The 144,179-nt window shown below is 41.5% G+C and overlaps 2 protein-coding genes and 1 long non-coding RNA gene across 4 annotated transcripts; 2 read left to right on the top strand and 1 right to left on the bottom strand.

Moving 5' to 3' along the window:
- The first annotated feature begins 41,250 nt into the window (after positions 1-41,250).
- PARP1 (poly(ADP-ribose) polymerase 1) lies at positions 41,251-94,815 on the top strand. The gene is made up of 23 exons (XM_020786545.3): positions 41,251-41,460; positions 52,691-52,853; positions 55,137-55,255; positions 57,230-57,444; positions 60,253-60,349; positions 62,092-62,208; positions 63,543-63,719; positions 65,643-65,784; positions 68,693-68,833; positions 70,284-70,526; positions 72,653-72,721; positions 72,915-73,047; positions 77,383-77,578; positions 80,288-80,416; positions 81,541-81,624; positions 83,647-83,769; positions 84,234-84,362; positions 85,108-85,206; positions 87,529-87,681; positions 89,036-89,163; positions 89,341-89,402; positions 91,914-92,028; positions 94,280-94,815. Exons 1-23 carry the CDS (start codon positions 41,341-41,343, stop codon positions 94,359-94,361), a joined length of 3,036 nt encoding a protein of 1,011 aa, XP_020642204.3. The 5' UTR covers positions 41,251-41,340; the 3' UTR covers positions 94,362-94,815.
- On the bottom strand, positions 88,003-98,172 carry LOC144585805 (uncharacterized). The gene is made up of 2 exons (XR_013540366.1): positions 98,040-98,172; positions 88,003-88,215 (listed from the first exon to the last, which is right to left on the bottom strand). It is a non-coding gene; the product is annotated as an uncharacterized LOC144585805 (long non-coding RNA).
- On the top strand, positions 97,732-142,221 carry LIN9 (lin-9 DREAM MuvB core complex component). 2 transcript variants are annotated; one of them, XM_020786547.3, is made up of 15 exons: positions 97,732-97,864; positions 103,247-103,279; positions 104,398-104,492; positions 115,763-115,867; positions 120,253-120,386; positions 124,138-124,263; positions 127,182-127,339; positions 128,438-128,571; positions 129,043-129,162; positions 129,523-129,624; positions 131,315-131,395; positions 139,185-139,310; positions 140,142-140,324; positions 140,603-140,700; positions 140,809-142,221. In XM_020786547.3, the coding sequence occupies exons 1-15, from the start codon at positions 97,786-97,788 to the stop codon at positions 140,912-140,914; spliced, it is 1,680 nt and encodes a 559-aa protein (XP_020642206.3). In that variant the 5' UTR covers positions 97,732-97,785; the 3' UTR covers positions 140,915-142,221. The 2 variants fall into 2 exon arrangements, with proteins under 2 accessions (XP_020642206.3, XP_078239125.1); XM_078382999.1 differs by lacking the exon at positions 97,732-97,864 and adding an exon at positions 98,664-98,682.
- The last annotated feature ends 1,958 nt before the right edge of the window (positions 142,222-144,179 follow it).

Below are 144,179 nucleotides of genomic sequence, written 5' to 3'. Positions count from 1 at the left end.
TTAGGTGAGCTGATAGCCGTAGAGCCAGCCTTTGTCTGAAGACAGTTCCCGTGTTCACGTGGCCAGTGTGACTAGACACAGAACACCGTTGCCTTCCCACCAAGGTGGTACCTATTTATCTACTCGCATTTACATGTTTTCAAACTGCTAGATTGGCAGGAGCTGGGACAAGTGACAGGAGCTCACTCTGTCGCGTGGATTTGATCTTACGACTGCTGGTCTTGCAGCACAGAGGCTTCTGCTGTTTAATCCACAGGGCCACCACATAAGTGGGGGGCACTTACACCTCAAAAATTTCCACAATTTGCCCTTTCAGCTGGACAGGGAGAGGGATTAGGATTGGACCATGTTTTGCATATCTCTGTTTTAATTGGATTGTTCTACCACAAAAAGAAAAGACAAAAGTCATGGAAAAGTAACAAATACCATCATGACCAAAAGAAGTTACTGTTATTTACTTGTTTTGTTTATTGTATTTTTAACCATGTGAGCTACTTTTCCTGTTAACACTTTTTTTTACAAGTTTACAATCTCTGAGCAAAGCTAAAGAGTATATATTAATTCTCCTGCAACAACTTTTATGTAACATTGTATGTCACATTGCCAGTTCCCAGATCATATTCAAACACCAAGGAATCTCCCTTTATTTTATTCCCTCTGTTTAACCTCCTCGAAGGCAGTGGATGGACTTAATCTGTAACCAAGAACAGAGTATGGACCAAGAGTAAGGACCAGGTAATGACCCCTAATGTATTGGACTTGGAGGGGTACAAGGCTCAGGGTATCACAGAATGTTCACTCCATCATCCATTCAGCAGCTGGAATAAATTGTTCAAACCATTTGTACAGCACAAATAAATCCAGCAGAAGCCAGACCTATCATCTTCAATGATAGGGATAAATCATGCACACAAATTATGTATTAAAGTCATGAAATGGGTAAGAAATGCAATTATAAAGTAAGAGATTCAAAAGCTGAGTGAGCAAATGAAGGGGGATGTCTTTTGCCTTCATATGATGTGCCATTTGATCTAAGGCTGCCTCTACTTACTGTCAATAAAGGCTACAGAATAATCTTACCCTACTTGCTATTTGTACAGAAACAGAGAAGTGCCCTTATAGTTAAGACAAGCCACAAAAATAAAAGTCTCCTATTATAAGCTGTAAGCTGCCCAGAGACCTTTGGGGAGTGTGGGTGGCATACAAGTTAAATAAACATATAATAAATAAATAAATATGTCTCAAAATTCTACTGCATACAGTATATTACCCTAAGAATCTGAAGCTTGGTTATTAGAATGCAAAGCAGATATGAGACAGGCATCAGATATGAAAGAGTGCCCTATATGTAACTCATCTGTAACTATACTGTGGGATGGGCAACCTCCAAGCGTCCAAGATCAGCACATGCTCATTTGATAAGGTCTAAACCATGTCAGGTCAGTATTGCAGTTTAACCACCGCGTTCCAAGGCTCCTCTCAGGCGATGACCATTGTAGAAGAAAAGAACTACAAAGGGAGATCGGAGAGGGAAACAACTGAGCTAAGTTACAGTCACAAATTCCAGAGTGTGTAGAAGGTTGAATGTGAAGACCAAGGATTCCTAAGTCAATGTATTTATTGAAAGCAGGGTGGTTTTTTGTTTGTTTTACAATATTGTGACATAAACAAAGTTATTGATTGTGTAATCAAAATCAGAAGTTGATTCAGAAAAAAAAGCCACTTCCTGGGTCAAAATTTCTGCATTTCAAAACACAGTCTATGCTTACATAATATAAGGTTAAGCATTCTAGTTATGGCCCAGGATATTTTTGTAATCTGTGTTCTCAAAGTTCATTACTTGTGTTTAATATTGTTGCTTTGGCATTTCATTTCCTTGCCTGTAACCATTTTCTTTGGTGTCCCCACACACACAAACAAACACACACAATGTACACTTCTATATAAACCTATGCCTATTTCACTCTGTGTGTCTAAAGAAATGCATTAGAATCCATGAAAGCGCTCACTGAAATAAATCTGTTAGTTTTTAAGCTGCCACAGTATTTTTGTTTTCCTTTTGCTACACGAGCTAAAACAGATGAACATGGCTGCCTCCTGATAGATTTGCCTGTTTTTCTCCACTCTTCAAACTTTTGGCATTTACATCCATAGGTCTAGAAACAGAGCAATTAGCCAAAGCACTGAGGAAGATTTATAACTGGGGTATTGCAGAGAATTAAAAATCCCATTTAGATATAGCCACTGTGTCCATTTGGATATATCCATCTGCCACAATATCACATCCTGAATACATTAAGTTTTGTTGGATTTCAGAAAATTCAGAAGAGTCAGGAGTGATTCGGACTTGGTTGGGGGACCACTAGAAAACACTGATTCTTCACATGGGGCTCAGAAAGAATCCTGGATGAACTGCTGGGAGAGCCACTGCTGGTCACATGGACCAATGATTTGATTCAGTATAAGGCAATCTCCTATGTTCTTATATTCCTTTTTCTCTCTTTCCTCCTAGCAAACCAATGACAACGAACTCCTGCTGGAAGCACATTGTGGAAAATGACTCTCCAAATATATAGTTTTAAAGGAAAAGCAAGGTTATTAATTAAAGGTACTTTTGCTACAATAAGACTCCCTATAGAATTTTTTTAACAGAAAGCTCTGCAATTGCCTCTGTGTTACCAGGATGTGAATAATTTAATTGCCATCGTGACAAGGTGCTTTCTCAAAAGAATGAAACTATCCCCGAAGCAAATGGCACCTTGCACAAATAATGCAACAGCAGAGACCCCTATGAACAATTACTTGTCACAGAGAAGAATCTGATGACCCTAAAATTAATGGGCTTATGGTTAATTCTAAATCCTACTGGTGTGACCTTTTCATTCAGATATGGGGTGGAATGGTGCTGGATATTGAGATCATTATTTGTTATTAGAATGCAAAGCAGTGTTCTGCATGTCTGGTTCATGTCTAATATGTACTTCCTCCGGGGATTGATGAGGTACAGTCTTTCTCCCCTAGATGGTTATACCAAACCTGTAGACTGAGGAGGAAACAAGGATTTACATTGGGCTTCTCTGGTGCTCCATGTTTTTAATTAAACTAGTTTGTGAGTTCAAACTGTATCAGTGTGACGTGGGGGAGTTAGTGATTGTTGTTTCTGCCTATAACTCTGGGAGAGGCAGTTGGTTCTTCTTCCATTCTGGTTTCCATAAACAACAAGCTACCCTTTTATAATAAAACAAGTTTTATTAAACTGAGAGGATGTGACACAACTGGAAAAATATTCTTTAGATTACTGTATTTTCTGCAACCTGAGTTCTCTCCACTAGTCCACAGTTGTTTTTCAAAGTCTCTAGTCACAGGGGACCCAATGTCTCTAAACAGGGTTTGGTTCCTCTCACCAGTCCCTCAGTTTCTCCAATTCACTCAGTCCTCCATCTTAAAACATCAGCATTTCTTCTGACCTTACAAGAAAGGATAGTATGACTACAGTGGGGACACACCATGGGTGACGCTTCCAAATTTGTACCACAGTGATCCTGCTTCCTGGGTCTTGTTCCCACCAATTCCTCTTTCTGTTGCTTTACCCTGAATAAAGCCTGTGCCAGTCGTTACCCCAGGGAGAAACGGACTTCTTAGCCTTTTGAGCTTCCCTCCTCTCCTGCTGTCCCCAGTAAGAAGCCTTGGAGGGACTTCCATGTTCTCCAATATTTCCCCATCCCTTTTTGGAAATCTAAAATGAACCAGCACTCCCTTCCAGGGATCCTCCTTGCAAATACAATCCCATTCACCTGAGGGTTCTGCTTCTGGAGAATTCTCTGCCCAGTAAGTTCTAGACCATTCTTCCTGAGTGTAATCCCATGCTCCCTACTCTCCCTAACTCTGGAGAAACCTGGTTCCTGACATCTTTCAGCACTCCTAGTTATATCCTACTGACCTCCTTTCTCTCATTTACTGGTCTCTTTTCCTCTACCAATTCAGCTCTTTTCTTTCTTCTTCCTTTTGCACTGTCCCTCTCCTTTTGGTGGTAAAGTCCCTTCTATATCTGCCATCTACCGGTGGCATAGGAGCAACTCCTTTCCCCCACTACTGGTTCCTCCTACCCCATAGCTGACATGACCACCATTGCCTCTGTTTGGGCCCTATTGTCTTGGGACTTATTAGCCATTTCTCCTTTCTCTGGGCTCTTTGGCTTCATCCTCTCTGCATCTGGTCCTCAGGAGGATTGGTCTGAGGTTGACAGATCCTCAGCAGGGGCATCTGTTCCCTGTTCTCCTCACAGTGATGAATAACCTACTAAATACTTTTTTAAAAAAACTCCAATACCAAAGTCTGTTCTAACAGGTGAGGAAAACCTTTAATCACTCATCTACTCTCATTATATGTTTTATTATGTTGAAGAAACATCTTTTTGTTTTCATTTTGTAGCAAAATTACTGTTCTTAAAATGTTTGATGTGTTCAATGAAGGCATTTAGATGCAGAGAAAAAATCAGAAAAGAAATCTAAATGTTAGAAATGTGCTCACTCAATTATTCTTAATTTTGTTTTGTTTTTTGTGAATGACAAGAGTATGACTCATAGTTGTGTGTATTGTTCTGCATTTATTTGCTGTGACATGATGTATTATAGTAATATACTTTATATGAAAGCTATTTACTTGATCCATTTTATTCCAGTCTTTCTATTGTCTGAACTTATTACTCCTCAGTTCTTACTTATCTTTAAGAGAAAATAAAGGCATTGAATAAAATCCATGGTAAAATATTAAGAGAAACATTTCTACAGCTTAGAACCAGTTTCCAGATGTACACATTTTGCCTTCTTTCTTTCACATTGCTACTAAAATACAGCAAGCCTGTGAAAATGAGGTCCTTTTTACCCCAGTGAGTAGCAGAGCATAACTAAAATGACATTAGGTACAATTAATGGAACATTTGTTTAAGTTAAACAAAGAGAACAGAGGAAAATTATATTGTTTTTTGTTATTTCAAAAAGTAGAAATCAGAATGGCAACATCTATCTATCTATCTATCTATCTATCTATCTATCTATCTATCTATCTATCTATCTATCTATCTATCTATCTATCTATCTATCTATCTATCTATCTATCTATCTATCTATCTATCCATCCATCCATCCATCCATCCATCCATCCATCCATCCATCCATCCATCCATCCATCCATCCATCTATCTATCTATCTATCTATCTATCTATCTATCTATCTATCTATCTATCTATCTATCTATCTATCTATCTATCTATCTATCTATCTATCTATCTATCTATCTATCTATCTATCTATCTATCTATCTATCTATCTATCTATCTATCTATCTATCTATATGTAATGAGGGTGAAAGAGGAGAGTGCAAAAAACGGTCTGAAACTCAACATAAAAAAAAACTAAGATCATGGCCACTGGTCCCATCACCTCCTGGGAAATAGAAGGGGAAGATATGGAGGCAGTGACAGATTTTATTTTCCTGGGCTCCATGATCACTGCAGATGGAGACAGCAGCCACGAAATTAAAAGACGCCTGCCTCTTGGGAGGAAAGCGATGACAAATCTTGACAGCATCTTAAAAAGCAGAGACATCACCTTGCCAACAAAAGTCCGAATAGTCAAAGCTGTGGTTTTTCCTGTCGTGATGTATGGAAGTGAGAGCTGGACCATAAAGAAAGCAGACCGCCGAAGAATTGATGCCTTTGAATTGTGGTGCTGGAGGAGACTCTTGAGAATCCCCTGGACTGCAAGGAGAACAAACCTATCAATTCTAAAGGAAATCAACCCTGAGTGCTCACTGGAAAGACAGATCCTGAAGCTGAGGCTCCAGTACTTTGGCCATCTCATGAGAAGAAAAGACTCCCTGGAAAAGACCCTGATGTTGGGAAAGTGTGATGGCAAGAGAAGGGGACGACCGAGGATGAGATGGCTGGACAGTGTCTGCGAAGCAACCAACATAAATTTGACACAACTCCGGGAGGCAGTGGAAGACAGGAGGGCCTGGCGTGCTCTGGTCCATGGGGTCACGAAGAGTCGGACATGACTAAACGACTAAACGACAACGATCTATCTATCTATCTATCTATCTATCTATCTATCTATCTATCTATCTATCTATCTATCTATCTATCTATCTATCTATCTATCTATCTATCTATCTATCTATCTATCTATCTATCTATCTATCTATCTATCTAGATGTAATATACTGCTCCTGTTAGTGGCACAGCACTACTCCGGGCAGTTCACACTAAAATAACTAATATAATAAAACCATAAGTATCACCACGATTAGCCATTATTAGCCATTATTAGTGTAATTCAAGCAGAAACATACTACTGCTCACCATATTCCACCATATTCCACACCATATTCTGCCCTGGGACAGGGCACTGAGATAAGAGTTTAAAATCAAAGAAATTAAATAGATAAGGCACTGCAGTTTGTTTGTTTGTTTTAGTTTATTCTTGGCTTTGGAGGGGAATTTATGAGTTAATAGTCTTCTAATTGTAAACTATCTAGAGTAGTGCCTGGCACTGAGTCGGGTGGTGAAGAAAGAAAGAAAGAAAGAAAGAAAGAAAGAAAGAAAGAAAGAAAGAAAGAAAGAAAGAAAGAAAGAAAGAAAGAAAGAAAGAAAGAAAGAAAGAAAGAAAGAAAGAAAGAAAGAAAGAAAGAAAGAAAGAAAGAAAGAAAGAAAGAAAGAAAGAAACTTTCTGCTTTGTATTTTCTGCAGCTTTGTGAGGCCCACCAGCCCTGGTCTGTTCAGTAAGATGTCTTTCTTCCATCCTGTGATCCATAAACTCCAGAGATGAGAAAGTTCAAACCCAGAAGGGTTTATTCGACCTGAAAGAGGGATGACATTCAATGGTCCAGTAACACACATAGAGTCCTTTGTACTAGTTAAGTCAATTGATCTAGCGTCCAATTCTATAGTCTCTAACCTCCTGGTCTCTTCACTGGGAAGTCCACATGCTTCTCAATGACCTGAGTTCTCATCACCAAAGAGGCTAGTTGCTTGTCAGCCCTTAAGCCAGCCCTGCTACTCTGTCAGTACCTAGCTATACCTTGTAATGAGATATGTATCCCTGGAGGTCCTTGATTCCCCTAGCCCAACAACCCATTCTCTTCCCTCTTGTTCCTGTGCTGGCATTCCCATGGGCATTTTCTCCACTGGTATTGGATCTGGATGGCTTTTGTCTCCTCGAGTTTACTCTCCATCCTCCTCCACTTCACTGAGGGACAAATACTGCCCCCCTAAGGTGGTTGGTATGGTGGATGGGTTTTTTTTTTTTTGGTGCATTTCCCCTTCCTTTTTAGGAACTCTTAACTGCACCAAGATCCTTTTCCAGTGTTTTTCTTTAAAGATGCAGTCCCATTCTCCCAGGGTCTCCGGCTCTTTCTCTGGGGACTCCTCAGCCCAACTGAATACAGTATTCCTCCATAGTGGTATCCCCAAGGGCCTGTCCTCAAACCCCTCCCCCTCTCTGTCAGCAGAGCCAGGACTTGCTTCTCTGACTTCCTCAGTCTGGCAGCCTGTCTCTTGCCAGGTTTTCTCTGCTAGGGTATTTTGGCTCTGCCTGTGGCAAGGCAGCTTTTATATCCTCCAGGGGAAAGCAACCTCCTTCTTCCCATCAAGGCTCATCTTTCCTCTCCTGGGGTCTCAAACACCACCTCCACTGGTAGAGCCTTGGTTTGGGGTCCACTGTCATCCTCCTTTTCTGGGTCCACCTTCCTAACCTACTGATCTCCCAATCCCTCCGCGAATTCTAGTGTTAGCTCAGTAGGTGCCTCAGTCTCTGGGCAATGGCCCACCAACAGAGGTGCTCATGCCATCTCCTCTTCAAAAGTTTATCAGAATGAATCTATATAAAAAGATAAAAGAGTTTATTATAGTTTTGCTGAAATATGGCCTGCCATATCCCTTCTCTCATTCATCAGTAGCTATATCAATGTGTCCTGCTTATGTATTTTCTTAGAAAATGAAACCTACCCACCCCCAACCACTTTACTTAAACATTAGAGTGGGTTGATTAGTTACCCGTATTTTTTGCTCCATAAGACGCACCTTTCCATAAGACGCACCAATTTTTTAGGAGAAGAAAACAGGAAAATATAATCTGTTTTCTTCGCTCCATAAGACACACAGACTTTCCACCCCCCAGTTTTGTGGGGAAAAAGTGCGTCTTATGGTGCAAAAAATATGGTACTTTTACAAATCAAAGCCTGTACTCTTCCAGTACAGCAATAGAAGCTCACAGGTGTGTTTGTGTCACCAAAAAGGATAGCTTTTTAAATGGAGGACCATCTTCCCTAAAGGAGGGCATGGGCCTAGCCTTATTTTATCTCAAACTCCTGGTTCTTCTAAGGAATTCTGGGATATGAAAGATAAACCGGACTTCTTGCCTCAAGGGACAAACCAATATGTGATTCAAAATGTTGCCCTATTCGCAATAAATGCAGCTAGGTGCAAGGAGAAATTTAAGGACTCTGGACTAGAACCAGTACTGAGCTCCAATAATAAAACAGCACAAACATAATCTGATAAACTCACTAATTTTAGTGTATCTTAATAAAATCATAGTTAAATACCACCTGTAACTGATTAATCTATCTCATAAGTAGAGTATTGTTTCAAAGGTATCTAAAGTACTGACAAAGGTAGCTAATATGCCTGTATATTTATTATGTCTCTCGCCCTAATTTTAGCAGTTTTTACTGTTACAGTATTTTATGTCAGTCTGACTGATAGTAACTTTTATTTTGCCATGGTCTTTGACTGATGCAATAAAGATTTCATATGCTAAAATCCCTTATTGTTGCCAAGAACTGCCTCTCTTGAAATATGAATCTCAAAAGACTGATACACCCATGAGGCATGATAAGGTGTGGGGAGTCACACCTAAGACTATTTCTTAGAAATAGTCACTTCAAGGGGCTCCAGTTGCCTTGAAGCTGCAGCTCCCAGAGGCCTAGGAGGAAAGGCAAGTGTGTCAGATCTCTTCATAGACTGTGTATGTGCACTGTAAACAAGTACTGTCTGTATGTTGTGAATAACTGGAGTGTACATTCAGAAGTGAATGAGAAGATGGAGTGGGAACATGCCCGTTTGGGGATCTGCCTGCAGTCACCTGACATGCATTTCCTGTGAGATGTTCTGGGTGCCTCCGGCCAAGCAATGTGCCCCCATCCTTGTTAAAAATGTAGACATAGATAGGTAAATAGATAACGAGGGACTTCTAAAGAGTATACACTGTATATATAGGCCATTTTAGATGTGATATTTAGAGTCTAAACATGTTATAATCCAGCCTGTAATAAAGGGAGCAGAAACACTTCATGGAGGACACAGTTACACATCAAAATACTCCTGGGTTTGGGTTGGGTTTAGCACACTTGAAATCATTTTTAAAATGCCCATTTACACAATGTATAGCTAATCACACATTTTTTAGTTGGAAATGAGGTATTTTAAACATCTATTAGGAGGTTGTTTATTTTAACTTGATTGGGAACATGATTTGTTTTGAATCATTTTGACATGTGTGGAGTTTGTCAGGGTAAATCGTGCTGGGATAAATTGTGTCTGTGGGGTTTGTCAAGTATTGGATGCCAGGACTGCATGTTTCAGCTAGAGGCTGCACACACTGACCATGTGACTTTAAATCAACTTCATATAGCTAAACCCAGCTCCTGAGCTATTTCAATGATGTATCTGCACCCTAACTTTTCTTGTTCAGAGAACATAACAGAACTGCTGTTTTTTAAAAAAGGCACAACTTACATCTCTATATATTAGTTACCAGTATATGAAAAATTCTACCCATTTTTTTCCCCGGAGGCATGTTTTCCAAGTATCCTAACTTCTGTAGTCAAATTCCCAGGAATTAGAATTAGAGGAAAGAATTAGAGGCAATGTAATGAGGGTAATGAGGTTGTGATGAAATTTGTATTTGAAAAGGAACATAACTAGCAGGAAAGAGGTTGTTCTATTGGTGTGGCGAGCAATATTTTCTAATTACTTCCAACACTTATTTTTAAAGCTCTTTTTTGTTACAATGATTGCAGCAGTGTTGTGTTTACTGTGTGTGGGCATGGGTAATAATGCTTATGGTGCACTTCCCCACAGTTGCATATGTACTTATGCAGCAGCTCTATGGAGCTTCTCTAGTCAGGTCTAGGTTTTATCTTGAATGAATTTATTGGAGCAATGACACTTTTTAAAAATCCTTTCATCTTCCCACAAACATCCTTCACAGTGAGTGTAGAGCAGGGGTGCCCAAAGTGTACACTGAGAAAAGTTGCTAGACTACTACATTCCACACTATTGTTTATGCTGGCTAGGACTGATGGGAATTGCAGTCCAACAGTGTTTGGGAGGTTGCTGTTTGCCTAAGTCTACTCTTGTGTCTTAATAGGACATTCCTCATTTATGCCTTCAGAAGAAAATCCCATTGCATTCAGAAGTGGTACAGCTTTACAATCTAAGCCCTCTGAAGAAGAAATCTGGTGTAGAACTTTGTGAAACAGCCTCTCACATGTTGGGACAGGTGGGGAAGATTGCAAAACAGCTCACCCTTTCTCACTACAGTGACAACAAAATGATCTTGCAAATGATTTTATTTACTTTGATTCATGCCACGAACAGTATTTGTCCTCTCCCTATGCCTCATAATTACTACGAGCAGCAGCAGTAAGACAGCTTACTGCTCTTGTTTATGTCAAAAAGGGACATGACTGATGTTGATTGCCAGTGCAACATGACAGTAAAGCCACCCAGGTAACAGAATGCCAAGGGCACAATTGATTTTCTGCCAGATATTCTGTTATTTTGTTTAAAAAAAAACACACAAAATAGAACACCATCTCTTTTACTTTATTGCTGTCACTTTCCCTCTGTATTGAATTTAATCCTGACAGTTCAGATGGCTGACTGCACACAGACTCCTTAGCAGATATAAAGTTGCCTAATAAGTGTTTTGGCTATAAGCATGATGCTTCCTTCCAAAATCCTGATAACTATCATTCTTCCTACTTTGCTGTCTTTAAGTTTGTTTGTTTGTTTGTTTGTTTGTTTGTTTGTTTGTTTCTTAAGCAGGGTGTGCAATCAGATGGGCATTTGTCCTACTGTTTGGTCTGCTGTAGCGATGGGCTGGTTCACTCTTTTTCACAAAGATCACACAACGTAATTGTTGGAGTGAACCAGCCCACCCCAGAGTGTTCCTACCAACCCCTTTCTGGGTCCCTGTCAGGGACTACTACTTTTTTTTAGTGCCAGTAGAGCCTCGTGGCGCAGTGGTTAAAACGCTGTACTGCAGCTAAAACTGTGCTCACGACCTGGGGTTCAAATCCCAGGTAGCCGGCTCAAGGTTGACTCAGCCTTCCATCCTTCTGAGGTCGGTAAAATGAGTACCCAGCTTCCTGGGGGGGCAATGTGTAGCCTGTATAACTAAAATTGTAAACCGCCCCGCGAGTGCTTGTAGCGCTATGGGGCGGTATATGTGTGTGTGTTTAGTCGTTTAGTCGTGTCCGACTCTTCGTGACCCCATGGACCAGAGCACGCCAGGCCCTCCTGTCTTCCACTGCCTCCCGGAGTTGTGTCAGGTTCATGTTGGTTGCTTCGCAGACACTGTCCAGCCATCTCATCCTCGGTCGTCCCCTTCTCCTCTTGCCATCACACCTTCCTAACATCAAGGTTTTTTCCAAGGACTCTTTTCTTCTCATGAGATGGCCAAAGTACTGGAGCCTCAGCTTCAGGATCTGTCCCTCAAGTGAGCATTCAGGGTTGATTTCCTTTAGAACTGATAGGTTTGTTCTCCTTGCAGTCCAGGGACTCTCAAGAGCCTCCTCCAGCACCACAACTCAAAGGCATCAATTCTTTGGCGGTCTGCTTTCTTTATGGTCCAGCTCTCACTTCCATACATCATGACAGGAAAAACCATAGCTTTGACTATTCGGACTTTTGTTGGCAAGGTGATGTCTCTGCTTTTCAAGATGCTGTCAAGATTTGTCCTACAAGGTAGGCTTCAGCAGTATGTGGACCAGGAACTCCCAGAAGTACAAGCCGGATTCCGAAGAGGCAGAGGAGCTCGAGACCAAATTGCTAACTTGCGCTGGATTATGGACAAAGCCAGAGAGTTCCAGAAAAATATCTACTTCTGCTTCATTGACTATGCGAAAGCCTTTGACTGTGTGGACCACAGCAAACTATGGCAAGTTCTTAAAGAAATGGGAGTGCCTGACCACTTTATCTGTCTCCTGAGAAACCTATATGTGGGACAGGAAGCAACAGTCAGAACTGGTCATGGAACAACTGAGTGGTTCAAAATTGGGAAAGGAGTACGGCAAGGCTGTATACTGTCCCCCAGCTTATTTAACTTATATGCAGAATACATCATGCGGAAGGCTGGACTGGAAGAAACCCAAGCCGGAATTAAGATTGCCGGAAGAAATATCAACAACCTCCGATATGCAGATGATACCACTCTGATGGCAGAAAGTGAGGAAGAATTAAAGAACCTTGTAATGAGAGTGAAAGAGGAGAGTGCAAAAAACGGTCTGAAACTCAACATCAAAAAAACTAAGATCATGGCCACTGGTCCCATCACCTCCTGGGAAATAGAAGGTGAAGATATGGAGGCAGTGTCAAATTTTATCTTCCTGGGCTCCATGATCACCGCAGATGGAGACAGCAGCCCTGAAATTAAAAGACGCCTTCTTCTTGGGAGGAAAGCGATGACAAACCTAGACAGCATCTTGAAAAGCAGAGACATCACCTTGCCAACAAAAGTCCGAATAGTCAAAGCTATGGTTTTTCCTGTCGTGATATATGGAAGTGAGAGCTGGACCATAAAGAAAGCAGACCGCCGAAGAATTGATGCCTTTGAATTGTGGTGCTGGAGGAGGCTCTTGAGAATCCCCTGGACTGCAAGGAGATCAAACCTATCCATTCTAAAGGAAATCAACCCTGAGTGCTCACTGGAAGGACAGATCCTGAAGTTGAGGCTCCAGTACTTTGGCCATCTCATGAGAAGAAAAGAGTCCTTGGAAAAAACCCTGATGTTAGGAAGGTGTGACGGCAAGAGGAGAAGGGGACGACCGAGGATGAGATGGCTGGACAGTGTCTGCGAAGCAACCAACATGAACCTGACACAACTCCGGGAGGCAGTAGAAGACAGGAGGGCCTGGCGTGCTCTGGTCCATGGGGTCACGAAGAGTCGGACACGACTAAACGACTAAACACACACACACACAACAACAGCAAAGTATTTACCCACTGTACTTTATAGTTTGTTTTAATATAATTGTTACTCATGCTATGATTTTTTAAAATGAGGGCTGATATATAAACAGAATGACTGAATAAATACATAAATAAATAATTATCTACTTATAATCTAATCATTCATGCAAACTGAGCTGTTCTTAAGTCAGAAGAGTAAGCGCTGTGGTTTTTTTAAATAGGGCAAAACATTAGTTTGATATGGAAATTAAATCAGATTGATATATATTTTTAAGAAGGCATAACTAAGTCTAGAAAATAACTGCAATCTTCCTAATTAATTGTTTGTGCTAGTTGTTTCTTATGCCTTTATGCAAAGGGCTAAATGTAGGCAGCATTGCTAATTTTTCATTTAAAGCAGGATTTAAAGTATTTTACTGATTGTTGAGCTCCATTGTATTTTTTTTTCAATGAGAAAATTCAATAATGATGAACTGACAGGGTCTTAATTTGAGCCAGATGAATGGTTTCTTAATTAAAAGTAACTTGTTTCCAGTTCATGTGGAGCAACTACTGGCAGCATTTTTTTATAAAACAAATTATTTGTAAGCCCTGTCTATCTGGGAAGTGGAATTTATCTGCTTGAACTACTAGCTCACTTCTGATGGCATGATGATATTTGATGATATCACTCCTGACATGATGCCTTGGACTTCAGAAAGTGTTGAATCTTTGTTTATTTGGAATTTCAATACCTGTCGGGGGGAGGAAATGTCTCTCCTACAAAACAGCTACTCATCCCACGTGCTGTTTGCATTTCAGGATGTTAAAAACAGTAACACCAAGGGAGGCTGAAAGAACAACCATCAGGAATCAGTTTTTTTTTTTCAGTTGTGGCCCCACACCTCTGGAATAAGTGTCCTCCACAGGTTTGTCAGGTGCCTTCACCCCTGACTTTATGAAGTTAGTTAAAACAGGCCTGTTTAAAGCTGCCTTTTATTAGTGATCTTACCTGTGATGTTTTAAATTGTTTATTTATCTAAAGATAGGTTAGCCAGTTTTATTGACTGATTGATTTTATTGTTTGCTGTTTTGTATTTATATATTGCTTTGTATTTATGTTTTCTTTGTTTGTGCAATATACTTTGCTGAAAACTGCCCAGCGAGTACGTTGCACTATGGAGACCTGGGCAAAGCGCGGCCCGTGGGCCAGATACGGCCTGCGAGCCGCTCCTGTCCGGCCTGCGGACAGTTTTGAACATCAAAACTATTTATAGCTTTTTGTCTAAAGTTAATGAGTTGCTTATCTTTAACATACCACAAAAAACTCTTTAGTATTTGTGAAGATTAACAAGTTTAAAATAAAAACAATCATAACATCACTGTTTCATTTTATTTTTAAGTAAAGTTGGTTCAGCCCCCGAGCACAGTTCAGATTTTTCATGTGCCCCCCCTATAGAAATTAATTGCCCACCCCTGCACTACGGGATGGTATATTAAGTTAAAATAATAAATAAATAAAAATAATAAATATTTTTCTTACTCAGTTATATGCAAAGAAGAGATGAGCTGCCCGGTGAGTTGACAGGAAGAGGCAAAGATCAGGTTCTTGAAATATTATTACAGTCAGTGCCTTCAAAAGAGGAAGATAAGTGATACGCTGTCTCTTCTAAGAGAGTATCCAGTATGGTGTAGGGGACAGAGTGAAGGACTAGGAATCAGGAGGTCTGGATTTGAATCTCCACTCAGCTATGGAAGTTCATTGGGGGTTTGGAATTGGTAAAACAACTGCTTAAATATCTCACCTCGCTGTAAGTCTGTTCCAAATTGACAGCACATAATCTAAGAAGGTGGAAAAGAGTATTTTTCCTCCAGTGGTCAAGCTTCTGTCCGCATAAATTCCCCACTTGTGTGGAATTTTGTTGTCCCAATAGAAGTATTAGCATGTTTATGGATTTTGGTTTGATTTTTTCTCATGGACCAACTGGACAGTTTTGTTTTGTTTTATTCCTGCAAGATTCTTCATAAAATTTCAGACCTTTCTCTGCAAAATAGCTGGAATATTTGTTCAAGAAGCAACTAAACTAAACAAAAACCATATCATAGTATATTTGTCTATGAGCATTCTGCTATTGCACTAAGGCATGTAAATTTACACTTGCATATGGTCAAATTTACAGGTTAATTTTTGATCATTTATCACTGGCTACAGGATTATGTAGTGCATAAAATTAACATTTCCAAGCTGTGATGAAAACAAGAACGGTATATAGAGGTATGCAAAGAGCTGCCTAACATTCTATTTGTGTGCCATTCATAATCCCAGAAGGCCTATGGAGCAGCTCATGTTCCTCAGGGTATTGGCTGACTTTCTAGATTCCAGATGAGTCATAAAGAACTAAATCACTGGTTGAAGACGGCAGTATTTCTTCAAAAGCACATCTCTGCTAATGGAAAGCCAGGCTCTCATTGTTCTCACTGCCCCAAATTCAAAACACAGGATATCTTCAGTTTACACCATCTGTTTTTTTATGGCTTAGAATGGACTTTTAATGTATTATAGATGCAGAATAGTTCAGCTATGTTGCTGTGCAGCAGAGCAAATCAACATTCTACACAGCAATTCTAAAAAAGGGTGCAGCCCAAACAAAAAATTGTAAGTTTGAAAGTGGACTTTGGATCAGCACTAGAGGATGCCAAGCTTTACTTAGCAAAGGACAGCTTGAATGTTGACAACAGCAGTGTCAGCAGTCAAGATGGTCTAAAGAATACCGTCTTCTGCTCACTACCATTCACAGTTGTTGAAAAACAGTACAGTACTGACAATGGCTTGATGTTTGGGTGAGAAATGGTTAACTGAAGAAAAAAGAAGTCCTCTTTTTTTCATCAGTTAACTACTTAACTGATGGTGAAGTGGTTAACTGATTTTCTCTTGCCTGGTGTCACTTTTCAGTCTCTGGCTTGGGGGCAGATAAGCATATGTAGCTGTTTCCATTTGTCTTCTCTTAGGTTATCTAAGTAATTTGGCAACTCTGGAGCATTATTGAAATAATATATAGGTACTAATTCAACCTCATACTACTTTAGTGTTTGAGCATTGACGTTTCCAAACAGGGAGAGATGTATCAATCTCAATATTGTCCTCCTCTTCCTTGAAACAAATCACTGCAGCCAGTGACAGAAATTATAAAGCCAAAGTATTCCTTGCCGGGTAGTCTGATCCCTTTTGAATAGCAAGTAGTAGGCAATGACTCACTTGACCTTGTTCTTGAAATAATGATTACAGCTGACGTATTTCTTTCTCTTTGGATTCACCTTTTCCCAAGACGTTTCTTCTCCTTGGCATTAGTTCAGTCTGAAGGGTTTATGGCAGCCTTTCCTTCCCCTCCCTTTCTGCCTGTGCATGTGTGGATTACTCTTTCTGACACTTAATTTTCTTGTTGTGGGGTTGGTGGAATAGACAAGGATATTTCTCTAGTGAAAATGTTAAAAGACTGAATCAATTGTGAACAAATAATAGGTAAATTCTTCTCATTGATCAATGGCATACAGTACATGTTGATAATTCATGCTTGCAGGGACACAGGCTTGCACAACCAAGTTCATTAAAACTCTCTGCAGCAAAACTGAGCATCTTCCATGCAGACAAAGCCTTGGAGTTCTGTTAAGGGCCTGAGAATGATGAGGAAGATAATGCTTATTTTAATATATAATGGTTGCAAAGTTGCCAAAGCTCAGGATGCCAGCTGAAATAGGGGCAGGGGGCAGATGGAATCGTATGCTTCCCTACATCTGCAGGCAGGGAAACAAATCTCAAGGTGAGCAGTGCTGGAGGTGAAGAAATTTGCATATGTGATGGCTTCAAAGCCTGGTCATCTATCCACCCAATTTCAGCTGGTATCAGGGCTCACTGGCTCAAAGCAGGGGTGATTTTATGTGTGCCATTCTTGTGTCATATCAGTGTGACTAGGTGTTTGTTTGTCTGATTGCCCCATATTGTTTTTCCCTGATTTTGGACTGCCTTATCCTGAGCTCATTTGCATGGATACATACATGCCCACTTACATAATCAGCTGGCTCGGAAGCCATTCTGTTCTCCCCCCCACAACCCTTGCCTACTCCACTTCTGTGACATGACAAAGACATGTTCCTTGGTCTTGTTTGTTGCTCTGGAACAACACAACTGCCTGCATTTTGGGACTGTACCTTGGAGCCTGGCTATAGGGATCTTTGTGAGGTACTTCAACATTTACCACTACATGGGGTGATTATCTTCTTTGAGGGGGGGATAGTTTTCTATCTGAAGGGCTGCCAGAGGACTTCTACTTTAGAGGTTGCCCTTCGTTCAAAGGGCTGAATGGTCGAAGTCTGAATTAAAGATAAAGTACCATGTGGAGGGAGGTCAGGGGCCCTGAATTTGACCCTCCGCAGCAGCACCTGGATAACAGATTTAGCAAGCACCCAAGTTTTGTACTTACTGTCTTCTCCACTCAAGTCCATTGTAATTCTGTTTAGGTTATTTAAAAAATATAACTGCATCTGTACAAATAAATTAGGAAATGCAATGTAATGCAAATCTGCATCACATTTGGCCTTTGTGGTGGTGTTCTGCAAGTACCTGCCCTATCACAGTCCACTGTGAAAATGGTGAAGCAACCTTGTATGCGACAAGCATATATTAAATGTTCATTCGTCACAATAAACTGATAACATGGAAATATCTTCAACCTTTCAAGTTTAAATCTTAATTATCATTTCTCTACATTCCATTGCCTCTCATCAGGCAGCCTGTCTCATAACCTGCACACTCCATCTTGTGCAGAAATATGTTCATCCCCCCCCCCCCCCAATATCTTTCTAGTTAGATTCCATTACAGCCAATGTGGGCAGGTTCTCTGGGCTGGAACTCGGTGTAGGTGGAAATGGCAAAAGTAGCCCCATGGTAGAGATCTGCCAACACTTCTGAGCGACAATATATTATTAATGTCATCTTTCTATGACTCTCCAAGGAGAGCAAATGGCAGAACATGCTGTACATTTATGCAATATGTTTTGCTATTAGCAATATTTATAAAAGAACTCCAGAGGGGAAGAGGCCGATTAGAGATGATGCAGCTTGCTGCACGGTTTATTGTTTCAAAGCAAGCCTGCAGTACGTGGGTAGATGTGCGAGGGGGAAAGACTGATTGATGTGAAATAGCCCATCTTCCCAGGGTAGCTGTTTCTCCCACTGCCTCCTGATAATACGATTTGGAACGAAACACCTAATTTTGTTGTAAAGAACAGACATCACTGTGTGCAATGCTTATTTTTCAGCTAATGATGATCTCTTATTTCTGAAAAACTGAAACCAGGGCTTTGTAATACCAGAGCCTCTTCAGTTGATCAGATTTTGCTTTGTAGAGGTTAAAGTGGATCTTATGAACTCACACAGTTCAGATTGTTTCACCCTGTACCAGTTGACAGTCCCTATGCAGGGCTTGAGTCAGAACAGATAAAGAGTTAAAAGTCTGATTGGGGTGAGAGTGTGCACATAAACCCTGCCTCCACCATCAGCTATTGCACACCTGCCTTCTGTGCAGCCTTTGGTATGTGCATGATTAACAGAACATTCTAACAAACACTCTTAACAAAGATTGAAGTGTTTGTTAGAATGATCTGTTGATCGTGCTTATTCCTTGTACTGGGAATATTGATGATTCAGGGTTCCTGTCATGGGAAGGTTTATAAGCAGGCTCAGACAAATGTATTTACATTGCAAATAAAGCTGCTGAAGTTTTTAGAGGCACGTACATGCCTAGAAATTTTGGGAAGGAAGGTCAGAATACACCCTTACCCCCCAACACTTTGTTATCCCTCATTCATACTTGTGAAGTACCTGCACAGGTGTTTAGTTCAATCTATCAAAATATTCATTTAAAAAAAAAAAAAAACTCCGGTTTATGAATGGGAGATATTGTGCTTCAAAAAGCCAGGATATGGCCTGATATTGCTGTACAATATTGTGTTCATGTCACCAGCAGGAAAAAAAAGGATTCCAAGCTTTACAGAGCAAAGGGCAGCCTTGAATGTTGATACCACTAATGGCAGCAATCAAGATAGTCTACAGGATACCCTCTTGTGCTCACTACTGTTCACAAAGTGACACCATGCAAGGGAAAATCCCAGATGCTGACTCTTTTTTTTTCATTAACTAACCACTTCTCAACCAAACACCAAGCAATTGTCAGGACTGTTTTTCAACATGTGTGAATGGTAGTGAGCAGAAGACAGATTGTCAGAGTCTTTTCCCTGCTGTCCTTCTTAAATGTGCATATCTGCTCACTTTTTATTCCTGCCTCCCCTTCCTTTTTGCTAAGCCCTGTGCCTTTGCAAAAGGCAGCGGTAAAGAGCTACCATGTATAAAACAGCCCTCAATTTTTTCTCAAATTATTTAAGGAAAAAGTGTCATTTTATACATGGAAAAATACGGTATTTGTTCCACTTCACCACACTTTCCCTCCCAGCTTGAAAATTCCCTTCTCCTTGTTTTATTTTTCCTTTTAGAAATTACTCAGTGGCTGCACCCCAACAGGATCTATCTTTCCTTCCAGATAGAGGAGCAGTTGAGAAACAAAGCCAGGGAACAGGAAGGCAAGGAACATCCCAATTGGGCAAGTGGGGGGGAAATAAAAGCAAAAGCTTCAGTGCTGACCACTTTCATCAGGATGCAAATCCTGGTAATTACCAGTAAAATGGAGGGCAAAGTACTCAAAAGTTAGAAGAGCAATTGCCTCACTTGGAAGAGCCTTTAATTAGAGAGCAGTGCACCTACAAACATGAAAGTTAGTGCTAGGGTCTAGTTAATGAACGGCAAGTTCCCTTTTTTCTTTTAGTACCAGTCTCCAGAGTGAGTATTTTATTCAGTAATCACAGCAAGATCAATACAGAGTCATAATTCCCTGCCACAGACTAATACCATCTGCATTTAGGCTTCTATCCCATTATATGCTCCATGATATGACAGAATTAAATAGTAAATCTTGTATCTCATCGTGGCTAGCTTAATTAAGGATTGTATTTTTGATCTTCAGCTGGATAGTCACTCATTTTTGTAATGTCTCTTGCTTGCCTGGATGAGTATCAAGACATATGTTTTTGGAAGGGCACATCAAATAATATTTCCCCATTGAGGGGCGGGTAGCTTTTAGTTCTTTATAACAGATGTAATAGTTCATTCAGCTGATTCAGACGGAATGTAGTTTCTTTCAGAATATAAAATTCAACTCAGTTATTAAACAAATAAGTAAACACACTTCAAACTGAAGTTGTTTGAAAGTAACAGATGGCAGAGGTTTCTTAAACCCTAAATTATTTGCACATCCCAACAGAAATTTTTTTTTAGATGAAATGTAGTTTTCTAGTGTAAACAACACAGTAGTAGTAGTACAGTAGCAACACATCTCATTTTAGTTTGATCATGTTTTTATGTTTTCTGGAACTTTTCCTCAGAGTGGAGTTACTCTGATCCTTCAGTAATGTTGACAGCCCTGGCCTGAAATTTATTTGGCTCTGTTGGAGATGTCCCTTTCTGATATGTAAAAGCCAGAACTGTGGACAGTATTCCAATCAAGTGGCTACAACTGATTTTTTTTTAAAATTAGGCTTTGCTTGTAAAAGAAAAAAAAATCAAATCAGAGGTTTTGGATGTTTCTTTAAAAGGTGGCATTATGTTTTTTAAAACACAAACTAATTTAATATAAATACTGTATATACTCGAGTATAAGCCTAGTTTTTCAGCTCAATTTTTTTGCTGAAAAAGCACCCCCTTGGCTTATATTCTAGTCAGTGTCAAAATTGCATGTGCATTGTGGTTGTTCTCTGGACTCCTCTGTTCATCTACGGGCACCTGCAGCCTTTGTGGGTGGTCCGATGACTCGGGTTAAGTACAGTGCATTTCTGCTTCCAAGACACTCCCATCCTCCTCCTGCATATTCTATGTACCCACCTTCCTCCTCCATCCTCTGTCTCACTCCATCTTGTTACGCAGCAGTAGATCAGTGAAGTGTGTCTCGCAGTTCAGAAGGCCAGTATCTTCAAAAACATTTAACCTACTGATGCCTCAATTAATGTAATTTTATTGATATCTATTTTTATTTTTGAAATTTACCAGTAGCTGCTGCATTTTCCACCCTCAGCTTATACTCGAGTCAATAAGCTTTCCCAGTTTTTTGTGGTAAAATTGGGTGCCTCGGCTTATATTCGGGTCGGCTTATACTTGAGTATATACGATAACGTGGAAACAAGGATGCCAATTCTATTAATCTCAAAACTGAACCAATGCACCTACAAGAAACAATGAGTAAGAGGCGTGTCTTCATCTTTCTTTGTTAAGGGAGATCCTGTTTAATCATTTTCTGCCTAGTAAATAGCAGTCCTTACTTCTGCCTATCATACATAGCTATTTCATTTTTGCTCACTATTTTGTGTGTGAAATAGAGGCAGTAAACCATAAAGAAACAACACTAGGAAAGTGCATACAGAGTTATCTGAGGTGAAGTTTCTTATATTATCATATTTAACATCAAAACTGGTCATGGGAGAGACTATAAAGCAATGGTTCCCAACCTTGGGTTCTCAGATGTTCTTGGACTAAAACCCCCAGAAGTCTTCACCACTAGCAATGTTGGCCAGGATTTCTGGAAGTTGTAATCCACAAACATTTGGAAAGCACTGCCTTAGAGGATTACTTTAAAGACATTTCCTTCATAAAGTGAAAGATTGTAAAATGTATACTATGCAGCAAAGAGATGCAATATATTATTGTAAGAACTGAATTTTAAAAAATAATCTATTGAAGTATACCATATTTTTGCACCATAAGACGCACTTTCCCCCCACAAAACGGGGATGGAAAGTCTGTGCGTCTTATGGAGCGAAGAAAACTGATTATATTTTCCTGTTTTCTTCTCCTAAAAAATTGGTGCGTCTTATGGAAAGGTGCATCTTATGGAGCGAAAAATACAGTAAATCAATCTGGTTTAACAGTCAGGTTACACCATGGTTTAGGGTACTATAGATGAGGAACATCGAGCTACAGGCATAATCCAATTCCATGTTTAGCAGTGTGGGAAAAGATGGGAGAAAACAACGGTCCCCAGTGATGATGGCAATGGCTTCATGAGGTGATGCCTCACCTTGTCCAATGTTTGAAGGGGCTGTTTTTTCACACACAAGCCAAGTCACTTTTTATGACTAGAGAGGAGGGGGAAGAAAAGCCTCATATGTGTCAGAATACAAAACATCACATATGATCAGTTAAATATCTGAAGTGTGGAACAGAACTATGAAAGGTTAAGCAGTTGGAATGCAGTTCCATCCAGGTTTTTTTTTTTTTTAAAAGAAGAATTGGCCTGTTCAGGCAATATTGGTAACTAGACAGAGGAAGTGGAAGCAAAAAGGACTTTTTTCATACATTGCTTTGATTGTGTGGTTGGATTTTAATTGGATCATCTGGCTGCCTTGGATTGCTTTCAGGAGCTTTTGAAGTTATGTGATATTTTAAAGGACTGTAAGAGTGCTTCCAGACGGCTGCTTCCCCCGCGGCCACAGAACTAAACAGGAAGAGGAGGGAGGGGAGGAGCGAATGTACCTTAGGTTTTGTACTGATTGATGTGTCACCTCTGTTGAATCTTCTAGACTATTTCAGGTACAGGTTAAAACCAAAAGAATTGTCACTTTCCCATTAAAGGTGCCAGACATGGTGATTTAGCACACCTGTCCCTCACAAAGCTTCTATACAAAGACGTCTTCTTAAAGTAATGATTAAATGACACCACTCTGCATTCCATGTACAAGGGCTGACTGGACAGACAGTTTTACATCAACACTCGAATCTGGATGGCATCCCGCAATGACAGTTGAGGGCAGAAGATAACATAGGGACAGATGACAGGATATGTGGTACTCACACATATTTCTCCTAGGAGAGGAAAGTGAACAATGGCGCGAAGCTTCTCTCCTAGAATCTGCCCCTAAGATATTGGTAAGAATCCTCTTGTTATGCCCATTGTTGTAGCTCTAGCAGCATAAACTACAGCAGAAAGTTGCCACTACTTAAGAAGTTGGCACTTGTTTTTTTTTCATCACACCGTAGTCAAGTGGCACGGAAAAATAACCTCTGACTTCTTAACGGGTGGCAATTCAATGCTGAAATTTACAGTGCTGAAGTTATGGTTGTCCTAAGTATGCAATAGGATACTTAGACACTCTCTATGAACCTGCCATCTGTAGGCAAGATCTACACGTACTCTTTCCTCCTACCCAGTGTTTTACCCAGCATACCCATTAAATTAATTGAAGAAGGAACCACTTCCCAGCCCAGTAAGGGAAAGCCATTGTTTTAAAACATCTTGTAAGCGAGAAGGTAGAGACAAGTCTAGGGCTGGCCCCAAATGTTTGCTATCTGGGCCACTGGACAAGCCCCACCCTTCTCACTGCATCTATAGAAACTGGTCAGATTGTCACATTAGTATTATTTTGACCACGGCAATGGGCCAGAGCTTAGAGCTTGTTTTTTTGGACTTTTACTTCAAGAAGCCCCTAAAATCTTTAATTCTGCTGGCTTTAAAGGCACTTTTTCCAAGCTCCCAGGATGCAAGGCTGACTATATGGTCCACCTAGTTCTGCCATCTAATGATTTGTTACCATTCCCTGTCCCATAGCATCTGCTGCCTGAGGTGGCTGCCTAGTGGCATGGCTGATCCTGGGCAAATGCCCTAGGATTCTCTACCTTCTAGTTACTAAACTATTTTGACAGCTATGTTCTTTCAATAAATACTCTTTCTCTTTACTGAGATTTCCTTCCAGCTCCCAGGGCTTTACAATCAGTGTCTGCCAATACGAAATGGCCGCCATTTAAAGCTTGCTACATGAAATGCCAAAGCAATAACAATTCTCCAGTTGATCTTTTGTTCAAAATAGGCACCCCAGCTATTTTACAGCCCTAATTTTTGCAGGATCATAATGCTAAGCATGTACCATAACTATGAGAAATGACCCCACTCAGACCAGACGTCCTAAGAGAACAGTGGCAGAAGTGACAGAAAGAAGAACGTTTTGAATCAACATTGTGTTTGCAAAGACAGGATTAGAATAACAGAATAACAAGGTGAATAGAAATTGGATGAATGGTCTAACAGGAAAGAGGAATGTTTGTGAGGCCTGCTAGTTTGTTTTTCATATCCTACTAGGACCTACCCTCTGGACCCAAATCTAGGTGGATTTTATAGGCAAATGTCCTTTAAATCAAAGGTATGTTCCTCACATCTTTCTCTTTTTAATTGCCATCTTGATCTTAAAGCATAAGAGATACACTTGATGGAGTGAAATAATAACATTTATTGCATCTACATCATTTGGTATGAGGATGCAAGGTTGTAAGTCTCACTTCAGTAATCCTGAGCAGTCTGGGGATGGGTACAGAATGTGCTAAATCTGTCTGTGGTGATCCCCTCTGAAGCCCCTATTCCCTCAGGCCTTCACGAGGTTCTCGCCCTTCTTCTTTCTTCGCTGCCACCAAGTATTGCTGCTTCAGTACCATTTAATCAAGGAGACAAGTGTGCTTTTAAAACTTAAATGATTTATTATATCAGGGAAGTTGACATACAGTATGATTGATATTCAATAGGCAAATCAGAGGTTGCTAATCACTTGTATTTGAATCAGTTCTACTTTAAACTTCTACTAACACTCTGTTCCATTCAGAGTCCTTACAGATCTCTAACTCACTCTGAGTTCACTTTTAAGTTTCACACTGTCTCTCACTCACAGAATCTCTCCTCATACTCCATACACCAGCCTTTATATCCAGCCCCCTCCCCCCTTGGCTCCACCTTCCATCCTCTCATTGGCTCCTTCTCCACTGCTCAGCTGTGACGGACAGGTGAGGGCAGGGCTGTTTGCTACACTGTCTTTAGAATGTGGTTAATCTGTTTTGCCCAGCCTGGCTCATCAAAGCAGCTAAACCAGTAACAACAGAATGGGCCACAGCAATAATTAATGGGTCTCTCTAGAAGGGCATGGTACCCCCTGCCCTCAAGGAGATACTCTTAAGGCCCATTAGAAAGAAATCAAATCTGGCAGCGGACGAAATTGGGAATCCTAGACCTGTTGCCAATGTTTCTTTCATGAGTAAAGTGGTCGAGAGGGTGGTGGCCAATCAGCTCCAGGTCCTCCTGGAGGAAACTGATGCCCTTGATCCATTCCAGTCGGGCTTCAGGCTGAGACATGGTATGGAAACAGCATTGTTCGCCTTGCAGGATGACCTCCTGAGGGAGGCCGACAGGGGCAATATGTCCTTGTTGGTCCTCCTTGATACCTCAATGGCCTTTGATACCGTCAACCATGGTATCCTCCTGCGGCGGCTCTCTGAGTTGGGAATCGGTGGTCTCACTTTGGTGTGGCTCTGTTCCTTCTTGGAGAACTGTCAGCTTGAGAGTTCAGCTTGGTGAGACGACTTCTACCCCATAGATCCTCAATTGCAGGGTTCCGCAGGGGTTGATAATCTCGCCAATGCTATTTAAGATCTGTATGAGGCTGCTGGGTGAGGTCATCCGGAGCTGTGGAGCTCGGTGTCATCAGTACGCTGATGATGCCCAGCTCTACCTCTCCTTTTCTCCAACTGCAGTGGATGCTGTTCCGTCCCTTGAAAGCTGCTCGGGGACCATTCTGGGATGGATGGTGGCAAATGCACTGAGGTTGAATATGGACAAGATGGAAATCTTGCAAGTGAGCAACCCTGGCATCAGTGGGTTGGGAAACTCCCTCTCCTTTGGGGGTGGGATGATTCTTCCCATGAAGAGTAAGGTTCGCAGCTTGGGCATCTGCCTGGACCCGGATCTCACCATGGAAACCCAGGTGGCATCTGTGGTCTGGGCAGCCCTTTTCCATCTTCAGAGGATTGCCCAGCTGCATCCCTATTTAGATGTGTGGCACTCACAACGCTGATTCATGCCCTCGTAATCTCAAGAATAGACTACTGCATTTGGGATACCCACTATGTGGGGATACCCTTGAGGCTGATGCGGAGACTTCAACTGGTCCAGAATTCAGTGGGCAAATTAATAACTGGGGTGAAGAAATTCCAGCACATCTCCCCCACTCTGGCTGCCTTTCATTGGTTACCAGTTCGTTTCCACATCGACTTGTTATGATAACATTCAAAGCCCTAAACAAAGTCCTATAGTCCCATGCAGGTATGGGGAGCCTCTGCTCTATAGGCCAGATGCAGCTCACAGGAGCAGGTCCCCCAATGAGCATTCAAATATCTTCTGATGTTGGCTGAAACCCTGTTGGTATTCATAGAATATTTGCATAATGTGATATGGGTAATTGAGAGGATGCTGTGGTACATCTCCATTGTGCAACCTGGTGCATGGCTAAGGGCTGCTTTGAGTACCTCACCAGTTAGCCACAATTAGCTGCAGGAAGTTACACAAAACCTGTATAGAAACTGCAAAGTTCCACTATGGAAACCTGCTGTGCCTTGTCTACAAGAAGCTGTTGTACAGGGCCTTATTCCTGACTAGACATACATTGAATTGACCTGTGCTTTCTATGTTTAGTGAGAACATTTCTGACCAGATAAATATCCAGTCCCGATGGCCCTATTCCTGCCTGTTTAACCTTTTAGGGTCCTTATAGCAATGGTGGCAGTCTCTCTGTCTATATACCTAATCATGACTTAGATCCCAATCAGAGAGCAAAGGATATTTAGATCTTTTGAGAGAAAGTAGTGCCTCAGAGCTGTGTGGTTATTTGCCTCCGGAAGGATATCAGTTTTGAACAGAAACAGCTATGGAAGCTCAGATTAAGTTACACACGTCTTTAAAATCGATTCAAACATGCTTATTTGGAAAGCTTTTGCTTCATTTGCATGCTTCTTTAATCTGAGCCCAGTATTTGAACAGAAGGTTGGAATGAATTGACAGCAGCTGACGTGCAAGAGAGTAGCAGCATATGGTAGGAGAACATGCCATAAAGCCAAGGGGTAAGAAACAAAGGATGGCTCATCCTATGTTCTTGTTCCACTAGGCCCAGCAAAGACTCCCCCAGACTCAGTGAGTGAATTGTATGTCTCTTCACATAGAACTAAAGGATGAGAAATAGCACTATACACTGGTTTGACTTCCTTTGATTAAGAGATCACTATGGAGTTATTAACTGGCAATTGGAAATATTTACCAGGTCAAATATGTAAATACTGTATATGTAGGCCAGGCAAGGTAACTCTGGTGCTCCAGATGTTTTGGACCTATCAGTCCCAGTAGTCCCAGTTAGTATAAGTAATAACTGGGTATTATTATTATATATATATATTTATTATTTTATTTATTTTATATTTATTTGATTTATATCCCGCTCATCTGGTAAATCTATACCATATTATGGGAGATGCAGTACAAAAACATCCACAGGTGACAGGTAGTGCAGGTGAAAAAGACAAGCCAGTCATGGTTGCTCGCTTGGTCACCTCTGGAGTGTAGACTTTGGATCTTCAGAGAGAAGGCACTGTGGAAAGGTAGCGTCCCACAAATTCTTAGCCTGTGCCGTGCTTTGAAGAAAACCACACTTTGAAGGTCAAACCCATTCCTGCACACACACACCTTTTTTTCTTATAAAAACAGTACTCAGCGTGCTCTTGTACTCTCGTTGCTAACAAAATCAAAATAAATAAAATTTCATTCTGTGGAGAGAGCAGTGGTGCTGAAGGCTCGTCAGAACATGGCAGAATTGAACCAGATTTTTCCAAGAGAGCAGGAGACTTTCTGAGCCATTTTTTTTCATTAAAAAATATCTAATTTGAGCATGGGGGTACTGAAGGCCTGAGTAGTGTAGAGCAGTGGTCCCCAACCTTGGGCCTCCAGATGTTCTTGGACTTCAACTCCCAGAAATCCTGACCAGCAGAGGTGGTGGTGAAGGCTTCTGGGAGTTGCTGTCCAAGAACATCTGGAGGTTCAAGGTTGGGGACCACTGGTGTAGAGCCATATGCAGTTCCCTCCACTCTAAGGGGTATAATTTGGTATGGTGGTTGTTTTATATCTGTGGGTCCTTTTTCAGAGCTGACAGTGACTGGATGTTGCACCCTAGGAAGACCTGCCTCCCTGGACTGGGGGAGCAGCAATGACCCCAAATGGTCAAAAGTACCACCTGCAGGCGTCTGAGAGCATGATTTTACATTTTCATGCCTCAACATTAAGAGTAGAGAGGCACAGGAGAATCGGAATAAGGCAAATAGGAATACAGGGCAGCCCTTTTGGTAGGCTGGGGTTGGTACAAGTCCCTAAACCCTGGGGTTCCTGCTCTACACTGACATTTCCTGCCACCCCTCTCTGCCACTTCCAACTCATCATCCTTGGCCATTATCAGAGACCTCGGAAACCTCATCCCAGTGTATGATTTCTTTTCCTATTTTCTTTGAGGGTGGGTAAGTAGCATGAATGCTTTTATGTGTGGTTGATGTATATATTTTTGATACGTGATGTTTTATTACTGTAAGCCACCTTGATTTCAGGTTGGGGGGTGGAAAGGGCAGGGTGTAATTTTCCAACAACAGCTACAACTAATACTAGTAGTAAATGCATTAATATTTTTCTTTGAGGATAGTTTGCACATTTGGCATCATCATCAAGCAAGAATGCTTAAGTGATGAAAAGTCCACTGATGTATATGAATGTGTGAAGCAGCTCTAACAGAACAGAGTGTTTTGAAATTAACATTATATCACATTCTTGGCTACCGAGTGTCTGTGAAAAGCCAATCCTTGAGAGCTGCTTGTTGCCTAGTGTTCTTAAGTTAGTCCTGAGCAACAGCCAAGATTCTGTCACAGAAGCAGAGGAGGGGTAGGGGCCACTTGGGTCAGGAGAAATAATAGAAGGCAGAGCCCCTGAAACTGGGGCCAGGCCTCATGGTCACCATTGAGATGGAGCACATCAACCAGGAGTCCTTCGGGTCTGAGGTCCTAAACTGTATACTCAGAGAAAAGCACATACCTCCTTTGCATACGTGTCCATACATTTTCATTACTGGCCTAATGTTTCACACTATCTCCCTCATGCAAAACTCAGAGAATGCAAAATGTTGCATTTCTAATAGATGTATGCATGCAGTATTTGTGTTTTTAGATAATTTCCAGTAATTCTGAGGCACAAGGAGTACAGAGGATGATGTTCACGTGGAACAGTTTAGTCCATTTTGGATACAAAGCCCTAGTTAAGTTCCATATTTTGTTTCCTTGGACCAATTGTGGGTACCTGTCATTTTAGCCTGGCTGAGCCATCTGCAGGCATCCTTGGTCAGGGGCAGGTCAGGTACTGTAAATATGCCTACTCTAGTATGAGGTGCTGGATAGAGTCTGTTCACAGATATTCACATGCATCTATTCAGTCTCTCTCTTCTCTTTTGCTCTTAAATTCTACCCTCGGTTCCTTCTTCCCCTCTGTCCCCCAGCATCTTCCTTGCTCCTTCAGTCTCCCTCTCCTGACCTCTTTCTGTTGTCTTAACCTGCTCCTTCTGTCCACCTTAACCACCTTTTCCCTTCCTGTACCTGTCCTATGGTATCTTACCTGCCCCATCTCTCACATTCCATCACCTCCACCTGTACCCAGGGTTAGGGTTAGGGTTAGAGTTAGGGTCAGGCAATCAGTAGGAACACTAACAATCTGCTGGGTGGCTCTAAGCAACAGGACCAATGCCCTTTTCCCTAAAGAAAAGCACTGAGCAGTGAGCTTCATTGCTCACATGGACCCACCAGCAGATAGACTGTACACACAAAGAAATCAGTGGTGCCTGCAGTGGTTGGTGGTGTGATAGACATAGCAGATGATGGATGGAGTCAAAAGCAGAATTAGGTAGTAATATACATGCCAACCACCATCACACCACACCACCCGGAAAGGCATACAAGATTCATTCATGAATAGAGGCAAGCAGGTATTAACTCAGACACTGCCTCATCTCCAGCACAATTATTCATTTCATAACTCAGCGAGGAGCAGAAAAATTCACCTTGTCCCAATATTAGATATGATCTTATTAGCTGCTGGTTATGCTTCCCTCTGTGACTTATTTCAAAGCTGGACAGCTGGTTTATCCACTGGCATTCATCCTCTCATTTTCTTTCCTTCTCTCTCCCTTCTACTTCACACACACACAGAGTATGATCAAGAATGTGGAAGTTCAGCGGGAGGGGAAAACATGGGTGGGACCCTGGCTTCTCTCAAGGACGTAGGCAGGTGGGAGTGGACTGGCTGGAGGTAGTTTGAGGTGGACAGTGGCGCCGAAGCTACCACCATGAATTTGACTCAAATCCAGGAGGCAATGGAAGACAGGAGGGCATGGCGTGCTCTGGTCCATGGGGTCATGAAGAGTCGGACATGACTTAACGACTAAACAACAACAAAGTTTGAGGTGGGGCCATGGCCCACTTGCATCAATGGACCAGCTTCCACTAAGATGGATATAAACAAACACAACCTTCTTAACTTGGTTGGAGGAAGATACGGCATCCTATTGGCATATACCCAAAGCCTAGCTCATATATACCATTTCTTGATTCAAGATTATACTGTGAGAGTGACAGAGGAATCAGCGGTGTGTTTCTCTGAGCCTAGGCCCTCCCTGTCAGCATCAGCATTGGCTCAGGGTTCATCTCAGCAGCTTCCAAATGTGGAAGTTTCAAATCCAAAATCACAACATTGTGTTTCAAATTACGTTGTTCTGCTTCATCAAGAAAATCCTTGGGGCATCTGGGTTTTTCCCCAGCAGGTGTTTGGATGAGTCAAGAGTTCCTTTGTGAGCTGATGCAGAAAATGCACAGCCTGGCATTAAATATTCCCTTTTTTACAAGAGGGAGGAAAAAGCCGGATTTGACTGACGACAGTCAATTAGAGCCTCTTGCTGGAAAAAAATGTCTATTAACTTAGGCAGTGACATTTCCTTTTTATCAAAAGCTTGTGTTTCCAAGACACAGCAACAGAGACTAAGAAGGCAGTAATCTAGGAACAAAGAAATTGGGTTTTATGTAATACTGTTCCTCTGCATTTAGCAAAATTGCTTCCACCTTATGGTCAAATAATAGTATTTAGCCTCACCTCATCTAAAAACATTGCTATAAAATTAAAGAATCTGGTCCAGGTCTAAAATGAGAGACCTGATTCAGGTCTTTGGTGCCACTATTTCCATAAATGTCTATTTATTCATGTGTACTTTTTAATGGGGCCACATCATCATAGTCAGTTGATCATGTTGCAAAGATGCACAACTGGTGGCCTTGGGAGGTCTGATAAGGTGGGACTTTACTCACCATTCCCCACTGGTGAAATGACCAGCTGGATTGTGGGTTGAGGGAAGCTCAAAATATTGCAGTCTTTCCTCTAATTGTAGTAGCAATCCTACCTCCCACCCCAATAAACTCTTCCTTCCTTCCTTCCTTCCTTCCTTCCTTCCTTCCTTCCTTCCTTCCTTCCTTCCTTCCTTCCTTCCTTCCTTCCTTCCTTCCTTCCTTTTTACACCAACTTTTTCCTTAAGAAGGAACCAAGGCACTGTACAACATTAAAAGACAATATTAAAAGTGGTTGTTGTGGGTTTTTCGGGCTCTTTGGCCATGTGGTTGTGAAAGCCTTCGCGAATACACAATATTAAAAGCTTTAAAAAGTTTACAAATACTTAAAAGGATCAAAGAGATGCCACACTAAGAGACAATAAATGAAGCAAAACCAAAAATATGTTCAAAGCAGTAAACTCCCAACCATCCATTTAAAAAAACCCACTCAGGCAGCCAGTCACTCAGGAACAGCTTGCCTGAAGATAAAAGTCTTTGCCTGCTTGTGGAAGAACAGCAAAGATGGAGCCAGCCTGGCTTCCAGAGGGAGGGAGTTCCAGAGTCTAGGAGCAGCAACAGAGAAGGCCGTCTCCCATGTCCTCTTCAAATGCACCTGTGAGGGTGGTGGGACTGAGAGAAAGGCCTCTCTTGGTGATCTTAACACCCAGGTAGGCTCATAAAAGATGTGGTTCTTGAGAAAACTTGGACCCAAGCCATTTATGACTTTATAGGTTAAAACCAACACTTTGAATTGTGCCCGGAAATGGATTGGCAGCCAGCGGAGCTGCTGTAACAGTGGGGTTATGTGATCCCTTTGACCAGCCCCAGTTAGCAATCTGGCAGTCATGTTTTGGACCCACTGAAATTTCCAAACACTTACCAAAGGCAAACCCTCATAGAGCACATTATGGTAATCCTGTTGTGATACAACGAAGGCATGTGTCATTGTGGCCAGATCAGACCTGGAGATCCCTAAAGAAAGACAGAAGCTTCCGATTGCAACACCCGACTCCAGTGGTATGGAGGTAAGGGGATACAGAAAGAATGTACTGTATACACATTTGTGCAGCCCTTTCACTTGCTGGAACCAGATGCAGCCCTCAAAGCTCCAAAGTTGCACAATGTGTTGTATCTGGCAGATAATGTGGTTGTGTACATTCTGCTCCAGCTGTCCATCATCTCAGAAGGCTTTTCTATATAGTCATCCATGTTCAACAGCAAGGTCTAGGCAAACTCAGTGGGTCTGGGAAGTCAATTTCTGAACCCTCTCAATCCTTCCATGGCCTGCATCTCCCAGCATATGATACAGAAATTGAGCAACAATTAGGAAATGGGTGCTGGAAAAACATTTTCTGGTTTGCACAAAGAGCATTTTCTTGGCAAAACAAAGAATGCAAGGAATTCCTGGAAGATGGGAGCATGATTCTAATCTAAAACAAAATGCATCCCTCTTGCACCTCACTTGACCAGGAATATGTGAGGAGACAGGGGCTCTATGGGCCGTGTTCTAAAGGGATGTCCATATAGTTCTACCACACAGTCTGAAATCCTGTTAGCATAATTTAAGCCCGCATAAGGCTAAAGGCATCAGTGGTGATTTTTCAGAAACTATATGCATATGACTTCTGTCCCACAGCTCCCATGTAATCCCTTTCATCATGTGGAAGCCATGGGGGCTGCAGGACAGGAGGAGAAAGTCTTTAATTATAAAAAATCATAGCTGCCAGTAAAATCATTCTAGTGGCAGAGATTTTCAGTAAGATTTCCCTCTTCCAGCTGACAGATCCCATGACTGCCCAAAATGAATGGGATTACACAGGAACTTCGGGACAGAAGTCAATTTCGGGGGGGGGGGGATGGTATTGCTGATGACATCACCACCCCTATACATCATTAAGTTACACTAACAGGATTTCAACCAAGGGGAGACATATTATGTCAGTACTTCAATATTTTAACTGGTTCCCAGGCTCAGTTCAAAGTGCTGGTTTTGACCTTTAGGCACTTAACGTCTTGCAACTTTGGTAATGGTTGGCTTACCTCATGTGTACCTACCTGGATTGGACCTTTTCAAAACTTTTATCTGAAACATTTCCGCCAAGTGGGGTACCAGTTGAAAGGCCTTTTCAGTCATGGGCCCAAAATGATCCCAGCAAGACCAGTCTAAGCTATTCTGCTGTCTGAGGCAAAGAACAAAACGGCATACCCCATGCCCAATATTTAGCTCAGTTCTAGGTATACAATGTGTCCTCCAACATGCTTGAGAACATAAGGCTAGTTTAGGAAACACAAAGTAGGTAGTCTTGCACATAAATCTGGTACCTCTCCACCCCCTCTGTCTCTCCGTGGGTTTATTGCACTTAAAAGCTGTGCAATGCTTTTTAGCCCAAACAGTTTGTGACCTTCTTCAGGCACTACACAAGAAAACAAGGAGGAACAAGACACTGAGCTAATATTATAGTAGGTTAGGGAGTCTCAAACTCAATTTACCTAGAGGCCGCTAGAGGCAGAGTCTGGCTGAGGCTGGGCCGCATCAGATTTTCTGCCAAGCAGAGCAAGAGCACAAGGAAGCCGCCCAGGAGTTTCCTTAGCCCGGCTGGGGCTCCAAGGAGGAGGGGTGTGCGAGCCCTCTTCCCTGGAAGAGGCGGTGGTGGCAGCAGCTGCTATTGGCGGCTTTGAGGCGCTCTTCGAAGACAGGCCGGGAGTGAGCTCCTCTCTCAGGCATCGCTCGGTGGCAGCTCAGGCGCTTGGGGGAAAGGGCCAGCAGTGCACCTCGCTCGCCGGCTCTCTCCCAAGACAGTGCCTCTTGCATCCTCCATCCGGAACTGCAGCCTGCCAGGTAGGGGCCACAAACTATTATCCGGCCGGCCGCAAATGGCCCCTGGGCCGCATGTCTGAGACCCCTGTAGTAGGTGCATTTGAATCTTCTATGTCAGTGGTCCCCAACCTTTTTGGAACCGCGGACCGGATGGGGGGTACGGGCTCTGGGGGGCACCCCCGCACTCATGGGGCAGCATGTTGCACTTGCAAAGGGGCGTGTCGCACTTGCGGAGGGGCGTGTGAGCATGACATGCCCCTCCGGAAGCACAAGACGCTCCTCCACAAGCGCAACACGCCCACCGTACATGCATGCAGGGGGGCAGAGCTCCGTGTCTGCAGCCCAGTTCCAGGAAGCCCACGGACCGGCACCAGGCCACGGACCGGGGTTTGGGGACCACTTTTACCTTTTTTTTACACTACATTATAGACAACACAGTGCAGTCATGTCATTCTGAGCAGATCTATGAAGCTCTGGATACGTCTTCTATCAAAGATCTGAACACAACCATCTAAAACTTTCATGCGTATTATTTGCAATGACAGCATGCATAAAGCATATTGATCACACTTAACTGACAAATGATGCCATTTTATATGGTAACTGCCAATAATTTGTAATGCGTAATAAATATCTCTTTTGGTCTGTTTCACAGTTCCATTAAACCACTGATGAGATAATGGGAGGAAGACGTCATATTTATGAATGTTATTTTGCCATGGCTATTGTGTAGCCATTAAGATTGGCTTGGACCTTTTTTTTTATCCCCTACTCTCTGGTTTGATATATTTTGGTCTGGCTTACTGCATTGCATTGCCATATTTTTCACCTGTTTGTATCCTGAGACCATCACGGAGCATCATTAGAGGGAGAGATGCAAACAGGATAACTAAGGAAATCAATACATTGAGATAGCTATAAACCATTTTTTGAAAAACAGTACAATCTGAAGATTCTTACATAACCACACAACACCTACTGGCAGACTTTCAACCAACAAAATTTGATTGAAGGGACTTTCAGTGCCAAACATTAACAAAGCTTTCTGTTGTCTTGCTTCATCTACATGCAATTTATATTTAACCTTAAAAGTTTAGGCAGCCTTTTTCACCCTTTAGACATTTTTGGACCACCACCCTCATCATCCCCAGCCACAACAGCTAATAGGTAGACCTGATGGGATTTGTAGTTTAAAAAACCTGTGAGACAGCATCAAAGTAGCTTTACCAGCAGGATTTGGTCTATTGAGGTATTTCACCTTCACCTTATTTGTGTTTCACCCATTCCATCTTCCTGAAGGCTTCTGAATCAAATCAAGAGAATCACACTGACAAGTGTGTCGAAAAGCTTGCCACTGACAGCTGGCAGATGCAAAATATTTCACGTCCCCAGCTCTTGTCATCAATAATTTATTGTATTTTTAATGAATTATAGTGATTAGTCATACAGTGGGTGATTAGACAAAAGGCCATGAATGAGCCACAGTCCATCTGCTGACAGAAAGGAAGCACCCCACCACCACATTGTGGCCAATCTGTGGGGCTGACCTGACCATCAGAAACCATTACTAGTCCTTGCCCCTCAATTTAGGAAAGGTAAAAATGTCCTCTTAGCTGTTCGGTGTCCGAGGTCCATGAATTGTACCACCTAGGAGTCAAATTAGGTATGAAGAGTAATGTCCAGGTATTTCCAGGCATTAGCCCAACTTTTCCAGTGACCAGTCACAGAACAAAACAGGCTGGAATGTGCAAAGACAGAACGGAGGGAAAATGAATGCTAGGATAAACCAATGCCTTTTATCACTTCAGGGAGCACTGATTCTAAATATGAGCTGGTGTGTCATCTAGTTTGATCCTATGTTTTCACATTGGGAGCCTCTGATCTGCACGGACTTCCACATGAAAAACATGCCCCCTGTTAAGGCTCATCATTCTAGAGGAGGCTGGCTCTGGGGATGCGGACATCTATTGCTGAATGCTTTATTTTCCCATTAGCTATGGACACATCTGTTGGGAATAATGCTGATTTCACATGCTGATTTCTGCAAATGAAGGAACGGTGCACGACACAAGAGATGGTGAGGTTATTTGGTATTCTCAGAGATAAAAAAATGAAAGCAGTGTTTTCCCCTCCGAGATTTACTGTAGGATGGGGCTTTCACATGAGGCCACTTTCATTTGAAAACTGAAACGGCAGAGAAAACGTGTGAGCAGATTGTACCACCTCAGACAATGCATGCTTGAACAGACCACGAGTCATTATGTCTCAGCGATTTTGGCACAGTGGTGTTCTTTGGGGACATCACCGGCGACGTACACTCAGCTCCGTTTCTCAGAATCACAGAAGTATACTCTCGAAAGGGAACTAGAAGGCCACCTATTTCATCCCCTACTGATTCAGGAAAGCAACATCTAAAAATTTCCTGACAGATGACTATCCAGTTTCTGCTTCAAAAACTACAAGGATGTGAATCCATCCATTTCCGAGGCAATTTTTTGTTTTAACAATGGGCAGTTGTTGCCTTGGATGAAAAGCCCCAACAACCCTCAGACAATGACTATTTGTTCTGCCTCTACATCTGTTATTTGAGAACACTGCATATGATAAAATCCAGTGCTTCATAAGCATGTTATTTGCATGTACTGTACAAGATGACTTTCCTGTCCTTTCTCTGATGCAGCCCTTAAAGAGTTCTGAAAGGTCTCCAAAGCCGCAACTCTCCAAAGCAGAGAGGTTATCCCAGTGTGGTGAAGAGGATAGAGTGACAGACTAGAACTCTGGAGAACAGGGTTCAAATCCCCGATCAGTCATAGAAACTCATTGACAGAGTGGAACTGTTAAAACTACTATTTAAATATCTCACTTACCTTGAAGGCCCTATTAGGGTTGCTATAAGTCAATTCCAACTTGAGGACACATAACATGCACAGATGGCTATGAATTAGTAGCAATCTGTCAAGACTGCTTATGGTAAGGTAGAATATTTTTATTATCCAAGAAATCCATTCAGGATAAAACCTAAACTTGTATACAAGTACTTAGAGCTGACTTCAATACATGCAAACACACTGAAGGCCAACATGGACACACCCTCGAGACTAGCCAAGAGATGAAGGAGAACAAAGAACCATTTTCTTTAAGAACTGGGAAGTAATCTAGAAGGAAGTGGCTTAAGGACAACAATTTATAAGAAGTCACTTAGAGAAAACAAAGGATGCCCAGTCCCACCCACCTATCAGATTGTCTCTTCACTCCCTGTCAGCACCCCACCCCCAAAATACAACATTGCTGAACTTATTTTAATACAAGGTTTAGGCAGAAGTCATTTAGTCGTGTGCGACTCTTCTTCCATGGCCAGGCCCTCCTGCCTCCCGGAGTTGGGTCAAATTCATGTTGGTAGCTTCGATGACACTGTCCAACCATCTCGTCCTCTGTTGTCCCCTTCTCCTCTTGCCATCACACTTTCCCAACATTAGGGTCTTTTCCAGGGAGTCTTCTCTTCTCATGAGATGGCCAAAGTATTGGAGCGTCAGCTTCAGGATCTGTCCTTCCAGTGAGCACTTAGGGTTGATTTCCTTCAGAATTGATAGTTTTGTTCTCCTTGCAGTCCTGGGGACTCTCAAGAGTCTCCTCCAGCACCGCAATTCAAAAGCATCAATTCTTCGACGGTCAACCTTCTTTATGGTCCAGCTCTCACAAACAAACAAAAACGGGGCAAATTAAATACAACCCATACCTGTAAAATCAAAGTCATATTCAACAGATGCTTGGGAGGAAACAAAAGAGAAATCTCTGTTCATTTATAATTTCAAAAAATGTTTTGCACGGGCATTCATATGCCTATGCGTCTGTATTCTGCATTTCAACTGGGCCTACAGTGCCATCTTGTGGAAAGATGCTACAGTTGCTTCCCTTACTCACGATGTGAATTTAAAAAGATCCCATCTAGTCAGGTCCAACATTTTAAATGTTTCTATGTTCATACTCCATGGTCCATGGGGTCACGAAGAGTCGGACACGACTAAATGACTAAACAACAACAATGTTCATACTATGTTTCATACTATGAAAGACCTGAACTGGATTTCTTAAAATAAAAAAAAGTATGCTTCATATCTCAGGCAACTGCAGAACCTCAGTGCCAACATTCACATATGCATACCTGTGCTACCGTTTCTGAACTGGCACTTAGGGAAAAGCCAAATGGGCAAAGAGATGTAAGCAAAGACAGGATGTCCTACACCAGCCGTTTTCAATATTCATTCATTCATTCATTCATTTTCTACCCTGCTCATCCAGAGGCAAGTCACTACTCTGGGCAGCTTACAACAAAATGCAAACACACAATATGAAACAAAGCAAAAAATAAAGACCTCACCCCATTAACTCATCCATAAGACAAGCAAACAGACAATCACCAACCCCAAGGTGGTGGTAACAACATACATTAAACAATATAATGCTCAGGTAATCAGAAAAAGATTAGATTAAATATAATCTGGAATAGTGATATTATCTATTGCCCCGTGCGGGCTATGAGAATCTAGAGGTTACAAGCCAAAAAAGGAACTTTTCCAAGCTTTTGGTTATTGTGATTTTTTCGGGTTTGTTGTGTAAGAAGCCTCAGAAATCAAGTTTTGAAAATGTGTGGGAAACTTACCTAAGAAGAAGAAGAAGAAGAATGTTTGAGCAGACATTGGCCTCCAACTCATGGAGAGCACCAAGATGGCAGTTGAGGCACCACTAGAATGCATATCTTCATTCTAGGGAGATATATCTACACAGTTCTACAGTATTCTCAGTGGTTCCCAACCTTGAGATCCCAGATGTTCTTGCAGCTCCCAGGAGACTTCACCAATAGCTGTGCTGACCAAGGTTTCTGTGAGCTGCAATCCAAGAACACCTGCGTTACCCAAGGTTGGGCAGCACAGTTCTAGATGGGCGACAGATGTTTTGTTTCAAATATTGCAATTTTTGCATTAATACACAATACTTCACCAGCAGTCAAATGAAAGAAGAAATCAGCTAGCATGTATTTCTGCAACCTTTATACTAATCACATGGGTTATTTAAGAGATATTTGCCATAAATGCGCACCTTCTAATCAGACTGTTTTGAAACCTCCATTATTCCGTTCATAAAACCTCCGCTAACAATTCACTACCAATTCTATTTGTACTAACAAAGGGATGTACTAAGGTTCTGCTGTTTGCTGCCTCCTGATAACAGATCTTAATAGGCCATTCCGTTGTGAGTGGATTCAGTTTTGACCATGTGAGCTTCTTCCAATTCCTGCCCTATAGATGGGGAGACTTTGGCTTTCATAACAAAGTCCTTATTTAACAAAACAGGGGGTTGTTCCAGCACAACCTCAAAGGGCTCATCAGTACTCATCAACCTAAACAGTCTCTGGTGACTTCTGACAAAGTCTCTCCTAGTAACAGTGGGGTCCACCAAATTGTTCCTTGTTGATCAGTTGGCGCAGGGGCAGACACTGGGCTGTGCACAGATTGCCACAGCATGGGCGACAATCCCAACCACCCTTGACCACACTCTCCTTTGACAGTGTGGATTCTCTGCTTGCTCCCCCTCGTTCCCAAAGCTGGCCATCCTCTCAGGACCCTTTCTTTTGCAACATGCCCCCACTTCCCTCTCTCTTTTCTCCTCTGTTTCAGTAGTTCCTTCTTTCTCCAAGAAGAGGGTTGTGGGGTCAGATTTCCTCTGCCTTTCCACCTCCTTTTTAGTCAGGGATGGGGACTCAAGTCACAGGACTCGCTGCCAAGTTGAACTTAACTCACATTGGTGACTTGACTCAGATTTAACTTGGGGTTTTTTTCCTGACTGACTTGGATTGAACTCAGGACACAGATCCCACCCACCCCTTCCCTTTTTCTCCCCAGGAGGAAAAGCTTGTTTTTAATAGGGACTCAGACTTGGGGCCTGCAACTTGGGACTTGGTACCAATGGCGTGGACTCAGGACTCAGACCCCAAAACTTGCCAACATCGCTCTCTTTATGTATCCCGAACTTTATTTTTTCTTGTTTAGGGTCACCCTCTCCGCTACCTTCTCTCTCCCTCCAGCACCTGCCCTTCTTTTCCCCATGCCCTCTCCTTTTATCTCCTCCTCCTTTCGTGAAAGGGGGGGTCGTTTCCACTCCCCCAAAAAGGAAATTTAACTCAAAGTGTACTGACATTTTTTTCCTTCTCAAATGTTATCATTAGCGCGTTCCATGCTGTCCCTAACGGGAATCAATCCATCCCACATTGGTCTAGAACAGGTTACTGTTCATTTGGAACAATTAGGATAATAGTTAGCTCAAAAATAAACTTCATGTACCATATACACCAGGCATGCTGCATGTCCCATGGGATTTATTCCCAGATACGTATCCACAGGAATTCAGCTGGGAATTCCTTTTTTTTTCCCCTCAAGCACGTGCTCCTTGGATTTGGAAGGGCTCCCGATTTCAGGTCACCGCTTTTCTCGAAATGGTGGAAAACACGTTCTTTTTAAAGAGGGGGAGGAGGAGGAGGAGGAGTACGGAGGAAGGGGGCACCTTCTCAAGCCACCCTCTTCGTCCAGACGAGCTCGGCCTCCCACCCCATCCCCACCCGAGAGTTCAAGCCGCTCTCGAGACAGATCTTTTTAGCCCCGGGCGGCGCTCAGAAGCCTTGGGAGTGACGCGGCGCGACGAATCGAGCTTCGAAACGGAGAGGGCTTAGAACGGAGCCGGGCCGAGTTCGATGACTCGGCGCTCGGCCTAGAAGGGCGGAAGGCTGCGTGCTCCGCTACCCGGCGAGTTCCGTCGCTGCTGCTGCTGCTGCTGCCGCCTTCCCATTGCCCGCCCACCTCCAGCAGTCCCCTCCGCGCTCAGCAGTCCTTGGGGGCGGCGGCGGCGGCGGCAGCGGCAGCGGCGTGGTCGTCATGGCCGAGCCTGCGGAGAAGCTGTACCGGGCCGAGTACGCCAAGAGCGGCCGGGCTTCGTGCAAGAAATGCGGGGACAACATCGCCAAGGACTCGCTCCGCCTGGCCATCATGGTGCAGGTACTGGCCGAGGGCGGCCCTGCCTTTGCCTTTCCCCTCTCCCTGCAAGCTGTGCAAGGGGGTTCAAGCCCAGCCCCGACGGGGGGGGGGGGCGCGCCACGTTTGCCTGCTGCGGCGGCCAGGCGCCTCTCTCTCTCTCTCTCTTGCCGGGCTGCAGGCGCTTCGCAGGAGCTGCTGCGCTGCTTTGTGCGGAACGCCCAGGCGGAGCCGCACGAATTGCCGCCCTCCAGACCGGAGCCCGCTCGGCCACGTGCCGCATGCAGGCCAGCGTTGCAGCTGCAGGATGTGTACGGGGGGGGCCGCCGCCCTCTTGTTCCTTGCACGGGCGGCTCCCTTTCTTAGGGGCCTTCTTACTTGGGAAGTCGCCTGGCAGACCGCCTCTGAACCGGACAGTGGCCACGAGGCGCAGATCCTGTAACCGTTTTAGCCGGGAGGAAGCCCCATTAAACATAACGATACTTACTTTTGCATAAACATATGTTGCATTGTCACTCAATTCCCCTCCCGGCCCCTCCCGCCCTCATTTTGGCTCAGTTACATTTGGTCATCGCCAAGAAGCTTTTCAGGCCTTCCTGTGCGGGGGGGGGGGCGGGCGGCCAGATGCTTTTTACTTCTGTGGTCGGTGGCCGTTCATCAAGCGACTCCCATCACTTTTAAGCGTTGGCTTAGGCATTCATCGACGATACAGTGCAATCATCTGCTTGGAAGTCTAGTCTTCTTAAACATAGTGGGGATTATTGCCCAGTGAAGCATGTATAGAATGGGAGCCTTAATGTAGTTCAAATTTTATGACAGAAAATTGTTTATGTACCCCACCTTTTTCTTTGAAAGGACCAAAGGCATCTTACTGTGTATGCTTAGGAGCAAGTCACTTTTAAGTTGTGTAGGCCTTAAGTCTAGGCTCCTGCCTCCAACTTGTTTTTTTTAATTTAGGCTTTTTAGCTTATGAGAGTGTCCTTCACACAGTGCAATAATGCATTTTGGAACTACATGGGAAATCTGAGGGTGTAGGTTTGAATTAAGTGTTTCTTGTCCTAGGTAAAGATTTCTTGTCAATTTCACCCAGGGATGGGAAGATCGTAGAAAAGTGTTCACAGTTTGGTTAACTATCAGTAAACCCAAAAATCCAGTTGAGTTTAAATCGGGTGGGGCAATTTTTTAATGCTGAATTGCATTTAAATTTAGTTAGGTGGCTGCAATAAAGTCTTAGAGAAAAGTAGAAAAAAATCATTTCCTCTGCCAGACTCACATTGCTTAGCATTCCTAGGACAGCCAAATCTACCATCAGGGCTAAGACCTGCTAAATGAAGTAATTAACAATTTGATAATCTCATTGCTGTGTTAGCAAACATTGTCGTATAACTATCCTCCCTTGATTATAGAGAGAGATATGCAGGACATTTATTCACATCCATATGTTCTCATTCCGGCTGTTGCATGCAAAGAGGTTGACTGGGAACCCTAATACAGTGGTGCCTCGTTTGACGATGTTAATTCATTCCAGTGAAATCGCTGTAGAGCGAAAACATTGTCAAACAAAACGAAAAAATCCTATTGAAACGCATTGAAAACCCGTTCAATGTGTTCCAATGGGCTGAATAACTCACGGCGGCCATTTTCAGTGCCTGTAAAGCGAGGAATCCGTCCTAGAAAACAGCGGGGGAGCCAGCCTTCCAGATATTGTTGAACTGCATATCCAAGCATTCCTCACTGTTAAGTATGGGGCTGGATTTGAGTTGCAAGCCAACAACATCTGAAGGGTCTCTTTTTGCTTAATCTTGGTTTTAAAAGTATACAGTAGCATCTCAGACCAGCCTAGTAACTGGAAAAGAGCTTTAGATGTTATGGTAGAGAACTATACTGTTCTTGCCGTAGAAATACAACATTACAGAAAGCCATGTATCCATGTTGGATATGGTTAAGTATGGTTGTGGAATGATGCTGTTTTACAGTTGTGTTCAAAATTATTCAACCCCCACTGAAATTGAATGTTTTGGCCATTTTGACATTGATTTTGATCATTCAGTCATCTTGCTTACATTTACATGAAAGAGGCACTTGTAGGTCAGAGAAATATAACCTTAAGTTTATAATGAAATAACCACAAATGTCTTTTCTGTGCTCACATCATTATTAGTTTTTATTCAACCCCCAAGTGACATTCAATCTTAGTACTTAGTACAACATCCTTTTACAATTATAACAGCTTTTAAACGTGAAGCATAGCTTGACACAAGTGTCTTGCAGCGATCTACGGGTATCTTCGCCCATTCTTCATGGGCAAAAGCCTCCAGTCAAATTCTTAGGCTTGCGCACTGCAACTGCTTTCTTTAAGTCCCACCAGAGGTTCTCAATCGGATTTAAGTCTGGTGACTGCGATGGCCACTCCAAAATGTTCCAGCCTTTCCTCTGCAACCATGCTCTAGTGGACTTGGAGGTATGCTTGGGATCATTGTCCTGTTGAAAGGTCCAACGTCTCCCAAGCCTCAGGTGTGTGACGGACTGCATCACATTTTCATCCAATATCTCCTGGTACTGAAGAGAATTCATGGTACCTTGTACATGCTGAAACTTCCCTGTACCTGCAGAAGCAAAACAGCCCCAAAGCATTATTGAGCGTCCGCCATGCTTCACAGTAGGCAAGGTGTTCTTTTTGTCATATGCCTTGTTCTTCCTCCTCCAAACATAGCGTTGATCCATGGGCCCAAACAGTTCTAATTTTGTTTCATCAGTCCACAGAACACTATCCCACAACTTTTGTGGTTTGCCCACATGACTTTTGGCATACTGCAGTTGACTCTTCTTATTCTTGGGAGACAGCAAGGGGGTGCGCCTGGGGGTTCTGGCATGGAGACCTTCATTACGCAGTGTGCGCCTTATTGTCTGAGCTGAAACTTCTATACCCACATCTGACAAATCTTTTTTCAGTTCCTCAGCAGTCACACGGGGACTTTTCACCACTCTACGCTTTAGGTAGCGCACAGCAGTCGAAGTCAGCATCTTCTTTCTTCCACGACCAGGTAGCATTTCAACAGTGCCCTTTGCCTTGAATTTGTGAATGATGCTTCCTATGGTGTCTCTTGGTATGTTTAACTTCTTTGCAATCTTCTTATAGCCATTGCCCTTCCTGTGAAGACAAATCACCTCTTCTCTTGTCTTCCTGGACCATTCTCTTGACTTCACCATGTTTGTAACCACACCAGTAAATGTCTAGAAGGAGCTGAGTATCACAGTCATTTTAAAGCTGCCTAATTGGTGCTTATTATGCTTGATTGGTGCTCGGTGACATCCACAGGTGTTTTCAATACCTGATCGAAAACACCTGAATGAACCTCTCTTCTTCAGAGTGGTAGTCTTTAAGGGGTTGAATAATTGTGGCAATGAAGAAACCACAAAAGAAACATTTACTACTGTATTACATAAACAATTGATGTTATTTTAGTTGCATTTGGTTCTTTAAAACGTCCTTGTAGGATTTCATTCTGAATACAATTCCAAATGTACACTATAGTCCCTAAACCCCTTTACAGCATTGGGGGTTGAATAATTTTGAACACAACTGTAGGCCTCGTCTTCTTACTGCAATAGCCCTATATACTGTATGTTATATCAGAAAACAGTGGCTTACCAGTTAAGCTTTAAGTCAGAAATACAACAAGGGTTTGCACTGGGATTGTACCATCTTTCTTTAAAAAATAAATAAATGTGGAGTTCTTTGTGTGGCCTTAGGTATGTCAACAGCTCTCAGAATAGTCTGATGCTAAGTGTGGCAACTACAACCAAGTAATAACTGACTGTCAAGTATTGACCAATTTCTGTAAATTGCATTTATCCTTTTTTTAGTTGTACTGTGTTGTGATCTGACACAAGAGTAAGTTTGAGGGTTCCCAGTGCCCCAGCCCTGTTGAAATGACGTTCACACACGCACATGCTCCTCTTTTCTGGACTTCAGCTCCCTGAAGTGTTCCCCAGGCAGAATTATGGGAGCACCAGCTGGCAGATCTACACTTACTGACACCTGCTCTTCACTCACCTGGACCAGGGCCTGTCTCCGAGGCTGCATGGCTGTATCAGGCCTTGTTTCCTGCAGTTAGTGTACAAAAAAAAGGAAGCTTCTGTAGTGTTTCCAAGAGACTCATAGTCTCACAGTCCATTAGGCTCTATACAGGTGCCTGGTTGCTTATGGAGGGCCTTTGAATTAGGCTCAGGACCACAAGTTGCTTAGCTCTGAGTTAAATCATAATGATAGTGCAATCAGATATGAAAGATATTTTAAAAAGGTAAAGGTTCCCCTTGACAATTTGTCCAGTCGTATCCAACTCTAGGCAGCGGTGCTTATCTCCGTTTCCAACCCATAGAGCTAGCGTTTGTCCGCAGACAGTCCTCCACGGTCACTTGGCCAGCATGACTAGACACAGAACGCCAGTTACCTTCCCACCGAGGTGGTACCTATTTATCTACAGTACTTGCATTTTTGCATTTTACATGCTTTTGAACCACTAGGTTGGTGGGGGCTGGGACAAGTGACGGGGGCTCACTTTGTCACGTGGATTCGATCTTACAACTGCAGGTCTTCTGACCTTGCAGTACAGAGGCTTCAGCGGTTTAACCCACAGCACCACCACGTCCCTTATGAGAAATATTACTTCATATGTAACAAAGTCTGATAAACTAGCAGAGAGTGGGCATTATACCTCTGGTGTTCTCTGCTCTTCTTTCTTTCTCTCATGTTCTTAAATATAATTCAATATTTATTGTCTATTTTCAGTTTCTTGTTAGATCTGAACAAGGAAACCTCAGATTACAGACCGATTTCTTTATTCAGATGTAGTGGGGGAATGGTTTAAGTAGGCACCATTACACCAGTTGTAACATTGGACCATACAGTGCAACATCTGAACTGGGCCAGGGAGATGCCATTGACGAGGAGGAGACAGATGAGTAAACTGACATTTGAATGCACATCTGTATCATATCTCTACCTTTGGTCTAAATGTTATAAGAGACATTTCGATGAAGTAATTATGAAAAGGGTATCTAAGATCACCTGGGTCCTGATGACTTTGTAAACTTGCATTTTTCAATTACTGTTTTTTGAATGAATGTCAGTTCTGAACCTCAATGATTTCAGCAATGTTAGAAACAGAAGGCAATATCTCTTTTTGTATGTGTATAAGATATGCTAATGAAACTGAATTAAATGAAAAGGCATTTTAAGGGATGTAATGTAATAAGGCATTTTCTAAAAGAAACAGACTCAGAAGGAAGTTGACAGTATGATCAAACGTCAAACAAAACATGGATTTATGATTTTTTTTAAAGTCCTGAAAAGAAGTGCAGCTGCAAGTTGTCAGATTGCTGTCATGTTCTGTTTTTGTATGAAAGTGGAATGAGTGATGATTGTGAGGAAGCAGATGGAAGTTACTGTATTTTTTGCTCCATAAGACGCACCAAATTTTTAGGAGAAGAAAACAGGAAAAAAAATAATTGTTTTCTTCTCCTAAAAATTGGTAAGCCTTATGGAGAGGTCCATCTTATGGAACACACCCTAGGACCCTTTGGAGGCTCACCCTGCCCCCCCGGGGTCAGAGGAGGCGAAATTGCCACCTTCTGGGACTCTTCTGAAGCTTCCCAAGCCTCAAAAGAGTCCCAGAAGGTGGCGATTTCGCCCCCTCTAGCCTGGCGGGGGGCAGGGTGAGCCTCCAAAGGGTCCTAGGGTGTGTACCAGTACCCTTTAGAGACTCACCCTGCCCCCCCGGGGGTCAGAGGGGGTGAAATTGCCAGCTTCTGGGACTCTTCTGAAGCTTCCCAAGCCTCAAAAGAGTCCCAGAAGCTGGCGATTTCGCCCGTGCTGGCCCCGTGCAGGGGTGGGGGGAGCATCGCAAGGGTCCTGGAAGGCTCACTCGGACCCTTGAGACGTTCCCCCCACCCCCCCATGGGGCCAGCGGGGGCAAAATCGGCTGCTTCTGGCAGTCTTCTGAAGCTTCCCAAGCTTCAAGAGTCCCAGAAGGTGGCGATTTCGCCCACGCTGGCCCCGTGCGGGGGTGGGGGGAGCATCGCAAGGGTCCGAGTGAGCCTTCCAGGACCCCTGCGACGCTCCCCCCACCTGGAACCTGGCTATTTCGCCCGTGCTGGCCCGGGGGTGGGGGTGGGGGAGCGTTGCAAGGGTCCTGGAAGGTTCACCCGGACCCTTGCGACACTCCCCCCCCACGGGGCCAGCGGGGACGAAATCGCTGCCTTCGCTCCATAAGATGCACAAACTGCCCCCCCCCCACTTTTTTTTTTTTTTTTGGAGGGAGTGCGTCTTACGGAGCAAAAAATACAGTAGCTGGCTAGGAAGAGAGAAGTGGGCCATTTCATTTTTGCAAATAATTTAGTGACTTTGTTTCTGCTAGAAACATTTCTATGAGTTTTCTCAGGGTATGTTTATCTGTTGCTGGATACCCAATGTCATGTAGACTAGGATGCAGGAGATCTAGGTTCAAATTTTTGGATAGCCATGGAACTCACTGAAAGCAGGGGCAGAACTGGTTTCCTGCCCCTTTTCCCTGCCTATTTTTGTTCGTACGTCAAAGCTCCGTCCACAAGTCGAAGCAAAATTTTGTGGCCGGAGCTGTTCGTAAGTCAAAATGTTCGTAAGTAGGGGCTTTTGTAAGTCGAGGTGCCACTGTATCTGGCTGCAGATCCAGAGGTTGGGAGTTCAATTCCCTGCTATGTCTCCCAGGAGTAGAGCCTGCCTGTGTGGCCTTGGGCAAGCTGCACAGCTCTAGAGTGTTGCCAGAAAGAGGGAAAATAAATCACTTCTGTGTACTGTATGCCTAGAAAACCTTGGGAAGGGTCATCATAAGTCAGAATTGGCTTGACAGCATACCTGTATATCTGTGGAAAAAATGTTAGTTATTAAAAACACTTATGAGAATAATCAATCAAAATAAAAACAAGGTTCCAAAACTTAGAGCATTTGCATTTTTATTAATTTTAGTTACTAATTATGTCATGGAAGACTGTGTTTGATCACTTTGGTGTGATTGAAGTAAGCTATTTTGAGGCTTGGAGACATCAGGCTAAATCCAACATTGCAAGAGGAGACTTCTGCTCAGGCCGTGAGAATTTCCTTTCCCCATTGTAGCCCCTCATACATCCTCTTGTTCTGCAAAGGATCCCCAGTCTGTCATAGCAGGTTTGGGGAGCATGTGGGGAGCATGGGCAAGGGGAGGAGAATTTAATATGCCAACAGTGTTTATTCTGCTAGCAGAACACAGTTGGATGCAATCGCGTCTATATGGAAGACTTTGAGGGAAAGGAAAAGCTAGTGGTCAGAACTGCCCTTTGCTAAGGGAAGATTCTCCCCTGTTGTTGATTTTGGCTGCTGCTTTTCTTGCATTATTTAGCTAATTAGACACTGAATAGACTTTGCTCCTACCTAAGACACTTATTTCTTAGTGACCTAAATCTTTTGTTATCTACAGCAGCATTGGTGAAGTGGCTCTATTTTTAGCAGTTACTTTGACTCTAGACTGAGTCACTGCTCACGGAAGTGATGCTTTCACACCTTGTTTCATCAGTTTTCATTGCTTTGTAAAATGTCTTTGGTTGAGGGAATTTTTGTTATCAAATTAGCTACAGTAGTTTACCATGAGATGAATTAGAAGCTTTTTAGGCTGAAAGCTTGTCCTCTTAACCCAAAAGTTCAGCTTGTAATTCCAGGAGGATAAAAGAGCCTAGTGGGTTCCTTTCTTTAGTGAGGGAAAGTGTGTTTGGCAGCTGCTCTATGTTCCAAGATAGCTTGTTGTCTGGACAGAAAAATCCTAGCTCATGTAGTTCATGTTCCAGAACTCATAATAGCTGCTGATGGTAATTCTTAGTGCAGTTTCTTTTAAGAAATTGACCTGCTCACACAACTGAACAGTGTTAATTTTAGAGCAAAAGAAGTACAGTATAAGAGACAGATAAGGACCGTCCTATCAGTATTATTTACATGTACTGTACATATCTTGCATCTGGAGTTTTAAAAGTTTTAAGGGATTCCAGGGCAGGACCTTCTGACAATGATTCAGATTAATGCCCAAGGTGAATGTAACTATGTTCTAAACAAGAGTACCATAATATAGCATTAATTACTCTTAAATTATGATGCACTGGCAAAGTACAATTATAGTGAACTGCTTCAAAGAGTTTATAGAGGTAAATAGGGAAAATAATGAACTTAAACAGAGAATGGAATACAGATTACTGTAGTCATATTCAGTCTTATGTGAATACACATTTCAACTATTGTCTTGCTAAGTAGGGGGAAATGCCCTTGCTTATTGGCTTTATCATTATATTGTCCTTGTGTTGTGTATGTTTTGTATTGTCAAGTCAGCAAGTTGATACATAAATTACTACGGCTTATCCATGTGAATCAGTTATTTTAATAAATGTTCTTATAGACAAGTGGGAGCTTGAGGAAAAACAGTGCTACTACCTTTGTAAGGAATAGAATAATCACAGTTATGTGGGAAAATGAAGTTGTCAATTGATAGCTGCCTCACAGTACAGTTTCAGATCAGATAGTGGCATCTGTGATTTTTCTCTGGTCTTCCTGATATGTCAGGCTTTTCATGAAGCAAGCTTAATTTCTGTTGTGGAGTCATTCATCAGCTAAATGAGATTACATTCCTGTGAGAAGCAATTCAAGGGCCTCAAGAGGAGATGTTTCATTGGACTTCAGGCATTCTTGCTTTAAATGCATTCTGGTTACACATGACATATTGCTGATTATAGATTCATGAGACATTTTACTGTTACTGCTTTAATCTATTTTCATATCCCTGAGCGTTTTAATATGTGAAGCTCGTCTTCAGAGCCTATGCCATTGACCTTAATTTGCAAATACCCTGAGATGACAAGCTGTCATCTGCTCATAGCATTAAAAAAATTATTAAAGTGAAGGATAGGTCCTTAAGATAGAGTTGGGCTCCTGTTACTCTGAGAGTAATGTAGTTTTTGAAGTGGTAGCCATGTTGGTCTGTGCAAGCATATTGGACAAGAAACAAAGGAAAAACAAAAAGACAAAAACATAAGCTTTAAAAGAAAAGAACTGAATATCAAACAGGGGTCTTACAGCATCACCCAGTGTGAAATGCCACATTGACACACACACACACACACAATTTGCAACTTGTGTCTATTAACCAACCACCATCTCATGTTGTAGTTATGTATAAATATTTTCCATGCAGTCTCCCTCTTATGTCTGAGGAAGTAGACTGTGTCCATGAAAGCTCACATTAAAATATAGCAGTTAGTCTTTAAGGTGTGTTTTGTTTCTTATATGATATTTGAATAATGTGTTAAGTTGTTGGTGTGAGTATCCACCACCATCTTTTAAGTTATGAAGAAAGAAAGGTGAGGCCTCCATTAAAAAGAAAAAAGGTAAACAATGTTGCCTGTTCTTGTTGGAGCATCTTTCTTGAACTGTTTAGAAACCAGTTTGAAAACAACAACACAGGTTGGCCAAAATCTTGCTGCTTAGAGTAGAACCAGTGAATCAATAAGGACTTGTTGAGTCAAGTGCTGCATACAGTAGGTTCAGTTAATTAAAATGGGCCTACTCTAATTGTAACTTACTATGCTAAAATAAGTCACAGTTAGAGTAGGCCCATTTGAATCTGTGGAACTAATGGAGTAGTTGACTCAACAAATTGCCATTGATTCAGTAGGCCTATTGTAGTGTGATTTGCTACCCTAAGCAACAAGATTTTGGCCGTCACATTTGTATTCTGCCTTATTTCCAACAGAGAACTACGGTACATATATAACTCTGTGAGGTAAATTAAATGAGAGTTAGGAACTGGCCAAGTTCCCCCAGGAAGGTTCATGGCTCTGTGGGAATGAACTTGGATTTCACCAGTCCTACACTGGGACTTGAGCGATTATAGATAAACTCATTTTCTGGATTGTGAGCAGACTTATCGTGGGAATGGCTAAAGTTGGTGCTGCTCTAGTAATGTTGTGTGAATAAATATTTCAGGACCAGAATACCCTTGAATAGGAATCTGTGTCCTACTGTATCCTAAGTTTCAGTTTTCTAAGTTCAAATGTGCATATGGTTGTTTGTATGCCATACAATATACCATCAGAGATGAAGTACCACAGACAAAGTTTTCAAGCTAAATTGAACATCCTACAATTTGGAAATCCTATGTGAGGTATCTAAGAATTTTTGTGAGAAGACCTCTGCGCATAAAAAGCTCCTAGTGGAGGAGAGACGGGGACATTTATTATTATCGTTTGTTAATAACTCCTTCCCTGTGAGCCCACTGTTGCTTCCATGAAGTAAGGTGTTCAGAAGGGACACTAGATCAAAGAATGTAGGCATGCCACTACACATACAAAATAATGTTGCATCAGGAGGCAAAGATATTTGCACATTTCTCTTTTCTCCAAAAATGGCACAGAAGATTCAATTTAGTTTTCAAGCTAAATTGAACATCCTACAATTTGGAAATCCTATGTGAGGTATCTAAGAATTTTTGTGAGAAGACCTCTGCGCATAAAAAGCTCCTAGTGGAGGAGAGACGGGGACATTTATTATTATCGTTTGTTAATAACTCCTTCCCTGTGAGCCCACTGTTGCTTCCATGAAGTAAGGTGTTCAGAAGGGACACTAGATCAAAGAATGTAGGCATGCCACTACACATACAAAATAATGTTGCATCAGGAGGCAAAGATATTTGCACATTTCTCTTTTCTCCAAAAATGGCACAGAAGATTGAAGTTGGAGATGGTTTAATATACAGTTGATAGAATTCATATGCCAAAAAGAGTTGTTACATCATTTACATTGCAGTAGGGATACTTGAGGGTACATTTTTCAACAGTTTGGTGCAGTCTTACCTTACATTCATCCCTTGCTGATGAACAAAGCAATAGAATGTAAAGCAGCTAGTATGTATCTATCAAACCAGCTCTTAGTGAAAATTGGAGATAAAGTGTGCTTCAACTGAAATATCTTTTTGTGCGAATAAGTCCAAGAAAAAAAATCCTCTGCAGTATTTTGAGTAAACTTACAAGGTAGGAAAAGAAGATATGTTGGGAACAGTATTATGGGACAAATAGGCTATAATTCATGAGTAGAGGCATTAGAAATTGGGTCATAAAGATTGTATTTTCCCCTCTGCAAACAAAATATTCTTCCTTGTATTTGAATTTTTTCTTTCTTTCTTCTACCACTTCTTCCTTTTAGTCTCCCATGTTTGATGGTAAAGTACCCCACTGGCACCACTTTTCTTGTTTCTGGAAGCGAGCTCGACTGGTGTCCCACTCTGATATAGATGGCTTCTCGGAACTGCGTTGGGAAGATCAAGAGAAAATTAAAAAATCCATAGAAAGTGGTGGTGTTAGCACAGGTAAGGCAAATTGCTAGTGACAGTCAAAAAGGAGAAGCACTGCTGTGTGAGCGTAGATAAATTACTAGGGGCTGGGTTATGTTCACAAGCCTTGTAGTGCTGTAATTAAAACCAGCTTAAAACATTGCTACATGTGGTTAGGAGGCCTTTAGAATACACTTGCTCATACTGTACAACTGTTCTACAAAATAGACCTCATGGTTAAGGCTGTAATTCCATTCACCACACTTCTCCAGTATCGTACCTCCTGGTTTTGCTGTACTGTAATCCCTATATTTCCCTAGTCAGCACAGCCAGGACAGTACAGTATGTGGAGGCAGTAGGGCAGAAAACACTGCTATTTATAAACAGTTGAGAGTATTAGTGAATTTGGTGGAATTCCATAGGATTGTACTGTTAAAGTATTCACCCTCTACATTGATCTAGTACATTGTTTCAGCACCACAATATCATTATGACTGCTTGTGCTGGTGTAAAGACATATGGTACAGAAGAATACTTGAGAGAAGGCATGTTGTGTACAACCAAAGGGTTGCGTGCTGTTCACTATCGCCATCCATTTGCCTATAGGCAGGACATATGCACAGTACTAGCTTTCTGTTTAGGTTCCCCAGTAACAGCACTTGGATACATTTTTCATCAGTGATGATACATATCCATCATGATCGGTAGCCACTGATGGCCCTGTATGCCATGAATTTGGCTAATTAACTGTGAAAACTCCTGGCCCTTCCATGGAAATTCACCAGTGCATTTTACAAGTGAATTCAAGGGTTTAGCTGTACGACCTGTGAAGGCTTGTTTTTTTCTCCTTAAATTTTCTACCATTCAATGGATCTCTGATGTGAAATTTCAAAAGAATACCTACTGTCTCCACACTGCGTATAATTTTGTCATATCTCCACTTAACTTGCCTTTTTTGGAAACTAAAAAGCCTAGCATATTGTAACATTTCTTCACAAGAGAGTTGCTTCAACCCTTTAAGCATTGTTTGCCCTATAGTGTAAACTTTGAACAAGATGATTCTAACATAATTGTTACGGTGATCTCTTGCAAACTTTTATAACTAGATGTTCTGCGGGGGAGAGATTTATTAGATGCAGCTATGTTCCTCTCCCTTTCTCAGACATGGCCACTAAATAGGGTTCTAAACTAGACTGTTTCATCAGACTGTTGTAAGAAAGCAATTCAATTCTATTTTATTCATGGTTAGCCATTTGAAATGGTGGCAGTGATGCTGATGCTGAAAATAGTAGTGCCTAAGCTGGGAAGGTGTGGTTAAATCTGTTCCATGTACAGTGGTGCCCCGCTTGACGACGATAATCTGTTCCAGGAAAATCGCTGTTAAGCGAAATCGTCGTCAAGTGAAAAAAAAACCCCATTGGAATGCATTGAAAACCAGTTAATGCGTCCCAATGGGGAAGTACCTCATTGTCCAGTGAAGATCGCCCATAGAGAACCGCTGATCAGCTGTTTAAAATCGCTGTCTTCCGAAGCAGGGGTCCGGAAAACAGCCATTTTGCGAAGGGAAGGAAGCCATTTTATGAAGGGAAGCCATTTTGCGGAGCCGGAAAATTGTTTTGTGAACAAATGTTCGCAAAGCAGGCACCTAATCGATGTCAAGTGGAAAAAACCCCATAGGAACCATTGTTAACTCATCATAAAGCGATTTTGTCGTCTAATGGTGTGGCAACCCCAGACCTACTGGAGTATCCCACCCTATAGTTATGCTGCCACCAACCATTCCCTATAAGGAGTCACACAGACCAGGAATGGATTTTTATAAATTAAAGAACAAGGTTTATTGAAACAACAAACAGGGTAAATAAAAGAATCAGGTAAATAGGATACTGTAACGTGGCATAGTCCTAATCACACACATACAACAGCTTGGTTCCCACGGAACACCTTAAGGTAACGCACAGATCCTGAACCTATCAGTTCTGGCTACCTAAATAGAAACCTGAACCTATCAGGTATGTACTAACTGACAAACAGTTGTACCCAGTCTGACACACAGACTCCCACTCCTCTTCTCCACACAAGCTCCAAATATATATACAGTACAGCTCCTCCTCCCTGATGTCCCGCCTTCCACTCCCCATAGGATGGAACTTTCCCTCCAAACCCATGACAGACAGGTACCATCAGTGCTGTATGTGACAAATGGGGTCATTGTCAAGCGGGGCATCACCATACCCTGTATCTTTTTTCTCTTTCCTTGAAGCTTTGTAACTCCATACATTGGAGCAGAACTTGGAAATAATGTCTTCTTTTTTCTAGGCAAAGGTGGTGACCAAGAAGGAGGTGGCAAAAATGAGAAGAGTTTAAATGATTTTGCAGCAGAATATGCAAAGTCGAACAGAAGTACTTGCAAAGGCTGTGAACAGAAGATAGAAAAGGTAGACAGATAATAAAATAGTGTGTTTGTAACATATATTAAATACAGCACTGTTAATGTACAAATATAGTACTCTTAATGTACGTATTCAATAACTCAGTGCCATTACAACTTTCCATCTAGGGGAGCTTCTTATCTTTCATAAAGTTTACAGATTTAATGCAGGAATTTAAGCATGAATTTCCCCTGCGCTCCAGGTTCAGATTCCATCATGCTTTTCACAGAAGCACTCAAATATTGTGTTAAGTGAATGGCTCTTACATCTCATTCATCAGTTGTCATACTAAAGTATGTATTTATAACATGTCAATGAATTCTGACATTTGATTCAAATTTTTGCCTGCTTTAGGAAAAGAGCAATTGTACCTTCTCTTGCTACTCCCAATGTATCTGGAACTGTACCAACAATCGGCAGAACTGTATGGGGAGGGGGCTTATTTAGATAGTAGTGCTTGGTGGTTATTCAAAACTCCAGATACAGAGAAAACCAACCTTTAGCTTTGCCTTTTCTCTCATATACTATGTTGCATGCTTGACATAGTATATATGTGTCTGAGAAAAGCAAGGCAATGTGTCTGCACGCATAGGTGTGGATACGCTTTTATGCATGCGGATAATAGTACAATCTATGGCTATGAACCCTGGTATGTGCTGGAGGTATGAACTTGGATCAAGTATATTCAGTTTTTTCCTTCTAAAATAGTTTCAGGCTGTAACGAGATTTTTTTGTTTGTTTTTTTGTTTTAATTAATATTGTTTTTGGGCTTGCCTGGCTTTCTGTCAGTTACTGATGGAATTTATTGGAATTATGGAGCTTGCTTATTAGGACTAGGTTTGTGAATCTGGATGGTTTTTGGTCCCACATCTTTCTACAGGGTTTTCTGCCTTTCCTCCCCTCAGAATGCTAGCCAGCAGAATGTCTACAGTTTCTTCCCCTGAATGACTGCTTAGAGTAGGCTATGCAGAAATCAATACCGTTCTCCACCTGATTCCTTATTGGAACCTCTTATCAATTTCAACCTCTTACACTGAGTACTACAGCCATTTGAAACTGAAAAGTGTATACAGGACTGAAACCGAGAAGAGCTACATCCCCTATACCAGTGGTTCTTAACCTTTGTTACTCGGATGTTTTTGAACTGCAACTCCCAGAAACCCCAGCCAGCACAGTTGGTGGTGAAGGCTTCTGGGAGTTGCAGTCCAAAACTCCTGAGTAACCCAAGGTTAAGAACCAGTGCCCTATACAACTGATGCAACCATGTGAATCTGACCACCATACAATCCTGAAACTGACAAGGGCAGCAAAAGAGTTCAAAATCCTGAGGAGGATGATACTGCAGGGAAGCAGTGCAGGACTATGAAACTTAATCCTGTACAGTACTTAAAATTGATGAAAAACAGGCTCAACATTTCTCCCATTTGCTGCTCGGGAAAATATCTCACTCTCTACCCTGGCCTGGCAAAATGTAAAAAATAACTGAGAGCAACAAAATTGCTATTCCTTAATGTGAATTTCTAAGTATCTTTAAACACTAAAATAGCCAGTGTTTTGCTTTTAATTGAAAAAATAATAATTTCCTTTAAGAGAATTCCTGCATTGAGCGGGGGATTGGACTCAGTGGCCTTAGACGCCGCTTCCAACTTCATTATTCATGATTCTATGAAAAATGCCCAATTGGTAGTTTGAAAAACGTTCAGCTTGGGATTCAGGGTTATATATTTGCAGGATATTATGACCCAATTCCTTTGCTGGGGCAAGCTCTTTCAGAAGAAAATGTGGGATACGATCCCCAATTTGAAACACCATTTCTAAAATACCAGAATAAAAATGTTTTGGGAACCACTGACTTAAGTCATCACAAACTATGTGTGTTTTTTAAAAGAAGAATAAGATTGAATTGATGCATAAATGCCCTTCCTAATATGATAATTCAGACACATTGCAAGGTGTTATTTATTTTAATCTCCTCTCCAGGGTCAAATTAGAATTTCAAAGAAAATGGTGCATCCTGAAAAGCCCCAGCTGGGGATGATAGACAACTGGTATCACCCAGCATGCTTCATCAGCCGCAGAGCAGCTCTGGGGTTTCTTGCTACCTTCAGTGCTTCTCAGCTCTTAGGCTTTGGGCTCCTGAGCGCAGAAGATAAGGAGACTCTGAAGAAGCAGCTGCCTGCTCTTAAAAATGAGGGGTATGTTGAATATGGCCAAAGAAGGCATATCTCACACTATGTTGCAGTACTAGTTAAGTCTACTAAACTCTTCTAAATCACTGATGCCAGAATGTATTTCTTTAATAGAAAAAGAGGTCTATTGCTTTCTCCTCCCATCTGAAGAAGAGATATTCAGGGAGTTGTCATGGCTCATAGCTGGGATACTGGCTGTCGGTTCTCTAGACGGTGGCAGTGCTTTCAGGCTGTCTGTGGCAAGTAAAGTTGACTTGAGAGGCAGGTTGCTCAGGCTGCGGAGCTGGCCCCTTGGCTTTGTACACTTCTTGTATTAGCTGATCCTACTGGGTTGGCTGTCTTCAAGTTGGCACTTCAGGGCAGGGGAGAGTTGGCAGGCAATGTAAGAGAATACTTGGGCTCTTCTATGCTTCCTGCCGAGACTTTTGGTACCTAAATGTATCTTATTGGTACAGGAGTAAAAATACAACTTAGTTTGAAGCCAGATTTGTGCAACATGCATTTTTTTTCTCAAACCAGAATGATCTCAGAATTATAAGAATTTGGTTTGTTGGCAGGAATTAATAATACCTTTTTCCATTGGCGGGAGTGTGCTGGGAGCTGCAAAAAGGCCCTGGGGACTACATATGAACTATAGGCTGCAAGTTGCCCACTCTTGATTTAAACTCTGGGCATTGAAGAAATACACACATCTGTGGGAAGAAATTCTTCTGTCAATTGCTGTAGTTAAAAGAAAGTAAATCAGATTAAAGTTGAGGGATATTATTAGAAGATAAATCAGAGCACAACCACAAGTGTGAAGCTTAGGAACATACTCAATGAGATCACTAATGTGTCAAAACTGTGTGGTTTGCACTCTATGAATGTAGTGTACGAGCTTTGCTTCTGCTCTGGGGCTGCGATGTCAAACAAATTTACTCTGTGCTATCCTCTGCTAGGAAAGCCAAGGCTATATCATGTCTCTGCTGATCAGCTGTTGCTGCTTATGCAGAGAGGTCCAGTTTTCATGCTTTTGCCTTTGTGTCCATCTGTTTGAGGCCTGTGTTTTGATTTGCTCAGGGCAGCCTCCGAATGAAGTTGGATAAACAATTTCATTCAGCATCTCTACCTGATCAGAGATTTGACCAGGGTTAATTTTTTTAAAAAAAGATTTGTTGATATGGAAATGTTCCCTCTTCTAGACCCTTTTTCTTTTTTCAGAAGGAGAGACATTTTCTAATAGTCCTTCTGCATGCCATAAAATATTTGTAAAATTACCCAGTGTTTGTAGGCCAAGTCTCTATGAAACAAAACACAAGAATCGCAGTGGAAAATAATGTGGCTAAATGGAAGTGTTCAAACAGCCTGCACTGTCATTTTGTTGCTGGTTTGAAATCTCTCCTGTTATTTACTTTTGCCCAGACAGCCATTCAAAACCTACACAGCGCTATTAGAATAAATCAGCAGTTTATGTAAGATGCAGATCTTTCTCTCCAGGATTAAATGAGGCACTGAGACAAATCGCTTGGTCTTAGTTCACCTACTTTTTCCTCTGGTCTACAAATGCAGTTGTGGGGGGAGGTGTGTCCACTCTGTTATTGACCACCTTAGGATGTTGCATCCTAATGAGATGTTTGATGGCCATAGCCCGTTTGGCAACTGTTCACAAGTGCTGAGGGAATAGTTTTGATTAGAGATGGGAAATTTGTATTCGTTGCCCTGGGGGAGATAAATATAAGACTCGCCAGCAAAGGTGGCTGGCCCCAGAACCAGGCATCCACTTGCCACTCACAATGTGATTCACACAGCCAGTGTCATCAAAAGCACACTAGTATCAAATGTGCTACCCCGCCTCCCTACTTTGCTAGCTACTCCGGCGAAGGGGTGGGATGATGAGCCTTCCCACTCAGCTGTTTAGTGGGCAGCCAAGCAAGGAGGTGGGGCAGTGCCAGCTGGGCTACTGCCACGATTTGGTCTGCTTTTGATAATGCCAGCCACGTGGTGAGTGGTAAGTTTACACCCGATTTTGGGGGGAAGGTCCAGTCGTGCCAGCCACCTGTTCTAGCGAGCTTCATATTTTCTCCCCTAGGAGATCAATACGAAACTCCCATGTCCAGTTTTGATTTTAGCAATAGGCAGTACTGTAGTTAATAGTCTTCATGCCATTGACTACTGGTAGAAGAGTTGTATCTCATCAGAGTAAATTATAAAATTATTCATATCTATATTATTTATTTAAAATATTTTTTACTCAACTTCCTCCTTAAAAAGGGCCCAAGATGGCTTACAGAATTGAAAGCTAAAAAAATTAAGTATATAAATACTAAAAAGGATCAAACAGTGCCACACTAAAATACATCAAATAAAAGCAGTACCCAAAAAACATTCATTTAAAACCCCATTCAGATAGCCAGTCATTAAGAGAAAGCTTCCCTGAAGAGAAAGGTCTTTGCCTGCTTGCACAAGGACAGCAAAGCCCTGCTTCAAATTGTTCAGGGAATTGTATTTGCAATCTTAAAGAGCTCCGTCCATTGTGCTGGCAAGGATATGGGAATAGTTCTGAGATTTGTGTAGATAGGAAACTTTCCTGTTCTTGCCCTTCTTATGTTTTGGATAAATCCCACAGAGCATTGGCTGCTTTGGGCAGGGCTGGAGGCATTGTAAGTCACAACACTTCGAGGGCCAGAAGTTTTCCCCACCCCCACTGTGGTGTAGAAATGAATAGAAAGAAAGGGCAAGAATTAACATGAGGTTGCGAATGAAAAAAACCTTGTGCTGACTATCATTTATTATAAACTGAAATCATTCGGTATTTATAAATGCCTTTTTTTCCAGAAAGAGAAAAGGGGATGAGATGGATGCCAATGTGATTTCAAAAAAGAAACCGAAAAAAGAGAAAGAAAAACAGTCCAAACAGGAGAAGCTGCTCAAGGTGTGTTTTGCAAGTGGCCAATCAGTTTATTATACTTCCTTCTGTTAAGAGAAATTTCCAGAGCAATGTATAAGCTTAGACTAATGCTGAATATTGTTTTCTTCTGTGTTGTCCTTGACTGGAATCTAGTTTACCATCCCAGTGTGTTTGCAGCAACTTGTGAGGCCTGTAGTGTGTCCCATCCTTCTAAGGTTCGGGTTGTGAATACACAAGACAGGGCTTTCTCTGTACCAGCACCCAGATTGATTGATGCCTTTTCAAGAGAAATCAGACTGATTTTATCTTTGTTGAACTTCCAGGAATTGGTCAGATATGTATTTTTTTGAAATATGTAATCAAGGTTTTTATATATTTTATTGTATGTTGTTTAATGGGTCCTTGTGGTCAGAAAAATAATAAATATTGTTAGCAAAAAATGTAAAATGAAATTAAAGGAGTTCATAATTGTTTTAGTGGAAAACAGATTGTTTATAAAGAAGTCCCATCCAAAAGCTGCTAGTTTATGTTAGGCCTCCATTGCCTGAAAGCATGTTTCCTGTGGCAGGGGAAAAAGTGTTTTCCCCAAGTGTAAAATCTAAGTAGTGTTCAAACATAAGAGGTTAAAGGATGTTCTGACTCTTCAGTTTAGGATTCTGGGCTCAGAGCTAAGGTTTTGAAAAGCATGATAAAGAAATTATTTCTTTATGGCTTCTATCTATTCCCAGAATTGGGTGCTGGATTATATAATTATATATAATTATTATAATTCTTGGATTAGGCCTTTTCAAAATGTACTCCTGCTGCTGCTGGCAGACTTGTGAAATAGGTAAGGACACTGGGTTGGATGGGTGATGTATATCCGCTGATAAGAACCTAAGAGGAACTCTGCTGAATGAAATCAAAGGTGTCCTTTGTCCACCATCCTGTTTCACACAGTTGCAGGCCAGATATGTGTGGGAAGTCCACAAGAAGGATGTGCGTGCAGCAGGCCCATTCCACTATTGTTCCCTAACGTCTGTTTTTATTCAGAGAGATGGTGTCTATGATCCAATGGTATGGCCTTTGTAGCTAAATAATATCAGTGGCCTCCATGAAGTTGTCAACTTCCCTTTTAATTGGTATCCATCTAATGATTATTAATTCCATAATTCAGAAATCATGGGATATGAACACCCTCCCTCATGGAAGCCTGCACATCTACACATCAGGTGTTGAAAGACAATCCAAGCTCACTGGCTAAAATTGAGAAGTTAGTTCCCATATTTCCACCTTCCACTGGAAGTCACTGCACAGTTTTATCTTATACATATTTGTGTATTAGATTTTGTGCATTAGGCTACATTTGAAGCTTGTCTCATATGGGAATGTTGGAGAGATGGCAAATGTGTGTGGTGGGGATTAGCCATATTCTTTCTCCCCTCTCCATAATGAGATGAATCAGGAGAAAGGAACTGGTAGATCTAGCCCATTCACTTACTTTCACGATAGCTGTATGTAAAAAAAATCCATATCATTATGCCAGAACTATATAACTTGTTACTAAACTTTGACAGAGACCCATATATGTTTCTTGGTGTGTAACTCATGGACTTGACGTTGTCTCATGTATCTCTATTCTGTCTTATAGATGTGTAAAATAACATCTTGTATATCCAAAAGGCAGAGTTATTAACAAAACCATTTTTAAGCAGCTAACATTGCTCTGACATTTTCTTAAATAGTTCCACTAGGGAAATCTTGGCTGTGTTGTTTTTCATCTACAGGAACAGACAGAATTGATTTGGCACATCAAAGATGAGTTAAAGAAAGCCTGTTCCACCAATGATCTGAAAGAGCTCCTCATAGCCAACAAGCAGGAAGTTCCTTCTGGGGAATCTGCTGTGAGTTGCCGCTCTCTCTCTAATATTCTATGTTTGCATCTTCAAGTATTCATACTGCTTACAAATAAAATACAAATTACAGTGACATGACCAAGTGAAAGCCTACTCTAGTAGCTGTGGCTTACATCTGCAAATAGTGAAATTTATTATTACAGTGGTGCCTCGCTTAACGAGCGCCTCGCTGAGCGATGAAATCGCTCAACGAGGCGCTCTGGGCCATCGCTGGAGCATTCGCTCAGCGATGGCCCCTATGGGGATTTTTCGCTTTGCGATATTCGCTAAGCGATTCGCTTAGCGAATATCGCATAACGAAGTGGGGGAGAACAGCTGATCGGCGGTTCCAAAATGGCCACCGGAAGGTCCGCGGCGCATTTTCGCGCCCTGCCCTCGCTTACCGAGGGCGCGAAAATGGCAGCGCTATGGCAGAACCTCGCTTAACGGTGAGTTTTCAAGCCATAGGAACGCATTGAACTTCGTTCAATGCGTTTCTATGGCTTTTTAAATTCCGTTTAGCGATGTTTCGCTATAGCGAAGGTTAATCCGGAACGGATTAACCTCGCTATGCGAGGCACCACTATACTCTGTTTTAGTTAAAACCTAGTCAATGGCCATGCTAGCTGGGGGATTCTGGGAGTCGTAATCCAAGATGTGATGTTTTTGACCTTTGCTTATCTGTGGATCATTGTAGAACAGAATGAGGTCCAAAGATGCCTAGGACTTGGAGTAGGTTATTCCTTGCTATTGGGCTACAATTCCCAGAATGGTCTAAGAATTCCAATTGCAACCCACAAACACAAATTTGCAGACCTTTAGATTTTGCCCGCTAGAGAAGGGCTTGCGAGTCATCCATCTCCAGTGCTGCCATGCTTCCATCATTGGCTCCTTCAGCCTTTGCATTCTGTTGTTAATTAGAAAGAAAGAAAGCTCCTGCTTCCGGAGAGTTGGTAGTTCTTCAGGAGGCCACCCTCTGTAGAGCCTAAAGGCAACAAGACTATGATTCTCAGTGTCCTCCACATCCAGAAAGGCCTGGTTGGTCAGCCACACCAACATTTCTGTATATCAAACAGTAATGCCAGGCCCTCCTTTGTCATTAAGCACCCTCAGAAGGAGGAGAAACCAGTGGTGGGAGCGCAACAATATATTTTTTTTCTGGGCTGCAACTCCTAGAATTCTGCCTGAGGAATTCTTGAAGAATTCTTGGAGTTGTAGTCCAAACACACGAAAGAGCTCACCTGTACTTGGGATATCTGTGGCTTCAGTGAATATTTTGCATGCTGTGGTGCCATTAAGACACCTTGTTTTGTTTGACTCCTGTTGGCCTTCCATTGCTATAGATCGTGGACCGTGTTGCAGATGGGATGGCCTTTGGGGCCCTTCTGCCTTGTGAGGAGTGCAAAGGGCAGTTTGTATTCAAGGGTGATGCTTACTACTGCACTGGGGACATCACAGCTTGGACCAAGTGTGTTGCCAAGACACAGACTCCCAACAGAAAAGAGTGGGTAATCCCTAAGGTAGGTAGTACAACATGTGTTACCACCTTTTTATTATTCAAAATGGATAAAGTGCTTGCAAAAGTTCATGGGTAGCTGGAGCAGGGAAATCACATTTTTAGAAAAGACAGCCCCTTTTAATGTTTGCTACTGCCCTCTCCCTTTTCAGCACCCTTTCTCCACAAGATGGCCTTGTCCAATATACTCAACAACTCAACCCCACCAACATACACATCCCTGCCAGTACTGCTCAGAAATGTGATCTGCTCTCCTCCCCTCACCATCTAATAAAAATACATTAGAATCTGAAGAAAATGGACTGGTATTTAACCATTTTCAGGATAAGCAGGTCCATGTTTTTGTCTTTTGATTCAGGTTACCTATAGGGGTTACCTCCCACACCTGGGAGGAGGCAACCCCTGTTCTTGTCTGTTCTTAGGCTCTGGTAAGGAGGACCTCATAGGAAGGTGTGGTATGTCAAAGGAAAGGCCCTTCTTGGTTTTTGCACTCAGATTATGAAATACATTATTCAGTGATATTTGTTTAGCCCTCTGCTTTCTGTCCCATATATCTAGGGCTAAACCATTTGCTCAACCTACATGGTGTGCTGTGCCTTGGTGCATCTTAAATATGTTGTAAACTGTTGAAAGTATTTCTTTAAGGCAAGGAGTTAGGTAAATCTTAGAAAAGTTTCTTTATGAACTGTGAGTTCCAAACCAACATGGTACAAATTCAAGAACGGGTGATGCGTTTATTGGACCTCTAAAGAAACAAACAAACAAAAACAGCGAGCTTTCTGTGATAATTCATCTTCAGGCTGTGCACCAAGATCTTGTGGATGGTTCCAAAGTTATATGCTTTTATCAAAGTCGGAAAGTCTCATGGCCATTGGTAAGGCCAGGTTTATTATAGAACCAAAGTGTCATTTCCTAAACCAGCATGGGAAATTCTGAGACTTGCAGCCCAGAAAAGGAACTTTTTGAGACCTTCTTGTTACAATCCTGCCCGTGATAGGTAAGGATAGTGCTTTCTCTTTTTGTAGCAAAACATTTCACCCTCATCCAATCCTGGTATTCAGGATGTGGATAGGTGTAATCCATTTTCATCTCTTCTGGAGACTAGGTAGCTGTAGTCCTCCGAATGAAGGATCTTACTGTAAAAGAGATTAGCTCTGGACTGACTTCAGCTTTATGGGATCTGTCTGTCTATCTCTATTTCAGCAAGACCTAAAGATCCATCAAACAGACTTAAGTGCAAAATGTAATGGCTGCAGTATAAAATGGCAGAGTTAGTAATCTCCTGCACTCCCTCTTTCCTCTCTGAGGTTGTATGTACAAATACAACTCAACATCTGATATACCAATCAGGAATTCCAGTGTAAAACCAAAAGAGGTCAGCAAAGATAGTCAAAGGAACCAACCAGAATTTGGAAATGGTCCTTTGGGATTACAGTTCCCAGAATTCCCAGTTTCCCATTGGCTGCGCATTCTGGGTGGCTGTGGAAATTGTAGTCCAGAAAAGTAGCTTTTTAAAACCTCTGCAGTGAAAGTGAAAAACAAACATGGAGAAATAATTAGTACCGTCAGCTGTGGCAGCCAGCTCATTTTATTTTCACTGTAGCTTGCTGTCACTAAACTATCAGAAGTCAGAATCCTTTTATGTCGGACTTCAAATAATTCAGATTTAGTATTAGGTCTTTACTTAATTCCTCCTGGTTCCTGCTGTATATATAACTCAGTTTTCTTAGTAATAAATGTATTATTTATTCTTCTTTGACTCTCTTTGTCTGTGTCTTATTTTTCAATTACAGTATTCTATGGGCTTTCTTAACTCTTTGCTAATATTTAGCCGCCCCGAATAGACATGGTCTAGAGAGGCGGGGTATAAATTTAATAAATAAATAAATAAATAAATATTTCTTTCGTACATTCTTTCACAATTTAGGCATTCCGAGAAATTACATATTTGAAGAAATTCAAGTTTAAGAGGCAGGATAGAGCATTCCCTCCAGAAGTGGCTTCGACAAACTCAGCACTTCCTCCAAAAGTATCTGCTCCTATTACAGAGAATTCAGCTGCTCCACCAGGTAAATAAGGCCCACAGGCCAGTGCTTGTACTAAAGAGGTAATGCTCTAATGAAAGAAAAACATACCATATGAATTTTCCCCTTGCAATTGAAGTCTTTCTCTACTTGGAAAAAAAGTTATTTTTCAGAAGATCAACTTCAGATTATAAATTCTTCTCCTCTTTCCTCCCAAAATAAAACTCCAAGTGACTTACTCTGCAGCAAATCTGAAATACAGTATATATCTTCCTGGTATAAACTAGTTGTGTTTTGCAACATCATGCTGTACTAAAGTAAGTCACAGTTAGAGTAGACCATTTAAATCAATGGAACTTACGGAGGAGGTGACATTTCAACTTTTCATTGATTCAGTGGGTTTACTGTTATAAATATTAATTAAACTTTCTTAGCCACAATGTGATCATTTTCAAATGGCCCTTCCTTGTCTTTTCATGTTATGGGGTGAGTACCCATGATTCCTATTGCCCTGAACCAAGTTGAGTTATTAACCCCTTATTGGAGTCTTTCAGGGAGAGGTGAAAATCCTTTTCTGCTATACAAGGAGAGCTGTGCTAAAAATATTGTACATATATTCCTGATAATTCAGTGAATAGCGATCACCATTTGGATGCAGGAGTGTTTCTCCCCTTGATGGGAGAGAGACACATCACTTTGGGCAGTAGCCTTGTGTGCTCCCCTATTCTGCAGAATAAAAGTCCTACATAGTCTTTGACACTTGACTCTCCGGTTTCGGGTGTAATTGGGCAGATCCCCAGGACTACACAACCAGATGTTTACAACACTGCTTTAGAGCTATTGTGACTGGGGTCATTTGAATGTGGTGGCACTTCCTCCTTTTGGGCAGGAAAAAACCAAGAGGCATTGTTGGAATGGTCAACAAATTTATGTAACTTAACATTAGGAGATTCAACTATCACTTCAATAGCATCAAAACAATTCAAACTCGGCAACTGTCCATACTAAGGTGGTAATAATTCAACTGGAGAACTTACAGAGTCTATTGTGGAACCAGTCCTAATCGCTCTCTGTCCGTGGGCTTCCTCAAGGGAGCGCTCCTCACGGCACAGATCGTGTCGCAGAGGGGTGCCAAGCCCAATCCCCCTCGCACGGTGGAGGATTGAATGTTGTATCGGGCCAGATCACCCTCCTCCAAGGACCTTGCCCTCTCGGGAAAACCACTACTGTCCATTCTTGTGTTTCAGTAATTGTCACCTTTTTCTCCTTAGGGTCTGGGTCAGGCAGTAGTCCTCCCACCTTTAATTTGGTAAAATCCTCCAACAGTTCACGCGCTCTTTTGCACACACACATGCAGAAACCTTTATTGGCATTACAGGGTACAGGGAGTACACAAGATAGTTACATTCCAATACCGGGTGGGGGGAAGGGTGAGGTTGGGATTATAGTAAGCTAGGTTCAGAGAGATTTACAGAGGGTTTAGGGTAGGGGGAGGGGGGGAGGGGAGGTCCGACGCTCTTTTGCATTTGACCTCTCCTTTCTTCATTTCTTCCCGTGGCACTCTGAACACTCTTACTTTATTTTCCTCTCTTTTATCTTCCTCCCACATAGGTAAGGTTAACTCCTCCCCTTCCTTTCCCTTTCCTCCTTCCGCTAAACAAACTTCCACCTTTACTTCTTTCTCCTCTCTTTTATAATCAACACCTCTTTTTCCCTACTCATTCCCTCCTTTAGCCATTCTTTTATTTGAGTAGAAAGTGCACTCTCATCTCTCTCTACTCTCTATTTCTCCTTCACAGCTATTTACTATGTTGAGCAGCAGGATTTGAGCTAATAAATTCATCTCCTTTCTACAGTAGTTTCTTATTCTCTGTTCTAGGAGCAAGATTATACAATTATACCATCAATTTGCTTTTATTGTTTTGATTTGTATTTTCATTTTACAGTGGCCCAAGTCTTAATGTGAAGTACAATGTGATCCCTGTATCCACGGGGGATTGGTTCCAAGCCCCCCCCCGGTTAGTCAAAAGCACAGATTATAGCTAATAGTCTGTTGGACCTAGGACTCCCCACACCCCTATACCTGCCATTTTTATCTCAATGGGGTCTCTGTGAATAAGAAGGGCTAAATTGAAATCTCTCCTCCTTCATCAAGGTGCTCAAAATAACCATCTTTGTTTCTCTCACTCTCTTTCTCTCATATATATATATATATATATATATATATATATATATATATATATATATATATATATATATATATATATATATATATATATATATATACACACACACATATATATATACATATATACATATATACACACACACACACAAAATAACCATCTTTGTTGCTCTCACTCTCTTTCATATATATATATATATATATATATATATATATACACACACATATATACACATATATACACATATATACATATATATATATATATACACACATACACACACACACACACACTCTCTCAATGGCTCTGCAGATTTCTCTTCTTTGAAAACAATTAAGGATCCTTTTCCTTGTTTGTCCAGGAGTCTTGAGGAAAGGGCTAGTCTGGAGGCAGGAGGTGGAAAATCTCTCCCAGGAGGCAGTTTGGCTTGAGGTTTATACTCCTCATTCCAAATGTTTGACCCAAGTATGTCCAAGGGCATGACAGACAGCTGGAATAGTAGTGCACAACAGTTTTGTAATATATTTGCATCACTCAGCCCCATTTAAATTGTATCCAGTAGTATTTAAAATTATATTAACTGCTCTAAGTAATATTCAAACAATACATATGAAAACTATGCAAACTACATAATTCTTTGTTTATAGAGTGGATTGCAGGAGAGGGGTGTTTTAGCACTGATTTTATACGTAGTTGTGAGTCTTCTGTTTTTCTCTTTCTTTTATGTATGATCTGTTTAGTATATGTATTTGCATTTGTCCCAACAGATAAACCATTAAATAATATGAAAATTCTGATCCTTGGGAAATTGTCAAAAACCAAAGATGAAATCAAGTCTGCCATTGAAGAACTTGGGGGGAAGATGACAACTACTGTGAATAAAGCTGACCTGTGCATCAGCTCACAAAGTGAGTAAATTGTTTCTGGTGTTATAAGGAAACAGAAAAACCCTGAATGGCAAAAAATGTAAGTTTGATTAGCTTTGGAAGAGGAGAATTGTTTGTTTATTTATATGTATTAATATAACAATTCCTATAATATAATAGCTGAAATCTTGTTGGTGTTATTAAGCCTGCAGAAAGTTGATGCCATCACAGGCAGAGAGCAGTTTTCAATAAGCATAAACCTCCTACTTCTTTTCTGTGGTTTTTCCAACTCCTGTGTAATCACTTTGCGAGCTGTGGGATAGGATAGAATGAGGATGTTTACCAAAAATTGTCACTTTTGGATGACTGCCTGTGGGGAAGATATTCGGTAATTAAAAGACTTCCTCATTTTGTCCTGCAGCTCCCGTGGCTTCCACAAAATGAAATATATTACATAGGAGTTGGGAAGAGCTACAGAAGTAAAAAAGTTTTAATTACAAAAAATCATCTTTTGCTGGTAACATGATCATCCTTCTTCAGGCGTAAGTTATGCAACAGGATTTCTGCCAGTATTACGTAATTAAAATGTTACAATAAATAAAGCTGATGACTAATATGGCAGGAAGGTGAGGAAAATATAAAAATCCTTTCACTAGTCTTGAATCAGATTAAGTATAAAATGGATATGTGTGTTATATGTCAATCCATTGTATTAATTTCTGTATTGAATATTTCCTCACTGTTCTACTGAACTTTTCTTACAGTTCTCTTCTGTTGGCTGTTTTATGTTTCACTTACATGAGTGTGACTGACATAGATCCCATTTTCCTTGCTCGGTTCTATACAAAGTTCTTGCAGCTTGGATTTTCCCCTTTTAGAAACTGCACGCTAATACCTGTAGTAGAAGTGGAATATTGTACCTCCTTGATTATATTTTCAGATGCTGGTAGCATTGTTCACAACACCAGCCAGCCAAAGCTGTCATTCAGGATACTCTATTCCACATTCTTCCCAGATCTTCTGTCTCCTTCCTCCCCTCAATAGGCTCTGTATTTACTGGGGATAGTGTGTCCTCACTGGATTGTTTTGGAGCCCCCTCTCCTTATTGGGAAATGCACAAAGCTGAAATCCTGTTGGTGTAACTAAACCTGCAAAAAAGGTGACAGTATCATAGTTGGGTGAAATTTAATCAGTTCAGGGCAGCTTCCCGCTTTCCTTTGACTTGGCATTGTAAAACAAAAATTGTGTCCATGAACCCAAGGCTTCTTGGGTTTCAGACTGCAGCTCTTAGAACCCCCCAATCCACCATGGCTACAGGATGTGCTGACTGACAGGTTCAGGGAGTTGTAGTCCAAAACAGCAAAGCTTCCAAGCTCCAGATCTTCTCTGTGTGTTTTAAAAGAAATCAGTGCAGAGACTAAATAAGATGACCTTTCTTTCTTTTTCTTTATTTCTCCCCCTCCCCCACTCTATCTGTTTCATAATATTCCAGAGGAAGTTGAGAAAATGAACAAGAAAATGGAAGAAGTGAAGGAGGCCCAGGTGCGGGTAATCTCGGACACCTTTCTGCAGGATGTGAAGTCCTCCAGCAAGGGTTTCCAGGAACTTCTGTCCCTTCACGCTCTCTCTCCCTGGGGTGCAGAAGTCAAGCAGGAGCACAAAGAGGTGTTTGTGGAAGAAAAACCCAGTGGGCATTCAAACATGAAGAGCACTGGGAAGAATAAGGATGAACAAGGTGAAGGAGAATTAAAAAAGTACTGACGACCTCTTTATAGCAGGCCTTTGTTACTACTTTCACTATTGAATGGGGGGCACATGTGTTTCAAGAAGGCTATTCCAGAGGTATGGAAGGGAGGTAGACCTTGCCTTACCAAGAAGGTGATAGGTTGGGGGGGGGATTTTAAAAATGTTTTTATTAAAAATGACTAGTTCCTAGGGTTGTGACAGTGGCTTTTTCCCATTATTTTTCACTCAAAGGTATGATAGCCGCATTTCTTCTTCCAGATACTGGAGGTTTAATTCTACACATAGGGTTGGGGCAGGCAGTATATTTTTACAGATTTAAAATATGTGGCATCTACCTATCTTTCCAGTCGATATGGTAAGCAAAATTCCTTCCTTTCTCATCTGGTTGATGCCTCCTTTTCCCAAACAAGAACAATAGGAAAAGGATGCACCATAATCTTAAGCATGTTTATTATGAAGTAACTACCACTGAAATCAGAGGAACTTAATTGTGTCTAAATAGGCACACCAAGCTGAATTAAGATTGCGGGAAGAAATATCAACAACGTCAGATATGCAGATGATACCACTCTGATGGCAGTGAGGAGGAATTAAAGAACCTCTTAATGAGGGTGAACGAGGAGAGCGCAAAAATGGTCTGAAGCTCAACATCAAAAGAACTTAAGATCATGGCCACTGGTCCCATCACCTCCTGGCAAATAGAAAGGGAAGATATGGAGACAGTGACAGATTTTATTTTCTTAGGCTCGCTGATCACTGCAGATGGTGACAGCAGTCACGAAATTAAAAGACAACTGCTTCTTGGGAGGAAAGTGATGACAAACCTAGACAGCATCTTAAAAAACAGAGACATCGCCTTGCCAACAAAGGCCCTTATAGTCAAAGCTATGGTTTTTCCAGTAGTGATGTATGGAAGTAAGAGCTAGACCATAAAGAAGGCTGACCGCTGAAGAATTGATGCTTTTGAATTGTGATGCTGGAGGAGACTCTTGAGAGTCACATGGACTGCAAGGAGTACAAACCTATCCATTCTGAAGAAAATCAACCCGGAGTGCTCACTGGAAGGACAGATCCTGAAGCAGAGGCTCCAATACTTTGGCCATCTCATGAGAAGAGAAGACTCCCTTGAAAAAACCCTAATGTGAGGGAAGTGTGAAGGCAAGAGGAGAAGGGGACGACAGAGGATGCGATGGTTGGACAGTGTCGTCGAAGCTACCAGCATGAATTTGACCCAACTCCGGGAGGGAGTGGACGACAGGAGGGCCTGGCGTCCTTTGGTCCATGGGGTCACAAAGAGTCAGACACGACTTAACAACTAAACAACAACAAATATGCACAGGAGGTTTGGTAGTCCATCTTGAAAACTGCATTTTAAAAATAAACTAGCCTCTAATTTAAAATATTTGTCAAGAAAAGAACAAATAAATGTATTGCAATATTAACTTTATTGAATTAGAGACCATTTCATCTGGTGCTTGAGTTCTTGATACGTAACTTGATTCAATCTGATAAAACTAATGTGTTCTATAAATGTATATACTAATATTGCAATATCATATGCTTTTATAGATAGCTCCTGCAGGTAGAAAGGTCAAACCAGACAGAACTAAAGTCCACCTTTCAAACTATAGTTGATATTTCTTCAGCTTTTTGGCCATAAGGCAAAGTTCCCTTGTAAACTAATAATTAAAATAGTAATATTGTTTTTCTTTTTCTTTTACACCATATTGACAATGTGGGTACAATTTGATTTCAGTTTGACAACAAATGTCAGTTAACCACAATCTTTTTCCAAGTTGGTGGCCTCCAGGTTGGAAAGTCCTATAATCTCCACATAGTTTTCTGTGGAATTATAGAGTTGCAATCCAGTGTGTCTGAAGGGTGCCAGCTTCATGAAAGCTGACAGATGTTTTAGACTCGTGGTTCCCAGCCTTGATCCCCAAGTGTTCTTGGCCGGCACAGCTAGTTGTGAAGGCTTCTGGCAGTTTTAGCCCAAGAATTCCTGGCGACCATAAGGTTGGAAGCCATTGTGTTAGACTATAACTGTTTTAAGGCTTCACATCCTACCAAAAATGTTTATTACCTTCTTTCTTTCTTTCTTTCTCCTTTGTCTAGGCACAAGCAAGTCTGAAAAGAAAATGAAGCTGACAGTCAAAGGAGGTGCTGCTGTAGACCCCGATTCAGGTGATTTAAAAAATCTCTTATCTGTGTCTTCTTTCTAGCATGCTACATATAATTGTCTTCTGCGGGAACAGGGATGGGGTTTTACCGTCTGCTAAAGTTTTTGCGATGTATGAAGACTGTAAACTTATGTTTGTGCATTATGACATGGGTCATAATGGGTTAACTAAAATCTAATTTATACCTGTCTATCTAGGCTTGGAAGATACTGCTCATGTCTTTGAAAAAGGTGGCAAAATCTTCAGTGCCACTCTTGGCCTCGTAGATATTGTCAGAGGAACAAATTCATATTACAAGCTTCAGCTGCTAGAAGATGACAGAGAACTCAGGTATGTTTTTCTTCCTTCCTAAATAGGAATTGGCTTGCAAATTTCCTTTCTAGCCTGACTTAAATAAAAGGTTTTGTGCCTGTTTTATATAATCTTTTTTTAAATACAGTGGTGCCCCGTATAGCGAGGTTAATCCGTTCCGGATTAACCCTCGCTATACGGAATCATCGCTAAACGGGTAGGGGAAACGTATTGAAACGCATTAAACTTAGTTTAATGCGTTCCAATACCTTGTTTACTTGCCCGTTCAGCGAGGATTCCCCTTGCCGGCAGCCATTTTCGCGCCCTCGCTAAGCGAGGGCAGGGCGCGAAAACGGCTGCCGGCAGCCATTTCCGGGCTTCCAGCGGCCATTTTGGAACCGCCGATCAGCTGTTCGGCGGCTCCAAAATGGCCGCCGCAATACCCGATCTTCGCAATGCGGGTTTTCCCCATTGCGAAGATCGGGTATGTTTCCGTATAGCGATCCCGAAAAAGGGATCGCTATACGGAAACATTGCTATACGGTGCACTCGTTAAGCGAGGCACCACTGTACTGCATTTTTATGAGACTAATGCAGAAGCACTGAACTCAAAAAATCCATGTTATTTTCCATAACTCTGGAAGGTTATGTGAATTCGGAGCCAGAAGCATATCCACATAGAATGGCTCTGTTTAGTCAATTGTAGCAAAAACAACATTCAGGCTGGAGGTAAGGGTAGACTATATCGCTATTGAATCGTTTAAAAAGCCACAAACACGGGCTAGCTGTTGGCATGTAAGGTCTTCTTGAGGCAGGGCACCACTTATTTATGGATGGTGCAGGAAAAAATACAGGAGTTCCAAAAAATCATGGTCAGATAGCTGTACTAGGGTTCAAAATGAGTGCTGCAAAGCCAAGCCAGGAGTGTTGGTTTTAAATTCCACCCTAGCAATGTTGATTGCATTGTCCAAGCAGAAGGTGGCAACCTCTGAGCAGTCACCCTCGTTCTCCTTTGTTGCCTACATTGAAACAAAAGGCTTATTTGGCTCGGGATCAGGGTGCCACAGATACGTGACAGACATCGGGGAAACACCCACTAGTTGAGCCAATTGCTACCAAATCAATAGTATTACTTAGTGGTTGGAGGAAAATGTTGTCCTCAGTTCACAGTCCTGCTTGGGTGGTGTTAAATGATCATATTTTGATGGTGACCTGGGCTGTTGTTCAAGGCCTCTTCCTTAGTCCAGCAGAGGGAAGGGGAGTCCACAGGGAGAGGTAAAAAATGGAGAGGTTTATAAAAGAAAAAACAGCCACAAGAGAACTTTGCAGCAGGGGAAAACAATCACTCCTGCAATCACAATTATGTTTCATGGTTATGGATTGCAGACAATATCGCCTCTTTACTGGTGGAATGGACCCCACTGAACACCACCCCAAAAGACTTAGATATGGAGGCAAGATGCCAGTGGAGGGCATGAAGGGGAATTCAGTATTTCATATACATTTCATGGCCTTTCAGACTGACTGTTTACTTTTTTGCCCTCTCCACAAAGGCATGGGTGTGTCAAATGCCAACTGAAGATAACACTTCATGCACCTCAAGAAGTGGGGTGTAATATTTGAAAACTCATGCCACAAAAGAATTACAATGGGCTGTGTCAAGCAGTTAATTAATATTTGTCACTTAACTGATTTGAGTAACAGCACAATTCTTCCCAGGCTGAGGCTGCCATTTTTACATTCGTATTTGAGAATAGGTTTTCTAAACTCGGTGAGTGGGACTTACTTCTGAGTTGACAGACAAAAAGTTTGGCCTTTAAATATTGCCTGAACCTCAATACAACCATTTTCATCGCAATACAGAATAAAATGTGACTAATGTTTTAATGTAATTAAACTATAGAGTGTTTATTAGGGAAAAACAATACATTACTATATATTTATATATAAGTTATAGTAACTATAAATTATCCATATTGTTGGGAATACATGGTTTCAAGCGGTTTTGTTTCAAAGGCAGAAGCAGAAAAGCTGTTTTGTTAACGTTCTTTGGCTTTCCCTGCATATACAGTACTAGGAATTAGATCACTGGCTCCAATTTGCTTGAGTTTTGATGACAGGATATGGGCTCAGACCAGTGTATGAAATTATGCTTGTTGCTTTAGAAAAGCAACTTTTAAAACATTACACCTTCTAGAGTCCCTCAGTGAGCATGTCTGTGTGATTTTTTCAGGGTGGCTATGTTTTTTTTAACATAACACTTTAAACCTCTGTGCCTTAATTATGCTGGGCTGTACGGGGATGTCTATATTTGTTTCCCTACACACATTTCAGTTTCCTAAGTAAGTTGTGGCCAGAGTGGACTGGGGGGGAGGTGTAGTCGCTTGGACGTAATCTGTGACAGTGCTGGTAAAATGGACCTTCAAGACCAAAAATAAACTTGCTCTTTCTTATTCTCTCTCGCTCCTGTAGTTTTAATATGCTGTGATTAACTTTTTTCAGTTGTTGAACGGAAGTGCAGGTATTCACAGAATAAAATAATTACAGTGTTGCCCCGCATGACAACGATAATCTGTTCCGTTAAAATCTCTGTAAAGTGAAATCGTCATGCAAAAATTAAAAAAAAACCATTGGAATGCATTGAACACTGGTTAATGCGTTCTAATGGGGTAAATACCTGCTCGTTTTGCAAAGATCCTCTATAGGGGAAGCCATTTTCGATCGCTGTCTTCCGGAAATAGGTCCGGAAAACAGCGGGAAGCCATTTTGAGAACCGCCGATCAGCTGTTTCTAATCATCGTCCAGCGAAAAAAACGGTTCCCGAAGCAGGAACCAAAACGACATAAAGTGAAAAAAACCCATACTGTAGAAACATTGTTTTGCGATCGCTATAGCAACCGCAAAAACCTCATCGTTAAGCGATTTCATCGTTAAGCGGGGTCATCGTCAAGCGGGCACCACTGTACTAGATCCCAGATAGTCTACTCCTTTTCTCATTAACTGGCACTTACAGTCTCTGTGACACACTCTGAGACATTAATAAGATAAAGAATACAAATGTTCCATTTTACTTAGAATTGTGAATATATCAACAACTAATAATGTACTTGACTACTTTTAACAACTCTTCTTCAGTATACTTTAACAGACATTTTCCTACCAACCATCAACAGACATTAATAGACTTTCTGGGGGAAAAGAACTCTCATGGAGCTCTTTTAAATTCTGTTCCATGAGAGAAATATTGGTTAATGCTGTACAGACTGACAGTCCCTCCCAGGCATTCAAGTTAGAAAGCAACATATGAGGTTGTGAAATCCAGCATCTCCCACCCGCTTTCTCCTTCTTTTGCTACCCCATTCTCTCCCTCCCACAAGGAGGCTACTGGTGGAAGGACAGATCATTCTGGCAAAGATCTGATCATTTGTGCAGGGCTTTGAGAATTAGGTCAAAGGCCACATGAGATCAGGTTACTATTTGCTGCTGCCTCTGTTTCAGGCCAACCCAGCTTAACAGCAGGTTGCTGGAAGGTGCCTTACTGAAAAGCTGCCATTCTGTCTCGGTGGCAATAACAGATTGCTTGCCTGCTTCTTCAGATGTTCTCTGGATGACTTGGACATGATCACGTATTCCAGTCAGTTCACATGTATCCATTTTTTTATCAGGAAGGTATCTGAATGTCTACCCTGCTGACTCTGGGTTAGTGGAGGATGCTGTCTCACTGGTAGTGTTGACTTAAGATTCAACTATCAGTGCTGTGAGCATTCATTCACGGAATGGAGCATGTCCCTTCTTGTCCTTCACCCCAGGCAGCAAAATGTCTTGGCCTCATTGCTCTGCAAATTCTATTAACTCTTCTGTAAGCCCCCTGGAATCCTACTCAAGCAGGATCTGTGAGCTTTTCTTTCTTGGAGCTGCTTTTAGTTCCTAAATCCACAAATGCTGTTGTAGTTCTCTACAGCTATACATTCTGAGGCTGTTCTCTCTTTTTCATGATCTTCCTTGTTTCCAGCCATCATTTAACTTCCTTGGAAACTAGGAGGTAATCAGTCTGAGGGAAGACTCCCTGAATCAGTTTAGGTTAAAAAAAGGTGTAAACAGTTATGAACAAATTTAAATAAAATGATATGATGTCAAAATCACTGCAGATAAGAAAGTGGCTGGGAAGAGCTGGTTTTTGGCAGCTTTCGAAAGAGGATTGAGGAGTTCTTGGGTGGTCATAAAAATTTATTGCCAGATCACATAATGATATAGCTACTTGGCCCATATGGGAGCTAGTACGTTTTTTATATGCCCCCCTCACCAAACTGCTGGTTTGATTTAAGTTTGATTTAACCTAACTACCTATTTTCTTCTTGTTTCCTTTGGTTTTAGATACTGGGTTTTCCGCTCTTGGGGTCGTGTTGGAACAATTATTGGAAGCAACAAATTAGAGCAGATGTCCTCTAAAGAGGAAGCTACTGAACACTTCCTGAATTTGTACGAAGAGAAGACAGGCAATTCCTGGCATTCAAAAAATTTCACTAAATATCCCAAAAAATTCTACCCTCTGGAAATAGACTATGGACAGGTAACTTTATGACCCTCCAAAAAGAAAAAATATATTTCTTTGCCAAAAACAAGGGAGAAATTCTAGGCAATGCAGTCATTAGTGCCAAAAGATGGAATTTGCTGTGCAACAGCATGTGGAGAGCCACATGTTCTCTGTTCCCCATCCTGAGTCAAGCTCATGCCTTCAGAAAACCCTTTGGGTCATTTAAAATGAACCTAAAAATCAAGATAAGGCCCCACTTCCCAAACATGACTTAAGCCTGGTTATATCCAGACATATCCAGGCTTAAGTCATACTGTGGTACATTGAAATCCATGGAGGTTCAGTTAGTCAACTTTCACTTGGTTTGCTCTTAAGTCTGCATTCTACACAAAGGAACAGTCCTATGTGAGCTTTTACTCAGATGTAAGTAAACCTCAGTGGGGCTTACTCGTTTTTATTTATTATTATTACGTTTAGGATGAAAGAATTGCAGAGGAGGAGGATTAAAACACATAGGAATACACAAACAGGCAATTGTCCCCTCTTCCCAAAAGGATGTTATCTTTTCTCTTTGATTAATGTCCTTATTGGTAAAGGAGGAATTTCATAGAAATCAGATGCATTGTTCCTCAAATGACCTAGTATGTTTCTGCTGAAAATCAATTAACAGTAAATCTTAATAAGACTAGCCTGCAAAAGATGAACCTAGTTATCAGAGCAATGTTACATTGTGAGTACAGTTGTTCTAATTAGGCCATGGGTAGGAAACCTTTAGCCCTCCATGTGTTTGGGACTTCAGCTCTCAGAAGCCTTCCAAACATAGCCAGTGGCATGGGATCCAGAACAAAACATCTGGAAAGCCAAATGTTCTCCAGCTCATCTTACTACTAGCCAAGCAGGAGACAGTAAGTGTAAATGCAGTAGTGCTAGTTTTAAACATATGCAGGCCAACATCACATTAGAGTGGTTCTCCTTTGTGGCCTTTGTGAATAAACACTAATGGGTTAATCTGCACTCGAGCAGAGCAGTTTCAGAAGCTTTCACAACTTTAAGCACTTAGTGGCGGGACCTCCCCTACACTGGCTATATAACTCCGCCCCCGGCACCCAGTGCCTCAGTTCTTTTTTTGACCACCGTTGTAGCAGCAGCTTCCATTCTATTCCTTTCCTCTCCTTGACCTCCCCTTGTTCTTTCTTCATTAATAAATTGTTTCTTCTGCCTGGGGGAAGAGCACTAGCCAGCCCTAGGTATTATTTGTAAAAGCTTTACAAAGCTGGCTTTGGAGCCCTCAGGGCTTTTCTCTTAAAGAAATAAGGTCTCTTTTACCTTCTTAGCAAGGTTACCCCCAGGCTCAAGAGCAACAGCTACTCACCTGTTTGCAATCTTCCTCTTCATGTCAAAAATGAAGAGGACAGCATCTGAGCTAACTCTGCAGAAAGCTGGGCGCCAGCAGCCCTAGCTTGTCCTTGGAAGAAGAAAGGGCCCCCTGCAGCTCTGGTCGCCATCAGCGCTTGTCAGTGATTCTCCTTGTGTCCCTCTACCTGTTGGCTTGGAGTCTTCCCTGACAGTAACAGACGTGCTCAGTCATGCTCACAAACCTTCTACCACCTTGACCTACTCCTTTAATGGGTAGGTATTCTGTCACTTTGCATCAAGACGACATTTGCCTACTAGGCCAATGTCTCTGGACACATTCCGTCAGTTTCTCCTTCACCTGTTTTACCTGGGACTGGCCCATTCTACCTCCTGGAGAATATGTGCCCTGCCTATAGACCACTAACAGTGGTCTCTCCTATTAATTCTTCAGTAGCTTATGAGGCCTCCCTTCAAACTCTTGATGTCAGCATCACTCCGCTTGCCAGCCCTCAAGACTGCCTTTCTCCTGGCGATATCTTTAAGCTTGCAGGGCTGGAGGATTGGCTACACTAAGAGCAGGTCCTCTTTTCTGCAAAGTAACCTTACAGCCAGACCTGACCTTCCTGCCTAAGGTATTTTCTGGCTTCTGCACTTTCGTGACGTCCCTTCTCCTGATTAGTCAGCTTGCCAGACATCCATTAGTGTGTATTCACAGATGCCGAGAAAGAGAAGTTACTTACCTGTAACTCTGGTTCTTTGAGTGGTCCTCTGTGAATTCACACGTCCCGCCCTCCTCCCCGCTGTCCGTCACGTGTGCCATAGCATGCTGGGCAGCAGCGGTTGGTTCCTTAGAACTGAGGCACTGGGTGCCGGGGGCGGAGTTATATAGCTGGTGTAGGGGAGGTCCTGGCACTAAGTGCTTAAAGCTGTGAAAGTTTCTGAAGCTGCTCTGCTCAGGTTAGCCCACTAGTGTGAATTCACAGAGGGCCACTCAAAGAACCAGAGTTACAGGTAAATAACTTTCTGATTATTTGGTTCTTAATTATTTTCTGGCTCCCATCCCCAAAAGAAGTACGATTTGTGGTTAGAAGTTCTAACATACATGCAAACTCTTAGTATGAGGGCTGAAAGTATTTTGATGACAAAATATGAGTAAATTATTTGGATACGATTGGAAACTAGTTTCTATGATGAATGATGATTTCCCCCTTTTAAACCAGTGTATTTAAAATGCAGAGATTCAGATTTTGTTTAGATGCTGGGTTGAATGGACAACTTCTTACCTGTAAAATGTGTTTAAAATTGGATTCTTACTCTCTAGGAAGTTGGTTCAGATTGCATTTTTGCTTCCTAATGTGATTCTCACAGATTTCCGCTTTGCTACCTTAGGATGAAGAAGCAGTGAAGAAACTGAAAGTGAGTGCAGGCACAAAATCAAAGCTTCCAAAGCCAGTTCAGGACCTTATTAAGATGATCTTTGATGTGGAAAGCATGAAGAAAGCGATGGTGGAATTTGAGGTTACTAATTATTCTTGATTAATCCCTTTCATGGCCTCCTTTTGTTGACTGGGTAATCATAACAGCAGTAGAATCTCACACTAGCAGACCTACTTACAACCCAACAGTCCATGCCTCTTTCACAGAGCATTCATTGGCAGAAGGGGAAGGAGTATAAACACACATGGCCTGAAGTGCTGCAGATTACTCTGTGAAAAGCTAATATGGCTTCTCTGACCATAGCTTTGAGATAGAGATAAGAAGCCTAGTGCCCTTGAGATATTTTGAGCTGGACATTGGCTAGGGTTGATTAAGGTGAAGACTCCTGGAAGGAACCTGTTGTCTACTCCTCTAGCAGATATATCAGCGAATCAGTCTTTTCCCCCCACTATATGTTTTTCAACATAGATTTTAGTAAAATATCAAATATTAAAGTAATCCATGAGGAGTGTTTTTCACTATCATAGACTGAAAGCAACCTGGCATACCCCTGCAAACTCTCCGTGCATCTTTTTCTCTCCTTTGAGAAGCTTTCCTATGGAATGCAATATTCAGTGGGTGGCGATCTTCAAACAGTTCCTCACCTGAAACTGATGAAGTTCTATGAGAATTTTACTCTGTCTTCAGATCTGACCATTTTAGTTCTTCATGCAAAAGATTCTCTGTGTTTTCTCTTAGAGGCATACAGCTGCTTCTAGTAAGTGATATGTTTCAGTAGCTACTCTCCTACGTATTTTCATTCATATTTACATACAAGGGACGTGGTGGTGCTGTGGGCTAAACCGCAGAAGCCTCTGTGCTGTAAGGTCAGAAGACCAGCAGTCGTAAGATCGAAACCACGTGATGGAGTGAGCGCCCGTCATTTTGTCCCAGCTCCTCGCCAACCTAGCAGTTCGAAAGCATGCAAATGCGAGTAGATAAATATGTACCACCTCGGTGGGAAGGTAAAACGGCGTTCCCTAGTCACGCTGGCCACGTGGCAACGGAAACTGTCTTTGGACAAGCGCTGGCTCTACGGCTTGAAAACGGGATGAGCACCGCCCCTAGAGTTGGACACAACTGGACTAAAAATGTTAAGGGGGAACCTTTACCTATTTTCATATAATGTCATCCTTCTTTAATTATTCCATTTATCTCATTGTCAGATTGACCTCCAAAAGATGCCTTTGGGAAAGCTAAGCAAGAGGCAGATCCAGAGTGCATATTCCATTCTTAATGAGGTGCAGCAGGTGAGCATAAAAGAAAACCTTTATAATTCATATACCATTCATGACAGAGTTAACTGAATTATCAGCACCTTCCCCCCCCCTCAGTAAAAATTACCCTTTAAATAAAGAGAACACTTTAATAAAGGGACAATATAAACTCTTGGCTATATATTAAAAGGAGTGCATTACAGTGGTGCCTCGCTTGACGAGGATAATCCGTTCCAGCAAAATCGCTGTAGAGCGAAATCCTCGTCAAGCGAAATGAAAAAGCCCATTGAAAACCGGTTCAATGCATTCCAATGGGCGAAATACCTCAGCGACCAGCAAAGATCCTCCATAGGGCAGCCATTTTCCGGTGCCTGTCTTGTGAAAAAGCCTTCCTAAACACAGTGGGGAGCCATTTTAAACAGCGGCCGGCCATTTTGAAACCCGATGATCAGCTGTTTTCTGATTGTTGTAAAGCGAAAAACCAGTTCCCAAAGCAGGGAACCGATCATCGCAAAGCAAATTTTCCCTATCTAAACATCCTTTTGTGGTCACAAAAGCGATCGCAAAAAACACATTGTTAAGCGATTTCCTCGTCTAACGAGGTAATCGTCAAGCAGGGCACAACTGTACTTTGGTTGTTGTTTTTTTCTTGCTAGAAATTGCAGAACAGCTGCACATGAAGGGTATGGTTTGATTACATCCTGACTTCTCTACTCTACAGAGTAGACTATGTCTAGATGGGCGGCATATAAATGCAATAAATAAATAAATAAATAAATAAATACTCATTCAGTAACAGAATATTCTTAATTTATTGTTTATGATAGGGGAAGCAACTGAAATTAAGCTGGACTGACAGCTTTCATAAAGTGATGCTTTCTAGTTGATTTAAGCTGTTATCTGACATAAAATAGGAATTTAGAACCATCCAAGTTCTGAGTGTGTAATAAGAATTCCAGTTTAGTATTCTATTTATGTAGGTCCTGTTTAGCTATTGAGTTATTTCATTTATGGCTCTCAGAACAACCCCCAAAGTATCAACTGAAACAGCTGAATAAAAACCTCTGCTTAAAATCAGAAACTGCTGTATAGTATTGTAACACTTGCAACTATTCACAAAATTTCAGTCTTTACTCGCTATGCTGCCTGGAGATCATGGAAGTTGTAGTTCAAGATCTGGAATATACAGTGAGGTCTCGACCTACTGAATTAAACCTACTGGAACGGGGTCTGTAGGTCGAAAAGTCCTCAAGTCGAAAATGCATTACCCATAGGAATGCATTGAAAACACATTAATCCACAATTCGCCCAAGAAACACCCCCCACACACACACATACACAAATTGAAAATAAAATTTTAAAAAATTACCTTTTTGAAGTCTTCAAGGGGTCCCCCGTCGCCGCTGCCGGAGGACTCTGAGGGCTTCGGCGCCACTGCCTGAGACCTCTCGGAGGTCTCCCCCTGCTTTGGAGGCACTATCGGTGGTGGTGGGGGACATCCAAGAGATCCCATGGTGGCGGGGAAGGCCTCCAGAGTGGCTCGGCTCCCAGCAGCAGTGGCGGCGGCAGGGGACCTCCGGATGACTTGCAGGGCTTCGCCACCGCCATGGGAGGCATCTCGTAGGTCCCCGCCGCTGATAGTGGCTCCAAAGCACTATCGGCGGCGGGGGGGGGACCCCCAAGATGCCTCCCATGGCGGTGGAGAAGCCCTGCAAGGCATCCGGAGGCACGACCTATGGCCTACAGACTGGAAGGGGGAGGCGGGGAAAGCGCCAAATTCAAATTTGGCACTTTCCCTGCCTCCCCCTTCTGGTCCTGAGGTCGATTCTCCGGCCGCAAGTCCAAGTTAAATTTTGCGGCCGGAGAAGTCCATAGGTTGAAAAGTATGTAATGGAGCCGACTGTAAGTCGAGACTCCACTGTATGAGGTTGTGGAAGGCTGTGTTAACACTTCAGAATGTTTGGTTATCAGTGTTTTAAACAGTCCGAGCTGGGACTACACTTTTGCATGCTAACTGGCTGACACTTATATTTTGCTTCCCTCCTCCTTTTGTAGGCAGTTTCCAATGGTGGCACAGAGTCACAGATACTGGATCTCTCAAATCGCTTTTACACTCTCATCCCTCATGATTTTGGGATGAAAAAGCCTCCTCTTTTAAACAACTTGGACTATATTAAGGTATTTGGGGCGGGGGGGCTCGGTCACTAACAGCATTTTGACATCTGGCACTCAACCATGAAAATCACAGAAACTGTAACTGAAGATGTTCATTAGAAGATAATATGACGTTAATCATTGTTGTTCAGTTGCACTCAACATTGCCTTTCTAAGCCAGTTCAGTGGCTGACTTGCACCAGAGAGGCGCAGTTTCAAATCCTAAATCAAGCATAAAGTATTCTGGGACACCATTTTCTTACCTAATTCTCCTCGCAGCATTGTAAGGACAAACCAGTAGTTTGAAGAAGGGTGGAACAGAGGAACTATATCTACTTACTTGAACTCCTTGGATAAATATTAAGAATTTTATTTTTAAATTCTTCTGATGGGAAGTTGTTGATTGATTTTTCAGGTTCTGTTGGATTAAAAAGCCTTAAGGTCACTGAATATGTTCACTCCAAGAACTAATTTTTTACTTTTTCTAGTCCAAAGTGGAGATGCTCGACAATCTGCTTGATATTGAAGTTGCCTACAGCCTGCTCAGAAGTGGTGGTCAAGATGGGGATAAAGATCCAATAGATGTGAACTATGAAAAGCTCAAGACAGACATAAAGGTAAGTAAATGTGGAAGAAAGGGGAATACTGGATATAGTAATGACTTATTGATTTCAACTTTCCCAGGCAGGATTGGATGGATTGTTCTCAACAGCACATGTAGTTATTTGCTTATAAATATTAGACACTTGTAACAACAACCTTACGCTGTAGAATCCCATGTCTATCCCACCATCACCCATAGGTGGATGGATGGATGGACTGATTTAAATAACATCCTGAATTGCTTATCCAGACTTCAAGCACTCCAAAAGTACCAAAGAAATAACACAAAACATGTCATCAAATTATATAAAATGTTTATTCTTTACACAAGACCTCTGTCATTTCTATTGAACACATGGCATTTATGTTTAAATAACATTTTTATTCTGTATCCTTACTCCTTACTTGCTTGGCCTTGCAACAAAGCAACATTTTTAAAAACTTCAGTTTGTCACATAATGTTCAAAGTTCCAAAGAGCCATAACCTAACTTCACCATCCATTATTCTCTGATGTACACATTTTTTTTACTTAATATATTTGTGGCACGATTATTTATTTATTTATTTTTTTATTGATAGATAGATAGATAGATAGATAGATAGATAGATAGATAGATAGATAGATAGATAGATAGATAGATAGATAGATAGATAGATAGATAGATAGATAGATAGATAGATAGATAGCAATTATTTGTGGTTTTTATGCCCAGCAAGGCTTCCAGCTTGGTTAATTTTTTTGTTAACTTTCTTCACAGGTATTAGACAAAGACTCAGAAGAAGCCAGGATCATAAAGCAGTATGTGAAGAATACCCATGCAAGCACCCACAATGCTTATGATTTGAAAGTCACGGAGGTAGGATCTGAAAATATTTGAAGTACAGAACTGATTATTTTACACACTTTGTCGTTCATTACTTATTATATTCTATATTGTGCCAAGGACCTAACTACAGTAGACACTCGATTTACAGAATTAATCTGTATTGGAATGGTGGCCGCAGGTCGAAAATCCATAGGTCGAGGGCCCATTTCCCATAGGAATGCATTGAAGACCCATTAATCCGTAACGGGCTGAAGAACAAATACCCCCACCACCAAAAAAAGAAAATAAATGCAAAAAGCAGCACCTCACCGGTCCAAAGGGGTCCCTCACTGCCACCATCACTACTGCCGAAGCCCTCCAAGGGCTTCCCCGCTGCTATGGGAGGCCTCTTGGAGGTCGTCCGCCACCTTTGGTGGGCTTTCCCGGTGGGTAGGCCCAGTGTACCCTGGGAAAGCCACCAGCGGCAGCAGCGGACAACCTCTAAGATGCCTCCCATGGCGGCAGAGAAGCCCTGGAAGGCCTCCGGAGGTCCCCCTCGCCGCCGATCGTGCCTCCGGAGCTTCTCCAGAGGCACGATCGGCAGCAAGGGGGACCTCCGGAGGGCTTCTCCGCCGCCATGGGAGGCATCTCAGAGGTCGCTGCTGGCAATTGTGCCTCTGAAGCACAATCAGCGGTGGGGGGGAACCTCCAAGATGCTTTCCATGGCGGCGTAGAAGCCCTGGAAGGCATGCGGAAGCACAATCGGCGGCCTATGGAGCAGAAGGGCGAAGCGGGGAAAGCGCCAAATTTGAATTTGGCACTTTCTCCGCCTCCCCCTTCTGGTCCATAGGTCATTTCTCTGTCCGCAAGTCGAAGTGCAATTTTGCAGCCAGAAAAATCTGTAAGTCAAAAAGTCCGCAGGTGGAGCCGTCTGTAAGTCGAGGGTCCACAGTAGATACATGTTTTGTATGCAAACCTGTAATAAAGGAATAGAAGTTCTTTTGTTACTTAGGTTTATCTGTCCTACTTCCTGGGGCTGGTGCCCTTAACTAGCTTAAATGACTTGGCATTATTTAAACTACCCATCTGCAAGACTAGTACTTATGAGAAATAAACAAGGTTGTAGATCAAAATGACCTTTATGGCTACAGAAGGTTGCACTATCTTAACTGAGTTGAAATTAGATCTTAGAAAAGGTACATTTTTGGACTACCAAATTCCAGAACCCTTTAGCCAGCAAAGCCAGTGGCCACGCTGGCTGTAGGAGTCTGAATTGTAGGTCGACGTGGTACCGTGGTTATTGCTTGCCAGAATCCCATGTCAAGCAGAATTTGAAATAGAGTTTTGAAGCTGATGTTGTGTCAGATGATGGCTAGGATGGAACTCTGGTTAGCATTCACCATGGTAAATATTGATGCCAGTGTAACAGCCAGTGTAACAGCCAGCATATTCTTTGCTGAGTAAAATAAGAGACTGGCCAGATCCCATCCTGACTGCCACTGTTCAAGGCTAATGGATGTATTGTGTGATACCTCCAGTTTTTTATAATAGAAATTAGACCAGGCTCCTTACAATTCTGCCTTGAAGTTCACCCACTCAGCAACTTGTATCAAATTTGTCAAAAAATGTGAAACAGAATTAAGTACAATTGTGCACATTCTCTGTTAAAAGGGAAAAAGCTAAACCTAACTCTGCAGTTTAGGGAGAAATGAGAGCTCAGGTGTATAGAACTTGGGACTAAACAATATTATATCTGGGATCAGTTGGTATCTTTCTTCCTAAAAGCAACTGTTTTTAGGGTATGCATGTTAAAGTCAAGGGAGATGGGTGGTCTAACTATATCAGACAAGAGCAATCCCAAGTATTTCCCCCACCCACCCATCCACCCCAAATTATTTTTAAAAAAGAAAAATTACACATATTTGGTGTAAATGGCAAATTTAAGCCTCAAAAAGACTAGTTCTGGGATGGAGAGGGACAAAACAAGACAAAATTGGGCAATGTGAACATATTTTGTGGTTTCTTTTGGCTCCTGCAACTGACTTCAAGATCCCAACTAGCATGCTGAATTAGAAGTCCTTCCAAGCAACTGTCTAATGCATTTACATCAGCCTGAAACCCTTCAAATGTTTTAATACATTTCTTGTATTTAAATACAGCGTGAAATATTTCAGTTTTCAATTCCTCTCTCCCAGCAACCAAAAGTAATTTTGAAAATCCTATTCCTAGAGGGAGTATCTGAATGTGAACTGTTATATGCAGGTTCATGTCAGTAAAAAGCTCTGTGTAGCTCTATGTGCACAGATTCATTAATACCTGAGAGTAAATACTGTTCTGCCACACATTAAATCTTTTGTTCTTCACCTTACAAAGATTTTCAAGATTGGGCGTGAAGGAGAAAGCCAGCGTTACAAGCCATTCCAAGAATTACACAATCGCCAGTTGCTCTGGCATGGCTCTCGTACTACCAATTTTGCTGGTATTTTGTCCCAGGGTCTCCGAATTGCTCCCCCTGAAGCTCCCGTGGTACGTAAAATGCTAATTTGCTGTTTGCTCATGTAAATGGTGCATTTTAAATTTCCACTGCCCCCAAAACTCAGTCTGAGTGTTATTAATAGAAATAATAGAACTTTATAATTAGCCAGATATTGGAAAGTTATCATTTTAAGCCATTTCAAATGTGGTTCAGGCTTACCACAGACACAAGTTATTTACCTCGGATGTTAGTCTTCTAATAATGTCTGGGACCATTATTTCACCGGGTCCCTATTAATGTGGAGAGAAAATTAAGCATACATTCATATTCCAATTTTTTTCCTTTCTGTTACATTTGAAACCTTGGTAAGATTTGTTTTTTTATTATTTTTAAACTATTATGGTCAACCTTTGTTTTAAAAAGAAAAATAAAGTGACAAAATTTACCTGTGGAATGGAGTTTGCCTGTGATACAGAAGGCTTAGGAAAAGGAAACATTCTTCCCGGTTCATGGGAGGCATCTTCTATGAGCAGAACTACCATTCCTGGAAGGTGTCTTCATATAATTTTCAGAAATGTCCTTCCCTGCTCAATATTTGATAGAGAAAGTGATAAGTAGAACAGCACCCACTTCTACTGTGGCCTTTATAGACATGTAAATCCAAATCTAATTATAGGCAGAAAATAAACATGAAGGAGAATGATTTTGTAACAGAGCTACTAGTAATGAAGACTAAAGTTAAGGATGGCATTGAGTGTCAAATGTATTTCAATCTTTCAAGCCATAACATCTGTACACCAGCTTGCAACAAATCATTCTATGCAGTCCAGAGCATTATAATTAGAGATGGGGGTATTCGTAGATGAATACGAATATCCCTGCACAGGTGGAAATACTGAGGGTCCGGCCCCATGGAGCCAGACCGTCCACTCATCTTTTTAAACGGGCATATAGCATCTAATCTGCCCTGCTGTGTTGTTTTTAATCTATATCCTTTTACGTTGGAACTGCTTTATATGATTTTATTGTTTTTTAGCGAAATATGATTTTATCTGTCTTTGTTCTTTTAAAAATTTGAAAGCCACTTTGAGCTCCATTGGAAAGGCAAGGTATAAATGTAATCAATCAACAAATAATAAATACTAGTGGTATGTCTGCAAATTGTACAACAGCAAAAGTCTAGATTTACTTCTTAACTTATGGCAATTCACTGTTGAGATTTACACCAAATGTGATACACTGGAGCATATAACTAATACTGATATATTTTCAGGTTTATTTCACTGGACAAGGAGATGTAGGTTGTCTTTAGTATCTTTATTTTCATACTAGACTTCTCTGTTTAGGTGATTTTTGGGAAATAAAAAATTTCCTCTTAAGATACAACTTCTGCTTTCTTTTTAGACTGGCTATATGTTTGGTAAGGGTATCTATTTTGCGGATATGGTATCCAAGAGTGCCAACTACTGTCATACCTCTCAGACTGACCCAGTCGGCTTAATCTTGCTTGGAGAAGTTGCCCTTGGAAATATGTGAGTAATGTGTTATTAAAACAGGAGTGTTTGTACTTACATCAAAATTTACATATAAAGTATGATTTATACTGAAGTGTTGTATTTGAAAGTGGTGAAATGATTTCATTCACCTAAAGCTGTTTGTCAGCTCTGAGTAAATGTACTGCTCTGAAAATCCTCCTCTCTGTTTCTTAGGTATGAACTTAAAAATGCTTCCCACATAACCAAGCTCCCGAAAGGAAAACACAGTGTCAAAGGTAAAATCTTACTGGAAATATTGTTACAATGCTATGGCAAATTTGATATTCAGTTTATATGATATTCGGAATTGTTCTGTACTTTCGGCTAAATTTATTTAAGCATTGTGCAGAAAGACAGGCCTTACTGTATATTGCTTAATAATTTCTTTAAATTATTGGACTAATATGATGTTACATAAAAAAGGCAAAGCTAAACTTGAATAGTCCATTTTAACTAAGTGCAAATCAAAGAGCTAGCAGAAATGAAAAAATAGTTCTCTTCATACATCAATATTAATATGCTATGCTAGATCGATCTGGGAGTTTGGATATGGGGAGATGTAAGTCCAGTTTCCCTGCTAAACAGGAAAGCTTGCAGCTGTACCTAGATCCAGCCACCTTTTCAATCTCAGAGTAAAGGATTGCATAAGTCACTGTGCTGTTTTTTAAAACACAGGAAGACCAACCCAAAGGAATATTTGATAGATTGTGTAGGAGAATTTTAGGAATCCAGGGCAAAATCTTGTTAAAGAAACATGCAGGAATGAATTAATAATAAGTAAATAATTACAAATTGCAGTTTGTAATTGGAGCAAGCCGGAAAATGCTCCATTGATGGCCGTATGGCTTTTGTGCAGACAAGGGACTAGTGAGCATCTTTCAGATGCTAAGGAAGAACAACTGTGCATATTGGATCATTGGAAGTACAATTTTTAAAAAAAGGATTCCTCAGTGTTAAAGTTGCCATCCTAAAAATCGATACGGGGGCCAAGTCTCACTGAATGCCACAATTGATACCTCTTAGTAAACATGTATAGCAGGGGTCGCCAACCCCTGTCCGTGGCCTCATGCTGGTCCATGGGCTTCGCAGGACCGTACTGTGGAGACAGCTTTCCTGTCCCCCTCCCCACACGCATGCACATGCGCAGGTGAGCGGGCACGTTCTCAGATGGGCGTGGACAGCTCGCGTGCATGCATGCCCCACTCACCCGTGAGCATGCCATGCCCACCCATGCATGCGCCCAAGCGTGCCATGCCCCCGAGCACACCACGCTCACCCACACATGCGCGCCATCCCCCCGCAAGCACGCCACTCCCATCCGTGAACGTGCCACACACACCCCACAAGTGCGGGTGTGTCCCTGCACACAGACCCTGCTGTGAGGGTTCGTTGGGGTGAACTGTTTTCTCCCCAATAAACGGACGAGGCACTGGCGGCAAGTCAAAAGGTTCTACATTTATTCCAACATTAACATCAACTGGGTTTCCCCCCACAAAGGGGTTCAAGGATTCTTGTAACACATGGCTCGGTTTTAACGGAGTCCACAAACTATGTACAAAAGGGTTCGTTGTCTCTGGATTCCAGGGGCCGGTTGTAGATGGCACAGGCTCCAGTCCAGGGTCCAAAACTTCTTCCAAGGAGATCAAGGGTAGTGTCTCCTCGTCCCCACTCCAGCCGTCCCAGGAGGATCCCTCTCCTCCATCGGCACCCCAAGGGCCGGGTAACCCCCCAGCTTCCTCAGTTCGGCGATATGCCATTGCTTCTTTCTTTCAAGTTCCCTGGCAACCGCTTCTCTCTCCTCACGGAGTTTTCTCCTCCACTCCCTAGCTTCCGTTTCCCCCCAATATGAGGGTCGGGGTTTCAAACCGAGCTGCCGGCGCTTTTCCGCCTCCTCATGAGGAACCCTGACCTGTTCCCACTTGTGGGTCCAGGGGTCCTCCATCCACACCCATTCCCAACCGCCTGGAATATCCCTTGGTCTTTCTCTTATATCCCCTACCCCTGCTTCAATCTCCTCCCCTCTGTTTCCCGCCCGAACTCGCCCCGGTCCCCTGGTGATTTTTAACTCTTTCATGACCTCCTCCAGGTCATGGGTATCTACCCCCTTGTTTAGGGTGAGGGATCCGACGCTTTCCTTCCCCCAATCAGGGGTTTCCACGCTTTTCTCTTCCCGTCGCGGAGGGGATGGTGGGGGGGGGAGGTCTGTGTGTGGTGGGTGCTCTTCGGGAGCGACGGCAGTCCTATCATGGCCTCCATCTTGGGAGCCTCATACCTGCCCCCCCAACTGGTGTGCCGTTCCGAAAAGGTTGGGGGCCAGATGTATTGCACAGCACTGTAACAATCTTCTAGAGATATTATTTCCCATAAACGATCGGAAAACCCATGCTGAGCTGCTTTGAATTCTGCGTGTCTGCGCTATTTTTAATAACTCAGCAACTTCTCTAGTACTGTACCTAAATGTTTCCTTTCCAACATTGCATTTTTGAGATGGGAGTGAAGGAAATATTTATGATACATATAAGTTGTGTGACAGAAGGTTCTAGCAGAGGTCTAATCAGACTGGATTGATCAGTTATCTAGCTACAACATTCTATTTAAATCTTGTGAGCAAGAACACAGTATTTTTCTCAGCACCTTTCCTATTTTCCGGAATCATAAATACTGCAGTACAAATCAGATCAGCTTTGAATGATTTTAATGTACATGTGAATTTATCAACTTCATTTGTTTGTTTTCCTCATATGTAGGTTTGGGCAAAACAGCACCAGATCCTTCAGCCACTATATCACTTGATGGTGTGGATGTTCCTTTAGGCCCTGGAATTCCCTCTGGAGTTAGTAACACTTGTCTTCTGTATAATGAGTATCCTTTGAAAAGCATTTTTCTAGAAGTATCAGAGTAGAGTCTGCCTCTGTGCCTGTCACAAGGTGGCTGACTGCTTTCAGCTAAAAGCTGCCGTCCACAAGGAATACTGACCTTTAACGTCAGCTTGTGAGGTTTATAGCAGGTGGTTTATTCTGCAGTTTGGAAAACAACCTATATGATGACCTTGGCTTTCAGCAGTCAGGAAGTAAAATAAGGGGTCACGCAGTCTCTCCCACACCCATGCCCAGTCTGAAATGAAAATCTGTTCTCTGTAGTTATCATTCTGACAGAGCTATGCTCCCAGCTTATCAGTCAACAGCTGGGGTGGTGGTTTGTAAATTTTTTGACTCTATCCCTTCCTGCGGGAGAAAAGGATCATTGTACTATATATTACTTAGACCTCGTCTATGATACTTCTGCAACATGCTGTACTTCTCTACGCAACAGTTCAGAAATTACATGGTGTAATGAATGCAATAGGCACAAGCTGATGCCTTGCGTTGTCAAATAATTGCTCCATCTACCTAGTCATATCTACATGGTTCTGGAGAATATAGTAAGCACATTAGTTTTCCTGCACCTATGATAGCTGCCAGTTTGATTCCAGTGACTTTTTTAAAAAAGCTGACCAAATTTGAGCTTTAAAATTGTAAACATTATAATCTAGCACACTTAAAAGAACATTTACAGCGGTGCCTCGCTAGACGATTGCACATGCGCAAGACGATTGGTTTTTGCAATCACTATGGTGCCTCGCAAGACATTTTTTTCTATGACCGTGCTCCACAAGACTTTTTTTGAGACCGATGCCTCACAAGACTTTTTTAGACCAATGCTTCGCAAGCCTTTTTTTTTTTTTGACCGATGCAAGATTATTTTTTCACAAGACAACTTTTTTCACAAGACGACGATTTTCACGGAACAAATTAAAACTGTCTTGTGAGGCACCACTGTATTCCAATATCAATACCCTATCCTCAGCTGTGAGGATATATAGGACAGCTCCAGAAAACTAGCCATGTCAGTCTGCTGCAGCAAAGACTCTTGTGGCATCTTGAGGGGTAACTAGTAACAGCTAATCAGAACGTAGAGGTTGCTTTTTAAGCTGCCACAAGGCTTTTTGCTGTTCAGAAGAGCTGCTGCTTTGGATGCCTGCTCTTGCGGGTGTTAAATCTTATGACAACCTGGAATTAGACATTCTCGACTGTGGCCCTCTAGGAGGGGTGGGCAAAATTGAGCCTCCGCAAAGGTACTTTTGCCACCCCAAAGAAAACCTTAGAAGTCTCCAGTAAAAAAATATCCCTGCTTTTGAAGTAGAGAAAAAAATAGGCGGTGATCTCAGCATATAGGGGTCAAGGCTACCCACCCACCCACCAAAAAAACAAAATACAAATCAGAAGTATTTGTCTTTTTTTTTTTAAGTGAGCATTTCAAGCCATTTCCAAGCTTGGTGGGGCCTATGAGAGGGTCTGGGGGCAAGAATTCAAGCCTTTAAGCCCACTGAGATCACTCATTCCTGCACTATGGCTATTACAGAGCTTCATCTCTCCTACAGTATTAAAGGATTATTAACGCTCATTTGATTTGGCAGCCTTTAGGAATGGTTAAGCTGCTGCAGTTTGTAATGAAAGGCAAGTATCCTACTGAAATTAGTACACAGAAAGGAAATCGTGGAAATGGCCCCAGCTATATGACTAGTTGCATTACAGTACCATGCCCCATAGCCGCAGCTGTTTCCACAATTTCTTTTGCACACATACTAATTACAGTAGTGTTTAATGATTTGTATTTGTACTTTTACGGTATATTTTATTTTGAGCCACTTAAAACATTTGTGTTGTATTCAGCATTGGACTTCTACGAGCAGAATAGTGGAATTGGGTGGGGGAGCACTCGTTCCTGCTACAGTCTTCTTTACAGTTTAAAAATCTGTTTGAAAGAGCTGGAAGACCCTATGAAATTGGTTTTCTCTGAGACTAGGCACAAGGAAGGAAAGAAGGTACCATTAAAATGTTGAAAATGGGCCAGAGAACTTTGTGATCAAAGAAGGAGGCAGGAGTTCTAGAAATTCTACAATGGTTTGAAAACTGCCCTCCATACATATGACTACATAAAAATACGGAAAAAATGGTAGAGGTAAGCAATTTTGTTTTTCTGTTGATTGTGCAAAAACTTTAGTGTCACATAACAATAATGCTCTTCATAAACTCTTTTTCAAAATTTTCTTTTCCTTAATGCATTATTTTAGATATATTGTTTACGATGTTGCTCAAGTAAATCTGAAGTACCTGCTAAAACTGGATTTCAATTATAAGACATCACTCTGGTGAACAAGAACTGGACTTACTAAAACATTAATACTGTAAAACCTTTTGAAATGCCTAAGCATTGACTCCTGCTGCTAAGATGCAAGAAATACGTTGCAGAGCAATGCTGAATCTAACTTTAGTCCATCACCTTAGCAAGGTTTTTTATGCACATGCAGCAACATAATAGAATTGAATATTATGAGAATTTTGTGGGTTTTTTTCTGTCTTTGCCTCCCCTTGATTTTTTCTAGATTGGGGGCTATTGAGTGTCTTTTAACTGACAGACAAAAGAAATCCAAATACTCTTGATTTTAGCCTTTTTGTAAGAAAGATAGGGAGGATAGAGTTAGAATGGTTGAAAAACATTTTGGGTTTTCTAAAAAAAAAATAAAAGATCATCTTTAGCTTCTATTATGAATAAATGTTAAACGTGTTTATTTTGAAGTAAAAATAAAAGCTAATTTCTTACAAAGTCTTTATGCTTATGCTGCAAAACCTTTATTGCTTTCAGTCCAGGCCTGTGGTCATACTATGTCAGTTAATGCACCAGGATTAATATTTGTGTAGCGAAGTCAGTGGCATGACAGAAGCAAGTGTGGCAATCCTGACACACTCCTCAGCGCCCTTGGAATTCCACTGGATGACAGTCACAACATTGATATCAAGCAAAACCAAAGTTTACAATTCATACTACGATACTATATTGAGTGAACCAAAAAGTCACATAAAGTTGTCTATACACATACCCCCATGAACAGTTTACCAAATAATGACCAGCAAAAGCCAAGTGATTTTGCATCATCCAACCCAGTACTCGTACCTTGTTCTATCCTCCTCCTGTGTGCCATCACATTTCTCATGCATTTAGCTATCATGAACCAGAACTTGCACAGAACAGCCATCTGACCTTTTCACCAAAGGATCTGAGGTTACATGGCCTTTATCTTGCAGTGGGGACAGTGTTATGCCATGTAATGCCCCCATATCATATGGGAAAGTATGCATTACCTTGATTAAAAGGACACCACCTAAAACTGGTTCATATGAAAAGCACAAGCTTGTCATCTCATAAACCTGATCTCTGCTCTCAGCTCATCTGTGAAAAGGGATGCAAATGCATTTATGACACCATTGATTTAGCATAAAAATTAATTAAAGCATAAATATTTTAATAGGATGAATTGGGCTAAGGTCTACAACAGCTTATACCAAATAGCACACTTTAGCCTTAAGATGCTACAAGCTTTTTGTATTTTAAACTACTTTTCTGCAGGCCAAGACTATGTCCCAAATAAATTTACATACTGCTCCAAAAAAGCTGAAGTTCTGTACCCTGTATAAACTAGGTTTATACAGTCACAGGTTCTGAAGTCAACCAAGTTACTTTGGCAGAAATCCCACATGCACCTCTCCCCATTGCTGCCAGTAAAAATACAGAAATATTAAATATTTAATACTAAACTTTTATATATTTTGATATTGATTTCCCAATTTCTTTTAAGTGACTGGCTGATCATACACATTTGACCTATATTTTCTTAGGCTCTATACGACCTCTACAAGTTCCAGTCTGTAAGCAGAAAAGCAGGAATAACGCCACTGTCACATACAACACATATTGATAGGCTGCTTAGTGCCTGCCACAATGCTTCTGTGTATTCTCTGGGGCTTCAGTAACAACCGATACCTCTTTCAGAAGTTTCTGAGCACTTTTCAATGTGAGGTAACTTTCATGAGGAAAAAGGATAACTGCTCCATTAGACAGGTACACTATCAGGTACACATTCTTATACCACCTAATTCCAGATTGTTTCTTAATATAATTGTCATTTACTAAAATTCTACTTTTAAATTTGCTCTCCACTGTGTATGTAGGAACCAGAGTGATGGACTAGGACTCAAGAATTCTGGATTGAAATCCCCAGTTAGCCGTTGAAATGTGCTAACAAGTTACAATGGTTAAAAACCACTCTTAAGTATTTCCTATACCTTGAAACCTTATTAGGTAGTTATACCCTGTTTCCCCAAAAATAAGACCTAACCTGAATATAAGCCCTAGTATGATTTTTCAGGATGCTCGTAATATAAGCCCTACCTCCAAAATAAGCCCCCGTTAAGTGAAACCCCACCCTCCACCATCGTGCAGCAACAAGAATGACATTACTGTATTTGAATAAATGTACCGGTAAGTTGTTGTAAAGGAAAAAAAATTCCATGAAAATAAGCCCTAATGCGCTTTTTGGAGCAAAAATCAATATAAGGCCCTGTCTTGTTTTCAGGGAACCACGGTACCCCAGATTCAACTTGACTGCACATAACAAACCAATGTACTGTATACAGTACAGTATATCCTATTCCAATCATATAAAATAGATATAATTAGAGCCCCAAGCCTCTAAAGAAGTGGGCAGTGGTACAGCATGACTGATACTACCACTTCCTGATATGAATGGCAATGTATGGAAGGGGCAGTATGGGGTGAATCTTAAAATACCTGGCCAGTGGGATTTCCACAGACATCTAGCTGGGAACTGGGCCATACTCCCTTTGGTCTAATCCTGCAGGCATTTAGACTTTTGTGTGTTGGGAACAGATTAGCAAAATAGGAGTCTGCGTGCAACCACTTTGGCCAGAAGGCACAAGCACATCTGGAAGGTGCAAAGTTAAAATATGTATCTGGAAACGAATTAAGCAGGCTAAGGGCTGTACAGCAAAATATTTTTACATAATCGTAACTTGGACCACTGAGAAAGAGAAAACTGTATGTTATGGAGGCTGCGATTTCTAATCCGCGTTCTGACTTTAAAAGCGGGCCTGTATTTATAGCATTATATGCGTAGGGCTTACTCGTGTACAAAGGAGTCAACCCCACCGCTTACAATGAGACATTAGTTTTCCAAATAAAGACACGGGTGGCGCCCTGTACATACTGTATAATGGAGATTAAAAGCCGTATAAGGAGCGGAAACGGGAGATCTCGGATACAGTACGGGACTAAAGAACTCCAGACATACACACAAACCTAAGAAAAGTGACTATGAAGTGAGGGCTGCCTCCTACGTCCCGCCTCACGACGCCCGATTCCCAGCGCATAGACTCCGACAGCTCAATTAAGTCGGTACCAAATGACGTCCAAACCCGAGTCCCGCTGTGTGACAGAACCATGCACGAAGGTTTTGCCGGAGGACCCAGCCGTCACCTCGCCCCGCTTCAGTCCTCATGAAAAAGCAGAATACAGTAAATCTCATGGCGGTTTAATAAGCTACACAGGCACGGCGCGCGAAGCCCACAGCCCGCTCGCCTCGGGCTTGGAGAAACCGGGACAGGCTGAACCGCTAGCGCGGCCTCCACACACACACACACACCCCAGTCCCTCTCCCTCTCGCCCTGCCCTCCCCCGTTTCTCCAGTCACGCAGGCTGGAGGACTGAGTCGCCTCCCCCACAATGCACCGCGACCTGCAGCCTTTGAAAAAGCGGCGCGGCTCCTTCAAGATGGCGGAGTTGGATCAGCTGCCTGACGAGAGTGAGTAGCGACCTGTGCCCCGTGCTCTGTCCCGCGGCCGGCCTTTCCTACTCCGCTGCTCCTAAAGTAATGGTTCCGGGTACGGGACCCTTCTCCTGCGCCCCTTTCGTGAGCCACAAGCATCGCTCCGCTCTTGTTGTTGTTGTTGTTGCCGCTGCCGCCGGCGCCTGCTTACCGCTGGCTGTTCTTGCTGCTGCTGCTCCTGCTCCTTCTGTTGTTGTGGGGACTGGAGCGAGAGCCGTGCGGGGTCGGAGCCACAGTCTCCTCCCTCAGTGCCTGGCCCCGGCCTAGCTCTGTTCTCTCGTGTCGCACCCCCGAGCTCTCTCTTTGGGAAGCCGTTCGGCGTATTGGGGGGGGGGGGTTGGGAGCCCAACAGAGCAGGGCCGGAAGCCTCTGTTATGTAACCTCCCTTTCTCCCGTTGGGGGAGAGCCGCGCCCTGCACCCCGAGACCTGGGGCAGGCCGGGCCACAGAATAAAACACGCCCTCTTAAGCCGGGTAAAGAAGCGTTGTCTACCGGGTGCTGGGTGGCACTGCGCTGACGTTGCACCTCTCCAAATGGGGAATGAAACCCAGAGTACAGCACCACAGGGGAGATAAAAATTGGGGTGGTGGTGGTGAGGGGGTGTCCCTGACCAGCCATCCTCTTTGAGGGGGCTGACATGTCACTGCTTTCTATGTACAGTATTAGGGAAGGCGTAGATGCTTGCTGTTTACACTGAGTGTACAGCTGCGTAGGAAACAGCTGATCAACTGGATAAATAAATCCTCCTTTCTCACTTTTTTGTCCATACCAATGTGAGGGTGGCAAAGAGCAAGGTACTAATTTCTGTCTTTTATATACATAAAGTAGTAATTTAATAGATGATAATATTTTTAAGCACAGAACCAAAGATGGTGCTTGCTTTGGGGGATGTTCACTCTGTGGTGTCGAATGTGCTTCCAAGGAGTTAGTTTGGCACAATATGAATGTGTAGTTTGTGTCTTGTGTGGTCCCATGTACAATCAGTCTTCTCGGGTTATGGATACACTCTCTTGGGAAGCAAAAACAAGGATTTGTTTTCATTGGGGTCACATTTTCACCAGGGACAGATAACAGTTTCCTTTTCAGACTATTTTGAGTGAATAACATATAGATGTCCCAATAAAACAATGGCTGAAATCCAGTTGTAAACCACAAGTAGAGTAGGCCCATTGAATCTGTGGAACATACATTGGTGTTGATTCTCCAGATTCCCACTGATTCAGTGGGAATCTGGAGAATCTGCCTTACTGCTGGATTTTAGCCACTTTGTCCCCGTGTCTGTATTTCTCAGAGGATTGAGAACTACTGTGGAAGTATACACACCTGATGCTGTTTGAAATTTACATAATGTGATTGTTTAAGTAAAAACATGGATACTGTAGATGTTACACTGAGCAATGTAGATTTGTATAGAACAGTGGTTCTTAACCTTTGTTACTCAGATGTTTTTGAACTGCAACTCCCAGAAACCCCAGCCAGCACATCTATATAGAATAAAAGACATGAACAGGAATATGTACATCAAGCAACAGGCATCAAATATGTCAGAAATAAAAATTGTATGGAAATGTTCTGTAAAATTATTGAGAAGCCCCTTTAAGGCAGATATTACTGAGAAAAGCAATTATATGTTTGAAGAAGTGACCATTGCTGTCATTGTCACATCAAATGGTGTGCAATGGAAAATTGATAACAGATTGTCAAAAAGGTGACCACTAACACGACTTCTGAATTTTTATTTACTATATACCATAGCAGTTTCTAAAGGTGAAGTTGAAGAACTTCTGGCCTTCCAGAACTGGTTGAACTCTACATGTCTCAATCTGAGGCAGCAAGCACCTTGATCAAGGATGTCAGAAGTTGTATTATGTCAATATCTGGAGGACCAAAGACTCCCAAACTCAGTCCTGATCTATTGTAGCTTTTCTCTGTTTGGTACCTTCCATCATCTGACTACTGATCATGCTGGCTTAGTCTGATGGGAACTGTCCATTACTTCAGGGAGAAACCAGCTGGAGAAAGGCTGAAGGCATCAAATAATGTTATTTTAAGATGAGATGTTAAAACTACCTGGAGTGTGTCACTTCAGAAGTTCATATCATTCATATTGTAATAGAGCTTGAAATAATTGGATGGTTAATTCCCTGCCTGTGGAAAACTAGATGTCAGGGAGAAGGTTCTAGTCTGACTTCCCATGTGTGAGATTTCTCAAGCAGTTCCTTGTAGATGCTTGTGACTTGCCACATCCAGTCTGTAATTATACAGTCCTGACTCAAGTTCACTGCTTTATCTCCTGATTTTGAAAACTTAGACTCAAAAGAACAATGTTTAGGTATTATGTCAGGAATTTCACAATCTCAGGGAGCTGCCGCTGAACACGTATTTTTCTTTCTATATCCAGCCCACCCCGCTCTCATTATAGACACATATACAAAGCGTCAGACAGCATTGAGTTTAGATGCTTTTCTGCAGGAAACTGACTGGTTTTCGGCAGATCTAAGAACTCATACCAGAATCTCTTGAAATAGGCTGTAAATCCCACTGATGTCATTGGGGCATCTGATTAAGCAGGTATAGGTCTCGTCTCTTAAGATGTTTAAGAAATGTAGTGATTTATTTCAGGGTGGTTTTGATTTAAATCATAATTTAAATTTTAAAAATCAGATTTTTTAAATGATTTAAACTAAAAACCATTTTTAACATTTAAATCATGATTTAAATCAATTTGATTTTAAAAATATATTGATATCTATCCATCCTGATTTATTTCCATTTTGACTATGCTGACCGGTGCTGTACTCATGTAGCAGTTTGCCTGACAGTGCATTTATTTGAAGTTACACCTATCATCATTCCTGATGTCTTCCAGCTTACCCAGTTAGATTTTGATTTGAAAAAAAATTCCCCACATTTTACATCCTGGGATTTAAAAACATTTATTTGGAAATAAGTCCCACAAATTTAAATAAAATTTAATATCATCAAAAAGTATTAGTACTTGCATCATGGACCATTAATTGGTATTTTCCTCATAACTAGCTTCTAGATGTATGCTGAACTAGTATTTGCTCACTGTCCTCTGAAGATGCCAGCTATAGAGACAGGCAAAAAGTTTGGAAGAACAACCTTCAGAACATGGCCAAAGAACCCTAAAACTCACAACAACCATTAGATCCCGGCCGTGAAAGCCTTTGCAAATACCTTAAATGAAACCAATCTTCCATGACGTAAAGTATCTTTGACTATATAGGAGATTCTACAGTGTGCATAGGAAAGCAGCAGTGTTGATTTATATATCCTAAGAATGCTATTTGCTTCTGAATCTACTTGTAGGCTAAATTCCTATTTGTCTAAGCAGTCCATTCAGAGATATTTACCAGTACATTTGTGAAGATACTCATCAATTGCTGTATTTATCAGTGGAGTAGGCTTATGTTAGAAGAAATCATATTCATCTCTGACTTTTGGACTTCAATCACTTTGAGGTGATTTCTTACTCAAATTTTTGCCTCTATTCTGAGAAAAGCTGGGGTGATTTTTCAAGCATTTATGTATGTATGTATGTATGTATTTATTTATTCATTCATTCATTCAATTTATATCCCACCCATCTAGACTGAAGTCTACTCTGTGTGGCTAACAGTAATCCGTAGAAGTAAAAACAATATAATAAAAATAACTGTAATAATATAATTCAAGATGGCAAAAGTAATTAGGTGATGACAGGAGAGGAAGCCTGCCTAAAGAGCCAGGTCTTAAGTTTGCTCTTAAAAACACCCAGCGAGGGAGCCAGGCAGATCTCTGCAGGCTCTGCAGGTTATCTGCTGTAGTGTTGGATTGTGAATTATAAAGAGTAGGGGACTGTGAGACATGAGGCGAGGGGGTAGAAGCCCTTGCCGGAGTTTCGTCCTCCCTTAGGAAAGAACGGGGGGGGGGGGGAACAGACCTACTTGCATCACCCATCGCGATGGTACAACAGGGAGTGGACACCAGGGAACTAGAATGGGATTTTGCTAAAATAACTATAGCGACTCAGACTGAGGGGGAAATGGCGGGAAAAGAAGAAAGGGGCAAAACCACCGTGGAGACGGGAACAGGGGATATAAAAGGGGCAAGAGACAATATACCCGGGGTTTGGGAGTCAATATGGGTGGAAGATCCCTGGACTGGGAAGTGTGAAAAGGTCTGGGTCACCAGGGAGGAGGCAGACTACAGAAGGAGAAGAGGTCTGCCTCCTCAACTCTTGTATTGGGGGGAATCAGAGGCGCGTGAGTGGCGCCGGAGATTGAGAGAAGAGAAGGAAGCTGTGGAGAGGGAGGAAAGGGAGAGAAGACCAGGGAGACTGGACGAAGCCCGTCTGAAAGGGTTCTGGCCGGACCATGGGCTCCCTTACGAAGAGATGAGGACCCCTTTGACCCCGAGGGGAGAGATGAAACTATACTGCTGATAGACCCAGGAATGGACTCTTTGGACTTGGGTGACAATAATCCCTTTACCAAGGGTCCCTGGAATGATTCTGAGTTTAATCCATTTAACAAGGACATTTGGATGCCATCGTGGGACCCGTTGGTCGTGAGAGACAATGTTGGAGTAGAATTAGAAGCAAAGAACCTGTTGTTCAATGTTCCAGTAAAACTCAGTTTTGATTTTGTAACTCATGAGCCTCTGGTGTCTATGGCCAAACCAGAAGAGACCCCTTTTGAACCCTCACAGGGACAGAAGGCCTTGCTGGTTCTCATTTGGCCATTCTGTCTTCAGTTATAACTTAAGATTGCCAAAGATTTTATTTTAGTTCATACCAGAAGGAACCTTGTGGTTGATGAAAATATAAGCATAAATACCTATACTGGGGGGTAGAGTAGAAGTGAAAACCACAACCCTGTTGCATTCTCTCCTCTACTGTGGAAAATTGGTCTTGATAAATAAATAAAACAATAATTCAAGAAGAATGTAGGACAAAGCAGAGGAGAGAAGAGCATTGGTTTTATTGCTGCTCCCCCAACCCTGCTATTTCACACTGGTCAAGGCAGAAGATAGTTTCACCATTTTTTTTTTTAGCCTGACCATTTTCCCCCTCTCCTTTGATTGCAGTGTAGGGGAGGAGGGAATTACCTGTATTAATTCCAATGGATGCAAAGCTGGCTTCTCTCCACTCATAGTATACCTGGTTGGAGATAATTTGTTTGCAGAGCCCTCAAACTCATCACAGGGGCACCAGCTAACTCCAATGAACTCAAAATTGGTACTGACATCCAGCCATTGGTATATGGAGTTAGCTTTGCACTGTTAGATATCCAAGATATAAATGCAGCAGTAATTTCTCTCTGAGAAATGATTCCATGTTGTTATTTATTTCAGGTTCATCAGCAAAAGCCCTAGTTAGTTTGAAAGGTAAGTCTTTTATTTCTTAGTGGTATTTGTGAAGCTCAATGAATGGGAGATAGTGTATCCAATTTACATATGCGCATCATATGTGTACTAATACACTTGGTTGATTCTCTTGTAAATGTAGAATGAAATTTCTTTATCTTTTTAAATTTTAAAGCGTGTGTATAATGCTTTACATTATAAGAAATGCTCAAAGTGATTAACAAGAATGAAAGTATAAAGAAAACCAGCTAATTAAACAAGCCAAGCAATGAAAAAAATAAACAAAAACAAAAAGGACAACCAAAAAATAGACAAATAAATTTAATCACAAAGCATTGCAGAATAATTTAACCATGCTGGAAAATAGGAAATGAAACTTGTTGGCATTTCTTATACTTTATGATGACACATGTATTTTTTTTCCTATATAGAACTGTAAATGTGAAGATTTGGAAAACAACGTGAAACATAATCTGGAAAGAAATTAGGAAACAAAATTCTGTCTTGTGTGAAAAGCCCATAAACTAAATCCTATTCAATACAGTTCTATGCAAGAGGCCTACATCTGCTTATACATAAGCATTTGTTTTCATATGTGTATATTGTAATTCTGTAGAAAGATGCTTGAGTCAGGAAAACAAAATCTACCTTTGTTGATGTAAAATGTGTGCCTTCTTGATTATTACAATGTCTTTCCTTTCCTCTTTTGTGCTATAGAAATATAGAATCATAAAACTTAATTGGGATGAGGAAGGAGGGAAGCTCAGGGCTTTTTATAAAAATATATTAAAGCTGAAGAATATTTAAATGCTGACTATTCTTTTTGGAGTATTCCATTATCTTTCTGTTGCTGTCCTCTGGGGTTTAGCCAGGTACTCAGGCAAAAATTACCTCATTGAGAGGTAAGCTTATTTTGGAAATTAAACAAGACAATTTGAAATTACTTGTCTGCTGAAAACAAATCCTAGAATAGGAATATACAGTATTTTACAGCATGCAGTAATACAAGTGGATGTTAAATGAAATCATTTTAATATTAGAAACTTTTATTTTCCACTTATGAAGGGTTTTTAAAGAGTATATCTTTCTGTGATGATTTTACAAACATGCACAATTAATATTTATAACACTCCTAACAGAGGGAAGTTTATCCAACACATGGAATGAAAAATTCAGTTCTTTGCAGAAAACACCCATTTGGAAAGGCAAGAATGCAGGGGCCACAGTAGAAATGGTAAGGAGCAACGTGAATGTTTATTGATTTATATTTCTTAAGTTTTTGAACCCAAGGTGTCTTACATGAAATTATCAAGCACTGACTAGATCCAGATTGGCCTTCCTTCATATTTTTAACATTTGGGAAGAGAAAAAAAAGCATCCAGCTTCATGGGCATACAATGAGGTTATAGTTCAAAACATTTTTGGGATTCTATGGATTTCATATTTTAATTGAAAGCTAAGACAGAAATCCTGTGCAGAGTATTGTAAATTAATTGAGGCTAAAAGGTGGAGGTAGTAGTTGAAGCAGCTGAAAACCACCCTGTAAATTAATGGCTGAGATTTTATTTGAGCAGGGGCCTTGGCAGTTCATCCACTAAGCCATCCAGAATAGTCTCAAACCAGCAGTTTCAGAGAATACTCTAGCATCTTCAGCTGAACTGTATTTGGACTGAAAAATATTTGAGAGCCTGCTAGCACATCAGGCATATCAATTTTCTAAATCTAGATAATATAGCTCTTGTTTATCTACTCTCACAGCTTCTGACATAAAAATTCAATATTTTAGGGTAGATTGTGTCAGCAAACACGGACGTTCGAAAACGTCCGCGTAAGCCTGGACAGAGAGTAATCAGGAGTTCTTCGTTCGTGACCTCTGTGAATGCACACTATAGGGTTAAGTCCGCGCCTGCGTGGGAATCCTCGGAAAATTCTAGAGCTTAGAGAAAAAAAACAAGTTAATTAATTGGTGCCCCTACAGCGCACGCTCTTCCCGCCCTTAGCCTCAGTTCCGTTTTACCGCCTTCAGCGTTAGGAACTCCTCGATAGAGCTCTTCTTACTGATTGCCTCTTCGGCTTTTTCAACAACTCTTTATATACGACTATTCTTTGCCCCTACCTTGGACTGGATTTGGACTGAGTTCTCGCCTTTGCGATTTGGATTGTCTTTTTCTCTTTCTCCGGTTTGACCTCGGACTGCCTGACCACGCCAGAGCCCGCCTTCGGGTCCGATTAGTGAGTTCCCTCCCTGATTTTATGCCCCCCTTGGGCCCCTTTAAGAAGTGTATCTCGTGTGGCCGAAAGCTACCATCCTCAGACGCTCACGAGAACTGTTTGTTTTGTCTGGGAGAGGGGCATTTGGCTCGATCCTGCAGCCATTGTAAAAACTTTACTCGAGCTGCCCTCAGAGCGCGCCAGCAGCAGCTCCGCCCTTTCCTCTGGGAAGCAGCTCTGTCTGCCTTGACGCACACCGTTATGGAGCCTCCCCCAGCTGCCTCTCTGGGGTCAAAATCTGAGCGCGGAGCTAAGTCATTGCCTCCTCAGCTCGCTTCTAAAGCAGGGAAGCCAACAAAAAAGTCTTCCTCCTCGGCTCCTCGTGCAGCCTGCGCCTCCGTTGCCCCGGCTGTTTCCTCTGAGGTTCCCGCCCACAAAGCAACTTCGAGGGCGGCGAAATCTTCCGCAGCAGACCCTATGAAAAAGAAAAAGGAAAGGGTCTCTGCTAGATCTCAAAAGGGATCTGCTTCCAAAGGGGAGGATCGGTTATGCTCCATTCTGGCTGCTTCAAGTTCACCACCACCCCCGATTCTGGAGGAGGAGGAAGGAATTGCGGAGGAATGCACTGAGGATATTGAACCTATTCCTCCCCAGCAGGGATCGGCATCAGCCAGGAGGCGTAGCCGTTCACCTAGCCCGCCCCCACTAGAGGAAGAGCATATCTCTAGTGCCGGTTCTGCCCCTCTCAGCCCTGCGTCAGCCGGGCGGGCGTTATCCATCCACTCGCGCTCCTTTTCGCGCTCACCAGTTCCAGCCTCACCGCCGCGAAAACGAGCAGCGAAATTAAAGCATTGCTCCCCCCCTCATCGTCACCATTCTACGAGGGAAATTCTCATCCTCCCAAGGGCGGCTCGCCGTCGGGAAAAGGAGGGAAACAAGGGGCCCTATGTGATTGATCTCGACCGTCTCCATCGGCGTCGGGACATCGCTGATGACTCAGATTCTTGGTCGGAGGATGAGGCGCGACACCTGAGGAAAAGGGTCCGCTACATCTATGCCTCCTCCTCATCCCCCTCACCCTCGCCCCCCCGACACCGTCCTCGAGAAAAATATAGGACACATCACTCATTGGAATCGAAAACAGAGCACAAACACAGAAAGGCTGCTGAATCCCATAAGTCCACCTCATTGGGAACAGCCCATACTAGGCAAAAAACTGCACCTTCCTCTGCTGCACCCTTCTCTGGGGTAGCCCCTAGGAAGCCACATAGAACAACTATTAGACCATCCTCTCCAGAACCATCTCTGCCAAGGGACAGATATCCCTTACAGGAATCCCCTGCACCATTTTCAGCACCATCAGAGAGGTCAGATGATGAGTCCAACGCTGAGGCTCCATCTGAGCAGGGCAGTTCTGACATTCATAATTCATCTTCTGAGGACTATTCCTCTTATGTACAAATGGTGTCCCGTATGGCAAGAGCCCTTAAACTGGACATTGAAAAACCCCCACCTCCTACTGATGATCTTGTTTTTGGCAGAATTGAAAAGGACAAAGCACCTCCACTCAGTATTGCTTTCATTCCTTCTCTCATGAACACAGTCAAGGAGTCATGGTCTGCTCCAGCAACGTCTTCACAGGTGACTAGGAGAGTCGAAAACCACTACAAAACCCATGGTGAGGACGCTGCATTTCTGACCAAACATCCTATCCCTAATTCTATAATCGTGCAATCCAACCAATCTAAAACTTCTTCAAAGACCCAAGCCACCCCCTCCAATAGGGAAGGCAGGAAGTTGGATGTGCTAGGTAGGAAAATGTATTCTTTCACTACCTTTTTGATTAGAGCTGCTAACTATCAAGCAGCAATGGCAGCTTACCAGATGGAGCTGTGGGAAAGGGTCTTACCTGCTTTGCAAGACACTTCAGATGATGTTCGGTCCTTTTTCCTCAACACCTTTGAAGAAGCCTCTAATGTAGCCAAGCATCAGCTTCTCGCTTCCAGACATTCTGCTGACATTGCTTCCAAGACCATGATTTCCTCTATCATTCTGCGACGCCATGCCTGGCTCAGGTCGTCTGGTATCAACGAAGACGCCAAAACTCGCATAGAAGCACTCCCTTTCGATGCTACAGGGGTCTTCAATGACAAGACAGATGAATCCATGGAGAGTTTTCACAAAATGAAGAAGACTGCGAAATCCTATACAATTCATCAACAATCTAGATTTCAACCTTATCAGTGGCGAAAACCTTACACTGCTAATCAATACTTACCCTCTTCTTCACAAACCTACCGTTCCTTCAAACAACAACCTAATGCCAGGTTTCCTCAGCCATCGACTTCTGCTGTTCCCTTTCGCTCGCAGGCCCAGACTCATCGTCGGCAGTCCTACCGTCCACCTGCCAAGAAAACAAAGCATTATCTTTGACTCTCCGACAACACTTCACGCACCACCCCACCCGCAAACCCGCCTTGCAAAGTTCCTTCCAAACTGGTCTCTCATCACAGACGACAAATGGGTGCTGGACATCATTCAGTTCGGCTACCGACTCGAATTCATAGAACTTCCCCCCTTGGGTCACATCAGATACTCAAAATTCGATCCAACTCTGCAGGGAGAAATCCACAGCCTTCTTCAGAAACATGCCATACAAGTTGTCCCACACAGTCAAGCAGGCAACGGTTTCTACTCCCGCTACTTTTCCGTCCCCAAGAAGGGCGGAGGTATCCGCCCTATTCTGGATCTTCGAACATTAAACCTCTACCTCCGCACAAGAAAGTTCCGCATGGTAACAATAGAAACCATACTCCACTTGCTACGACAAGGAGACTGGTTCGTTGTCATAGATCTCCAAGACGCCTATTTTCACATCTCCATTCATCCTCAACATCAAAAATATCTGCGATTTTATTTTCAAGACACCATTTTTCAATTCTCCGCTCTCCCTTTCGGGTTGTGTACCGCCCCTCGCACTTTCACCAAGTGCATGGCTCCTGTCGCAGCGTACCTTCGACTGCACAACATAGCTATCTACCCCTACATAGACGATTGGCTCATTGTCGCAGACTCGCCACAGCAAGCGATCCAAAACACTCAGTTTGTCCTGCATACCTTGCAGTGCCTTGGGCTAAGAATCAACAAGTCAAAGTCCCGTCTCCGCCCATCTCAGGTGGCAGATTATATAGGCGCAACAATCAACTCTCTCACTGCTCGTGTTTCTCTTCCTACTGCTCGTATAAAGAAGCTTCAGAAAGCCATACGGCGTTTCCGGCCGCACCGTACGGTTTCAGCTCGCCATGCACAGCACCTGTTAGGCCTCATGGCCTCAACCACTGCAACTGTCCAACATGCTCGCCTAAAAATGAGATCATTACAGGCATGGTTTCTGACGCTATTCAACCCTATGGCGGACGATCAAGAAAAACGTCTCAGAGTAACTCCAGAGCTTGCTCAGCAACTCAGGTGGTGGGTTTTTCCTCCTCACCTTCTCATAGGCCGTCCTTTTCGACCACTTCAGTTAACAATACAAGTGACAACAGACGCCAGCACAACGGGCTGGGGCGCCCATTGCAAGTCCCACAGGGTTCATGCGTTATGGTCCACAAAGGAGAAGCGTCTTCACATCAACCACCTGGAGATGTGGGCTGTAATAAAAGCTTTCCGCGCGTTCCTTCCACTTCTTCATGGTCGTGCTGTTCAGCTGGTGACGGACAACACGACCACGATGCATTACATAAACAAGCAAGGCGGCACCCACTCCATGACGCTTCTTTACCTAGCAGTTATTCTTTGGGAATATTGTTACACCCACCACATATTTCCCATCGCCGTTTACGTGTCCACTGCCGACAACTACCTAGCGGATTCCCTCAGTCGCCTGCCCACTCAGACACACGAATGGGAACTGGACACAACAGTCTTCTCTCAGATTTGTCTGAAGTGGGGGGTGCCACAAGTGGATGTGTTCGCCTCTCAAACAAACAAGAAATGCCAAGTGTATTGTTCGAGAGCGGGAAGAGGTGTCGGCTCCATGGGAGACGCGTTGATGGTCCCCTGGACAAAGTCGCTTCTCTATCTCTTTCCCCCGTTACCGCTTGTCCAACGCTCCATTGTTCGAATACGTCAAATGAAGGCAGATGCAATTCTGATTGCACCGTGGTGGCCACGCCAGCCGTGGTTCACCACGCTCAGGACCATGGCAGTCGAGCACTTCAGACTACCTTGCCTGCCTCACCTCCTGACGCTGGATGCCAGTCGCATTCACCACCCGGATGTTCACTCCCTCCACCTCACAGCATGGAGGATCCTCCCCTAATTCAAGAGGTCTTACGTAAAGCAAGAAAGCCCTCCACGACTATGTTATACTCGTATAAATGGAACAATTTTTGTAAATACGCCTCATCCAAGGGTTTTCAATCTAGACCAGTTGCCTTGCCACACCTCCTCACCTATTTGAGACATCTTTTCGATATGGGTCTCGCTGTTGCCACCATCAAGGTGTACTTGTCCGCAATTGTAGCACACCAACCTCACTCCTCTGATTCAGCTCGCCTTTTTTCGCACCCGAAGTTGAAACTCTTCCTCAAGGGCTTATCTAATCTGCGCCCAACAGCCAGGTCCCCACTACCTCAATGGTCTCTCCATCTGGTTCTGTACGCGCTCACCCGTCCTCCCTTTGAGCCTCTCGCTTCGACAGACCTTCGTTTACTTTCTTTTAAGACTTTGTTTCTGGTGGCTATCACCTCAGCTAGACGAGCTAGTGAGCTGGCTGCTCTACGAGCTGACCCTCCATACCTTCAATTCTTCCTCGATAAGGTGGTGCTTCACCCGGATGTTTCCTTTCTCCCTAAGGTTGTCTCTACTTTCCATATCAATCAGCCGCTGGTCCTGCCGACCCTTTTTCCAAAGCCGTCATCTCCGATTGAACGTCTGCTTCATAGCCTCGATGTACGACGAGCACTAGCATACTATACTTCGAGGACTAAAGACTTCCGCCAGTCCCCGAAGCTTTTTCTCTGTTTTTATGGATGTCATAAAGGTGCACCGGCTTCTTCTCAAACTCTATCCAGATGGCTAGTATCTACCATCTCTATTGCCTATGAAACAGCGGGCAAAACTCCTCCTGTTGGCGTAAAAGGACATTCTACTCGAGCCATGGCAACATCTACGGCTCTGCTTCGTGGTGTGGACCTTTCGGACATTTGTAGAGCGGCAACATGGTCCAGAGTGTCCACCTTTATAAAGCATTACAGACTGGACCTTCGAGCTAAGAGGGAGGCCAGTTTTGGGAGAGCTGTTCTCACATCGTTACTTCAGTGACGGCCCTCCATCCGGTAAGGCTGCTTGCTAGTCACCCTATAGTGTGCATTCACAGAGGTCACGAACGAAGAAGAAGAGGTTACTTACCTGTAACCATAGTTCTTCGAGTGAACCTCTGTGAATTCACACGTCCCGCCCGGCCTCCCCGCTTCCGTCACTGTTTAACTGGCTCCATGTAATATAGAGCTTATCTGTGCCGGATAAAACGGAACTGAGGCTAAGGGCGGGAAGAGCGTGCACTGTAGGGGCACCAATTAATTAACTTGTTTTTTTTCTCTAAGCTCTAGAATTTTCCGAGGATTCCCACGCAGGCGCGGACTTAACCCTATAGTGTGAATTCACAGAGGTTCACTCGAAGAACTATGGTTACAGGTAAGTAACCTCTTCTTTGCACACGCTAAAATGGGCTGAGTGAGTCCAAGCTCAGCTAGCCATGCTACAACACTCCATCTTACAAGTCTGCCCACATAAGAACACCCTTGTACTCTCAGATATTACTGTGGAAAGATCAAGTGGGCTTTGTAGTCCTTAGACTTAACTTGCACCACTGGCAGGACTCCTTAAGTATGCTAGGCCAAGGCAGCACTCTCAGATGACCCTAAGACAAGTGTACTGTTCAAGAAACCAATTGAGTTTTATAATCATTATTTTATTTAAAAAAATAAGCATGTTACTAGGTATCAAAACCAAACTAAGTTAAGGCAAGTAAATAAGCATTGTGTTAGTTATTTACAACTCTGTAGTGAGGCAAAGAAAACATGAAAAATAGAAAAGTGTTCAAAAACCTTACAAAAATACAAAAAGCCATTAAAAAGAATAACAACAGTTCCAGTCCAGTAATTCATTAGTAAAAACAAAATAATCCAAGTATGTTATAAAAAGGCTATAGTCCTCAGTGATTCTGTAGAACAAAAATCCTGTACTAAAAAGAAAAGTTCAGTAAAAGTCCCATTGTCCTTACAAAATTACAAGAGCATAGTCCATATGAAGTATTCCAAAAATAAGAGTTCATAGAGAAATAATCCATAGTCCTTAGGAAAAAGCCCATAAGTCCAAGGGTAATCCAGTATAGTACAAAGATCAGTCCATGTAAAGGTTAGTCCCGTGTGTCACGAATGAATGAAGAGTCGGTCTTGAATGACAATGTCCATAGGCAAAAAGTTCCTTTTTCAAGAGTAACTGGCAAGGACTTATCGCACCTTCTCACGATGTCATCCAATCAGAGTTCGTTACTAGGCAAACAGTCCTGTTGCACCACATGACTTCTTTCCCATACACACACCAGATATTATTTGGGTTACTGTGGTTTATCAAAGAGTCACAACAATTCCCATCTAATCACACCGAGTCCTTTTCTCAGGCTATCAGAATAACATTCTCTCTGCTCGCCTAGAAAACAACCTGTCTGCATAGCATAGATACTTTATACAAAGAAACAAGATGGAACCTCTCTTGTTCATTTCTTAATTACAAACCCCATTTTAATGGCCGTGGAAGGCCCGAAATGCCCCCCCGCAGCGTTTTCGCGACCTCCCTGAGCAAGGGGAGGGCGCGAAAACGCTGATAGGGGCCATTTCGGGTCATGCGGCGGCCATTTTGGAGCCGCCGATCAGCTGTTCGGCGGCTCCAAAATGGTCGCCGGAGCCCCAATTGTCGCAAAGCGAGTGCGGCGATTGGGGCTGATCCGTATAGCGATCCCCAAAAAGGGATCGCTATACGGATTTTTCGTTAAACGGTGCACTCGTTAAGCGAGGCACCACTGTATTCTTGTTGTTTATTTGTTAAGTCGTGTCCAACTCTTTGTGACCCCATGTACGAGAGCATGCCAGGCCCTCCTATCTTCCACTGCCTCCCGGAGTTGAGTCAAATTCATGTTGGTAGTTTGGTGACACTGTCCAATCATCTTGTCCTCTGTTGTCCCCTTCTACTCTTGCCTTCACACTTTCCCAACATCAGGATCTTTTCCAGGGAGTCTTCTCTTCTCATGAGATGGCCAAAGTATTGAAGCCTCAGCTTGAGCACTTAGGGTTTATTTTCTTCAGAATGGATAGGTTTGTTCTCTTTGCAGTCCAGGGGACTCTCAAGAGTCACCTCCAGCACCACAATTCAAAAGCATCAATTCTTCGGCAATCAGCCTTCTTTATGGTCCAGCTCTCATTTCCATACATCACTACTGGAAAAATCATAGCTTTGACTATGCAGACCTTTGTCGGCAAAGTGATGTCTCTTCTTTTTAAGATGCTGTCTAGGTTTGTCATCACTTTCCTCCCAAGAAGCAGGTGTCTTTTAATTTCGTGGCTGTTGTAACCATCTACAGTGATCATGGAGCCGAAGAAAGTAAAATCTGTCACTGCCTTCATATCTTTCCCTTCTATTTGCCAGGAGGTGATGGGATCAGTGGCCATGATTTTATTTTTATTTTTATGTTGATCTTCAGACCATTTTTTTACACTCTCCTCTTTCATCCTCATTACAAGGTTCTTTAATTCCTTCTCACTTTCTGCCATCAGAGTGGTATCATCTGCATATCTGAGGTTGTTGCTATTTCTTCTGGCAATCTTAATTCCATTTTGGGATTCATCCAATCCAGCCTTTCGCATGACGCATTCTGCATATAAGTTAAATAATCAGGGAGTCAGTATACAGCCTTGTCGTACTCCTTTCCCAATTTTGAACCAATCAGTTTTTCCGTATCCAGTTCTAACTGTTGCTTCCTGTACCACATATAGATTTCTCAGAAGATAGATAAGGTGGTGAGGCACTCCAATTTCTTTAAAGACTTGCCATAGTTTGTTGTGGTCCACACAGTCAAAGGCTTTTGCGTAGTCAATGAAGCAGAAGTAGATGTTTTTCTGGAACTCTCTGGCTTTCTCCAATATCCAGCGCATGTTAGCAATTTGGTCTCTAGTTCCTCTGCCCCTTCGAAATTCAGCTTGTACTTCTCGGACTTCTCGGTCCACATACTGCTGAAGCCTATGATTTTAAATAGTTCAACTGGAAAGCCATTACTTCCAGTGGCCTTGTTGTTAGCCATGCTTTCTAAGGCCCACTTGACTTCACTCTGCAGGATATCTGGCTCAGGGTCAGCAACAACACTAGCTGGGCTGTCCGGTCATCCAGATCTTTCTGGTATAATTCATCTGTGTATTCTTGCCACCTGTTCTTGATGTCCTCTGCTTCTGTTAGGTCCATCCCATTTTTGTCCTTTATCATGTCCATATTAAAATGTTCCTTTAATATCTCCAATATTTTGAACAGATCTCTGGTTTTTCCCCCTTTCGATTATTTTCCTCTATTTCTTTGCACTGTTCATTTAAGAAGGCCCTCTTGTCTCTCCTTGCTATTCTTTGGAAGTCTGCATCAATTTTCTGTAACCTTCCTTATCTCCCTTGCATTTTGTTTCCCTTCACTTCTCTGCTATTTGTAAGGCCTCATTGGACAGCCACTTTGCTTTCTTGCATTTCCTTTTCTTTGGGATGGTTTTTGTTGCTGCCTCCTGTACAGTATTATGAGCCTCCAAACATAGTAATTCAGGCACTCTGTCCACCAAATCTAGTTCCTTAAATCTGTTCTTCACTTCAACTGTGTATTCATAAGGGATTTGATTTAGATTATACCTGACTAGCCCAGTGGTTTTTCCTACTTTCCTCAATTTAAGCTTGAGTTTTGCTATGAGAAGCTGATGATCAGAGCCAGTCAGCTCCAGGTCTTGTTCTTGCTGACTGTATAGCGCTTCTCGATGTTTGGCTGCAAAAAATATAATCAACCAGATTTGGGTATTGCCCATCTGGTGATGGGCATGTGTAGTGTCACCTCTTGTGTTGTTGGAAAAGAGTGTTTGTGATGACCAGCTTGTTCTCTTTACAAAACTCTATTAGCCTTTGCCCGTTTTGAACTCCAAGGCCAAACTTCCCTGTTGTTCCTTTTATCTCTTGCCTCCCTACTTTAGCATTCCAATCCCCTAGAATGAGAAGGACATCTTTCTTTGCTGTCATTTCTAGAAGGTGTTGTGAGTCTTCATAGAATTGGTCAATTTCAGCCTCTACAGCATCGGTGGTTGGTGCATAAACTTGGATTACTGTAATGTTGAAAAGCCTGCCTTAGATTCATATTGAAATCATTCTGTCCTTTTTGAGATTGTATCCCGTTACAGCTTTTCCCACTCTTTTGTTAACTGTGAGGGCTACTCCATTCCTTCTACAGGCTTATTGCCCACAATAGTAAATATGATAATTGTCTGAATTGAATTCGCCCATTCCCATCCATTTTAGTTCACTGATGCCCAGGATGTCAATGTTTATTCTTGCCATCTCCTGTTTGACCACATCCAGCTTACTAAGTTCATAGATCTTACATTCCTGGTTCCTATGCAGTATTTTTCTTTGAAGCATCAGACTTTCCTTTCACTTCCAGGTGAATCCACAGCTGAGCATCCTTTCAAATTTGGGCCAACCACTTCATTAGCTCTGGAGCTACTTGTACTTGCCCTCCGCTCTTCCTCAGTAGTATGTTGGACACCTTCCGACCTGAGGGGCTCATCTTCCAGCGTCATCTCTTTTACCTTCTGTTTCTGTCCATGGAGTTTTCTTAGCAAAGATCCTGGAGTGGCTTGCCAGTTCCTGCTCCAGGTGGATTGCGTTTAGTCAGAACTCTCCATATGACCTGTCCATTTTGGGTCTCCCTGCACGGCGTAGTCCATAGCTTCTCTGAATTACTCAAGCCCCTTTGCCATGACAAGGCAGGAATCTGTGAAGGGGAATTTAAACTATAGTTTTCAACTAAAAGGAACAGAAAATACATAAGTTAAAAATTAAAGGGATCTAGACTGTAATTTTGCTAAATAAATCATGGACATTGATATAGAATGGAATATCTTTTTATTTATCTTGGGTTTGCTGTATTGCAGGGAGGTATTTTGTGAAACTTTCTTGTCTGTTGACTCAAAGATTCATTTTTTATATGCTTCAGCCTTTCAGAAGTTCAAAACGAAGTCGTTCTTTTTGTGAAGAGGAAGAAAGACAAATGAATACAAGATCACCCAAAAGAAACCAGAGAGTTGCAATGGTTCCACAAGTATGTTAATCTACAAGCCCATTGTATTCATTGATAGATATATTATATCTTCTTCTTAGTTTTTACTTTTTATAAGTTTGGTTTTAATACTCCTAGTTGCCCAAGAATAGGTCTCTAACAGGCTAATAAAGCACACAATTTAAGATATGCTATAATATAAACTGTTTAAATTATATTAAAGGCAATGGCTTAGATGAAGACTGTCCTGTAACTGATGGGAGCATTCCTGAATCAAATCCCAGATAGAATTCTTTCAGTCAAAGAGAAAATTAGCATTTGCTAATTCATCCTACAGCCCCCTTTGCCTTTGATATCTGTTGTAGAGGGTAGAGAGACTGTCCAGAATGTAAGGGAATGAGATATACGGAGAGAGGTAGAAATTGGCAAAATCCACCACCACACTTCCACCCATGGGTTTCCTCTACTAGATCACAAGCCTTTTCTGGGCGTGAAGGCCTGTCAGTTTGTCCAAGTCTGCACTGTATACAAAGGATACAATATGCATGAAAGGAATAAAAAATACATACAAGATACATTATCACATATCGATTGAAATCTAGTAGCAAGTCACAAGTAGATTAGGCCCATTGAATCAGTAGAATTTACAAAAGAGTTGACTCCGTAGATCCCTGCTGATGCAGTGGGCCTACTCTAATTGTGACTTACTATTGAATTTTAGACACTTATTGCTTGTAAACCAGACCACATAGTCTCCTGCTATGTGTAGCTAGAGTAAGTCTTTGGCCAGCATCCTACTTATACATAAGATTTATATAATGTACCATTTGTGGTTAATTGCCAAAATGCTGTGGCATGTCTCAATCATGTACTTGATCATGCATCTAATTGTGCAACCTAGATATGCTCTGCCATATCATCAGTTAACCATGATCAAGTAAACTTCAGATAAATGCAAACACCAATAGGATACTGGACATGTCAATATTAGTAAAGTATTCAAGCTTGCTCAGATTTTATTGCATTCTACTGATGTAATCGAAAACACCCCAATTGCCTTTGAAATAGAGAAAGATACCAGATTCAGTTTTAATAGCAAGCTGCTATGCAAGTGAGCAGTGGTGAACTTGGGGTTCATATAGTCCTTTTCTTTTTCTCTCTTTCACATTCTAATGAAGGAGATCAGAAACTTCCGCTTCCAATTTTGTTATAATTATACTTCCCTTAAAGTCCAGACTTAGGGAACAGAGGTTTGCTTAAAATTTGTGAGAGTGGGCCAGAATCTGAAATATTTTAATCATGGCTTTTTCTCATTAACAGTAGTTACAGTAACAATAACCTTTCTCCAGTTTAGTCAGATTACACACCTTCACTCCTATCTTGACAAGAAATCCCTGACAATGTTGGTCTATGCACTTATAATCTCGAAAATAAACTATTGCAATGCTCTTTATGTGGGGCTGCCCCAAAGGTGGTTTGGGAGCTGCAGCTGGTGCAGAATGCTGCTGCCAGGTTGGTCTCTGGAACATCTCACTATGACCATACAATTCCTGTCCTTGCCCATCTGTACTGGCTGCCTGTATGCTTCTGGGCCAAAGTCAAGGTGCTTATGTCAGCTTTTAAGGCCCTTAATGGTTAGGACCTTGTTACCTGTCTGATACCCTCTCCCTCAAATCATCTACCCATCCCACCTGGACCTCTTATATGGGTATGTTCCAAGTGGCCACCCCGGGGGAGGCCCGGAAGTCATCCAACGATAATTGGGCCTACTTTGTGGTGGCCACCTCACTCTGGAATTCCCTTCCACTAGAAGTGCCACTAGCCCCATCTTTCATGTGTTTCAGGAGGCAACTTAAGACCTGACTGTTCTCCCAAGCCTTTATCTAGCTTGCCCCAAAGTAATATAACATTTTCCTCTTGGCCCACCTTTCATTAATTCTTTGCAACCTATGGGTTGTTTTTATCATTGTTCCCATAGGTTCATGTTTATGTCTTGGAATTTGGAATTTGTCCTTTCCAGTGTTTTTTATTGTTTTTTATTATTGTTTTATTTTGCTGTCTTTTCCACTCAGAGTAGTAGCTTCAGTACTAGTTGGGCAGGATAAAAATGTAAATAAATAAATAGTTAAAATAAATTGCTTAAATTTGGACATCATGAGAATTATGTTTAGTTTGTTACTGAAAGTGCAGTTTAAAAAAGGAGTATGTGAGCTTACAGCTCATTTATCTATTTACTCATAGCATCTGAAACAGGTCACAATCTCTTCACAGTTAGAAGAAATCTATAGCTGGGATGAAAAAGCTGGTGGATGAAATCCACAATGATTGATACCATCAGAAATTTACTATGCTATGCTGAATGATGTCAACAGCAGCAGCAAATTGCTACTGATTAAAGGCTTCCTTTAGTTATTTTGGAATGCATACTACTTTGCTGCATTGTGTACAAATCACTGTGTTGATGTGATGCGAAAAACAATCAGCAGATCTGTTCATAAAGGAAAAGTAGGTTGTTTAGGGGAGAAGAGAAGTAGAGAAAGGCTGTTTTAGTGTCCTATTAAGTACTATTGTCAATATTAAGATAAAATGTGGGAGGAGTCTGCATACATTTATTTATTTATTTATTTGGTTGGTTGGTTGGTTGGTTGGTTGGTTGGTTGGTATACCGCCCATCTGGCAGCCAAGGCCACTCTGAGCGGTTTACAACAAATAACAAAAGACAACAGAGTAACAAAATAGCAAATAGTGACATTAATACATAGGGGTGAAAATAAAAAATCATAGTGAAGTGAGGATAAAATTATAATATAATAAATACAATTAAAAGCATAGAAGAAAATAAAAACATGGAATATGGCAGTATGATAGAAGTTATATTATTGAACACTATTGTATCAGAGTGTAGCTTATTCAGGGAAGACCTGTTCTAAACAGCCAGGTTTTTAGTAGCTTTTTGAATGTACCCAGTGAAGGGCCAGGCAGACTTCGGATGGAAGAGAGGTCCATAATTGTGGTGCTACCACTGATTTCTAGTGGTTGTTTTCTGGGCCTGTGATGATCTTATAGGATGGGCAGACCTAACTGGAAGGAGGTGCTCAGCCAAATATCAAGGTCCCAAACCATTTAAGGCCTTATAGGTTAGTACCATCACCTTGAAACTGGTACGGAAGCGAACAGGTAGCCAGTGTAAGTTGGCCAGGGTGGGAGAGATATGTTGGTATTTTCTAAGCCCACTCAGAAGTCTGGCTGCCTCATTCTGGACCTGTTGCAGTCTCCGTAGCTGTCCCAAGGGCAGCCCCACATAAAGGGCATTACAGTGGTCTAATCTTGAGACTACCAGCGCATGGACCAGTGTGGTGAGGGGCCCAGTGTCAAGGTAGGGACGTAGCTGAGCAATTCACTTTAGGTGGAAATAAGTGGTTCGGACCACAGATTCTATCTGAGATGCCATTGATAGCAATGGGTCCAAAAGCACTCCCAAGCTACGAACCTCATCCTTCATGGAAAGAGTGGGCCCCCCAAAAGACAGGGAGGCACCCAGACCACTGACATTAGGGGCCCCCACCCGCAAGATTTCCGTCTTGTGCGGGTTCAGCTTCAGTCTGTTGTCCTTCATCCATCCCAGCACCACATCCAGGCAGTGCTCAAGGGATGGGACAGCCTCCACTGCAGAAGGATGGAAGGAGAGATAGAGCTGTGTGTCCTCCGCATCTTGGTGACATGAAGCTCCAAAATTCCTGATGACCTCCCCCAGCGGCCTCATCTAGATATTAAATAGCATAGGGGAGATGATTGACCCCGCGGGACTCCACAATTGAGAGTCCACAGAGTGGACAACTCTCTGAGGACGGTCCTCCAGGAAGGATCGGAGCCAGGCTGAAGCCTGACCACCGATCCCCAACCCTGAGAGTTAATTAATATCATCAGTCGCCAAATTGGTGGGGTTTTTTTTTCAGATAGGCCTAATGAGTGTCTCCTTAAGGGCAAGGGGGACCCTGCCCTCAAGGAGAGACTCATTGATAATAGCCTCTGCCCACTCAGTTGTTATCGGCCTAGCCGCTTTCAACAGCCAGGCTGGGCAAGGATCTAGTGAGGAGGTGGTGGCAACACTCAGAATGTGCCTGAGACAAGTGCCAGAACAGCTGGGATGAAAAATAATTGACAAACAGTAGTTGGTCCCCTATTATTTTTATTAACCATAAGCATAATAAAAGTCATTACTCAGGACTCTCTCCATCTTGCAAAATGTGTAGATTTCTTGGTCAGTTGGGGGGAAAAAAGAACAGTATCTTAATCCTGACACAATTCCAGATGAAATTTGAAATAGTTACAATTTGTATGCAGTTAAATGTGATCTATTTGAAATGTCAAAATTTCACTTTAAATGTTTAAATAATCATCTATTTTTGGTTTTTTTTATTGCTCAGAAGTTTACTGTGACAATGCCAACACCAGATAAAAAGGCATCGCAAAAGATTGGATTGCGACTTCGTAACTTATTAAAACTCCCTAAAGCTCACAAATGGTGTATATACGAATGGTTCTACTCTAATATAGATAAGTATGTGTTAATTTTTGTCAGTTTCTTTAAAGCAACATATAGACTTCACATAGCAGCTTCAATGCTATGTAATTTCACATAATAATTGCATGATTATACTCTGGAATGAGAACTAAAAGCCTAAATCCAATTGCTAGTCCCAGTTAAGGCAGATTCAATGAAGCAATTGCTGAATAGTAAGTTCACACTTTTGTAAATCCCATTGATTCAATAACTCTATGATATCTGAGACTAGCAATTGGATTCAGGCCAATAGCTTTCTTAATACTTAATATTGTAACTGTTAACATGGGTGCAATCTCATTTACCATATTTTTTTGCTCCATAAGATGCACCTCTCCATAAGATACACCAATTTTTTAGGAGAAGAAAACAGGAAAATAATAATCTGTTTTCTTCTCTTAAAAATTTGGTGAGCCTTATGGAGAGGTCCGTCTTATGGAACACACCCTAGGATCCTTTGGAGGCTCACCCTGCCCCCCCCGGGGGCCAGAGGGGGCGAAATCGCCTCCTTCAGGGACTCTTTTGAAGCTTCCCAAGCCTCAAAAGAGTCCCAGAAGGTGGCGATTTCGCCCCCTCTGGCCTGGCGGGGGGGGGCAGGGTGAGCCTCCAAAGGGTCCTAGGGTCTGTTCCAGGACCCTTGCAAGGCTTCCCACACACTCCCACGGGGCCAGCAGGGGCGAAATCACCAGCTTCTAGGACCTTTTCTGAGGCTTGAAAGGCTCAGAAAAGGTCCTAGAAGCTGGCAATTTGGCCTCCGCTGGCCTCATGGGGGGTGAGGGGAGCCTCGCAAGGGTCCTGGAAGGCTCATTCTGACCCTTGCGAGGCTCCCCCCCACGGGGGCAGTGGGAGCGAAATCGCCAGCTTCTCTCCATAAGACGCACAGACTTCCCCCCACACACACTTTTGGGGGGGGGGGAAGTGCATCTTATGGAGCAAAAAAATACGATATTTGGCAGCAAAATGTAATATCAGATGGTTGAAGGAGAGATAAGAGTTGCTATTTCTGTTCTCCTTGCTAAAATATGCCTATTGATCATTACTGTGTAAAAGATTATCCTTTTTCCTAAAATCATTAGAGGAAAAATTGAGGGTCATCTTTTACATGGAAGTAAGCTGAGGAGAAAACTGTGTGGTAGCAAAACTGCCTACCATATGCTCATCAGTGGGGTTTGGAGGCACCTCCGTGGCGGGATCCACCCCTTTCGTTTCTGCTTCTGTTGCTGCTTCATAGATCTGAAGCAACAGGTGCTGTTCCTCCTCGCCTGCAAGCAGATCCGGAATGGGGTGTGCAGGCACCTCCGTGCTGGGATCCATCCTCTCCATTTCTGCTTCTGCTGCTGTTTCTGCCACCGCCACCTATTGGTTTGGGTTTTTGTTTTTCAGTTTGGGCACCCGTGTTCATTCACCACTGGTGTAGGCAGTGCAACCACTGAGCCCGTAAATATGTCAGAAAATTTAAAAAGTGACTATCTTACTGAATATAATGTTATGCAAAAAAGCATGGAAATAAAGCTGTAGACAGACAGTTTGGACCTCCTCCCACTTAGTGTATGATCAGACAGTGAAGAACAACTCCTTAAGATGAAAAAAAAAAAAGAAAGAAAGAAAAAAGCCTTAAGAGGAAAATCAACAAAATGGCCAAACTTGGAGCAGAGGCTCAAGACTTGGATTCTGGAACAGCGCCAGAGTGGGATATGTGTATCAACCAAGCTTATTCAACAACAGGCAAGAATGTTTGCAAGTGAAATGAAGATGGTTGATTTTACAGGAAAGGCGAAATGGTGCTTCAGTTTCATGAGAAGAGAAGGGTTGGCCATGAGAGCACGAACAAAGTTAGCACAGAAAATGCCACCTGTTTATGAGGATAAAATCCAGCAGTTTCACTCCTATGTCATACAGCTTCGGAAAAAATATGATTTTGAACCAAGTCAGATTGCAAACATGGGTGAGGTGTCTCTCAATTTTGATGTGCTTTCCAACAGAACAGTTGATGTGAAAGGAATCAAAATAGTGGCAATCAAAACATGCAGCCATGAAAAGACACACTATACTGCTGTACTTTCATGTTGTGCAGATGGTACTAAACTGCCTCCTACAGTGGACCCTCGACTTACGAATTTAATCCGTTCCAGAAGTCTGTTCGTAACCTGAAAAGTTCATAACTCGAATCAGCATTTCCCATAGGGATGCATTGAAAACCATTTAATCCATTCCGGCTGGTTTTGGTTCTTAAGTCGAGGGGTGGTTCGCAAGTCGATTCATTAGTTCCCATAGGAACTAATGCAAAGCTGCTTAATCCATTCCTACCACTAGGGGCAGAATTGTTTTGTTTTGTTTTTTGTTCGTAACTCCATTCCGCGTTCGCATGTAGGGTCTATAGTTTCCTATGAGATCGGGTTCGTAACCTGAAACATTCGCAACTAGGGCCGTTCGTAAGCCGAGGGCCCACAGTATGCTTATTTTTAAGAGGAAAACTTATCCTAAAGAGACCATACCACATTACATTATTATGCAAGTTCATGAGAAGGGATAGATGAATGAAGACATCATGGCCATTTGGTTTGCAAAGGTTTGGTCCAGAAGACCTGGAGAGCTCTTAAGGAAGCCAGCTCTACTTGTCTTTGATCAGTTCCAAGCACATTTAACTTGTTGTTAGTTGGTGCCTTATTGTAGTTTTTATCAAGTAGTAAAATTAACTTCGTCATACTTTCCACTAAACAGAAGGACATAGGTTTTGTAAAAATTTTTGCTTCTTAATTCAATCTCAAGAAGTTATTGAATCATATATTTAAACTGGTTTTTATTTCTAGTTATAATAAAGAAATAAGCTCCACTCAGGCATCACATTATTTATTTGTGTGAACATGAAAGGAGGGGTATGTACTCACCTTGTCCTTCCCATTGTCTTTGTTCCCTGTCTCTGTAGTGGGACAGAACAAAGCCTCCTTTAACTATGGAGGCTTTTGATGCAGTCAGGCAAATGCTTGTTTTACTGATATGACCAAGAAGGCTCCTTTTGGCAGTTGGCAGTCTCCACATGAGGAGTGTAGTAATTGAGAACAAGTAGAGGTAGCACATCCCCCTTATCCTGTATTTAAACTAGGTTATTTGAATTAATGCCTGAAGAGAATTATTGTAATTTCAGATCCATTAATCTTAATTCCCTATCTGCCAATTAGTCTTATTTCACATATTCCACAAGTTTAGGAAACAAAATTCTTTATAAATACTCAGCTATCCAACAAACAGCAACAGAGCATGGACAGAGTTCCTACTCCAGTCCTCTGAAGATGCCAGCCACAGAGACTGGAAGAACAACCTTCAGAACACGGCCAAAGAGCCCGAAAAACACACAACAACCAAAATTCTCTTACTTTGTAAAGTGAAACTGTACATGTATAAAAGTCTTACGCATGTGACGGTAACAATGACTGGGTTCTTATATCATGGCAAGTTGGTGTTCAGTAAAAGTCCAGCTTTTGGAAACAAGCCAGCATGCTACCTCCTTTCTGATAACCTTTTTTAGGAAGAGAAACAAGCCAAATTCTGTCTGCTGCCTATAGTCATAAAAACTATGAACCATTCCCATTAAACTATTTCTGCTGCAGACAATTGAAAGCAGGAGTCAGCAGAAACTCTGGTTTACCGTGGCATCTAAACATACCAATTTTCTTAACATATAATGATGCTTTTTCTGAAATGATTTGAATGTACTGTATACTAATAGTATATCAACTGTTTTTAACAGGCCACTATTTGAAGGTGATAATGACTTCTGTGTTTGTCTGAAAGAATCATTTCCAAACCTGAAAACCAGAAAGTTAACAAGAGTGGAATGGGGAAAAATCAGGCGATTGATGGGAAAGCCACGAAGGTAAAACTTTAGTTTATGCAACAAAATTAAGCAGTTTAAAATGTATTTGGGGTGGGTATGTGGGTTAACATGTCTGGGTTTTTTTGTTTGAAGATTTCCTGGCTGGTCCAGTTTCTTTAAGCTACTAATTCACTTTTAGACTGTAGAATATGTTGTGTTATTATAATTGAGCATGAGAAAATGGAACATCTTTTCTTCTCATCTCTGACACCAAATAATTGCATACAGATTCTGCATCTAAATTAAAATAATATAAGGCAATATGGGTAAATTCTGTTAATTTTTATAGTGCATAAAGTTTTGCCTGCTCAGACTGACATCTGAGAATTACAGAGATAAATTTTCTAATCCAAACAGGTTTAGAAAGCAAGGACAATCCAACCATCTTTGCCTGTCCTTGCTTCTAACACCTAGCTTGAGTAAGTTAATTGGCTAGGTTCAGGTAAAAGAGAGACTGTATTTTACTGGAACAGTAAAAATTGAACAGTTCCAGTTGCATTGATGATGGTTAGGAAACTGCTGCAGAAGACATTTTCATTGGGCTCTGGAGGTGCAATAATTATTAGCCAGTTGCAAATATCTTGCAAATATGTGGCCGTGGTACAACTTCAGGTGTTGCTTGAGCTTCTCTTGCATGAAACTAATTATCTGGATCCATTTCAGTCTACTTTGTGGGCTAATCTTTACATTGAAATTGTTTTGGTCTCCATACTGTGCTGCCAAAAGGATCTGAGGTGTGGAAGACTGTTAATATTTCTGCCTGTCATTGCAGATTTCAGTACCATTGATGACAGGATACTTTTAGATAGGATTTTGTTGTGCAAACTAAAACACTGGATTATTTCTTTGGTTCCATTCCTACCGACGGGACTGATCTAGAAGATAATAGTAGGCTGTAATGGCATTTGTAATATCGGTTCTATCTTGTACCCATTTCTTTATATCAGTCTGAAACTACTGACTGAGCTCATCCATGGTATTGGGAGTGGATATTGTCACTATGGCAATGACAGCCAAGTCTGTTTTTCATTTTCACTTGATTTGTGTGACAGAATGGTATGTTAAATCAATTATTGGGATGAGTAATGAACTGAATGATGACTTATAAAGAAGGTGGGTGGATTGTCTCCTTTGTAAGGAAGTGATTAACTTGCTCTAAACAGCACTGCAGTACTCTAAAAGTGTCAGGTGGTACTCAGATCCAGCTTCATGTCTAGGCTTCCAGTTGGTTTCACTGGCCTACATTATCTTTTATCATTTCAGGTTTGTGTGCCACTTGTGACAGGCTTAATACGCCTATTGTGGTGACTTTTGTGGGCAGAGATCCATAGCTACTCTTAAGTTACTTGTATTCTGTAACCTGCATATCAAACTACTGCTGGACTACTGTTTTGTTTGGGACTGAATTTGCAAACTATGAAAAAGTAATTTCCTGGGAACTGGAATTGCCTAGGATATCTGGGAACAGATCTCACATATGTTCAAGAAGTTCCATGAGCATATTAGTCTAAGACTGATTTAAAGAGATGATGCTTACTTTTCAAGCTCTCCATGGTTATGACTATGGTACTTTTAAAGCCCTCCATGGTTGTTATTGTGATATCTGAATGGCATCTGATTCTACAATAACCACCTTTATATTGAGATCACATTCAGAATTCCTGTTCTTGAGAAGCTCCACTATTTGAGGCAAGACAGATAATAACTGGGCAATGGTGTCCCAATTATATTGTGTTGCTTGACTTATGAAGATCTTTCTCCTTTAATCACTGAAAGTCACTGTCAAATCATCACTGTTAGGAGTGGAACTGCAGGCAGCCATCCAGTGGTGATATTTTAATAATCAAAGACACACACACCCCAATCTTGAGGCTCCCAAAGTTTTTCCAGGACAAAAGGGAGTTGCAAGGATCATCAGAACCTAGGCCAGGGAGATGGGAAGTAATTATTTTAAATTGAAATTTACCGGTGGAAGCTGATGACGTCATCCACTTCTGCTGTGTATTGTGTACCCAATAGATCTTGTTGTGACGAGCAGTTGAGTTTCAGCCTTTATGTGCAGTAATCACCAGTGCAGATAGTGAAGAATTGGACTGATACTTTGTTCTCCATAGTACTGTCACATTGTCTTGTGAGGTATATTCTGCAATATCTGAATGTTATGAACTACGTAATTGTACCCCCACATGGAGCATAACAAAAAATACTGTAGTTTGTGCTGACTTAAGGAGCAAGTGGCCACTGGGTACTGTAGTTAGCATCTGGAAAGAATTTCATAAGCTACAAAACAAGGCCAAAACAACAACAACCAGGGAAAAACTCATTCTTGTGAATATTGTCATTTTTTTCTCTTGCAATTTGTTTTATAGACATGGAGAACTGTACAATTTTAATAGTTAGAATTTTCTTCTGAATTCCAGATGAGCTGGAAACATGTGCACACTTATCACAGAATCCAAGTATATTTGCACAGGTTTGTGCTGTTAATTCAAAGAGTAGGAGTTTGCTTGCTGGACAGTATATAAATTGAATAATTGATTATTTAATAGTCAAATTGTAATTTACGCATTAGGCATCATACTCCCATTCTTCCACCCATCCTGATGTTAGGTAGATACACTTGTTGCTGGAGAAAGAATAAGCATATTATGACTAAGCACACCACTGGCGACCATCCTTTGTGTCAAAACTAAGCCACAATTTGTATTTACAATATGTAGATTCACATTCTGTGAAGACATCTTGCAAGAGAACTTTATAAACCCACACATCACTGGCTTTCTTGCTGTGATTTTTCTCCCCAGTGTAAACGTTTTATATAAGCAAGCTGTTTTACTGTGGGGAGAACAATTACAGGTTGTATGTATAAATGAGTGTAGATGAAAGAAACTAGAATAGTTCTGCTTACTATTTTGCAGATGTTCTTCTGCATTCTTTGAAGAGGAAAGGTCAGCATTAAAGCAGAAACGGCAAAAAATTAGACTTTTGCAACAGCGAAAGGTGGCAGATATATCTCAATTTAAAGATCTTCCAGAAGAAATTCCATTGCCACTAGTCATAGGAACAAAAGTTACAGGTACCTCTTTAATCCTTAAATGAAACGGATGTTTTGATTGGTATTAAGTTCTATAGATGTCATTTAAAGTGAAGATAACTAAGGTAGTAAAACATGTACATACTTCACTGTTCATATCACATCGTCAATAAAACAGGATTACCTTCCTTCCATGATTTAAATATTTGGGGTGTAGAGTGACACAGCTTGTATCCAGGCCTTCTCTAGTAGGAGATACAGTATCTTGAAATCAAGTGCTAGCTTTCATAATTTCCTTTATTTCATTCTGTGATCTCCATTATTGCATCGTCAATCATTTTTTTCCTGAGCTGCCATAACTTGTTGATTTCCAACAATTGACATAGTGTGATAATATTGCTGTACTGATATGGGAAGTTTTCTGTATTGCTGGAATCCAATAGCCTTGGCAGCAGCCAGCAACAATAAAGTTATCTCTATCTTGCACAGCAGTAGAATTGAGGGATTGTTGTAAAAACTCTATTCTTTTGTAGTCCAGTTTGTAGCTCACTGTGTATGTTTCTAGCAAAGATTTCTACCCTAATTTTCTAAAATAGAAAATTAGCATTCTGAGAATCTAAAAATATTTTTAAAGTGTAGACTTCGGGCTTGTATAGCTATGTGTATGTAGCATTTTACATAAATTGAGTAATGCCTAATAAACATTTAATGGAAGTCATTGCCATGCATCTTTGTCCCTTTCCCTCCTATTTACAGAAGTAATTTGAATTTTAAAAGTTGGTGTGTAATATTAAATTCTTGCTTATTTTGTATAACCATACTGGTCATAAAATCCATGTTTTATTAATGTAAAACACAGATGGGAGCATGTGACCAGATTTTGTATTCCACCATTCATCAGCCCCAGCCAATTGGGCAGAGTCAAATTTAGTGTGATGGGAACTGAGATTCAACAATAGCTGGACAACTACCAGTTCGTTACAACTGGCACAGAATTTGAAGGGGGTTGTTGCAGAACTTATTGCTCTCATTGCACAGTAGACTTATTGAATGAAGTATTTATATGGAGCTCATATACATTGAGAAAGATACAAATTATTTTCCTTTAATTAAGATTATGCTGTTTATTATTTATCTTAGCACGATTACGTGGTGCTCATGATGGACTCTTCACTGGACAGATAGATGCTGTTGACACTCTTAATGCTACTTACAGAGTAACATTTGAAAGGACAGGGCTTGGAACACATACAATCCCAGATTATGAAGTCCTCGTAAGTACTGTGTACTATTTCTAAGTGTGATGGGGAAAAAAATTCTCCTAGTATAATGAATTTCATACTTTAATTGATCACAGTATATTTCAAAAGTGAAGTGTATATGTTATTATTGTCAACTTTATTAATGGCTAAAATTCTATTGCACTTGGTATAGCATGGTGTTATACCTGTGGAAGTTGGAGGGAGTTACACACAGGTAGTCCACATTATGTGCCTGATGGTTCAGTAGATTGTAGCTCCTTGTGCAGCTACACCTTTAGAACTACCTACTAAATATAATTTCTGCCTTGGCATCAATTTCAGAAAAAATGTACAACTTCAAGTTACACAGGCATAACTAAGCAACAATATTTTGGCCAACATTTCTAAAACACTTTATTCTCTCTCTCTCTCAATATGTCATTAAGACTTTTGTTCAGTCTCCCCATTGAAGAAAATAAACCTTTTTTTCTTTCGTGATTTAAGAGTAATGAACCTCATGAAACCATGCCAATTGCTGCCTTTGGACAGAAACAACGACCTTCTAGATTCTTTATGACTCCTCCTCGATTACATTATACGCCATCCCTCCAGTCACCAATTACAGTAAGTGACATAAACTGGAAATTTTCCTTCATTCAGTAGTTTTTGGAATTCTAAAAGTTCTACAGCAAAAGGAAGTTTGAGTGTGTATGTGTGTACACATGTTACAGCAATCCTAATAGGGCTTTAAAGGTAAGTTAGATATTTAAGGAGTGGTTTTACTAGTTCCACATCCCTGCTGAGTTTCCATGGCTAAGCAGGGATTTTAACTGTGTTCCCCAGAGTCCTAGTCCATCACTATCTACTGCACACACTAGGAATCTCTAAAGAAGTAGCACTGCAATAAATGTTAAAGTAACATTTACTCAGGCTGTATCTTTATTACATACTAGAAATAATTTATAAAATGAAACTTTCTTGTAGGACAGCGATCCTTTACTGGGACAGTCATCATGGAAAAACAAAATTTCAAGCTCTGATAGTGAGACATTAGGTGGCTTTCCAGTTGAATTTCTTATCCAAGTGGTGAGTGTTGGATCCTTTTCTTTCAGTTTTATCTGTGTTGATTTTGAATTTCTTGAACACTTAAATCAGTGAAATTTGTTTACATACTGATGTCAGATATCCAAACTTATGTTTTCATAATGCATATCTGAAATATTTTCTTCTGACATATGTAATGCCAAAAACAATACAGTACATAAGGACTAAATTTACTGAATAACCAAAAAACATTGAATATCTGAGGGAAGGGATAGTAATATATTACAGTGATGCCTCATTTAGCGACGTTAATCCGTGCAGGAAAAAACGTCGCTAAATGATTTAATCGCTAAGCGACTTTTAAAAGCCCGTAGGAACACCTTAAAACGTGTTTAATGCATTCCTATGGGCTAAAAACTTACCTGTAAACAAAAATCCTACATAGCGGTGGCCATTTTGGGTGCCTCTAAATTGAGGCAAAACAGCGGTCGCCATTTTGTTTTTCTGGCGGCCATTTTGTAACCACCGATCAGCTGTTAAAAATTGGCGCTTTGCCATGATCGCGTGCCCGTGATCATCGCAAAGTGATTTCTTCCCATAGGGGTCATCACTAAGTGATCACTCTGGCGATGAAAAAAAGTCCATCGCTAAGTGATTTCGCCGTAAAACGGAGTGATCGCTAAGCGAGGCACCACTGTACCTTGAAAGAAGTGCCTCGTTCAATGTATTTTTTCCCAAGTTCTGCTTTAGAATAATACTGTAAAATATGTGTGTGCTGAAATTTTTAATAACCTTTTTTCAGGCCACTCGGTTGTTTAAAACATGCTGTTTTGAAAAATAAATATCTTATTGTTTGAAGTTTCTTCAGCTGAATCTCCATTGCTGTGCCAGCAGTTGCTTTTAATTGTTATCAGTAGTTTCTGCTATCCAGAAATCTGAATAAGCTCCTACAAAGAGATTGTAGTAATCCTGAGCACTTGTTGACTGCCCTCCTTGAACAGCACTGAAAAATTTGTTTCATGTTAAAGCAGTTAGCACATGGCATTGGCTCTAGTATTTTATATAACCATCAAATTGAAGTGCTGAAACAACCCTCATGCATTACTGAGTCTAACCTTGTGCTGAAGCAGGAAATCCTCAGAGCACCCAACTTTAGTTTGAGGGGAAAAAGAATCTAAAATCTGAGATTTGTTTGAGGAAAACAAATAAACCGCTCTGGGTCCCTGTTTCTGGGGAAAGTGGGAATATAAATCAAATGGGTAAATCTGTAGTACCTCTGGATTCATGAAGCTACTTGTATAAGTCCCTGTATTATAGCCATTATTTATTTTAGTATCTTTAATTCAGTTTAGCATCATGCCAAATAATTATTCAGACATTTAAACTCTATTTTGGTTTGGTATCTGAACTGATAAACCATGATGTGCACATCTTGGTTGTGGAGTGGCGCACATGACTCTGGTACTTCGTTGATTAACTGAGGCAAGCTGTGCAAACCTTATGCAAATATCAGTAGGATTCTGGTCAGTTTATACCCATGCTTTTGTGTGAGGCTACAGCAAGAGTATTTGAAAGCATTGCTTAAATATAAGAATTTCATACCTCATTTGTGCATTTGATTTGTATCCAGCACGTCATCTATACATACAGTAGTGCTGTACTAACTCTTCACTCCTGCAGTGTATTTTAACATTCATTAAAATAATTATATTGATTCTGAAATCTTTTTCAGACTAGATTATCAAAAGTCCTTATGATCAAGAAGGAGCATATTAAACAGTTAAGGGAGATGAACACAGAAGCAGAAAAATTGGTAAATATATATCCTTATTTCAATTTGCTTGTAAAGGTTATATATGGTTTAATATATTTCAAATGTATCTGCTTTCTGTAAGAATAATCTTAGTTAAAACAAAGTTATGTTGTGTAACTTAATGAAGATTGAAAGTCCCATGATTCCTCCATTAGTTTGTTTATTTATTTTCTGCCCCATTAGTGCAAATATTGCTTTAAAACTATGAACCTCAACTGTCTCAGGAGAGAGTTGCAGATCTTTCTGCCACCAAAACCATTTGAAAAAAGCAAAAGTGGTAACATCAACTTTGCCAAAGTAGTTAATAAGATCTGCATGCCTCAGCATCATGTTCAGACACCAGCCATAAGAATATAAGGGAAAAAACAGGACACAGATACTTAGGCTTCCATGTTCTATATCTTTCTTTTCAATGTGAAGTACTTGAAGCAAACAGTAAAACTAAAGTGATAAAAATATAGTATTAAATCAGTAAATTACTAGGTAGCTGCAAAGTTTGGAAATGTTACAGAAAAGAGTTATTGTCAATTTTAAATTATTTTATTTTTATTAATGGTCTGGAAGCCTCCTTTCAACAGGTCTCACCTCATCCCCATAGTCAAATTTGCTGTATATATATAATATTTTTAATTTAACCAAAATACAAGCCATGTTTGTCTGGTATAGTTCTTCTTTGTGGTCTTAGTGATTCATACATATGGGTGTTTCTGCACCTGCACAAAACATTGTTGGACTATTCTAGAGCTTAAAGAAAGAGTCATTAGGACAATCCCCTCTAATTTTTTTAACAAAAATGAAAACCTGAAGCTACCGTCTTAAGTTTTATCTTTGGGAAAAATTGCTACAGATGGTAGGAACCTCATCCCAGCAATTGTTGCCCATTCCAACAGTGTCTGTCTGTAAGACATCATCCAGACAGAACATTAGAATCCACCTGTACCAAAGCATATGAAGACCAGGGGCCTCAGTTCATACTGAAGACATTCTGCGGACCTCAGAATCCTCACTGGCACCAAAGTTGATCTCTTTAAGAGCAGCTTCAGGACCACAGTCAGTGGCTTCATGAGTATCGAAGAGAAAGAAACTCTTCAAGCCTGATTCTACTTCCATAAAGAAACCAAAGCTGAAACAGAAGAAACCGAAAAAGGAACCTCAGCTTCCAAAAAAAGCCTCAACAGCAGCCAGTAGCAACCAGATTTCCCTCTCAGCCTGCAGATAAGAGCAAGAGGATTTTGTATGTGTCAGTTCTGCCTCTGAGGAGGAAACCTAGAAAATCATGGCCTCATTTCTGGCCTTTAGTTAATCATTCAAATGGAGTCAGTCCCTCAGCAAACTATCTCAATTGCAGAAAAGTCTACAACTTGGAAGTTTCTGTCAGTAATCAACACCAGGTGCCTCAGTCATCCTTGGAACCGGCAGCTACAGTGTGTAAGAAAGCCACTCATAGCCAAAAAAGCTTCCACAATACCAGAAGGAGTTGATGCTGTGTCAAGGTAACCCTGGGTCAGAGAGGCCCATTCTAATCACTCAGCCACACTGCCCTGATTGTCCTCTTGTAGGTCAAAAATCCAGGAGGGCCAAAAGTGCCCAGTACCCTCCCTACATAGTTGTAACCCCTGGATTGCAGTGGTTCAGTGGACAGACACCTCTCAGCAAGCCTTTGCTACTCTGAAGGCTAAGGTGCCAGAGCCTCCCATTCTGATCGCCCCTGATTTTGACAGGCCCTTCACCTTGCAAACAGATGCAAGCAAGTGTGGTTTAGGGGCAGGTCTACTCCAGAAAGGATCAAATGATTTTCTTCATCCAGTGATGTTCTTTAGTCAAAAACTTCAGCCTTGGGAGACATGTTATTCTCTTACCGAACTGGAATGTCTGTCTATGGTCTGAACTCTTGAACATTTGAGACCTTATCTGTTGACAAGGAATTTGTATTGCAGACTGATCATTCTCCTCTGGCCTGGTTGGGCCAGATGAGGGGGGCAACCAGAAATTGCTGTTCTGGCCTCTAAGCCTATAGGACTTCTTCTTTGCTGTTGAACTATTCCTGGATGTAAGAATCTGGTAGCAGATGGGCTGTCCAGCAACAAAGAATGATACACACAGGAACAAAGTGATATACACAGCAACAAAGAATGATATGCATTATATGTTACTTTGGTGCAAATAGAGACATGATATTCCTTTCTGTGTTATGTGTTTTTCTGCATGCTGAAGCTGGATATGTATTTTGCTGTGAATATCTCATTGCTATCTATAGAAAACTGCATAGTGGGTGAGTTTGTGAACTACAGTGGTACGTCGACTTACGAACATCCCTACTTACGACCATTTCGAGTTATGACCAGCTCCGGCTGCAAAATTTTGCTTCTACTTGTGAATGGAGCTTCCACTTAACGAACAGAAAAAGTCACAGGAAAAAGGCGGGAAATTCAAATTTCTAACTGTAGATGGCAACGAGGCTGCTTCTTTGTAGCTCTTTCACCCCAGCAGTTAGAGTGTCATCGAAGGAGGCTTGGGACTGCCTCCTTCTGCTTCTGAGTGAGTGAGTGAGTGAGTGAGTGAGTGAGTGAGTGAGTGAGTGAGTGAGTGTGTGTGTGTGTGTGTGTGTGTGTGTGTGTGTGTGTGTGTGTGTGTGTGTGTGTGTGTGTGTTTGCAGGGAGGCTTCAGGCTGCCTGTTGAGGTAGTGCTGTTTTCTGCTTTTTAAAAACTTCTGGGTGTTTTTGCAGCATGGTTTTGAGCTGGGGGGGTTATTATTTATTTATTTATTTATTTATTTATTTATTTATTTCATTTATTTCATTTATTTCATTTATTTCATTTATACCCCGCCTATCTGGTTGATTGTGACCACTCTAGGCGGTTATGTTTCTGTACTGTGATGGGTCTTGGGGGTTTGTGTATTTGTTGGGGTTTTCCCCCATTTCCCATGCATCTTGGGGGGGTTGCTTTTTGGAGTGTTTTCCCCATTTCTAATGGGTCTTGGGGGGTTGTTTGTTTTTTTCCCATTTCCGATAGGTCTTGGGTTTGTTTGTTTTTTGGGGTCCCCCCATTTCCGATGGGTCTTGGGGTTTGTTGGCTTTTTTCCCCATTTCTGATGGGTCTTGGGGGGATTGGTTGCTTTTGGGGGGGTCCCTATTTCCAATGAGTCCTGCATGCTTCCCTTGCTTTTTCCTTTGTTTTCTTTGCATTTCCGATCTGCCCCATTCGTTTTCTGTGCATTTCCAATGGGTCTTGCACACTTGATTGCTTTTCTTTCCCTCCCCCCCCTTCGGCCGAAAGGAATTAATCACGTTTCCAATTAGTCTTGCATTGATTTGTGTGTGTGATTTTTTTCTTCGGCCAGAATGGATTAATTGCATTTCAATGCATTCCTATGGGAAATGGTGCTTCAAGTTACGTCCATCTTCTGGAACTGATTATGGTCGTAAGTCGAGTCACCACTATAAGTCACCTGACAAGAATTTATTTGGCTTAGATGAAAGGACGCTAGTCACAGTAAAGCCTCCGCCTTGGAAAGGCTCAGGGACAGAGAAAATCCCATTGCAAGATTATACAGTGGTGCCTCGCTTGACAACGTTAATCCATTCCAGCAAAATTGTTGTAGAGCGAAATTGTCGTCAAGCAGGGGGGAAAAACCTATTGAAATGCATTAAAAACTGGTTGATGCATTCCAGTGGGCTAAATACCTCATCATAAAGCGAAGATCCTCCATAGGATGGCCATTTTCCGGTGCCTGTATAACGAGGAATCCGTCCTAAAGCACAGTGGGGAGCCATTTTGCACAGTGGGCGGCTATTTTAGAACCATCGATCAGCTATTTAAAAATCGTCATCTAACAAAAAATCATCGTGAAGCGAATTTTTCCTATTAGAACATTGTTTTGCGATTGCAGAAGCAATTGCAAAAACCTCATCGTCAGGCGGTTTTGTCATTTAATGAGGCAGTCTCAAAAAGGAGACTGGTTTGCTGTAATAGATCAAAGGATGCCTATTGCCATATTACTATTTGCAAGGACTATCAGCACTTCCTACAGTTTGCATTGGACCCTGATATCTACCAGTTCAAAGTTTTCCCTTTTGGTCTCTGTACAGTACCCAGAGTTTTTACGAAGTATATGGCACCTGTATCAGCCTACCTTAAGCTCAGTGCTATAAATTTAGAGACAATTTTCTCTTTAAAAGAACCAAAGGCGGCTTATATAATTAAAAAGGCAATATTTAATAGCTAAAAAACAGTAGGTTTAAAAATAATTAAACAAATATTTTTAAAATGATAAATAAAATGAATACTGAAAATACATTTAAAAGCAACAGAGTTCAAAAATCCATTTTAAAAAACCCTCTCAGACAGCCCATCACTAAAGAAAAGCATGCCTGAAGAGAAAAGTCTTTGCCTGCTTGCAGAAGGAGAGCAAAGATGGGGCCAGAACTCCTTCCTGTGGGAAGGAGTTCTAGAGTCTGGAACAGTGACAGAGAAGGTCTTCTCCCATGTCTTCACAAAGCACACCAGTAAGGGTGGTGGGACTTAGAGAAAGGGCTCCCCTGATGATCTTAATGCCCAGGCAGACTCATGGAAGGAGATGCGGTCTTTTAGATAGCTTCGACCCAAGCAATTTAGGGCTTTATAGGTTAAAACTAACACTTTGAATTGTGTCCGGAAATGGATCAGTAGCCAGTGTTGCTGCTGTAACAGGGGAAATATATGGTATGTGCTCTGCAATCCGCCCCAGTTCACAATCTGACTGTGGCATTTGAAATAAATAACTGAAAGGAAATAACCCCAAAAATACATTATGACAGCCGCCTAGAGTGGTCCGGTGGGCCAGATAGGCGGGGTATAAATTAAATAAAAATAAAATAAAAATAAATAAATAAATAATACCATATTTTTCGCTCCATAAGATGCACCATAAGACGCACCAATTTTTTAGGAGAAGAAAACAGGAAAATATAATGTTTTCTTCGCTCCATAAGACGCACAGACTTTCCACCCCCGTTTTGTGGGGGGAAAGTGTGTCTTATGGTGCGGAAAATACGATAAATGAATAAATACATATACTAGACAATCATGCAGGAAGGGACACTCCATAAGAGCTATTGCTGTATCTACTGCCTTCCTCAAGGGATTCCAGCTTGGGGTCAGGGGATATTTACAAAGCAGCAACATGGTCTCAACCCTTACCATTAATCAAGCACTACAGTTGGACATCAGGGCAAAATGTGTTGCTGCATTTGGAAGAGCAGTAATTTTCTCTCTGTTGGTGTGACATCCCACTGGCTGGTAAGTGAGCTTGCCAGTCACCCATATGTGTAATTCACAGAGACTATTACAAAGAACAGGCTAGTTACCCATAACTATGGTTCTTCAAATGGTCATCTGTGAATTCATACAACCCACCCATCATCCGATTGTTTCACTTCGTGGACAAGGGCAGACTGGAAGGAAACTGAAGGATAACTGCTAGGTGCATGTTATGTGCATGTCTTAACTCTTTAAGTTCTAGAATGTTCTGACAAGGTTTTGTACAAGACACCATCTTCCCTGATATATCTTTTTTACCCAAAGTAGTTAAAAGTGCAGAAATACCCATATGTGTTATGGCCACTCAAACAACCACATATGAGAACTTGAAGAAGCACCAGTACAGATAAGTAACCTCATTCTCTGCAAGGCTAGTCTGCAGAACACCCTCCGGAAGAGCTAATAGACTTGTAACAATGTGCATGGTTTGGCTCTGTCCCTGGCTTTTGGCAGTTCTATGTGAGAACTCATTACTTTGCCCCTCTACAAGGTAAGAGGTGGAGGAACACTCTGGTGCTTCCAAGAACTAGCAATACTGGCTGAGGATGTTTTACTCCCCTGCCTTGCTCCCCAAATGTAAGCAACAATAAGGCAGAATCTATTACTGTTACATCAAAACGGAGTTTGTATCCCCCATTAGGTTAGACTCATTGGCCAAAATCTTCTGATATAACTATGCAAATTGTGTAGTTTTTGGAAGCAACTTGTCCCCAGTTGAAAAATCACCATAGACATTATTAGCTGCACAGTGAGTCATACGACTCAGTATGCAACTAATAATATCTATGACGATATCCTTACATTGGAACCAATTGCCTGCAAAAGTTATGCCATTTGTGCTAGGTGACTAGGTAATTTAAGCTAGAATGTAACATTTTGCCGTGATTATTAGAAAAAAACAAACCCATGAACTACAAGTAATTCAATGTGTTATTTTGAAGCTCTGGATAATTGCAAACCACAGAGCGATTTCAAGGTAGCACAAGAAAAGACGCTATATCACTTTGAGCACTAGAAGGTGATGCTGAACAAGAAACATCACTGTTTAACATGCTGGAAACTCCTCCATACTGCATAATCCCTTGGATGTGGCTGTATGACTGGACTAATGCCAGACCTGGTACACCTACAAATACAGATGCAACTTCCAGTGTCATTCTGACTTGTGCAGCAGCCCAGTGGTCAACCATTTCATCCTTGCAAACAGCTATTAGAAAGTGCTATATGTATTTATTTAAAATATTTTGCCCCACTCTTTACCTCAAAAATCTTCCAGGGTAGATAACTTATATAAAAATTAAGAGAGCCCCTGCCTTCAAGTTAACTATTGAAAAGATTTGTTGCAAAAAAAAAAAAGTTGAGGAGGAGGAGACAAAAAGCAAACCCGGGTACTGGATTCTTGGTCATAAAGTTCAGCAAGTCATATAGCTTACACATTGGCTGCTCCTTCTGTACCCTGTGATCACCTTTGCACTGGTACAAGTTGTTGGTAGCTGGTGAAAAATGACTCTCAAATGGAACTTCAGCCAGGCAAAACAAAGAGTACCTATATCTTGTCATGGAAGCTATGTACATCTAATGAAATTCTCTTTTTTGTACAATTATTAAAGATACAGGAGCCCTGCCCATTTTGCCTCTGGCAAACCTACCTACAATACCCAGTGTGGGGTAATGGGTAGAGTGACAGACTAGGGAGACATGAGTTTGAATTTCTCATGGGGGGTGTAGAACTGATAAAACCACTCCTTAAATATTTCACTTACCTTGAAAACCCTATTAGTTTGTCACTGTAAATTGGTTTCATCTTGTCAGTATGTAACATGCATAAAACCTACTTACAGAGCGATCCTATGCATTTCTGTTCCAAAACCCCAGTTACGGTAAGTTGATCAGCACTTGAAGAAAGTTGTGTATAAGGTTGTGGCTTTAATGAATATCTATTTTCCAAGAGATCTGTGGTTATCAGTCATTTTGGTTCAGAGAATAAAATAAGCTGTTTTAGCAAGTTTAAATACCGTATTTTTCGCACCATAAGACGCACTTTTCCCCCCACAAAACAGGGGGCTGGAAAGTCTCTGCGTCTTATGGAGCGAAGAAAACAGATTATATTTTCCTGTTTTCTTCTCCTAAAAAATTGGTGCGTCTTATGGAAAGGTGCGTCTTATGGAGCGAAAAATACGGTATGTACTCAGATATTATCTATAGCAGCAGTTCCAATTTATTTGCAGCAGTTGATTTGGAGAGGACTTAAACCCAATCAAAATTCACTTCCTAGTGATTAAAAAAATATATCCTCACAGCTTTTGCAACATGGCTTGATAATGCAACAAGTTTTTTTTAATTACATCAAAAATGAGAATAAGTAAAATTAATTTGAAAGATAACAATGTTAAAAGTCCAGTTTTCAGTGTACAATATGATTTAAGAACAGTAAGTGCATGTATCAATGTGTTGCTTTGTGGACTTACTTTTTTTTTCTTTTATACAGAAATCCTATTCTATGCCTATAGGAATTGAATTTCAAAGAAGATACGCAACTATTGTTTTAGATCTTGAGCAGCTGAACAAAGATCTAAACAAAGTTTTGCATAAAGTTCAACAGTATTGTTATGAGGTAAAAATTTGCCACTCTAGATTTCCCCATATAAGCAGGGCAGTACTTATATAAGAACTGAGTTGTTAATGGGCTCCTACCTAGCATTATTACAGAGGCCCCTTCTTTAAATGCTTGTTGGCAGGGTTCAGAGCCCTTCTGCTCAAACCACAGACTGCTCATACTTGCTAGCCCACCTGGCCTGTCTAAAGTTCTCTATCACTTTTTTGCCATAGAGCTAGATGAAAAGCTTAACTCAAGGATAAAGAATCAATGGCCATCCAGATGTTTCTGTACAATTCCCACCATGCCTTACTCCAGGCTACATTGGATAGGAATGATGGGAGTTCAAGTCTAGAAACAGCTGAAGGACTGCAAGTTCCCCTTATGTGTGGTGCACACTTGCACAAAAATGAAATCATGGAATCCACTATTCTACTTTAGATTAGTAAGAGATGCTGTTTTTAATTGTTTTCCTTTAAGTTAAAAGCTAGCACTTGAGGGAGAAGGCTTCTATACCAGCTCTATTATTCTGTTTGAATTTATCTTTTGATTGTAAGGGATATTAAATGCTGTCAGAAGCTATATAAAATCGTAGTTCATTTAAAAACTTTATTATCTTCTACTGTGTGTTAAAACCAGGATATTGCTACTGCCCAATGAAATACTTTTTTATTTTAAAATATAAAAATCATTTAGTTAAGGTAACACTACCTGAGGTCTTGCTATGTAACCTATCAATTTTACATAGACTATAAATTAGTTATTGCTTTAGAAATTTGGGATTAGATTAGCACTTGGATACCTTGCACTTCTAATCTAATTCAGTGTGAAATTAATTACATCTCCCAGCTTGCTCCAGATCAAGGTCTCCAGCCAGCAGACCATCCCACAGATCTGAGACGAAGATGTGAAGAAGAAGCTCATGAGATTGTCAGACAGTCAAATACATCAGCAACTGGACAGCCTTGTGTTCAAAATGAAAGCCTGACAGATTTGATTTCTAGACTTACAGCAATATTACTACAAATTAAGGTAAATGGTCCTTTTAATGATGTGAGCTACATTGGGTCCTTTTGAGGAGAAAGGCGGGGTTAAAATACCTTAAATAAATAAATAATAAAACTCACTCATGCAGGATGCAGAGAGAAACAGGAGTCATCCCCAAATTTATGTCTCTTGCAGATAACATCCTCACACATAATTTTATCTTTGAATAACACTGGAGAGCATCTGTCATAGTTGTGTAAATCTGGTAAGACAACTAAGTACCTTTTATCTTGAAATTATAATTCTTTATTAATTTCTTCTAGTGTCTGGCAGAAGGAGGTGATCTAAATTCCTTTGAGTTTAAGTCATTAACAGATTCATTAAATGACATCAAGAATTCCATAGATTCCACGAATATCAGGTAATAATTTAGATTACCACATTTCAGACATTTATGTATAACTGACAAAATAAATATGTTCAGAATGCTGAACATTTTAGAAATGCTAAAACTTTTTCTTTTCATCAGTTGTTTTCAGAATAATGTCGAGATCCATGTTGCACATATTCAGAGTGGCCTCAGCCAGATGGGAAATTTACATGCCTTTGCTGCAAATAACACCAACAGAGACTGAGAAAAGTGTTTACCTTATTCCAAGTGTACAGAATGTAGTTGTGGAAACGCCTTCTTAAATAAGCTTCACCAAATATCCTAACTGCTGGAAGATCAACAAAATGGAGAAGGGTATTTTGAGATCAGCTGAACTGCTTCTGAAGAATCCAGCATAAAATTACCAGCATTGCTACAGACTTCATCACTTGCTATGCACATACATTATCTTGTTTTAACAGCTAACCTTTAGTTATGAAAATATATATGTTGTTTTAACTAAAAGTTATACAGAAATTTTCATATAAAGTAAGAATACTTTATTTTAAATTTTGTTGCTGCAGATTCTTTCAACTAATTACACGTTTTGAAAACTGTGTAAAGAAAGTGACAAGATGAGGGATTGTATTAACAATCTCTTGTCCTAATACTAAGTCCTAGGTACATTGTTACCTAGTGCTGGTGTCTTACTGCCCTTTGATTTTAGACCCTTAACAGTGTGGTGACTAAGCAGTATGTGCATTCCTCTTATTGGGAAGTAGCAGCAGAGTGGGATATACAAAAGAGTGGTAGTGGGTAGATAGCTATAGCTATTGTACATTTGTGGATAATGGGAGTCCCTGTAAATCAGTTAATATCTTTGAAAATTTTAATTTATAGTAACTTATAAAAGTAATCTAATGAAGGAGTAGAAAAGGACTGCTGAATTCCCAGACATAAATATGACCTGCATTTCCTGCTCCATAATGGGCAGAAGATGTTCTAATTGAAATATTTCACACAGATTACTGGTAATACATTGATTAGTTTGCACAATGTTTAACTTAAATATCTGACTATCAAGCAGTTAACAGAGTTTTACAATGCAATTGGATAGTCAGTCCTCTAAACTGCCTAAATTTTTTTAAACATAAAGACTTCAGGAGTATGCAGAAACGTCAATCTTGTAGTAAGGGTGTATTGAGTTGTTTATTTAGTATAGTCCTGTAAAGCTTCAGTGTAATAAATTGTTTCAAAATTTGAATTTTCAGATAGCTGTAGCAATGTTCTGATTTATTGATGCCTCATATAATGAGGCCTTTTGTACGTTAATGTATAAAGAAAATGTAAACAATTATTTTCAATTTAAAATTTTCTATAGTTTTAAAAATGCTTCTGTATTCTGTGTCTGTATTTGTGCTGCTTCCAAATTTAAATGCAGAGTCTATATTTAGCAAACCCTGTTCTTTTAAGAAATGCATAAATCTTTTATTCTCATTGACTTATGTAAGTTGCAGTGTTTTACAAAAATTGCAAAATATTTTAAACACGAACGCCTGGAATACTTTTTAACTACTTGCTGTTTTCAAAAATGCATTTGGCATAGTAATGTGGAGGAAGTGGGGTGGAGAAGGTTTGAATGCTTTTTATATATTACTTTGTCCATGAAATGTGGATGGTTTCCTTAATTGATTCCTCTCAGCAAGTATTTTTTTAATCCCAAGATTTATTCTTTATTTGGTTGTTAAATAACTGGTTTTGATATGAGGGCTGAGTATAATAATGTGATGCGTATACTTCTTAAATATACATTACTTTTAAGATATATACATTAAGAAATATACATTACTTTTAAAATATATATATTAGTACAGAATGTGCATCAAATAGTTATAGTCATCAGGGATTTGCGTAAGATTTGTCCAAATTCTGGGGTCTGGACAGAAAGGAGCCCCTTTGGATATAGGATAGATGCATCCCAGGCGAAGTGGGATTCCCCTCAAAACAAGCAGACCTGAGTTTAAACAAAGCTTCATTTGTGCTTCAAACTTTGGAAAGGTTAGTCTACAGTCTACCACCAGAAATAATGTACTTTCTATGGAAAATGCACAGGATGGGGAGAGCAGAAAAGTAGGGTTGTGCAATAGAAGATCTTCTAATCCTTGGGACATATTTCACTAGGGACTCCAATTAGCATGTTTTGCAAAAAAAAAAAAAAAATCTAACTTTGACAATTGCTTCCTTCTTCCACTACATTGTTATTGTACAATTTCAGAAAGGCCTTAAATTGGTTTTGAAATACTGTAATTTTCTAGCTATTGCATCTCTGCTTCTGAAACTGCATTTTGGTCCAGGAAACACATCTCTGGTGTGTGCCATTTTCCGACAACCTGCCTGAGAAAACAGAGCATGGAAAGAGTTTACAAACTATTCCCCCGCCCCCCGTTAAGGACTGCATCCTTAATTTATTAACCATTATTACTCTAGAACTCTTTTGTAACCTCTAGATTGTATTGCTGAATTAAGATTTATCACTTAAACTAGCCTCAGTATGTGTATCAAGTTTTGATTTTGGCAGATATTGGCAATTTCTTCTTCGTGGCCTCTGTGAATACACACATATGGGTTTAGTCTGCGCCTGCGCTGACATTCTCGGAGCATTCCAGAGCTAAAAGTAACAATTTTATGGTATGATCTAGATCCACTCGAAGAACCATGGTTACAGGTAAGTAACCTTTCTTTCTCACACATCTTACTTAAATTTTACATTGTCTGCTTTCAGAGCCTGTTTCTGTTCCAGAGGGACAGAGGCTGATAAGAGGGGCTCTTTCATAGCTGCATGATTCTTTTTCTTTTATCTGCCCCACAAGGACCACAGAGGAAAGAGAGCAGAAGTTGCAATAGGCACATCCCAAAGTAAAAGAAGAGGAAGGTTAAACTGCTACCTTCTAGAGTGAGATTCTCCTTCCACAACATCAGACAGCAGAATACCTTCAATTGCATTTTCTTCCATTCTTTCATCAGAGACCTGAGAAGATAATGAGTTCTCAGATGGGAAAGCAGCCTTGCAGTGAATGCTGTTTTCCCCTTTGAGACTTTCCCGAAGATGGTGGCCTGCTGCCTAAAGCTCTTGGACTTGAAATCCTGGGAAGAGATATCACCTCAGCCAGAAAGAACTCCAGGCAGAAGAAGAGACAACAGAAGACATCTAAACTAGTGTCTTTTAGAGCTGGATCAACATCTTTCTCATCCAACTGTATAACATTTGGGAAGCTCAGAGGGGCTCTTCCCCGCAGAAGTTCTTCCCAAGATAATGCCTCCCTCCTGAAAACTGTAGTTTTGGAATCTGAGGAAGAAATATCAGCTGAGCCAGAAGACAGGTCCAAGAATGCCAGGAACTGCAGTTTCTTCCCAAGCCACAAGACAATATATACTGCATCCTTCTTCAAAAACTCTTCTCCTTTGAATTATTTGCCAAAGGCCTACTTTAAAAAGATAGGTGTGTGTCATTGGAAGAACACCTGTTTTCA

Source organism: Pogona vitticeps, chromosome 1 (assembly GCF_051106095.1).
Source record: "Pogona vitticeps strain Pit_001003342236 chromosome 1, PviZW2.1, whole genome shotgun sequence".
Classification (NCBI taxonomy): Eukaryota; Metazoa; Chordata; class Lepidosauria; order Squamata; family Agamidae; genus Pogona; species Pogona vitticeps.
Note: the sequence above shows the minus strand (reverse complement) of the source record. Positions and strands in the feature narration are given on the sequence as shown.

Bases quoted from the DNA above. Each gene is read 5' to 3' on its own strand.
- PARP1 (XM_020786545.3), top strand. From the start codon at position 41,341: ATGGCCGAGCCTGCGGAGAAGCTGTACCGGGCCGAGTACGCCAAGAGC. The intron at 57,445-60,252 runs GTATGTTGAATA...CTTTTTTTCCAG, and splicing joins CCTGCTCTTAAAAATGAGGG to AAAGAGAAAAGGGGATGAGA. The intron at 89,164-89,340 runs GTGAGTAATGTG...TCTGTTTCTTAG, and splicing joins GAAGTTGCCCTTGGAAATAT to GTATGAACTTAAAAATGCTT.
- LIN9 (XM_020786547.3), top strand. From the start codon at position 97,786: ATGCACCGCGACCTGCAGCCTTTGAAAAAGCGGCGCGGCTCCTTCAAG. The intron at 104,493-115,762 runs GTAAGGAGCAAC...TATATGCTTCAG, and splicing joins CAGGGGCCACAGTAGAAATG to CCTTTCAGAAGTTCAAAACG. The intron at 129,163-129,522 runs GTAAGTGACATA...ACTTTCTTGTAG, and splicing joins CCCTCCAGTCACCAATTACA to GACAGCGATCCTTTACTGGG.